This window comes from Eubalaena glacialis, chromosome 3 (assembly GCF_028564815.1).
Source record: "Eubalaena glacialis isolate mEubGla1 chromosome 3, mEubGla1.1.hap2.+ XY, whole genome shotgun sequence".
NCBI classification, from domain to species: domain Eukaryota; kingdom Metazoa; phylum Chordata; class Mammalia; order Artiodactyla; family Balaenidae; genus Eubalaena; species Eubalaena glacialis.
The window spans coordinates 14740148-14884326 of NC_083718.1; the positions used below are offsets into that span (position 1 = coordinate 14740148).

At 37.9% G+C, this 144179-nt stretch overlaps 2 protein-coding genes across 3 annotated transcripts in view; one reads left to right on the top strand and one right to left on the bottom strand.

The window, feature by feature from the left end:
• The first annotated feature begins 52032 nt into the window (after nucleotides 1-52032).
• On the top strand, nucleotides 52033-114919 carry KCTD3 (potassium channel tetramerization domain containing 3). Of its 2 annotated transcripts, XM_061185301.1 has the most exons (18): nucleotides 52033-52178; nucleotides 55958-56011; nucleotides 56261-56306; nucleotides 57952-58025; nucleotides 63503-63561; nucleotides 63833-63913; nucleotides 64891-65031; nucleotides 65490-65580; nucleotides 77666-77856; nucleotides 87524-87639; nucleotides 96312-96399; nucleotides 96530-96646; nucleotides 98557-98727; nucleotides 102669-102824; nucleotides 108135-108231; nucleotides 112069-112253; nucleotides 112337-112475; nucleotides 113226-114919. In XM_061185301.1, exons 1-18 carry the CDS (start codon nucleotides 52096-52098, stop codon nucleotides 113785-113787), a joined length of 2451 nt encoding a protein of 816 aa, XP_061041284.1. In that variant the 5' UTR covers nucleotides 52033-52095; the 3' UTR covers nucleotides 113788-114919. The 2 variants fall into 2 exon arrangements, with proteins under 2 accessions (XP_061041284.1, XP_061041285.1); XM_061185302.1 differs by lacking the exon at nucleotides 113226-114919 and having other exon boundaries at nucleotides 112069-112241; nucleotides 112318-112454.
• Nucleotides 114920-122214: 7295 nt separating this feature from the next.
• The window catches only part of USH2A (usherin), a 795289-nt gene continuing 773324 nt past the window's right edge, over nucleotides 122215-144179 (bottom strand). The window contains exons 70-71 of the mRNA XM_061185303.1: nucleotides 123964-124185; nucleotides 122215-122326 (exon numbers count right to left, since the gene is read on the bottom strand). Coding sequence (XP_061041286.1) covers nucleotides 122237-122326; nucleotides 123964-124185 — 312 coding nt within the window. The 3' untranslated portion in view covers nucleotides 122215-122236. The remainder of the gene's footprint in view (nucleotides 122327-123963; nucleotides 124186-144179) is intronic.

A 144179-nucleotide genomic window follows, 5' to 3' on the forward strand; every position in this document is an offset into this window, starting at 1 on the left:
TCTGGAACCAGACCTGCAATATCTCTGAGGTCTGCCTGCATGACAAAAAGTAAATAGCATTATATCAAGTTGGTCACTTTATAAATAATATTTTTTCTACTTTATAATCATTTGAATATTCCTGGTCCCACAGAAAATAGGTAGTGGAACTGTGGTTTGAAGATAGGTCTGTGTGCTTCCAAAGATCAAGCTCTTAACCTCTCTGTTATAATTTTCTAGATTAAGTGTTATGTAATATATCATTTAGAAGAAAATATGAACACTTTGTTCCTGGAATCAGAATGATAAATGATTTGTATAGTCCTTAAGGGACCACAAGTTTGTCCCCACAAACTTGAGATGCTCAGAGGAGGACAGGAGTGGACAACCATATCAAATCCTTATCAAGACAAGGGAGGTTGAAGACCTACCCAGATTAGAAGAGCTGGCTGACTGGTACCCAGGAGATAGAGATTTCCTGAGGCTTTTCTTCCTCCCTTCATCCTAAAGAGTGACAAACAGCTTCAACTTTTTCTCAGGGTAATTAACTGTTTTTTCCATTACAAAGGGGGACAAAATCCAGGATGGCCTTTTTAAAACATTCCTTCTCAAACTGTAGATATGTGTCAGAAGAAAGAAATATGCACTATATGAGGTGGACCTGTGGGTGTGGTTTTACTGTTTGTACAACCCTAAATTCTATCATCTGTTTTGCATTTCTAGAAACTAAGCTTAACTTGTTAACTTTTGTGGTGTAATAAAGAATATATCGTCCCAGGTTCCTAGCACAGAGCTTCATAAACCCTTGGAATTTCCTGAGTGACAGGAGTGCCTTTGCTATGTTAATGAAGTGATTCTTGGTGGGTGCCCAGATAGCTCAGAGTAGGGGCTGGTCAGCAGAAAGACCAACCACCGGTGATCAGAGGATTGGAGCTTTGGGCCAGCCAGATCTCCAGGGATAGATTGGAGGAGGGCTCAGGGAGGGCAGAGATCGAATTTGATCACACGGCCAATGAATTAATCAATCACAGCTACGTAGTGAAAACACCAGTAAAATACCTGGACACCAAGACTCAGAAAGGCTTCCTAGTTGGTCAACACATTAATGTGCTTGGACGGTTATTCATCTGAATTCCACTAGGAGAGAGCATAAAAGTTCTGTGCTTCCCTTCTACTCCCCAGACCTTATCCTAAGCATCTCTTCCATTTGGCTGTTCTTGAGTTCTATCCATTATAGTAGAACTATAATCGAAAGTGCAGGGCTTTTAGTGAGTTATGTTAGTCATTTAGCAAATTATTAAACCTAAGAGGGAAACTGAGGGGGTCATGGGACTTCAGAATTTATAGCCCGTCAGTCAGAAGTGTGGGTGGGATTTGAGACTTGCCACTGGTGTCTGAAGTGGGGGCAGTCTTGTGCAAGAAGTTGCTTTTAACTTATGTGGTCTATGCTAACTTTAGGAATTACAGAAGCCCAGTTGGTATCAGAGAATTAATGTCAAAACAATAAATTCAAAACTCAGACACATCCAAAGAGCACTAGTAAACAGATCCTGAATGATAAGTTAAGTATATTAACTTATTACTCAAGTTCATGGTTCCTCCAACCTCCAGTATAGTTACATCTCAATTTTTGGTTAAATCAGTTTTTAGTGTTTTCATTTTTATGACTATGTAATTGATTGATCACAGCTGAGTCAAGTACAATGACTACATTTCTTCTCTTATAGAATTTTTTTTCACTTTTTCTAGAATCAATATGCCTCATTTTTAGAATTTGTTCTGTCTTTGTACTTCTGGCTAAGTCCTTGCATATCCTGCCATAGTTCTGTAGCACACCCTTCAATATGCTTTTTCCACACAATCAAATCTGTGGAACTCTGTTCTAGTCTAAACTTCCTGCTTCCTTCTAGACTCTGAAGAGCTGTCATTTTGGACAAAACCTTCACCTTTACCCATGGTCATTCCTTTTTTTTTTTTTTCTTTTTAACCCCAAGTCTTTGCTGTTTTCTTCATTTGATGGCTCACATTCTCCAGCAACTTCCTTAAAAAAGGGTATACTACATGGAAGATAAGTTTAAGCTTTGCATAATAAAAATAATCTTATGCCACCCCCATACTTGGGGTCTACTTTGCCTGGTATGCAATTATAGATTGTATATTACTTTCTCCTGGCATTCTGACAGTATTTCCCACTGTCTTGAGCCTTCGATAGTGAATCTCTTGGATTGGTCCTTTAACGTTTTTTTAATTGACTTTCTTTTTTGTACTTTTTTCTAATTTGAGAAGATTTACTCAGTTTTTTCTTGCTCAGTTTTATTCATGGGTTTAAAAATAACTAGCAGTTTAATTTTGAAGAGTTCTTTCTTATTCTGATTGTTCATTTGGATGGCATCCAGGTCCTACTTAATGGATGCAATGTCTTCTCTTACCAAATAGATATCAAGACAAATTACAGGACTTTTTCTTTATTTAAGTTTCCTCTGTTGCCTGAATTGTCTATTTAATCTTTTCTATTGTTTTATTTAGGCTCTGTCTTTCAAGTTAAAGACTTTTCTCAAACACGTGTGGATCTCTGCCCTAACATTTATCTCAATGGCTGCTGCTAGTCACTGAGCACTCCACCATCCTTTATTAGTTTCTTAAACCCTCCCTATATCTCTAAATATTCCTTTCTTGTAATTCTTTTCCATGATCTCAGTGGCTGTGTTATCTGTCCTGCCACACTAGCCAACAAAAGCTGTAAACCTCTCTTCCATATTTTCCAGATCCAGTACACTAAAAATATATATTGACTAAAATCAGTTAAATCACAAGGCAAATTTCCTTTGGCAAAAGTTATTTCACCTGTAAACCTAAAATGCACAGTGCATATGTGCATTTTTTTGGAAAGAGGCGCCGCAGCTCCCATCAGGGTCTCAAAAGGATTTATAATCTAAATATACTTAGAAATGATTCTCTTTAACATTGAATTTATCTTCCTGAGATGTTACATCTGACATTGTGGTAGCTGATAGAAGTGTTACGCTAAAAAATAAATTTTAAGTAACATTGCTTGCATAATAATAATATTATCACTAAGTAAAATTTAATTGGACCAAAATTTCAGTAAATTTTATTTTATTAGATCCATTTTAATATTTCCAAAATGGCATTATTCATGTTGCCAAGTATTTTATTCTTTGTTTATAAACTGCATCTCCTTTTCCAGAGGTTTGTATGCCTGTAGTTTTAGGTATATGCAGAAATTTTAATTGGGACACAGAGCTTTTACGTTTAAATCACAGATTTTCCAGATATTGCTTCACCCTTTTCAATTATTCGTAAACATACAAAAAAAAAAGATTTCAGTAATTATATTTGAATATTTATAAATCATTGGCAGCATGTAACAAGTCAAAATAAAAATACTGAAGAGCTAAGTTTTTGCCCAGGATAATTAGAGTAGCGTCTCACTATACAAAACAGCATGAAACAAAATTCGAAACTAATGGACTAAGTCTCACTAGCATATTGTTTTTAATAATTGAACAGGAAAACAGATATTCAAGATTTTTCAAAGTGACATTAGTAAAAAGCTACTGAAAGGCAATATTACCTTTTGCAGAACTGACTTAATTTTCTCCCTGTCTTGCTGTGCCTAATATCTTCCATAATTGTTGAAGGCATGCAATTTATACTGAGTGATGGGGCAACTTACGTATTAGAATAAAGGCCGATTCCTTCTCAAACTTACAAAGCTAAGAACAAAATAGAGAATTAGATGTTTCCGGATATGTGGAAACTAATCATTATATAATATACTGTACCATTTATTATTTCTTTTTTAATTACATGTTAAAATATTTTACGATTTTAGCTGATAGATCCTTTATTTTCAGCCTGCATTCAAGTACCAGCCATGTTGCAGTGTGTTTCTTATGCCTTCCAAGATTTTATCAAGACCCAATTCTAGCAGTTCATTCCCTGATGTCTTTCCACAGCTCTCCAGTCTAGCTGTTCTACCCGACCTATCCTTGAAACCACAACTTTTGCTGTTTATGTCATTCATCTGTTAACTCTGTCAAATATCTATCCTGCGGTAAAATCATCACTTGTGATGACAGTACAGGCATGACCTGATAAAGAGGATGTTAAAGGAGAAAGTCCATCCGACTGGACATTTCATTAGAGAATCAACCCTCTCATTTAATAACTATGTAACTTGGGCAAGTCACTGGATTTCTTTGAATTTCAATTTGCTAGTTTGTCAGGGAGGAGGGTCCCACCTGAACTTTTTTTTTTTTTAACGTTTTTATTGGAGTATAATTGCTTTACAATGGTGTGTTAGTTTCTGCTTTATAACAAAGTGAATCAGTTATACATATACATATATCCCCATATCTCTTCCCTCTTGCGTCTCCCTCCCTCCCACCCTCCCTATCCCACCCTTCTAGCTGGTCACAAAGCACCGGGCTGATCTCCCTGTGCTATGCGGCTGCTTCCCACTAGCTACCTATTTTACATTTGGTAGTGTATATATGTCAATGCTACTCTCTCACTTCATCCCAGCTTACCCTTTCCCCTCCCCGTGTCCTCAAGTCCATTCTCTATGTCTGCATCTTTATTCCTGTCCTGCCCCTAGGTTCTTCAGAACCATTTTTTTTTTTTTAGATTCCATATATATGTGTTAAAATATGGTATTTGTTTTTCTCTTTCTGACTTACTTCACTTTGTATGACAGACTCTAGGTCCATCCACCTCACTACAAATAACTCAATTTTGTTTCTTTTTATGGCTAAGTAATATTCCATTGTTTCTATGTGCCACATCTTCTTTATCCATTCATCTGTCGATGGACGCTTAGGTTGCTTCCATGTCCTCGCTATTGTAAATAGTGCTACAGTCAACATTGTGGTACATGACTCTTTTTGAATTATGGTCTTCTCAGGGTATATGCCCAGTAGTGGGATTGCTGGGTCAATGCCTTCTTATCTTTTGACAAGGAGCCATCAGGGTAATTTCCTCACCAAAGCTGTCAACTAGGATCCCGTACTTTGCCACTGTAGCATCCTCAGGATAACACGTTTCTTTCCTTCATGCTCAGGCCTAAAGCCAGTCACGGAACATTCTACAGATTCTCTTTTCTTCCTACTTCTACCTCCCTAGGAATTAAATTAAGACTGTCATGTTAAGACAAATCGGAAAAGGAATGCTATGTTTAACTGTCATTCTCATTGATGGCATAAATTCTTCTTAAGAGGACCTATGAAAAACAAACTTCAAGAACTTACTCATATGAGTATAAAATCAAACTTATAAATATGAGACAAATATAAGAAGTCATGTTCAAAATGGACTTATCCTTTCCTGGCTGCGTGTCACCTCTTTACCTGTCTTACACAATTCTTTTTTAGTTTCTTAAGATTTTCAGTATTTGAGATTTCCATAAGCACTAAACATCTTCAAGGTAAATTTCTGAGCAGAGTAACTTAGAATGGGACGTCTAACAGATTGGTAATTTTGTTGAACATAAGTTGAACAATTAACCTCATAGCGGTATATTAACAGTTAATATTTGACTGAGTGACCACTAATTATCAGGTAAATACATTATCTCATTTAAACCTTAAAATTATGCCATGAAGTAGACATCACTGTATGTCTACTATACACTGAGAAGAATGAGGCTTAGGGATGTCAAATAATGTCCATTATTAGAGGCAGGACTTGAGCCCAGCCCTGAGTCCATCCACAGGCGCTTTAACCACTATACTTCCCAAAGAGGGGTCACATTATACAAGTGAGAAACGCTACCAAGTCGATTTTCCTAACCAGCATTCTAGCTGAGTAATTCCTTTCCTGTGTGAATGCCATTCCAAACCCAGGGCTTACCCATATTTGTGATGGATCTAGTAGCCCTCCTTCACGGTACAAGAAAAAATTAACAAATTGTTAGAGCTCACTCAAAACACGTAAAGTTGCAAATTATATTTAGAATAATTAGTAACATAAAACCAAAGGCGATACAACCTTAACCTGTTTCTCATTCTCAAGGTTTCACTTTACATGTAATTATCTCTTTTCAGGGAAAAATGATTTCTGAAGAATGTTTAGACTGTATGCATGCTGAAAGTCAGCCTCAGTCATCCTCTGCTGTAACTGTCTGTAAAGGGCAATATTATCACTCTCCCTTCCATCAGGAGTCAGATCTGGTTTCTGTTCTCCCCCTGCTCTACTGAGCTGCTTGTCTCTGTGAACTCAGGGAGCCCCTCTCTAAGCCGAGCGGTTCAAATCTGCAACACGGAATGAGCCTTACATAGTCTATCATCTAAGAAGAGATTTAAAGATCAAATAAAAATACAAAGTTAGATGGAAAAATAAGTAGCTAGTAATTTACAAATATAAAAAAATTCCACCTTAACGTCAGCAGCTCAGAGCTGTAAGGGCATTCTTACGGATAATCTGCCACACCCAAGCACACTGTCTCTGTCAAGAAATTAATCAAGCTGCTTTTAACATGAAGTCTTGCTTATTCCTAGTGCAACTGAATTTAAGTCTTTCTCACATACTACTGTCAAGCTGCTTTTCTAATTTTCTGTAATTTTCTTTGCTTTTACTACAAGTGTAAGAACTTGCTTACAATTGAAAACATAAGCTGTTATGAATGTAGGGACTTTTTGTTGCTTTCTATTTACTGATGCATCTGTAGCGATTAGAGAAGTGTCTGCCCCATGGTAGCTCAAAAGTATTGCTGAATTTACTTAGCAAAACGTAACGCAATTCAGTGCTAATTTCCAAAGAAATTCAAGTACACGTGTATCGTACTGCATGCTAGATACAGCGCTAGATGAGTTATGTACACTGCTTCATACAAGTATTACGAAATCCTAAAAAGAAGGCCACTTTTAGGGGAAAAAATTACTCCATGTTTCCATGTTACGTAACTTCCAGAGTCACTTTTTAAGAGCTGAAATAATGAGTAATTATAATAGGTGCCATTTATCGAATATTCCAAAGTAGATGCTTTTACAAACATCTATAGTAAACACACCAAGAAGGCATTATTCTTATTTTAAAGATAAGGAAATCAAGACGCAGTGAATAAGAGCTTAGAGGCAATGACCAATAAATCGCCATCGTTCATTCCCTGGCATCAATCTAGCACTTTCTGAATCTCTCAGGGTCCTTGGTCACCTCTTCCACCTGCTATAATGATCTTTTCACGTCTCTCTTCAAGTCCACATGAGGCCTGGGAACGGATAGAAACTCACTGAATTTTTTTGACTGAAGAAACAGTTTTATCCAATAATGCGAGAACCCCAAAACAACTAAGGTTATGACCCCTGTCATTCTAGCGGGATAAAAAGATCATTAAAGAGTGTTCAGGACTTCCTCAAATACCGGGAGGCTTACAAAGTAAAAGGGCTCTGTGATGAAACACATTTCAAAGATGATGAGAAAACAAATTTCTGAGCAGGACCTCTCAGCGCCATTGTTTAACATGCACTATAATTCCTGTAAAAACTTAACCAGCTTTTCTCCAAATTTATTTCACTGGAGAGACTCCTTTTAGAGCAGTCATCATTTAGGTTAGTATATGATGGATTCCAGTGTCTAGCTACATATTTGTAGTAATTTTTGTTAAAATTTTTCTTGGCCACACCATGTGGCATGTGGGATCTTAGTTCCCCAACCAGGGATCAAACTCACACCCCCTGCAGTGGGGAGTCTTAACCACTGGACCACCAGGGAAGTCCCTGTAATTTTTTTTTTAATACAAAAATGTTTTTCCCCAATAAAAGGTATCAACCAAACACTGTGTGATGAAATTGGAGGGCGTCTTGTCACCTCTCTGGCATTTTGATAGCAGGGGTCTAAACATCATTGCCTATTTTTTAAATGTCTCATGTGAATATAAAGTTTTTTTAAAAATAAAACTTAATGAAAAATAAGCTCTTGAGTTTAACACCACAGGAAATAATTGATTAGCACCCAAATATAGTATCTGTAAAAACTATCTCCCTGCAAACACTTGCATTGCTAATAAATTTCCTACTTAAAACTTGTATTAAGTATATAAAGGTAATATGTTCCTGCTGAGAAATAATTTCCTAATGAGTGACTAAGTCACAGAACCTATTTAGCAGAGTTATTATAGTTATTACTAATAAAATTGGCCTCTCATTTAGATGTGGAGAAGCTGCAATGATTCCAGTACCAATTATACATTATCCCTAAGTTACATATTGAAACTTGGTGGAATTATGCCACGATGTAATCAGAAGGAATCATGAGGTGAGCAATTTTCAAAAGCTCAATTTAATTCAACATCTTTTTAACTGTATCTTCCAAGATAATAATTACATTGAGCAACTGGTTTGAGTGAAGGGGGAAAAAAAACATACTGCTTCACTGACCACCATTTTACATACTTGTGTGAATGGTACTGCACAGGATACAATTTATAATAAGTCCAATTATGAGGACAGCAGCACCATGGGTATTTCTTTAATTCTACTAGAAGTAATATAAAAAGCCAAAGGGACTTCTTTCTAGAACTCGGTGTCACAGAAGACATATGTATGTCTGTGTTTTTCACGGCAGTTGGTGTACTGGTTGATCAGAAAGATTATGGGCTGTTGAGCGGAACAAAGGATTGAATATCCAAATTTGTCCCTTACAATCTCTGTGACATTAGGCAAGGTGCTTAGCTGATAGTGCCTCTTTACATCTAAAACAAGAATTATGAGCTGTCTTTACAGAATTATTGAGACTTAAATGGTATACTTATATATCACACACACACACACACACACCATACATACCACATACAGACGTGTAATACAGTGTTAGGAGACAATTCTCCATGGGTCTGTCCATTTTCACACACCTTGTGACAGCTTTGATTCCAGACTATCTTTTGAAGAAATGTCTGTAGAGCAAACAGCCTTGAAAAATAGAGTATTTCCCTCTGGGATGGAGGACACATGTGTCTCCTGATGAACAGAGTAAAAATATAGCCTCCTTTCAGGGCAAAGGATTGGTGGGTTGGTCAGTGGTCCCTTAGAACGCTGGGAATTTCCTAAGCTTGGTTCTCTTCAGGGTGGCGCAGACGGACGGCACAGCATCCCCCCGAGTCTGCTCGGTATCACCATCACCACCGCATGGAATCGGAGGTCAGGGGGAACCCAAGGACAGGTGATGTTCAGGCAGCTCGCTGTGCCCTGAGGAACAGCATCCTTCGTCTCTCCCCCAGCAGTCTTGCGTATTCACCCCACGCCTAGGAAACAGTGGTAGGCTACTTGTTTACTGTAGGAAGGGCGACATTTCAACCCCTTCGCAATTCTTGACACCCAGCATGAATGTAGGCACTTAACACAGAAGGTCTTATTTCACATCATTTTAAATTATGCGGTTCTTTTTAATAGTGGCATGTGATTAGTGAAGATATCAATGGTCTCACTTTACGTGCAAACTTTATATTGTCAGGGAAGCATTTGTTAAATAAATGCTACTGCCATGTATTTGTCTAATAAGCACTGCCTGACCTCTCTTATCTCCTCGTTAGGTCTTTCCTTCACTCAATCAACAATGCGGGTAGAAAAAACTTGGAGAGAAAGTTCAGGCACTTGACTTACCCAGGAATCTGGGTCACTTCACATTGTTGTAAAGCAAGAAAACTGGGGGATGAAAACCCCACCAGCACGCACTCCACTGACCAATCGAGCAAAATATGCAGCTCTGCCTGCAACGGGCCATTTTGATGAAGGAAATACAGTGTTTGGGGTACCTTTTTCTTTAAAGACAGTCAGGACGCTATTATTTGGAAACAATATATAAATATAGGTGAATATTTTAAGTGGGCCCTTCTTTTAGGAATTTATGCAATTATGAATGGAAGCCTTCTATTTCCTGATATTATAATAACCAGTATCATCACTACCATTTTAAAATAAATTTAAAGGGAAAACAGTCCACTTATAATTCTCTTTCAAGTAATTTTTTTCTTCCTGGTTTGTTTTTTTTTTTTCCTGTTTAAAAACAGCAAACAGTAGAATCCCCCTCTTCATTCCTCCATCTGTTTCACAGCCCGGAGCAGAGACTCACATCAGAGTGCAGTAATTCTTTCATTCAAGTGTAAGCGATGCCACACTGCCAGTCAGAATGGCCATCATTAAAAAGTCTACAAATAACAAATGCTGGAGAAGGTGTGCAGAAAAGGGAACACCCCTGCACTGTTGGTGGGAATGTAAGTTGATGCAGCCACTGTGGAAAACAGTAAGGAGGTTCCTCAGAAAACTAAAAACAGAACTACCATATGATCCTGCAATCCCACTCCTGGGCATACATCCACACAAAACTCTAATTCAAAAAGATACATGTATCCCTATGTTCGTAGCAGCCACAACAGCCAAGACATAGGAACAACCTAAATGTCCATCAACAGATGAATGGATAAAGAAGATGTGGTACATATATACAATGGAATACCACTCAGCCATAAAAAAGAATGAAATAATGCCATTTGCAGCAACATGGATGGACCTAGAGATCATACTAAGTGAAGTAAGTCAGAAAAAGAAAGGGAAATACCATATGATGTCACTTACATGTGGAATCTAAAATACGACACAAATGAACCTACCTATGAAACAGAAACAGACTCACAGACATAGAGAATAGACTGGTGGTTGCCAAGGGGGAGGGGGATGGGAGAGGGATGGAGTGGGAGTTTGGGATTAGCAGATGCAAACTGGTATATGTAGAATGGATAAACAACAAGGTCCTACTGTATAGCACAGGGATCTATAGTCAATATCCTGTGATAAACCATAATGGAAAAGAATATGAAAAAGAATATATATATGTATAAATGAGTCATTTTGCTGTACAGCAGTAATTAACACCACTGTAAATCAACTAAACTTCAATTTTAAAAAGAAAGTATAAGTGATGCTGCTCTTTCTTCGGTTAAGGGCTGTCTTTGCCAGGAAACAGAACAGGACTGGGCTGTACCACACCCCAGTAGAAAAGGAACAGTAAGCACACCCTGCTGCCCGCCACTGTCTACCCGAAAAATAAAGCTGCCTCTTTAATACCTAAATTCTCACTTACTACCCTTTCCCCTACGCATTACAAAAAATGATTAGAAGATCCAAAGATAATTTTGAAGATAATGTGTTGAGCTTCAATGGAAAGATAAGATCCAAAATTCACTCTAGCAACTTTCTGAATTTTTCTCTAAATTAAAGTTGAGGGAGCTCACTGATGAAACTTAAGAAATTAAGAGTAAATCACAAGTTCAGCAGCAACGCGAACCATCCTTCATTAGGATGTCTGGACTGTGCACCATGACATTTGTGTGCTGCTCATCACAGAATCTTTACAACAATCATTCAAAGCTGACCTTGCCTTTCTAAAGGACCTTTTGCTTGTCTTAACTGGAACAAAGGAAGACAACTTGGTGAGAACTAGCAAACTCTTTATTGACAGGGAGCTGCTTTGAAAAGCATCAAAATAATAAGTTTGACTCATGATCAATCTCTCTCTCCACATGATTATTCTCAATAGTCACAGTAAATTCACTTGATGTTTTGTTTGTTTGTTTTGCAAGTAATTGATTTGGAAATGGATATTTCAGCCAGTCAAAATGAGAGGGAATCTGGAGGAGGGGGGTTTCCAGGAATGAATTTCTCATTCTTAAATGAATAAGTTAACAGACATTGAGAAAAGGTCTTTTTCTTCTGGCTGTAGTCACTGTCTGCCTGTGATGCTGAGTACAGCTGAAGCGTCTTGACATCATGGGTCAGAGTAAAATCCACAGGCCAAGGAAGTCAAAGTGGAGATGGGGAAAAGTCTGGGTCCTTAGCTATTAAATTAACCAAACTGCCTGACCAATGAACCTTTCATAATGCGATATTTCCTTTTGTTTAAACCAGTTTGAGTCTTCCAGCTGAAAATGTCATTGACAATATGCTATCCAGGGACCCCCTGATGTCTGCACACAAATTTCCAATAATGTTACAGAGAAAACTGAGATGGAAGTTGATTAGAAAATATTAAAGGCTTACTTCAATTCTAAGATTCTCTGCTTAATGTATAATTCTATGTGTATCACTATTTTTAATGAGTGGAGTTAACTATATAAAAGAAAAGAGAAAACTACCTTGTTGAGTATATACCATATAGGAACTTAATATCTATTCTTACTTAATTCTCACAACAATTTCATAAGGTAGGTTTTGTTGATCCCATTTTACAGATTAGGAAAAAAGTTAAAAGAATTCAAGCAACTTGCCCAAGATCACATAGTTAAACAGGTGAAAGAGGCAGGATTTAACCACGGTTGGCCTTTCTCCAACATTTTTGCTTTATTCCAGTATAACATCCAAAGATATTCTACCTTTGTAGTATCCAGACAGCTAGATGCATAAATGAGAATGAGGTTAACAAAGACTATATAAATAAAACGTGTGAACCAAGTTTGTGCTTTGCATATTGATTTTGCCTCAGTAGGGTTGGACCTCAACTGAGCTCTTATGAAAATGGAATAATCGGTTATTTTATAGTGTTATGTGGCAATTTATACACACATTTGAAGATAAAATGCTGTGGGTTTGGAGCAACAGTAACACTGCATGGTGATTCTAAACACAAGTTAAAATAATTCAAATGTAGGGAGTTTCATTAATTCTTCTTTATGACTTGGCAGGGGGCATCTGATTTAATGCTTTTGATCCTGCGCTGGAACATCAGAGTGGGCCAACAGACAACACTGGGGGTTCTGCCATTTGCTTTCCATCCTGGAGCTGTGGAACTACAGAATACGTACTAATCTTCTACATTAAATCCTGAGGGAAGAACCAGAATCCTGCCTCTGACAGTCGTTTCTACGTAATGTTACTGCCACGTCTGGAGAGTGGGAGAGAGCACTGCCGGAGGAGATGGGTGAGCACAGCCCATCTCTGCCTCCTGCCAGGCCTCCCCAGCCCTCGGCCTACACCCAGCCACAAAACGGGTGAGAAAAGCTCAAAGCACCAAATAAAACTAGGGAGGAGAGTTACAGAATGCGAAAAAAATAATTAGACCAAATAAAATATGGCCTTCAGTGCTGACTTTTATTATTATTATAACCAGTCTGCAGGGTAAAATTAAGTCTAAGTATTAGTTAAGTTTGATGAGGATTTCTCTGAAATGTATTTTCCATGTATTATATGATATGGTAACTTCTCCAAGGAGCTATAAAAAATGAAAAATGCTAATTATTCTGTACTTCAAAATCATAAGTAGAAAAGACTTAGGCATTAAAATTACATTTAGAACTTGTGTTCATTTAGAGTTTTAAAAAATGACAACACAAGTGTTTTATTTAAAGAAAATTAGACCTAGATATTGTGTAGAGCAAAGTGGTCTACCTGGATATTTGCTTTGCATTGTGATGCTTGTCGCTGTGAGTTTTAGGACATTATACATTTTAACACTTAGTTATACTTTGTCCTCTTTCATTAGCCAGATGTCCAGTTCGTGTATGTCTTGTTTTGCCAAAAATTGTAAGTTATTTGATGGTAGTCAATGAGCCGTGTAATTTTAAAAAAAAAAGCAAAAGCACAACTCAGACTTAGCACAGCAAAAAACTCAACAACTGCCCAATGCATAAAGGACTCTACTAAATGTTCTCCTACAGTTGTGTCTAAAGTTAACGCTAACCTATATTTTCTAGAATTCCAGGCAATGAGACAACATAGTTGGCTAAAAACAAAAGAGTCGATTACTCTGTTTTTAGTTTTTTTAAGGAACCTCCATACTGTTCTCCACAGCAGCTGTACCAATGTACTTCCCACCAACAGTGTAGGAGGGTTCCCCTCTCTCCACACCCTCTCCAGCATTTATTGTTTGTGGATTTTTTGATGATAGCCAATCTGAGGAAACATAGAGCTACCATATGATCCTGCAATCCCACTCCTGGGCATATATCTGGAGAAAAACATGGTCCAAAAGGATACACGGACCCCAATGTTCATTGCAGCACTGTTTACAATAGCCAGGACATAGAAGCAACCTAAATGTCCATCGACAGATGAATGGATAAAGAAGATGTGGTACACATATACAATGGAATATTACTCAGCCATTAAAAAGAATGAAATAATGTCATTTGCAGCAACATGGAAGGACCTACAGATTGTCATACTGAGTGAAGTGAGTCAGACAGAGAAAGACAAATATTGTCTGATATTGCTTACATATGGAATCTTAAAAAAAATGATACAAATGAATCTATATACAAAACAGAAATAGACTCACAGACATAGAAAACAAACGTGTAGTTACCAAAGGGGAAAGGGGGGCAGGGAGGGATAAATTAGGAGTTTGGGATTAGCAGATACAAACTACTATATACAAAATAGATAAACAACAAGGGTAAATTAGGAGTTTGGGATTAAAATATACACACTACTATATATTAGGTAGATAACCAACCAGGACCTACTGTAGAGCACAGAGAACTCTGCTCAGTATTCTGTAACAACCTAATTAGGAAAAGAATTTGAAAAACAGATACATGTATATGTATAACTGAATCACTTTGCTGTATACCTGAAACTAACACAACATTGTTAATCAACTATACTCCAATATAAAATTAAAAGTTTAAAAAGAAGAGTCAATTACCACTGTTTGCTTACATTTTCCCTTGCAGTGACTTTTTTTTTAAAAAAAACACAAATGCCTCAGGCTAGTGGACAGAAAAAAGCACTATCAACCAACCAGCAGAGGAGTATTAGTTGAGTATCTTCTATACTTTCCACATTGAATGGATACTCAATATCCCCCTAATTGATTGATTATGAGGTTTTCTGTCAACTGGCATCAGTAATTGATTTTTTCATTTCCTTTATTTTTTCTGATAAGGAAATCATGACATTTCAACTTAAAACATTGCTTAAATTTAGTACCAGTATAAAGTAAGATAAAGTGCTGATGTTTACATTTAAGCTTCAGATTTGAGAACTGTCCAAACCGATATGAATAAATTGCCACAGGGGAGTTCACCTTTTAGCTGTGTGGCACAGCTAATTGATGTAGAAAATACTCTGGTAGGCTTCATGTTACTTGTGTTGGGTGTCACATGTGCTATGATAGGCTCAAAGTTCAACTGTATTTGAATATTTGTACCTCAAAAATTAAGTTCACAAATTCAGTTCAATAGATAAAATAAGAGCCATTAAATGTGTAGTCACTGACATTTAAATTAGGGCATAGTGGCAGAATTTTTTTCTTTTTCATGATTAGGGCAAACTACTGAACTGATCACTTTAGAGTTTAAAATTCACAAATTGGCATATTTACATGTTAAAAGCTAGTGAGCCAGAGCTTATAGCATCTACCAAAGACAGAAGAGTCTGTGATGTCTTAGAAACACCTAGAGTACTGTGCTAACAACCTGATACACAGTCCAAAAGAAAACCGATTAAAGCAGCAGCAGCAGGAGAGGAGGAGAAGGAAGACAAAGCTACTTGTTAATAAGCTGTGCGTAGGTGAATGTGGAAGTGGGCACGCCTTGGTGTCGGCTACAGCGCCCCCTGGTGGCCACCTTCTTACCTACAGTGGCGGATGGGGGGCAGGCAGGGGGCGTCTGCTGACAATGGCACCAAGCACACGTTTATAGAAATAGTATTTAAAGGTACACTAAGTAGCTTTCAAGTACCTTTTTTTCCTGAATTACATCACTAAACAAGCTAATAACTTTGATCTGGCCTCAAATTGTAACCCTGAAAATTCTTAGTGGGAGGAAATTTGTCCTTCATGTGAAAACTTTAAGCATGCAGGAAAGAAATTCATGCAGTTAAATGTAAATAGGCTCAGTGTATAATCTTTTGCTAGTCTTTCCTAAAAAATTATAATGTTTTCTAGTATAAAGTTACTAGATGTAAGACCATATATAGGCTTATCATTATAGTTTCATTTTTTAAAAAAAATCAAGAAGTTTTACAAGCTTGCCCGTGGGCTCAAGTGCTATCTGAGTATGTTATAATTAGTTTATGTGTAAAATGCATTTCAAAGTAAGTTCTTACTTAAAGGGATATATATCTCAAACGTGTGGAGCTGCTAAGGCTCTGTTTCTATTTTGAAAGGATATTAAATACAGTACAAATGCACCCCCCCTTTAAGAAGCCCCAAAATTATCTATTTAACAACCCAAAATAAATGATTCATTTGGTCTTTATAAATCTGGGTAAACTATGATATGAAATCTAATGCCGTGTACTTTTTATGAAAAACTGCCACCCAGTGGACATTTTACGCAAAGGCAGCTTCTTGCTTAATGCCTTGATGGACAAGATGCTTAAAACAGCTGTTTTTAACCTACCTTTAACAGTTATTTGCTAAATGGCAAACTAGTAACCCAATAGCTAGTTAATTACAAAGCGGTAGGGGAAAAAAAGCTTAAAACCTTAAAATTTGAACATAAAATAATTCTGTGATTTTTTTTTTGTATTTTACAATTTGGCAACCAGTTCAGTATTAATTCTATTATATTATAAGCAAAATGTCTAATTAAGTAAAACTTATGTCCCTATATGTCACTTTCCTTATTTGTAAAAGGAGATATTATCAATAGTATCTACCTCACAGGGCTGTTACAGTATAAGGAAAAAATAAGTCAATATATAAAGCTCTTAGAACTGCAATTAGCACAGAATTGCTCAATTGTCTCTAGTCCCATTGGGTCAATGATTTTCAACTGGGTGAGACAAGGCCCTCATCAGGCCTAATCCGGATTTCCTGAGAAACTCTCAAATTGAAGCCATTTCCTCCCTTCAAGATCCCCTACAATCTCTAGTGTGTCAAGCTGCCATCTCCCTTCCTTCCTTCTCCCAGACTCACATACTGAATCAACCCACCCCAAAGGTCTTTACCAACTAAAAAAAAAAAAAAAAATGATAAAAAAGGGTTGATACAGGTGTATCACTGCAAACAACTTGATCAGAAACTTGATCTAAATAATAAAAAGCTAACTGCCCTAACTCACAGGAGCATTAAAATAAAAGGTGGGACACTTTGTAAACACTGCAAAGACAGTACATAAGGTTCCTATTGTCACTGTAACAAACTGAGTGGCTACAAACAACATAAACTTGATCTGGAGATCAGAAGTCTGGAATGGGTCTCACAGGGCTAAAACCAAGGTGTCCGCACGCAGGGCTGTGTTTCTTCTTGAAGCCCTAGGAGAGAACTGGTTTCCTTGCTGTTTGCAGCTTCTAAAGGTGGTTTCCATTCCTTGACTCATGGTTCTTCAAAGCTATCAGCTGCAGCACTCTGACCTCTGCATCTGTCCTCATATCTGATTCTCCTGCCTCCCTCTTTCAATTTTCACATCTGTAAAATCTCTTTTGCCTTGTAAGGTAACATGGTTACGGGTTCCAGGGATGAGATGTGGACACCTGTGAGGGACCACTGTTACCCCTCCCGCTGAGGTAAACTATGTCAATATGCAACAGGAAGAGTAACAGGCAATCTGGACTCCTGGGAAACAATGTGAATTCATGACGTACTTTAAGGAAATCATCAATAGTTAAAACCACACACAGAAGTAGCTAGAGGGAAATTAATAGACAATGTGAAACTCAAAATACCATAATAAAGAGCTTATTTCAAAACATTTTGTAAACCAGGGTGTAATACCCACTCTCTAGCTGTGTGACTTGGGAAGTTTAGTTAAAGGCTCTTTGAACTTTGGTTTTCTCAGCTATAAAAGGGGTTAATTATAGTTATAGGTAGAATGCGTACCTGATTGCCTGACACAGTCACCATAATAAACTGGTAATAACTGAATTCAAATGAAACTTCTGACTCATTGGCAGGTTACACAAAACTGAATTGTTAATCAAAGGAAAAAAAAATCAGTGAAACGGGATGTAATACAATTTCAGGAAGCGTCTGAAATCACCGTCTAAACTGAGCAGCTGAGAGTGTGTGTTACGTAGATCCACTTGCCTGCATAACCCACTTTCAGGGTAATGTATTTTTTTTTAATTGTTTAAAATTTTTACAGGCAGAAGCCCCAAAGGCAGGAAGATCACCTAAGTGTCAGCCTTCAAACCAAGACTACGTGTGTAGAGCAGGTTTTGTCATCTTCCTCTTACTCTGCCCTACACTTTCTGTCAGAGGCTGCTTCTGTTTAGTAGAACAAGCTTCTTTTGGCTTCCAGATTAGTCATCCTCCCTAAATGCTGCTTCTAGTGAATTGAGTAAAACAGGGACCAGAATTGGATATTCTGTTGTTTGACAAGAAAAGGAGAGTTAAGGGAAAACCCTCCAGCATAAATGCCATCACTAGGGATGAACCCAATGAGTGTCTCATGTATCTTGCAACGTGCACTGGACATTCAGACCCTCACTGCATATCCATGAACCAATCAATAAAAGAAAAAAATGAAAATATGTACTTTCCCTTTAGGGAGTGCTTCAGCCAAAGTGAACTAGTAAAGTATAGATATACGTAGTTTTCTGAAGACCAGTAATTGTGATCATTTTTACCACGGGAATTATAAATAACCTAACAAAGGACACAGAAAATGGCCCTAGGATTACAAACTTTCTTTTTCATTAATCTGATAAAAAGGGTTTGAAGCATGGTGACAAGAACTATTTATTATTTAGTAGAAATTAAAATGAACCCTCAAATTCTAAACAAAAAAATTTATCAAAAAGAACTTTGGGAACCTCCAAGAGTTAAAAACACCATGAAAAGCAAGTAGAGAACATCTCCTTCTTCCTCAATATTATCTGCTTTATGTCAATTACAAAAGAAAGTTAGCAGGGGGACTTCCCCGGCGATCCAGTGGTTAAGACTCTGTGCTTCCACTGCAGGGGCTATGGGTTTGATCCCTGGTCAGGGAACTAAGATCCCGCATGCCGCAGAGCATGGCCAAAGAAAAAGTAAGTTAGCAGCAAGAGCTGTCCAAATGTGCAAGCAAAATAATTAATAGACTAGGATGTGACCTGAGTGTCATTGAATGGCCAACATGAATAAAATTAAGTCCTAAAAGTACAGTAGCTGTGACATCTGAAACTATGACCACAAGGTTGGTTCTTTGAAAGCCTTCTGGAAACATACGCATATTTACTGGATTCAAACTAACATTTTTACCACCTACTGCCACTTGGCAATGAGATTCTCTAAGGAATGAGAAAACAGAACAGGTATGATTTGACATGGAAAAGAGTACAGATGCTCTAAGGAAATAGACAGTGTGACTTGGGGGACTCAGCATTGAGTCCAAGAGTTCTCAACTGAAATATTTTGTTCATTTGCTCATTTAGCACAGCATTTAAAACATAGGTAAGACTCAGTAAATGTTTATGGAAGGAACTAGTAATCGTGATGTTGATGAGAATGATAAACACTTGACTACTTACTATGTGTCAGGCGTTATCTGAAATGCTTTACACTTTTTAAATTCTTTTAATATTTTCAACTACCCTGTGAGGTAAATACTGAGGTACAGAAAGTTCAGAAACTTGCCCGAGGGCACCCAATAAGAAGGTGTAAGAGCCAGAATTCAAAGGGAGGCAGTTGGGCTCCAGAGCACTAGTTAGGAAGAGAGGGAGGTCAAAGGGAAGGAAGAAGGGAGAGAAGGATTGAAAGAAGAATCATAAAAGGAAAAAAGGGACTGGGAAAAGAGAGAGAGTGGAAGCTTTGCCAATTCTGCTTGCCTCTGATTTCCCCCCCAAAGTTCAGCATCTGAGGCGACGGTTCCCCACTAGAAAACACAGTCACCTGGATAGGCACATGGCGTTCGGAAGATAAAGGAAGCAAAATACATAGAAAATACACAGGCAGAGACCCCACAAACCAGGGTTTAAAAACGCAATGACTGAGGGGTTCTTAACTGTCTGAGGGCCGGTCTAACTCAACATCGCCCCTCCTGCCCTCCAGGTGGGATAGGAGCTGAGGAGATCCGAGGCACCTACACAATTGCTCAGGGAAAGGAAATTTGACTGACCAACAATCAATTTAACCAGAAACACTTATCTAGGAGGCGAGGTGTTTAGCCCTCTTGTTTCGTGAGCAAAACGTTTTATGTCTCATCACAATAGAAGGACACTGAACTATTAGAATTTTTATTTCATTTTCTTCCAATTCTTTTCAAAGACCTTTCGATATGCATTGCAGTCTAAAATCATCCTGGGGAACGATGTCAAAGTAATGGTGCCATCCTTTGCCTGTCCATACTTTTGCATATTTAATATAATTAGTTTAAATACCCTTTCCTACAGTGTCAAATACTGGGAAACAATTTACGTAGGTAGGGTAGAAGATGGACTTCCAAGCTCTGAAACCACACTGCAGAAACAATCTGACCCTCCAAATCTCTCTCCCATCCCCTGGCTTCAATTTGAAATCCCTTTAGCAGAAAAAAAGCCTTTTGTTCTCACATAAGATACAGTATAAATTTTAAGTCCCCCTGAAAGGTGCAAACCATTTACTTAAAATGATACTAAATTACAATCAACTAATACTAGCTTCTTTGTGGGTTCACACATTTTAAGGGTGATAGAACAGAGCAAAAGAGCCCTGGGAGTTACAGGAGGGAAACGGGCAGTGGGCAACTGAATAGAGATGAAAAGAGAAAATGGCAGTATGTAAATGTCACTTATGGCCCAATTTTTCCTAAACTAGATCTAAACACTGTTGAATATTGGTTTATATTATTTCAAATCCACTTGTTTTGGGGGTTGATTTTTTTTTTAAATCTAAGAATGAAGTCGTTTTGTTCTGAGTGAAGTTGTTTACACTGAGGAAGCTGTGTCAGGATGTCACCGCCCACACCTGTGGTCAAGCACTGAGCAGATCGGCACGGATGGGCACGTATGGACAAGAACATGTAGGGGTGCAACTATGGCTGGGGGACATTAAGCTCCAAATGCCAAGAGGTTTGACCAGCAACCCAAAAGTGTTCCATCCGGGTTTGCGGATCCAAAGACCTCGGGGCATTAGCTCCTGCCTGGGCAAGACGACCCTTTGCCAGGTAGTGGTGAAAGCCATGCACCAGCCCAAGGAGAGCATCTTGCCTGCCAACACTGGCATCTTCGTTCCCTAGCAACGTGCCCTAGCAACAGAGGACTTTCACTTTTGTGCTAGCAGCTGGACATCAGCTCGCCAAAGATACATCTCAATTAAATCTGGATTTTAATTCTTTTCCTCTTCCCCTGGCCTGGAACAATAGTGTGATTAATCTAGTACTGGGTTGGAGTACTTTTTTTTTTTTTAAGACAACTTTCCATATTTACTTTCAGTCTTTTTCTTAAAGCATGGCATTGTTTTTATAATGCACAGACACATATATTCATGTATGTGTGTATGTATATTTTTATGTCAGATAATGAAAATAGGGCAAAAATCAAGTATAAAAACAAATCAGCTGAAATCCTAATACCCAGAAATAACCATCATGAACATTGGGTTAATGTCATTCCAAATATACTTCTAAGCATACATGCAGATATTAAATACAGATAGAAGGATTAAAAATAGTTTTATAAAAATAGGATCATTCCAAAGATACTACTTTAACATGAAGCCTTAAAATTTCAATCTTGTATTGAAGGCCCCTCTATGAAGCATGAAAACATTCACCCCTAGTGTGTCTCACCCTTTCCACCTGCCCCCGTGTCTCCATATTTGTTACTTGTATTACGTTTACATTGTTACTTTAAAACATTCACATTGTCCTAGAAGCATAATTTCCATGTTTGATTAGTATAAGAGTATGTTATTTCTTTATTGGCTTAGTAAGAGATATTATCCTGCATGCTACTGGCTTGTGAAATTAGTAGAATTCCCACACCGAGCCTATGCTATGTCAACCTATGGCATAGACAACCTATGGCAAAGACAATCTCAGTCTCTGAATATAATTTGCCACCCAGACAAAATAACATTTCCCATTCAGATTTAAAACACACCTAAAGTATCATATGTAGTTAAGAACTTAAATGAAGATCCAGAACACCTGGATTTGAAACCCTGCTCTGCTATCAACCAGGTGTGTGAACTAGGGCAGGTGCCTCTCCACATTTCAATTCGTCACCTGAAAAGTAGGTTAACAATAGCAGCATTTCATAGGGTTGCTGAGATTAAACTAAACATGTAAAGCTTCTAGAAAAGTGCCTGACATATAGTAAGTGCTTGATAAGTTTTAGCTACTACCATTGTTGTTGTTATTACTTAACACAATAATTATTTAGAGACTATTATCGTTATTTTGTAAGCATCATTGGTCAATAAAAGGAAGAGCTTCTCATGCACCCCAATGTTCACTGCGGCACTATTTACAATAGCCAAGACATGGAAGCAACCTAAATGTCCATCGGCAGATGAGTGCATAAAGACATGGTACATATATACGATGGAATATTACTCAGCCATAAGAAAGCATGAAATAATGCCATTTGCAGCAACATGGATGGACCTAGAGATTATCATACTGAGGTAAGTCAGACAGAGAAAGACAAACATCACAGGATATCACATGTACAATCTAAAATATGATACAAATGGACTTATTTACAAAAGAAATAGATTCACAGACAAAGAAAACAAATTTATGGTTACCAAAAGGGAAAGGGGGGCAGGGATAAATTGGGAATTGGGGATTAACAGATGCACACTACTACATATAAAATAAACAAGGACCTAGTGTATAACACAGGGAACTATATTCAATACCTTGTAATAACCTATAATGGAAAAGAATCTGAAAAAGCATATATATATATATATATATATATATATACACACACACATATATATGTAACTGAATCACTTTGCTGTAAATGTGAAACACTGTAAATCAATGAAATATTAAAAAATAAAAAAGGAAGCACTTCTTATAGGTAACATTTCTCTGGGGAGTTCTTTTAGCCTCATTAAATCATGTAGTACTAATAGGTATAGGCACAAAATATAATACTTACGACTGTTTTTCTTTACATATTTGTTCTACTGGCTGCCAAGGTTATATCAACTATACTTAGAGGCTGTTTACTGATCAAAAAGATGTTAATCTAATCACAGTTGCTTGGAAGCTAGAAAGTAATGACTGTCACTAGGCATTTTTAAAGTTATTTAATAGAATTTACAAATATTGACATAGAGTCATTAAAGAATAGAACTTTTATCTTTTTTAGGTAAGGTTATTTATAATGTCCTTCTATAAATTGGCGAATTTAAATGATTCTACAATTCAATTTTGTCCTGCTTGCATCATTCATTCCGACATTATTGAATGTTAAAGGAAAATATGAAAATGAATTACTTACTGAATGACTTTAGAATCATTGAATTTAGAGCTGAAAGAGACCTTGGGAATCATACACACTTCCATCTAGAGAAGCCATGTGTCTTGGGTAAGGTGCTACATCTCCAAGAAGAGGAAATAGTCCTTCCTACATCTGACTCTGTCTTTTTTTTAATACATTTATTTATATTTTATTTATTTTTGACTGTGTTGGGTCTTCATTGCTGCATGCGGGCTTTCGCTAGTTGCGGCGAGTGGTGGGCTACTCTTCCTTGTGGTGCGCGGGCTTCTCATTGCAGTGGCTTCTCTTGTTGCCGAGCACGGGCTCTAGGCATGCAGGCTTCAGGAGTTGTGGCACGCGGGCTTCAGTCGTTGTGGCTCATGGGCTCTAGAGTGCAGACTCAGTAGTTGTGGTGCACAGGCTTAGTTGCTCCGCGGCATGTGGGATCTTCCCGGACCAGGGCTCGAACCCGTGTCCCCTGCGCTGGCAGGAGGATTCTTAACCACTGCGCCACCAGGAAAGTCCCTGACTCTTTTTATACACCCAACCCTACGTGTCTGGGAGATTTCTTACCATGTATATTCCCGGGACCCCAGAGGACAAATGTCTCCCTCCTGGCTTTTCACCCAGAGTAAACAAAAAGTCACACCGCAGTATGTGAAGCTGTGCTCTGTTGCCACCCAGATGTTACCTCTTTACAAAGTTCTCTCCTGACCTCACAATCTAAAATTAGCCACCGATACCACCACCGAAATACCACATGATCTTTCATCCCTTTTACCTGCTTTAATTTCCTTCAAAGCACATTTATGATATAAAATTATTATTGTTGTTGGAAATTGGTTGGCTGGTTGTTTAGTTTATGTCCCATCACCCCCACCAGAACGTAAACCTCAGGAGAGTAGGGGCTGCATTTCTCTTGTTCACATCACATCGCCAGTACCTGGGACAATACCTGGCATATTTCAGATGCTCAGGAACACTAACCCCACCTCGGCCCACATCCTAAGTGGGCATATACAACTTGGACTTCAGTGTTCAGCCCTGAAAGTTGATATGTGGAATCTAGGAGAAAGATAATCTTTCCTTGTCTAGGTCCGCGAGTTATAGGAATGATGTGGGCAGGGCTAGTCTGAGGCTAGCTCTTTGCCAACTAAAAGGAAAACATGAGAAAGATTCCAAGGAAAGATAAGAACCAAGAGACCAAGGGGGAGAAAGGTATGCAGGGGAGACAATTTTACCCTGCTTCAGTTTTCAGCTGGAACTTGTTAACAAAAAGACATTAACAAGAGAAGAGCAAGCAGCGTATCAACATGCCTGTGCCTATCACATGGAAGAAAACTAAAGGAAAAGTAACTCAGAGTGCTGCTTAGATTCCAGCTTACATAACATCCTTAACACAGAACAATACTTTATAGAGAAATGACAGGACAAAGCACAGCAGTTTCAGGCTTCCAAGGGTGGCATACTGAAGGGAGATAAATACATGGGAGCAACTACTAAAGGAAGGTTTGTTTGCAGATTCCTCCGGAAGGTCTCTGGGCTGATAAATGTGTCCCCAGTAAAAGGAGAATTTATTTCCTGCAGAAAAGGGGGAGCTTTTCCTGGGTTTGCTGCTTTTTAATTGCCTTCAGTTCAAAATAGTTTTATGTCAAAGAGGAATACTTTGGGGTGACATATTCTGGTTTCCTTCACATCTCTGATCCAACCAAACCTAAAACTGTATTAATTCCCAGTTGCTAAAAAAAGAATTACCATATGATCCAGCAATCCCACTCCTGGGCATATATCCAGAGAAAACTAATTCAAAAAGATACATGCACCCCTATGTTCATAGCAGTGCTGTTCACAACAGCCAAGACATGGAAACAACCTAAATGTCCATCAACAGATGAATGGATAAAGAAGATGTGGTACATATATACAATGGAATACTACTCAGCCATAAAAAAGAATGAAATAATGCCATTTGCAGCAACACAGATGGAACTAGAGATTATCATATTAAATGAAGTTAAGTCAGAAAGAGAAAAACAAATACCATATGATATCACTTATATGTGGAATCTAAAATATGACACAAATGAAACTACGAAACAGACTCACAGACACAGAGAACAGACTTGTGGGTGGTTGCCAAGGGGGAGGGGAGGTGGGGAGGGATGGAGTGGGAGTTTGGGGTTAGCAGATGCCAACTATTATATATAGAATGGATAAACAACAAGGTCCTATTGTATAGCACAGGGAACTATATTCAATATCCTGTAATAAACCATAATGGAAAAGAATATAAAAAGAATATATATATATATAAAACTGAATCACTTTGTTGTGTAGCAGGAATTAACACTGTAAACCAACTATATTTCAATTAAACAAAATCTCCTTTAAAAATCCCAGTTGCACAGCCCTAAGATTTATTTGCTTACTTTATATAAATTCTGTTCCTGTCATTTGCAAATGAAAGAGTCTCAACAGTGGAAGTTAAGGTAAGAACAAGTTCGGACCTCAGCCCTGGTTGGTGTGCTTACTGTGATTTTTTTTTTTTTTTTTTTTTTTTTATGAATAATAGTTAGCATCTGTTAATCCCATACTCTTAATTTATCCCTCCCCCCATTCCCTTTCCTCTTTGGTAACCATAAGTTTGTTTTCTATGTCTGTGAATCTGTTTGTTTTGTATATAGATTCATTTGTATTATTTTTTAGATTACACATGTGATATCATATAATATTTGTCTTTGTCTAACTTCACTTGGTACGATAATCTCTAGGCCCATCCAGGTTGCTGCAAATGGTGTAAAACTTTAAAAAAAAAAAAAAGAGAATTAGAAGTTAAAGGCTTAAAATGAAACAGGAGGGAAACGGCTAGTGGTGATGGCTCCACAATATTGTGAGTGCATTTAATACCACTGAACTGTACACCTAAAACTAGTTAATGTGATTCAAAAAGAAAACAAGCCAACAAGGGAGGGAATGAGTATTTTTCTGCATCTCTTTATGCTGCTATGATCAGTTCCATGATCACTCCAAGCACGAGTTTTCTTTTTCTTCCAGGCCGGGCCATCTCCTTTGTGACTCAGAACTTCTTTTCCAAATCTAATGGAAACAGAGGCAGTGCTCCCAACGTGGCCGTGGTGATGGTGGACGGCTGGCCCACGGACAAGGTGGAGGAGGCATCAAGGTTTGCAAGAGAGTCAGGAATCAACATTTTCTTCATCACCATGGAAGGTGCCTTTTTCTGTGGTGATGGAGCAGATGCTGGGTCACAGCTCTCCAGGTCCTTGTGCAAGGAGGGTTCCCGCACCGGGAATGAGGTTGGAGCCCATGGCTTATAAAGTCACCCTCAAGCCTAAAGTAATTCAATGCCACCGTTTTTTTGCCTAGGTTTGCAGCAGTTTATTCGTAAGACAGACAGGAGAACCAGCCTCAAATCCACCCCCCTACTGTGATATTTTGATGGATGTAGTTTTGAGATGTCTCTTGACTGTCTTCAGGTTTCTTAATTACAAGGGAACAAAATCAAAAGAAGGTGCACTTATTAATCACCAGACCTACTTACTTATTACTGAGGCAACATCTGGAAAAATCAGTTTATTGCAAATGTTTCCCGCAGGTTTGCAGATTTTAGGCAATTAACAAAAGCTGCTATAATTCACACAAAGATAACATTCACTGTGTTGCCAATAACTCATTTTTAAGAATTAGGCTCTGATTGTGTTGAATTTTGTGAGAAATTTAAAACTGCAGAGTAGCACATGTGCTATTTCCAGTAATGACCTATTGACACGGAAGCTGACAACATACAGCACCTAAAGGCTGTCAGGGCAATTTGGGGTATATGTGTGAGATATGTTTGGAAGCTGGGTTCCTGCTACTTAAACATGACGAAATGGATACTGGAAAACACAAACAGCATATCTCGCAGGAAGTGAACAAGTTAAAAAAAAACTCACCACACCTGAATGGGCCCTGGCCCTGTATAGGTATCAGGGTCAGATCCTCTTACCCTTACATGGGGAGCTTCAGTAGCCCACAGGAGCAGTTAGACCTCCAACATCAAGGCTCAGGCAACCAGACTGTCTAGCAACCAGGACTCCCACATTTCTCTTACGGGAAATAACCAACCCAATCTGCCCCACGAAACCTGGCAAGGCAGTACAGCATCCCTAAGCTCTGCCTTTGAGGTCAACATACCCATTTGCATAGGTTGGGGCTCAGAATCAGAGAGACACCTTGTTCCCCCAGATCCTGCTCCTGTGACCTGGCCACTCCTGACCTTTGCCCTGTTCCAGGTCCCTGGCTGCCCTGAACTGTCTGGCACAGGCAGACGCAGCACACGCTGGGCAACCAGGCCCCAACCTCTTGCACAGCCTCAAGAGAGATGGGAGCCAACTCCCTCCAATGGTTGCAAAGCGGCATCCGCAAACGGGCTACAGTCAGTCCTCGCCTTGTTCTAGGTGCCTGACTTCCCTGACCGCCAGCCATGCGAACTGACGGCCTTGGGCAGCCGGGGGCCTCCATGCCTGTGGAGCTAAGTCCAGGCTCCAAACACCTGCAGAGCATCCAAGATGGAGGGCACCCACACTACAAAAATCACTTTGAGGCGGCAGCTGCAAACTGGCGACCTGTTCCAGGTCGCTGGCCACCCTGAACTGCGCTGCACGCGCATACGCAGTACGCACCCCCTTCAGCAGCTTTTAGGCAGCCGGGGCCCTCCAGGCCTGTAGAAAGAGGGCCCGGCCCCCAAATTCACACACCCTCTAGGGTAAGAGAGCCCACACCGCGAAAATCACTCTGAAGCACAAGTAACAAATTGCCCACCATCATCCCTACTTGGACTTGCTGCCTGAGCAGGTCCCAGGCTTCTCCAGCAACCAGGAGCATCTAACGGAATATCATGGCCAGCCCGCCAGCCCGCCACTGCAAAGGCAGTAGAGCAATTTTCCCTTTTTCCTTCAGGGGGAATAGTCCCCACGGGTAAATTAGGTCTTGTGGTTAGGCATATGCCTTGTCCCCCAAGGGGTTGCTTCGGTGACCCGGCATCTCCCTGCCTTTGCAGGTCCCGGGTTTCCCGCAACTGCACCGCATGCTCATACACAGTACACGCCACTTCAGCAGTCCTTGGATGATGTGGCCTTGATCTAGGCCTGCGGAGCCAGGTCCCGGCCCACACCTGCACAGCCTGCAGGGTGGAGGGAGCCCTCTCTGAGGCGGCAGATGCAAATTAGCAGCCGTAAGTCCCCATTTGGACTTGCTGCCTGAATGGCTCCCAGGTGCATGCCAGCACGCGCGCCCCAGCCCTTCCAGGGCAGTGGAGTAACCTTGCGTTATTGCTTCCGGGGGAACATTCCCCGTTGGGTAGGTTAGGCTTTGCGATTAGGCTGACACCTCTTTTCCAGCAAATGCCCACTACGGACCCAGCTCCTGACGCTTGTTCCATTCCAAGTCCCTGGGTACCCCGGAAATGAGCTGCAAACGCATGCGCAGTACGCACCCCTCCTGGAGGCCTTTGGCGCCCGGGCCCTTCGACTCTGCCCTGGCAAAGAAGTCAAGTTCCCTTGCGTCTTGCCTTTAATAGGAATAGGCCCCACTGGGTAGGTTAGAGCTTGTGGTTACACGTGCACCTTGTTCCCGAGAGCCCGCTCCTGGGACCCAGCGTCTCCCTACGTTTGCCCTGTTCCAGGTTCTGGCGCCCTGACCTGCTCTGCACGCACAGGGGCAGTAGCACCCCTTCTGCAGGCCTTGGGCACCCCGGGCCCTCCAGCTTCTGAAGTTAGGTCGCGGCCCAAACTCCAGCACAGACTCCAGAGTGGAGGGAGTCCACCCAAAGAAAATAACTCTGAAGCGGCAGAGAAAAATTGGCGACCATCTCTCCTCTTGTCCCCCAAGAGCCTGTTCCTGGTACCCCTTTTCTCGCGACCTTTGCTTTGCTTTCTAAAAGTCCCCAGCTACCCTGGCCTGCCCTACATGCGCATCCGCAGGACTTACCTGGTGAGCGGTCCTCGGGTAGCGGGGCCCTCCAGGCCTGGGGAGCTAGGTTCAGGCTCCAAACACCGGCAGAGCCTCCACGGTGGAGGCCACCAACACCCCGAAAATCATTCTGAGGCTGCAGCTGCAAACTGACAACCGACAGTCCTCATTTAGACCTGCTGCCGGACCAGGGCTGAAGCTTCTCCGGAAATCACGGCTCCAAGGAGTCTCTTATGAGGCAGACCCTGGCGAGCCTGCGCGGCCCCTCCCTGAAACGGAAGTCGAGTACCCTTGCGTTTTGCCAGGAGGTGGAATACTCTCCATTGGGTAAGTGAAAATCACTGTGAAGCGTCAGATGCAAATTGGCGACCTTCAGTTCCCATTTGAACTCCCCGCCTGATTGGGCTCTGGGCTTCTCCAGCAACTAGTGCTCCCTCCCAGCAGGCGCTTGAATACCTGGCCAGGTGTTTTCCGTCAAGGCAGTACAGTGCCCACCTGCTCTGCCTTAAGGATGATCATGCGCACTTGTGTAGATGAGGGTTTGGAATTAGGCAGAAGCCTTGTTTCCCTCAATGCTCTGCTCCTGGGAGCCGGCCTCTCCAGTCCCCGGCCCTGTTCCAGGTCCCCGGCTACCCTGGGATGGGCAGCGTACACCTTTTGAGCAGGCCTTGGCAGCTGTGGCCCTCTGGGACTGTGGACCCAGAGCCCGGCCCCGACCTCCTGCATAGCTACCAAGTGGAGGGCACCCACCAAGCAAAATCACTCTGACGCGGCAGTGGCAAACTGGCCATGGTCAGTCCCCATTTGGACTTGCTGCCTGATGTGGTCCTGGGCTTCCCAGCAAATAGGGCTCCCATGAGTCTCTGATTGGAGAATACCGCAGTCTCCCGACAGGCCCGCCCCGGCAAGGAAGTCGAGTAAACTTGTATTTTGCCTTCAGGGGGAATGGGTTGAGAGGTCTGGGTTTGCGATTGCACGTGCTCCTTGTGCTTCAAGAGCCGGGCCCTGTGACCTGACGTCTCCAGTTCCCTGGCGAGGCTGAACCGCGCTGGACGCGCTTGCGCAGTACACACCACTTCAGCCTGCCTTTTTGGCGACCCGCGCTCCAAGCCTTTGGAGCGAAGTCCAAGCTCCAGACGTCTGCATAACCTCCAGGATGAGCGAACCCACCCCCTCGAATATCATTCTGAGATGGCAGTGGCAGATTACCCCCAGACCCCATCTGGACTCGCTTCGGATCGGATCCCGAGCTTCTCGAGTAAATAAGGCTCCCAGGTGTTTCTTATTGGAGAATATTCCAGTCAGCCAAGACCGTCAAGTAACCTTGCGTTTTACCTTTAGGGGGAATATTCCCCATTGGTTAGTTTAGGCCTACGATTAGGCTTACCTCTCAAACCCCTGACGCCGGCTACCGTGACCCGGCTTTTGCCGACTTCTGCCCAATTGCAGGGCCCTGGCTACCCACGACTGTGCTGCAGGCGCATGCGCATTACGCATCCTTTCAGCACTCCTTGGGCCGTCGGGACCGCCCCCCACATCCCCCGGCCGTTGTAGCTCCCCAGGCCCCAAACACCGGTAGCGCATCCACTCTGGAGCGCACCCACCCTGCAGAATCACTCTTGAGGGGGCAGGTGCAAATTGGCAACCGTCAGTCCCCGTTTGGATTTGCTGCCTGATAGGGTCCCAGGCTTTCCAACAAAGAGGGCTCCTGAGTGTCTCTTATTGGAGAAAATATTGACCAGCCCGCTGAGCCCCACCCTGGCAGGGCAGTTTAGTGCCCTTTTGTTTCGCCTTCAGGAGGAATATTCTTTATGTGGTAGCTTAGACCTTGCGGTTAAGTTTGAGATACCCCAGCCAGCCTGAGCCCGACCCACTCTGGCAAGGTAGTCTAGTTCCTGCCAGCATTGGAGCAGCTTAGGACTTTGCATTAGGCAGATGCCTTGTTCCCCAATACCCTGCTCAGTTGCCCTGGCCTCTCCTGACTGGTGACCCGTCGCAGAACCCTGACTTCACTAGCATGCAGAGCATGACCCTCTCTCCAGACCTTGGGCAGCTGGGCCTCCCACACACACAGTCCTGTGGGACCACGGCCAGGCCCCAATGTATGGATATCCTCCTGGCTGGAGGGGGCCACCCTGGCAATATTATATGAAGCTTTGGCTGCAGAGGTGGTGACAGTCAATCCCATTGGATTTTGCTGCTTGATGAGTCCCAGGCCTCTCCAAGAATCAGGTTTCAAGATGTCTCTCATCCAGGATGCTTTGGTTCCACCATGCAAGGTTTCAGAGTTCCCAAGTTATGTGTCTTCAGGGTGATGGCTCCCCTCCTCCTGCCCCAGGGTTCATAAAACCGCAGGAGCCTTTTGCTGGGGGCTCCCTCAGCAGTGAGACTACCCCTACACAGCCGTGCTAATCCAGTCACCTTGTGCAGGCTCAATTTTCAGTGGGGGGAATGGAAACTGGGAGTCAGTTTTTTCTCTGGTTTAGCCTTTTGCTTATACTATCAGAGTCAGTGATTAACAGCTTGACTGCTGCTTTCATTTTGGCTCATTTTTGGAATTGGAGGACGCCTGACAGCTCAGCTCTCTCCAACTCAGCTGAACTCTTCACACCTGGTTTTCATATGTTAAAGGTTAACACCCCAGCATGGCCCACAGGGCCTACATGGTCTGAGGTCTGCCTGTCTCCTCAGCCTCATTTCATAAGAACAGCTTCCCTCACTCAATACTCCAGCCACGTTGGCTTTCTCTCAGTTCCCTGATTATACAATGCTCTTTCCAAACACTTAATGTAAGTTCTAAAGGTAGAATTATAGATTGAAGTTGGAAAAGCTTTGGAGTAAAAGCAGAACATGGTTGGGGCAGGCTGGGGGGTGAGGGTGAGTAAGAAAAACGCCTTCTGACCCAATAGTGTAGCCTCTACTCATGAGAACTGTAAGACAAGTGGTATAACGTGGGTGGGGTGAGTGGAGAGGGCAGAGCCAGGCTTCAGTTAGAGCAAGTGGATAGAGAGAGCGCTGTATGAAAAAGTTACAGGATTAACCTGTTTGTTTTAAATGGAATGCAGGCACAGGAAGCAATGTGACAAGGATTTTGATGGAAAACAACAGTGGAAAAATTGATCAGTGGAATGAAAATTCAAAGTGATATTGATAATAGAGCATCTTATACTTCTCTTTTTTAGCACTTTTACAACTGGAATTCAATAGTTTTCGTGCCATTATTTGGTGGTTAGTTCTTTCACCCACCCCTTCAGTAAACCACTTCAACCATCCTGCAGAATACCAAGGAGGCCCAATATTTGGTGGCAGGAGGGGAATATAAAGAAGACAACTGTGATGGACTTGATACAATAGTAGACCAAATATATTTAATAAAATGGATGGATCTCCTTGGCTAATGATTTAAAATAGGCAATGATACTTGACCATCACTCCTTTTGCAGAAATGGTTGCTGTGATATCTTCCATATCTTCTATGTATATTCAGAATGTTCATGGGCAGTATAACCCTAAAGAGAGCCATGGTTTCATAAAGAAGAGAAAGAGAGAATCAAAGAAAGAAAGAAAGAAAGTCCTATGTGATAGTCTTTATTACGCATGACTCTCATGTAGTGAAAGTTAACATTTAACATTTTCTCTTTTTTTTTTAAGTAGGACTTTTTTTTAATATCTATTTATTTATTTATTTGGCTATGCCAGGTCTTAGTTGCGGCGTGCGGGATTTTCGTTGCCGTGTGTGGGATCTTTTAATGTGCACCAGATGTGCTTGACTCGCAGCCTTGATATAACCTCTTCTCCGTGCCTGGTATATCCTGTATCGCACCCACAGTCTTTTGGCTGAATCCTCGTCTTCCCTCAGGTCTGTTCAAATCACACCTTTTCCAGGAAACAGTACCTGAGGCTCTCACATTGAGTTAGATGCCCATTTGATGTATAACTAGATTTCAACAGTGTTCTCAAACTCCTCTTCAAGCCGCCTCCCCTAAACCCAATTCTATAAATTATTAGTGAATAATGCTAGATTAACTGGGGATTTCATAGGAGAGACAGAAGAGATGGCATTTGCTGCATAAACCATTCCAAAACAACTTACACTGTTCGATCCTATCAATTCTAAAATGCATATAATATGACCTACCTTCTCACATTTTTGGGGACCTAAGACACCTTCATAGAGTATTCAGCACCATACCTGGCACATAAACAGCTCAGTGAAAGAAATCCCTTTACACACTTTGCTGCTTCTCTTCCTTAATGTCTCCTCCTACCTTCTACCACCAACAGGTCTGGTCTCTGCCTCCTGTCTCACCTCCCATCTCCACCAATACCTCTCCTGTATTAGACAGAGCAATTCCACTCTGCTCCAAACTGCCTGCTGTATTAGCCCCAGAGCTCAACAAGAGACCCTGCAGTTTACAGAACCCACCTAATTAGAAGTCTGTCTGGCAACCATTGACTGTTGCTGGGAAGTGTCTTTTAAGCTTCCCCTTCCACATCAAGTGGTTTACCAGAGTATTGCTTCCAAGTGCATGTTGTAAGCTACCCAGAGGGATTGTTATACAGCTTCTAAAAGGATAAACAGCATCTTTGCGTTAATTCTCATGAGTTCTCATGGTGTCCTAGGCTAATAAGACTGCCTGTTTACTTGCCTATGCTCCCAACTGGCCCATAACTCTCTTGACAGCAGGGACTGTCCTTGTTTTTCATTAGCTTCTTAGTGCTCTACACAGAGTAGATGATCTATAAATAGTTCTGAATGAATAAATTTTGTCCTCCAATCACATGTAGGGTGACATACTTTCATCATCTTTTTATTTATTAAAAACCTGAGACTCAGAAAGTTAAAGAAATGTGCACGAAGTTACAGAGCTAATAAAACAGCAGCATCAAAATCAGAACTCACAGTAAGTCCCAGGAAACTTGTTTGGTGAACTTTAGTCCTTTTTCTTTGGTGGGACAATGTGAATTATTTTCCTGTAGTGATGATTCTAATTTTAATGAAGTAGTACTGGCAAAGCAATATATTTCTTTAAAGAAAGGTATCGTTTGAACATATGTGAGAACATAAGAAATTATCCTTACTCTTTTATTCAGTCACTATACATTGCTGACAGAGCTGATATGAACAAATTCATGGTATGTAGTTTCAAGACAGACACTGATAGGGGCTTCCCTGGTGGCGCAGTGGTTAAGAAACCACCTGCCAATGCAGGGGACACGGGTTTGAGCCCTGGTCCAGGAAGATCCCACATGCCGCAGAGCAACTAAGCCCGTGGGCCACAACTACTGAGCCTGCGCTCTGGAGCCCGTGAGCCACAACTACTGAGCTTTAGTGCCACAACTACTGAAGCACATGCGCCTGGAGCCCGTGCTCCGCAACATGAGAAGCCACCGCAATGAGAAGCCCATGCACTGCAACGAAGAATAACCCCCTCTCACTGCAACTAGAGAAAGCCCACGCACAGCAGTGAAGACCCAACGCAGCCAAAGATCAATAATAAATAAATAAATAAATAAATTTATTTTAAAAAAAGACAGACACTGATACAAGGGCACAGTTTCTGAAGTCTGTACATATATCTTGGAGAATAACAAGTTTATAAAGTCCAATATTCTATTTTTTATTATTGAAGCTTCTCAAAATGTTCAATTCATTAATTTTTCAAGGTGTTGATTCAATATGGTGACACAATCCTAGTATCAGAGGAGGTTTCTTACAAATATATTTTAGCTGAAGGTGGTAATGATACAATATTGCATTATAGAACTAAGAGATGGTTTCTGTGTGTAGATATGTGTGTGTGGATGCATGTGTATGTATGTGTAAATGCGTGTGTGACTTTGTGTGTGATGTATGCATGAAGATACGTTGCTTATTGTGATTAGCTGCTTGTTGCGTTTAAGTCAAAAAATTTCCAGTTTTATAATAAACTGTGCTGTTGTGGTACTTATGTACATTCCAAGGAAAATTTAAGACATATGTTTCTGATTTGCTTAATCTTAATTCATCAAAACGTTATTTAGTAAAAGCTGTTCCAATTTCAAACTGCTTTTAAGATCCATTTTGGGTTTTTGTTCTCTCAACTAAGAAAGGTTTCTAAGAGCAAAGAAAATTCAAAAAGTTTAGTCTGAAATGTGGTAGCCACAAAGCTCTTAGCAGTTCTAATTTGGAACAAATTCCTTTTCTTCCCTATAAAATATAATACTAAGTCAAAACTCTCCAGCATGGCATACAAGGCCCTTTATAATGTGCATCCTATTTCTCTATTTTTCCTTTTTACCAGACCCATCTATTCCCTTAGTTCTTACCCCCAGCGCCACCCAACCCAAGACAATCACCATGTGTGTAATAATAGAAAATATATACATATTAGTCTCTGCTCCCAGTTCCTGGCATAGAACTCCTGAAACCCTCGTAATTTCCTGAGTAATAGGAGTGTCTTTTGTTCTAATGAGGTGACTCTCATGGGCCCTTGAATGGCTCCTGAATGAGGGGTGGTCACCAGGAAGACCAAGCTATGATTAGAAGCTTGAAATTTTCAGCCCTGCCCCCATTTTCTCAAAAAGGGAGAAGGGTCGGAAATGGAATTGGTTGATCATGTGTCGGTGATGAAGCCTCCATAAAAATCTCAATAGTATGGGGTTCAGACAGCTTGCAGGTAGGTGAACATGTTCATGTACCTGGAAGGTATGCACCCCAACTTCACAGGGACAGACGCTCCTGCTCTAAGGAACCTCCCGGACCTCACCCTATGTATCTCTTCATCTGGCTGTTTATCTGTGTCCTTTACCACATCCTGTAATAAACTGGTAAATACAAGTAAGTGTTTCCCTGAGTTCTGTGAGCCAATCTAGCAAATTAATCAAACCCGAGGATGGGGTTATGGAAACCTTAGATTTGTAGCCGAGTTGGACAGAAGTTGTGGGTAACCTGGTGCATGGTCAGGCCACCACTCAAGATGGCTGCTCTCTTACTGTCTGTGCATCCTCTGCTCGAACAGGCCCTGCTTCACTCACATGACTATCCAATCCTCTTAATTATAGGGCTGAATTAGCCCGTGGTAACTGATGAGCCCACCTGACATCAATCCCCCCGGTAAATGGTCACCTCCTTCTCCCTCAAGTAGTGAAGACCGCTGCTCAATTTACAGATTATCAATTATAGCTATTACTCTATTCACAATGTGAAGACCACATTACCACCTGGTTATTTTTCAGATGGCATGAGAGAATTACTACCAATTTATCGAATAAGGGAGATGATGCTGAACAGCAGAGGTTTGCACTCTATGTGGCCATAAATCAAGATGATATGTTGCTACAACAGCTATCTGGGTATGACGGAAAGCAGATTGTGACCGTAGAAAGTGGCCAACTTCTGCCCAGAGGTTGCATGTGTCTGGATATCAGCTTGGGAAGACAGAAAATCTCTAATTGAATAGTTAACTGAATAATGACTCTAATGGAGCACCATCCCCTTCAATAATGCTGACAATGAGTTTATTACCCCCTCACCCAGGAAAGACTATTGGACATTCTAGTCACTAGTGGATCTTCTGTCTTTAAAGGTCAGTTACCAGGTTTGGTAGAAATCAAGGTAAATAAATGAGTTTGTGTGTAAACTATGATGAACACTAAATGTAGCAGGACATATGACTGGATGGTGAGGCCTTCAGTAATATTCTCTAATGAACCAACTATAATAGATAACAAGAGGATTATCGTCCCTGAGGTGCAAGGTATTGGAATTGGACAGATAAAGAAACAATATGACACCCCTATGGAAGTAGATAGATAGTATTATATAATTAAACCTGGAACGTGATGTGTGTAAAACCTTTACTCCAATATCGGGAATATGGTCTGTCCACAAACCGGATGTGATACAGAGTTCACTGAACCATGGCTGTCTCTAGTTACCACCCAGCCAATGAAGATGTGTGGTATATGAAAAAGATCTTTTCTGTTGAGAAGGAATGGAGACTCATAGTGTAATTTAAACTATGATATGCTTGATGTGTCATTTATTATTTTAATCTCTGCCACAGCTGTATGGTGGACAAAGAATTTTTATTTCATTGGTAGAATTAAATGAATATCAGACTTATGTAAACAGTGACCACCATGAAAAGAAAATATTATTCAGATTAAAATCTACCACTTACTAACACTTATAGAAAAATTTGAGAAAAGTTTCTTTACATGTTCTCTGCAAAATGGCTCTTTAATGGCTTTTAGAAACCACAAAAAAGAAGCTTTAGCTCTCATGTTATAATAACTTATTATAAAATGATATTAAGCCTGAGCTATTGGTCAACCAGAAAAGAATAATTAGGATGTGCTGAATGGAGAAAGGTTTGGAGTAATACTCTTCTCTCTACCTAATGGTTCTCAAAATAATGGTTATAAAATAGGATGAAATTTTTCCTAGACCAACCTTTCAGATTCTATGGGAGTTTTTAATATTCAAATTATATTTAGCATTGATATATTTATTCATTTAAGTAGTCTAATACTTTGGCTGATATGTTAACAAAATCTTCTTTTACTAACTTTTTCTCTTCATCATGTGAACTCAATCTGAGACTTGAAGAAAGACTATTTCTGATTTAGATAAAGGAGATCACAGTTTGAAACTACAGTGATATTATTTCTTCTTTAAAACAGAGAGTTCAGAAGTGCTTTCTCAAAATTTCATGTATAATGGTACAGATTTCTTTGTCCACATATTTTCTACTAAATTAAGTATAAGATGGTGGTACTTTTTTTTAAGTAATCCTCATCACAGAAACCAATTTTAGTTAAAAATCTTACTGAAATGAAGTCCCCCAAGTTATTCTATATTTTTTTATTAAGATGTCCACTACACTTAGATTCTTGGACTTTTAGCAAAGCTATAAAGAAAATGTGGTACCTCTGAAATAATGAAATTCATGAATATTTCTTCCAAGAATGTGAGGCAGAACTAATGCTCTCTTAAATGACGTAAAGAAAACAGTATCAATTATAGGGGAAATGCTTCTATATTTTGTGCTTTTATAGGGACAAACCAGATCATGGGGCATAATGTTACAATTTGAACCCTTGAAGAAGTGTTCTGATTCCTTCCCTTTTTTCCCAAACCTTGTGATAATGGAATGGGATTTGGATTTATAGTTTTCAAATACTTTTATATAATGATTTATTAACCTTTAGTGAAAATTCAATATATATTGACTAATGGTTATAAGAGATTTTACTCATTAATAAGATTTTTTAAAAGTATTCGACTGAATATATTAATCAATAGCATCATCAGAGAAATTGTTCCAAAATGGACATATTATTATCACCAATGTAGTCTAAGTTTTAGTTCTTGCTACATTTAAAGGAACTATTAGTATTCAGTTTTGTATAAAAAGGAACCACGTATTTATATCTGGTTGTATTTAAGATTTCAAACTTTATGGGATATCCCAATCTACTGTGTCCTATTTCAATAACTAACCCACATTTCTGTAAATCAGAAATTTAAATTAAATATGTTGCACAACATCAGGGGTAAATGGGAAGAACGACCCCAACCATGGGAATTTCCTCTGGACACTGTGAAATCATTATATTGCTTCCTTTCTACCCATGGTGACAATGTGGGAAGAAAAGTCCTGCCTAAGAATTTGATTGAAGCTAAAGAAAATTTTATTTCAAAGCTTCGTCCAATTGTTTGTCTAAGGGTGTTGATATAACTATCCCTTGGAAAGTTACAAAAATAGGACTGATCTCTTCAGCATTGGTAGGCACTGGCCATGGCCTAGATGACAAACTTTTCCTGTAAGAGGCTAGATAGCAAGTAATTTAAGCTTCTCAAGCCATATGGTCTCTGTCGTGACTACTCATCCCTGCCATTGTAGTGCAAAAGCAGCCAGAAACAAATAGGTGTGGCTGTGTCCCAATAAAACTTTATGTGCCAGTAAACTTTATTTACAAAGACAGGTGGCGGGTCAGATTTGGCCTGTGGGCCATAGCTTACCAATGACTGGTCTAGAAATAAGACGATAAAGAAAGGAGAATTGAAACAGTTCCTCCATGTAAAGTTTATCTCCACCGTGGATCCAGGAACTTTTAGGAGATTATAGTGTCATTATTATGAGTATTATCGCTGAGAATTTTTTGTTTTACCTTAGGAGGTGTGTGTGTGTGTGTGTGTGTGTGTGTGTGTGTGAGAGAGAGAGAGAGAGAGAGAGAGAGAGAGAAAGGTGGAGGTGGGATAAAGATATCAAGTAAGGGAGTTGAATAAAGGCACGGTTGAGAGAAGTGTGGGCAGATTTGAGGGATCATAAGGAGATGTTAATGTACACATAGACTAGGAACAACAGAAAGCCATTTTCCCTTTACTAGGGGAAGACATGGTCTGCAGGAGCCTAATCAGACCTAGAACTCTGAAAGAGGGGTACCTTACATGGTGTGTGACCATTGAACAACACAGGCACTTCCAGAATTAGGGAGAAACAGGGAACAAGAAATGCCCTGACTGCTGTCTCTCTGTGACCTGGATCTCTTGCTGGTTCCTCCCATTGGCTGACACCAATTGGAAGCGAAGGACCAGGGAACCCAGGTGATGCAGTCCCTAAGATCAGTTTCCCGTGCCACACAGGAAGAAAGAAAAGGCAGAAAGTAAGTTGAGGAGTATGAGAGTAGCTCAGTATTATTTCCAGGAATCACCACAGATGACTAGAGCATTGCAAGATAAAGAGGAAGCATTATTTTTAACAGTTTATTGAGGTATAATTAAAATGCAATAAGCTGTGCTTAAAGTGTATGCTTTGGTAAGTTTTGGCACACATGTACATTCAGAAAACCAACACCACCATCAAGATACCGAACATATTCATTATCCTTGTGTGCTTTTGTAATCCCCTTCTCTTTCCATCTCTCTCCCCCAGAAAACCACTGATCTCTCTGCTTTCTAAGACTAAAGACTGGTTTACATTTTCTAGAATTTTATATAAATGGAATCACATAGTACATACTCTTATTCATTTGGCTTTTTATACTGAGTGTAATTATTTTGACACTCATGCAGTTTCTTGTGTATAGAAATAGTTCATTCATTTTTATTGCTGAGAAGTTTTCCTTTATAAGGAGTGGAATTGTTTATCCATTCACCTGATGATGAATAGTTGGATTGTTTCTGGGTTTTGGCTATTACAAATAAAGCTGCTATGAATATTTGTGTGAAAGTTGTTGTAGGGACATATGAAGAGTGAGTTGAATGGTGGTCACCAAAAGATATGTGCAAGTCCTAATCCCTGAAACCTGTGAATGTGATCTTGTTTGGATATAGATTTTTTTGGAGATGGAGTTAAGGATTTTGAGATGAGATCATCTTGTATTTAGGATTTATGGGACATAAATCCAATGACTGGTGTTCTTGTAAGAGAAAGGAGGAGATTTGACACACAAAGACACAGAAGGAAAGGCCATGTGAAGGCAGAGTCCGAGATTGGAGTAATACATCTACAAGCCAAGGAATGCCAACAATTATTGCAGCCATCAGTTGCTAGGAGAGAGGCATGGAACAGATTCTTTCTTACAACCCTCAGAAGCAATTTTGTTGACACCTTGATCTTGGACTTCTAGTCTCCAAACTGTGAAAATAAATTTCTGTTAAGTACCAGTCTTGTGGTAGTTTGTTAGAGCAGCCTTCTATATATAGAAGGTTAATATAATATGCTTTCATTACTTTGGGGTAAATACCTAGGAATGAAATGAATGGATCATATGGTAGGTGTATGCTTAACTATCCAAGAAATTGCCCAACTGTTTTTTACAAAGTGGTACCATTTTACACTTTCATCAGCATTGTGTGAGAGTTCTAGCTGTTCCACATTTTTGCCAACATGTAGTATGGTCAGTTTTTAAAATTTCAGCCAGTCTATTATGGGTATAGAGAAAACTAATTGAGGTTTTAATTTCCATTTTTTAATGATTAATGTTGCGAAGCATCTTTTCCTTTGCTTATTTTGCCTACTGTATATTTTCTTCATTAAAGTATGTTATTAAATTTTTTGCACATATTTTATTGATTATTTGTTTTCTTATTATTGATTTTTGGGGTTCCTTATATATTCTGATTAAAAGTCCTTTATCAGCTCTATGACTTGCAGTGGGTTCTCCCAATCTATAGTTTGTCTTTTCATTGTCTTAAAAGTATATTTCAAATTTCAGAAGTTTTTAATTTTGATGAAGTTTATCAACTTGTACCTTATGGATAGTGCTTTTGGTGTTGTATTTAGGAATCTTTGCCTAAATGGAGGTCACAAATTTTTCTCCTATGTTTTCTTCTAAAAGTTTTATATTTTTAGTTATATTTAGGTGTAGTCAATTTTCAGTTATTTTTTTGTATGAACTGTGAATTCTGGATCAAATATCTTTTTTAAAGTATCAAATTGCTTAGTAAAATTTGTTGAAAAAATGATTTTTTTAACTGAATTACCCTTGCACCATTATTGAAATCTGTGGTTCTATTTTTGGACTCCATTCTGTTCCATTGAAGCAATTGTCTATCTTTACACCAATACCACATGATCTTGACTTCTATAGTTTTTAAATCAGTCCTAAAGTCAGGAAGTAGAATTTTGTTCTACTTTTTAAAAGTAATTTTCACTATTCTAGGACTTTGTATATCAATATGAATTTTAGAATCAGCTTGTCAATTTTTACTTAAAAAGTGTGCTGGAATTTTTTTTTGGAATTTTGATACATTGAATCTATTGATGAATTTCTGGATAATTGATATATTGAGACAGATTAGTACATCTGTCCATTATTTTGGTCCTCTTCAATTTCTTTCAACAGTGTTTTTTTTTTAAAGCAGGTTTTTTTTGTTATTGTTCGTTTTTTAATTTTTATTATTAATTAATTAATTAATTTATGGCTGTGCTGGGTCCTCATTTCCGTGTGAGGGCTTTCTCCAGTTGCGGCAAGTGGGGGCCACTTTTCATCACGGTGCGCGGGCCTCTCATTATCGCGGCCTCTCTTGTTGCGGAGCACAGGCTCCAGACGCGCAGGCTCAGCAATTGTGGCTCATGGGCCCAGTTGCTCCGTGGCATGTGGGATCCCCCCAGACCAGGGCTCGAACCCGTGTCCCCTGCATTGGCAGGCACACCCTCAACCACTGCGCCACCAGGGAAGCCCTCAACAGTGTTTTATAATGGCCAGTGTACAAGTCTTTGACATCTTTTTCCAAATGTATTTCTAAGTATTGTTTCATGCTATTGAAAATAGTAGTGCCTTAACATTTTTTTCTGTTATTAGTATATAAAAAATACATTGAATTTTGTATACCGATCTTATATCCTGCTAACCTGTTACACTCACTTGCACTTTCTAGTAGCTTTAAAAAAAAATAGATTCCTTCGGATTTTCTCTATAGATGATTGTGTCGTTTTTAAGTAAGGATAATTTGTTTCTTTCTCTCCAATCTGGAGTCTTTTGTGTGTTTTTCTTGCATTATTTCACTTACTAAAATCTCTAGTTCAATGTTGAGTACAGTTGGTGCGGAAAGGTAATACTCATCTTGTCCCTGGTCTTAGGAGAAAAGCATTCAGTCACTCTTTAACCACTAGTATGATAATAGCTGGGTTTTCACAGACGTCCTTCAGGGGTGTATCCTTCTATTAATAGTTTGCTGAGAGTTTTTGTTTTTAATCAGGAATCAATATTGGATTTTTTCCAAATGTTTTTTCTGTGTCATAAACAGTGTTGGGTTTTTAAAAAATTAATTAATTTATTTATTTTTTGGCTGTGTTGGGTCTTCATTGCTTTGCTTTCTCTAGTTGCGGTGAGCAGGGGCTACTCCTTGTTGCGGTGTGCAGGCTTCTCATTGCGGTGGCTTCTCTTGTTGCTGAGCACGGGCTCTAGGCGCGTGGGCTTCAGTAGTTGTGGCTCGCGGGCTCTAGAGCGCAGGCTCAGTAGCTGTAGTGCACGGGCTTAGTTGCTCCGCGGCATGTGGGATCTTCCCGGACCAGGGATTGAACCCGTGTCCCTTGCATTGGCAGGCGGATTCCTAACCACTGCACCACCAGGGAAGTCCCATAAACAGTGGTTTTAATTTTTAATTTCTTAACATGGTGAATTACATTGACTGATTTTCAAATGTTAAGCTAACCTTGCACTCCCAGGATAAATCCCCCTTCATCATAGAAAATATTATTCTTTTTGCATTTTGTTGGATTCGGTGTGCTAATTTTTTTTAAACATTTATGCATCTATGTACGTGAAGAATATTGGTCTGTAGTTTACTTGTAATGTCTTTTTTTGATTCTGGCATCAGGGTAATTCTGGCCTCAGCGAATGAGTTGGAAATTCTCTATCCTTATGATTTGTAGATGAGTTATATAGAATTAATATTATTTATTTCTTAAATATTAGAAGAATTCACCAGTGAAGCCAAGTGTGCCTGGTGTTTTCTTTGTGGGAAGATTTGAAACTACAAATTCAAACTCTTTTATGGAAATAGAGCTATTCAGCAGTGATCATTTTGTAATGTATAGGTACAGAGCTATTCAGTGGTGATCATTTTGTAATGTATAGAAATATCAAATCACTATGTTGTGCATGTGGAACTAACGTAGTGTTGTAGGTCAACTATATTTCAAAAACAAACAAATCATGTAGATTATTGACTATATATGAAATCATGTATATTATGTATGAAAATTGTTGAGAGTAAATCCTAAAAGTTCTCATCACAAGGAAAAAAATTTTTCTTTTTCTTTTATTTTTATATCTATATGAGATGATGGATGTTCACTATATTTATTGTGGTCATCATTTCATGATGTATGTAAGTCAAATTATTATGCTCTATACTTTAAACTTATACAGTGTTGTATTTCAATTATATCTCAATAAAACTGGAAGAAAAAAAAGAAATAGAGCAATTCATGTTACCTATTTCTTCTTGAAACTTGGTAATCTGTGCCTTTCAAGGAATTTGTCTGTTTCATCTAAGTTGTCAAATTCATTGGCATAAAGTTGTTCATAACATCTCCTTATTTTCCTTTAATATCTGTATAATCAGTAGTGATGCCCCTCTCTCATTCCTGAGATTGGTCATTTATGTCTTCTCTCTTTTATCCTGATTTGTCTGGCTAGAGGGTTACCAGTTTAATTGATCTTCTCAAAGAACTGGGTTTTGGTTATGTTGTTTTTCTGTTTTCTATTTCGACTTTGATTTTTTTTTAATAGAAGTTATCTTTTTTTTAAAAAAAATTTATTTATTTATTTATTTGGTGGCACCGGATCTTTGTATCTTTGTTGCGGCAGGCAGGCTCCTTAGTTGCAGCTCTCGGGCTCCTTGGTTGCAGCTTGCCAGCTCCTTAGTTGTGGCATGCATGGGGGATCTGGTTACCTGACCAGGGATAGAACCGAGGCCCCCTGCATTGCGAGCGCAGAATCTTATCCACTGCGCCACCAGGGAAGTCCCTCCACTTTGATTTTTATTATTTCTTTTCTTCTGCTTACTTTGAATTTACTTTGCTCTTCTTCTCCTAGTTTCTTAAGGTTGACCTTGAGGTCACTGATTTTAGACCTTTCTTCTTTTCTAATATACAAGTTGAGTGTTAAATAGTTCTTCCAGATACTGCTTTAGTAGCATCCCATAAATTTTTATATTCTGTTTCAAAACACTTTCACTTTAAATAATTTCCCCACGATCTCTACATTATTTAGAACTGTGTTATGCAGTTTCCAAATATTTGGGGATAGTCCAAAAATCTTTCTGTTATTTATTTCTTATTTGATTGCATTGTGCCCAGAGATCATAATTTGTGTAACTTGAATCTTTTAAAATTTATTGAGACTTGTGTTGTGGCCCAGAATAAGTTCTATCTTGGTAAATGTTCTGTGAGCACCTGAAAAGAATATGCGTTTTGCTGTTGTAGAGTGGAATGTTCCATAAATATCAACAGGTTATGTTGGTTGATGGTGCTGTTCAAATCTTCTCTATCTTTACTGACTTTTCATCTACTTGTTCAATTAATTATTGGAAGAAGGATATTGAAATATTTATCTGTTATTGTGGATTTGTCTATTTCTCTTTGCAGTTCTATCAGTTTTTTCTTCCTGTATTTTTAAGTTTAGATATTAGTTGTATAAATGTTTTCAATTGTTATATTCTCTTAATGACCATTATGAAATGAACCTCTTTATCCTTAGTAATATTTTATGCTCTGAAATCTACTTTGTCTGACATTAATATACCTATCCCAGCTTTCTTTTGATGAGTGTTAGAATTGTGTTTTAGTTAGTTTGGGCTGCTGTAACAAACTACCATAGATGGGGTGGTTTATAAACAGAAAGAAATTTATTTCTCACAGTTCTGGAGGCTGGAAGACCCAGATCAGAATGCCAGGATAGTGAGGTTCTGGTGAGACCACTCTTCTGGGTTGCAGACTCCCATCTTCTCCTTGTATGTGTACATGATAGAAAGATGGTGAGAGAGTTCTCTGTGGTCCCTTTACAAGGGCACTAATTCCATACATGAGGGCTCCACTGTCATGACCTAAGTTCCTCCTAAAGATCTCACCTCCTAATGCCATCACACTGGGGGGGTTAAGATTTCAAAATATGAATTTTGAGGGGGACATAAACATTCAATCCAGTGCATATGGTTCATCTTTTCTCATCCTTTTACTTTTAACTTATTTGTGTCTTTATATTTAAAAAGGATTGCTTTTAAACAATATATAGTTAGGTCTTGCTTTTTTAATCCAGCCTGACAAACCCTGCCTTTTAATTGGAATGCTTAGACCATTTACATTTTTTTAAAAAAATATTTATTTATTTAGGCTACGCTGGGTCTTAGTTGCGGCATGTGGACTTAGTTGCTGCATGCATGCAGGATCTAGTTCCCCGACCAGGGATCGAATCCAGGCCCCCTGCATTGAGAGCCCCAGAATCTTACCCACTGGACCACCAGGGAAGTCCCTAGACCATTTACATTTAATAAGATGATTGACATGGCTGGATTTTAACTTATCATCTTGCTAATTGTTTTCTATTTGTCTCATCTATTCTTTGTCCTTGCCTTCTTTTTATGCCTTCTTTTTAATTAATTGAGTATTTTTTTGTTTCCCTTGCTGACTTATAAGAGTGAGAGCCTCTCTGGTAAGTGATGACTGAGCAGAGTTCTGAAGGAAGTGAAGGAGTGAACCCATTGGCTGTTTCAAGGAAAAACTTTACAAGCAGAGAGAAAAGCAGGTGCAGGGTCCTGAAGCAAGAGCTTATTTGACATGTTGGAATAATAGCAAGGTGGGTTGGGTACCTGGATTGGAGTAGAGAGGTAGGAAGGAACATGGCGGGAAGACTGCAGAGGGAGATTGAGAGTTGACGGGTGAGGTATGAGATCATCTCAGGCCTTGCAGACCTTTAATAAATTTTTTGGAGGAAGAGTTTTCTCGGAGTGTTCATTGAACTCTGACTGCTCCAGGCAAAAGCCTTTACTGTCATTCCCATCTCCAAATTAAACAAAACCTTCTTTGGATCATTATTGTAATCTGCATAAGGTAACTTCAGGAATAATCTGTTCATACCTATTTCCCCATTTTATATTGTTCTGCAAAAATCTAGCACAGATCATTGCTCATTTTCTATTTTCTTCCTCCAAAATATAACTTTTCCAATGTGTCCTTTGGAATTCATGGTCACTCATCAGGAAAATCCCCTTTTAGCCTCACCCTCTTTTCTGAATGTTCCTGGAACAGACTGAAAGGGGGCTGCCTTGGGGACACTGATTCCCTTGCTGTTCTCTCAAATGTAGGCTAGTTTCTTCCCTGTAATCCTCATACCATGGGGCTGGAGGGTAGATGTTATCCTGGCCCTTCACTACTGCCTCCAAATTATTGTCCTTCATTTCCCTTGAACTAACATCTTTGATGAGTATACCATCAGGCTAGGAATGTGTATTTTTCTAGCTTTGATCGATGAGACCCAGTGAAACTTTAAGTCCTTTACCCCTTTCTTAAGGCATGTTTTTGTATATTGACAGATCTGTTTGAGGAAGTTTTCCCTATTGTTGTTTGTAATCTAAAAGCTGTTGTTTTAAAATCTGATATATAGAGTATATCATTAGGGTCATACCCCAAATAAGGGGTGTGTCTACACTTAGAGTGGGTTAGGAGATAATAATAATAATGGCAACTGCAAACACTGGGCAAATTACCCATTCTCCTTCTGGCTCAGTTTCTTATCTTGTTAACTAGAAGTTGTCTCCTTTCATCTACTCAAAGACATAAGTCCAATAATTATCTTCTGCCTCTCTTGAATTACCTGTTTTTTGCTCTCTATTGAATGGTTTCCATTGGCTTGTGGTTATTACTATTATTTTTTTATCATCTTACGAAGCCTTCTCTTGACATTACTTTCGTCTGTTTGCTACCATCCATTTCCTTACTGTTCTTTACAGCAAAATCCCAGCAATCATGCTGTTTCTCCCATCACTGCACTAGAACTACCCTTACTTACAAGGTCACCAATTTCCTTCATGTTGCTAAAACCAATGGTCAATTCTCAGTCTTTATTTTACTAGATTTCTTATTTCACAGGACCCCATACTCCTTTGGTTTTCCTCCTCTTGCTGGTACTCCTTTCTGTCTCCTTGGCTGTATCTCCTTCTCCTCCCAACATCCTAATATTGTATAGTCAAGGGCTCCTTCCTAATTCCTATTCTTGTCTCATTATATTACACTTACCCCCTTACGATCTCAGGTAGCCTCATGGCTCTAAAAACCATCTATATATTGCTAATTTCCAAAATTTTATTTTAGTAAAGATAAGAGTAGTTTCAGTTTGGGTCTCCCTCCCAAACTTCTGACTCCTATATATAACTGCCTACTCAACATCTCGCTTCAATATTGAACACAGTGCCGCCTTAAGTGTGGTCCATCCACAAATCATTTGTCATCAGTCTGCAACAAACTAAGTATAAAAATGAGAGAAAGAGTTTAACAACATTTATAGCAATTTGATGCCAGCAGTGGCAGTGGTCTTATCTCATTGCACAGGGTGTAGACCAGTTCAGATGTTGTCAAATTTGCTTGATAAGTTGCATGTGGTATGAGGTGAGTTCCAATCATGTGCAGTAGGAACAAACATTGATCTCCAATGAATTGGAAATGAAGTAAACTTGTCCTTCACCTAAGACAGTTTGAGAAGTACTGGTCTAGTAGATATCTCAAATTCAACACATCTACTAAAAAAAGTAATGGTATTTAAAGAACATTTAATTTATATTTTTACATGCATAAGTCTTTAAATAATATAAATAAATTTAAAAAACTGTCATGCAGACACCCTTGAATCTACTCTATTTACACATACATACATACACATATACATACATACAAGTAATACATGAATGAAAACTCATTGTAAACACTTTAAACAATGTGAAAGTCCACAGAGTTGAAAGGTTCTACCTCTATTTATCACTGCTGACGTCCCCTTTCTGATTCTAATGACTGTTCTAGACTTAACGTTTCTTCCCAGTTTAATACGTGCACTTCTGTATAGAAATTAGTAGACACAGACAATTTTAGTTTTGCTTTTTTTTTTTTTTAAATAAATGAGGTTGCACTCATAATGCATTATTCTGTGACCTGATTTTTTTTTTCCCACTAATATACTTGGAGACCTTTTCTAGTCAGTTCATATAGATTTGCCCCATAATAATCATAATATGCAACACTTCTAAAAATCATCCCCCTATTGTTGAACAGTCTAGTTGGTTCCAAACACTGCTACAATGAATGTGCACTTCTTGATCTGCACCTTGTGCGTCTCTACGATATGTCTGTAGGATCTATTCCTAGAAGACAAGAGCTGAATCAAGGGTATATACATTTCAAAAGTTGATACTCTCAGGCTGTCTTCAAAAACTCCATACCCTTTAAATTCCAATCAACAATGCATGAGTGTGACCATTTCAACACTGGATTTTTACCAAACCTCTTAATTTTTGCCAACCTCGTGAGTGAAAATTACATCCTTTTCTGTTGTTAGAGCAAGCATTTCAGTGTTTTTGTTAGTTATCATCCCATCACTTGCCTGTTGATATACTTTCCATATTTTTCCCTTTTTGTCTCCTCAGTTGATCTGTAAAGTGATACACATACAACCAAGTGCTGTGGATTTTTAATCATTTGTCTGATAGATATTGTAAATATTTTTTCCCTTTCTGCTGTCTTTGTTAATAATGTTTCAATTTATTCTTAAGAAGTAAATAATATCCTAACTTTAAGTTTTATGAGTAAGAAATCCCTTCAGACTCACATTGATCTGGATACATCAAGAAGCTCTGACCATTTTGGTTTATAAAGTAGTGAGTCCTCTCCCCTCTCTTGAAGAGATGTCTTGCTGATAGTTAATAATTACTATGCATTGAGATGAATGTGGTTTCATTTATTTATTTTAGGAAAGATAAGAAGCCTTGTCACAAATAACTCTATGTTGCCTTTTGAATTCATTAAAGGCAAAAATCTGTTAATAAGTGCTCTTTTACATTCTTCCGATGGAAAACTAAACGCCCAGGGATAATTAAATGGCCTTTTTTACCATCTAATTCTATCCAGCAAATTTGAAAGCAAAATTTCAAATCCTTATAGAAATAGATATTAAGGGTTAGAACAAAGACAGCTAATACTGTTTAAGGTGTGAAAAATTATTAGTTCGCTTCTCCCTTAATCTGATCTTCTTAGTATCAAGTGAATATATGAGATATAGTGAGTTATACTGCACTGATTTCAAACTGCCTGTCTTCAAATTCTTGCTATGCTATGTGCCACCTACATAATTTTGAGCAAGTTTTCTGATCATTTTAAGTCCCACGTTTCTATTTTTAAAATAGTGAAACAATAGTTATGAAGAAAAAAATGACAGAAAATATCTAAACCACCTAGCATATGATAAATCCTTAATAAATACAGATTAGCTATTATTATTATCATCATCATTAACTGGGGTAAATAATATTTATCTTATATCTGTAAGTACTGCTATCCTCTTTTAAGTCAAATCTGGATATCATATCACTGGCATATTTGCCAGCAGAGGATTAAAAAATTATTATGACAATGAAAGTTAAAAATATACTATCATGTAGGTCTTCATTTTGAATTTTTATGGTAAAATTATAGCAAAATAGGATTCATGCTAAGGATTTAGTACCACAAACGACTTCTGAAACATAATATACTGTCTTTGTTAGCTCGTGGAGCATCAGGTTGTCACCAAAAAAAATTAGTCAATAAAAGAAAGAAATGGATACATCAACTATACTACAGTAAAAAAAAATTAAATAAAAAAGAATTTAGAAAATCTCCAAAGATAAAAAAAGAAAGAAAGAAAGAAAGAAATGGAAAATTTTATTCGAGCCAAATTGAAAATTATAACCCAGGAACAGCCTTTCGGAAAGCTTCGAGGACTGTTCTGCCTATGAGGTCAAAGCACAGCTATACAAGTTTTTGAGACAGAGGGTTGTACATTAAATGATGTATTACTGACAGTTACACAATCCAGATCTACAAGTACAAAGTGAGCGGCCCCAAGATTAAGAAGGAAGATTATCTCCTAAAGAATTGTGACCCTTGATGAGATTAAGAAGGAACGTTACCTCCTAAGGAGGTCCGGGGAATGCAGATGCTCATTCCGCCCCAAAGGGACGAAGGAAGCCAAGAAAAGTTTTATGTTTAAATTTTTCTCCTCTTGCCATAAAATATGAATTTTACTTCACCAGGTATTATAGTATTACCATTTAAAATATATATTTTAGTAGCCATTAAGGTTTCCAGTTCCAATATATACTGTTTAAAGCAAAAATAAATAAACTTTTAAAAATTGTATTTGTGTGTGTGTAACATTAGTTGAGTACTTACTATAGTCCAGAAACGTGTGGCCCTACATTGCCTAGGGGTATTTTTTTTTTTCCTTGTTTTTATCTTTTGTTTTCTCCCCTGCTTAACAAAATCAAATTGCTTGGGAGAGTAGGGATGAGATGGAAGAGGGTAAGGTAATGAGTTTGCTGAGATAAGCGCTATAAAGTTTTAAAATCCCCAAATTTTCACCGCGTTTCCACCATAAATAGCAATGTAAACATTTAGGCATAACTTCCTCTAAGAAATTTTCCTTTCATCTCCCAAATCCACGTGGAGAAGGGAGACAATAAGGATGCTTTGGACAGCTTGCCCAGACTTGCCCTCAACCTGGGAAATCTGAGTCCCGGGGCTGGAAAATCTGAAATGTAAAAGAGAAACGTGCTGGGATTGCGGGGGTAGGAGGGAAGAAACAGGATCCCATGGGACCCGGCTTTGGTCCAGGAGCGCATTCCCCCACCCTCCCCTCCGCGCCGGCCGCTGGGCTGGGAAGCTCCTCCTCCCCGTTTCCTTCCTCCGCCTCAAGCTCGGTGGCCGTGGCGGGCGAAGGGCAGAACGCTGCGGTATTTTGTCCCACGCGGCGACCCCTCCTCCCGCTGGCGCTGCGGCCGCAGCGGCTGCGAGGGGGGCAGCGGAGAGCTGACGGCAGGCCGCGGCTGGGCGGCCTGGAGGCCACGAGAGGTGGAGGCCCGGCCGCTTTCCCGCGCCGCGGGAGCGGAGGGGAAGAGGCGGACGCCCGCCAGCCCCGCCCGGTCGCCGAGAACGTGGGGGAGGCTCCGCGCGCCGCCCGCCTCGCGGCGCCCGCAGCCCTGCTGGCCCTGCAGCCGCCGCCGCCGCCGCCGCCGCCGCCGCCGCCGCTGCCGCTGCCTCCGCCTCGGGCTCCCGCCGCTGGCTCGACGGCCCCGGCCGGGGAGGGAGGGCGGCGGGTGCCGCCGGAGCCGCCGGACATGTCGGGAGGGCACTGCGGCAGCTTCGCCGCGGCGGCGGCCGGCAGCGGCGAGATCGTGCAGCTGAACGTGGGGGGGACCAGGTGAGTCGGGGAGAAGGGGCTCGGGGTGGGGGGGATAGCGGGCGGGCGACCTCCGGGGGAGGCCGGGCCCCGGGGGGGCGGGATAGCGGGCGAGCATGGGCGTCGAGTCGGCGGGGAGCGCAGGTCCGCGGATCTCGAGGGGCAGGCGGCCTTGGGAATCACCGAGACCAGAGTTCATCTGGCCGCGCTGCCGCCTTCCTAGGATATCAGCTACGTCCCTCCCCCTTTCTAGGGGATCAGGCCGAGAGGAACATTCTATAGCCTTCCTTACCTAACCCTGGCGCGTACTTGAGGAATTTATTTTGTGGAAGCCGGGCCTTGTGGTTTGACTGTTGCAGGTGCACCTGCCTCCCTTTCTCTTTGGTCAACAAGGTAAATCGATTTGCTCGGGCGATAATGCCTCATTAAGGGCTGTTTGAAATCTCCGAGAATTTCGGTGGAGGGAGTGCCGTAGATGCGCGGTACGTTGTTATTTATTTTCAGAGCTCTGAAGGATCTGTTCAACTTGTAGGGCAGCGAGTCCAGAAACTCCAGTTTGAAGTTGGTTCTGGGAAGCTTTGGGTAGTGGTACCCTGTGGCGCTCTCCTAGTAAACAGACCGAAAGCTCTTCTCTGATCTCTCTCTGGCCTTCCACTCCCTTACTATGTCTTTTAATAAGCTTGTTGGGTGGGAAAAAATCATACTTCTGTGGATTTGCTATGGTTTATGAGTCACTCCTCTCGGAAATGGGAGTTTGCCAGCTGTTTCAAGGAAGGGGTGGTTGAGTTTTAGGCTAGGTGGGAGATAAACGATGAAGCGCCCTGGGAGGTAGTGTATTTTGCTATGCTCAACATCTAGGACTTTTTAACTAGTATTTTTAAAAATGCAGAACGGCAGCACTGTGAACCATAGTGATAAAAATGTATAGTGTTTGAATAGTTTTCTAAGTGTGCTGGAGAGTTCAGTACAGGAAACAGTATGCTTTCTCTGCTCACTCTTTTTTTCTCTCTCATCCCCCAAGCAAAACTGTTTATTAGTTTAAGAATTTACAACGTTATTGCTGCTATATACATTCTGGTTTTATGGAGGGGAAGATTGGTGTCTCCTAATGCAAGACATGGATATTTTCCTAAAATCACGTGAAAATTTTGCCGCTTTGGTAACTTACGGATGCCAAAATGGAATACCCTGCCAAGAGCTGGCCTTCAGAAGAGTAGCACTATAGTCATTTAAAAGCCCTGCCCTAGTTTCTAATTTCCTTGAAGTTGAGTAATTGCCACTGGGAGAACCACCTGTGGCATAGAATTGAACTCAGCTGTGAAGTGATCGAGTGAAACTCAAAGGAGAGTTTCTTACGAGCAGAGAAGCACATGGCATAGGTAGGGTCTAATCAAAAAAATGACCAATTTTTATCATTTATTTAACACTTCATGGATGATTCAGAAAGTAGAGAAGATGAGGTTTCATTTAGAATTGTTAATATTATTATTTACCAGAAAAACCCTAATGAAGTGAAAGAAAACCAGTGTGGCTCCATTTGTGATTAATTCTGTTATGAAAGTATGATTTGAGGCCTCAGGAGAGAAGTCTGGGACCAGCCAGTGGGAGACTAGCTCAGCAACCTTAGGCAAATTATTTTTTAGTGCTTAGTTTCCTAAAATGTGTAATGACAATAATAGTACCAACCTTCCAGGATTGATAAAAAAATTTGAAGCAATAAATGGGAAATACAAGGGTTAGTGGCATTATCTTTCAGTAGTAACTTTGCAGAATAAATAATTTTAACTAGATTGTTTCCAAGTAAATTTAGTAGGAGGCAAGTAGCATGGAGTATAAATGTGGAAATGTTTTGCTGAGGCCAGATTGCACGTGATCTTTTTCTTGGCATACTGTAGATATGAGATAAAAACATAGAAAAGGCTTTTCATATATATATATTTCAGAGAATTATGCTTGTCATATGTAATTTTAAATGTTGTAGTTTTCATGAAGTCATATTTGGAACCAGTTTTAGAGCTCTGGGATTTTCCCCCCCTATCTTCCACTTGTTTGGAGAAAAAAAAAAATTGGTGGGGATGAGAGTCTAATCCCTTTGCCCAGAAATTCCTGATTACTAAATCCACCCCGAACTGCTGATTTTAATTGAAATTGCTAACATGACTTTAGGCAGACCTGGGTAATTTTCTAAGTAACACAAAATTTGAGTTATTTGGCAAACAATTTGCTGAATAAGCAGTGAACATGAAATGTCACAAGTTAGAAGTGATCCTTATTTGGAATTAATTTGATTGCCTCCAAAACACAGTGACTCATTTTTGCAGTGGATCCTTAGATATTTCAGTTTACCATTTACTGGGTTTGCTTCTATTGATTTGACCAAGTCAGTTTCCTCTAACTGGTTGTAATCTACTTCTCATTTTTTTTTCTTAAGATTCTGGTAAGAAATATGCTTGGGAAAATTTGCCATATTTTCTTGAGTAAACTGGCTCCTTTCTCAGTCTGATTAATGGGCACAGGAGCTACTTTAAAACAGTCATGTAATGCTAGAAAATGAATGTGGAGGGAAAGTAAAGGTCTGTTGGGCTCTCTTCTGTGTGAGGACACGTGGTGATGGGGCAGCGAGTCAGAAATACATAGTGCAGTGTGATGAATCTTAAAATGAAAATATTCAGACATCAAGTGCTGGACTGGATGAGCCCTATATCAAATTCTTTGTCATGCCAGTTTACATCAGTTACTGATTGTTTTGCCTCGGTCTGTTACACGAGGCTTTGATAAAGTTCCCCTCAAATTGGTGGTAATAAGCAGACTTGATCAAATGGCAGTTAACCTCAAAACAGTGTTTACTGAGTGATTTTTGAATGAGTGAATGCAACAGTTGTGAGTAGCCCAAGATTATAAAGGAAATGTTAAATGCATTATGTGCAGTGGGATTAATATGAGCTCAGAAAGATAATATAGGATAATATATTTGGAAAAGCCATTAAAGGGAAGGTAGAACCTGGATGGTATCAAGAAAGATGGATGGGGCTTCCCTGGTGGCACAGTGGTTAAGAATCCGCCTGACAGTGCAGGGGACACGAGTTTGAGCCCTAGTTCCGGAAGATCCCACATGCTGCGAAGCAGCTAAGCCCGTGAGCCACAACTACTGAGCGTGCGCTCTGGAGCCTGCGAGCCACAACTACTGAGCACGCGCGCCTAGAGCCCGTGCTCCGCAACAAGAGAAGCCACCGAAATGAGAAGCGCAGCAACGAAGATCCAACGCAGCCAAAAATAAAATAAAAAATAAATAAATAAATTTATTTTAAAAAAAAGATGGGTGGAACTTGGATAATTGAACACGAGCTTGATGCAGCTGGGATGGCGATTCTGAAGTGGTGTAAGCATGGATTGTTTGAGGATATTAAGAAGTACTGTCTTATTAGAGGGGAAAACAGTTTGTGTTGGAGAGATGAAACGTGACCTGAAGATAGTATGTCATGTTGAGAATTTTAGACTTGGTGTGGTGGGCTAATTATTGATTCTTCAGTAGATTGGCATGCTAGAAAGTAGTGTTTTAGGAAGCTATATTATAAGTAAGCAAATTAATTATTTGATTTTGTTGAGAGCTCTTGGAATAATCTTAACTCTGAATTGAAAGTAGCAAAATTTAAAGATATTAAAAGTAATGAATATAACTGATACAGCTATAGCTATGCAGCAACTTGTAAATCATTAGCCAGCATATTAAAGCAAGTTAACTAACATGGAAATTTCAAATCATGTCCTCTCTTATAATACCAGATACTTTTTAATTGCAGGTTTAGTACCTCAAGACAGACACTTATGTGGATTCCAGATTCTTTTTTTTCCAGGTATTTCCTATAATTCTTTAGTACCGTTTTTTAAATACAGTTGATTATTTATTAAAACAATAAAAAATAAATATTTTTATGTATCGAATAAAAAAACTTAACTCTTAAAATAGAATTTTTAAATTGTTATTTTACCTTGGAGATAGGATGATTCATTTGTATTGGTCTTTGATGTTTGAAAGAATTAGAGCATTTTATTCATACTCAGATTTTAAAAACTAACTCTGTCTTAATGTTAATGACTTCTAGTTTGCTGAGTGGAAGAATTTCAACACTTCGAGATGAAACTGGTGCTGTGAGTATAACAATGTTGATGTATGTTTCTAAATTAGATCAAAAAATGCTTATAATGTTTGATCCTTATACTCTAAGAAGACAGGGAAACTACTCTTTTAATAACTACTAAATGAAAGTATATGTACTTAAAGATTTTTATTTCTTGTCATGAATAGTGTTTCTGTAATTATAGAAGAGAACTTGAAACTGGGAATACTGCATATAGCAATTTAAATAATCATGATTAGAGAGATTGTAGGATCTGAGCTTACATTGTCAAGAGAGGAAATATTTCTTTTAATCAGTAATTGAAACTTGAACAGTAAGTAGATGAATGTAAATACTAAAATGTTTCAATATTATAATGGTAAGATGTTGCAAATTAGTAAAGTTCTACAATTTTTTATTTTGGAGAATAACCTTATGAACTTGTGCAGCAATGGTGGAGTGAGGGAAGTAAAGAACTATTAAATTTCAGTTAAAAAAAATTGGTTTATAAATTTAAAAAGCAGTTGTAATATGACCAATAGCATGTAAAGTAAATGTCTAGTGCTCACAAAAGCAAATAAGACTTTCATTTGGGAGGCAACAAAGTGACCAGAGGTGTTTATTTGCTGTGATGAGATTTGCAGATGGAATAAAGCAGCACAAGCAGGTATGTCCATGTGAGATTATAAAAAGGACATCAGTAATTAGACCTCTACAAATCTGTGGTGTTTTCTTCAACTTCTGATTGATTCTAATAAAAACAAGAGCAAGAATTTATGAAGCCAGAAGAACCTCATTCATTGTATATAGTAACTGATTATAATATAAGAAGGTTTATTATTTGCTACCATTCTGCTGTGTAATTGACTTACATAAGCTTTAAAAGGTGTTCAATTTTACGGTTAGAGCTTTTGTAATTGGTTCAGAATAGTGTTGGCATACATTCCTGTAAAAAGTTATCAATGATGTATTTCATATTTTTTAAGCATTTTATTTTCCCCATATGTGTTCTGTGGTGCTGTGTTTGTTATTTAAAAAAATTTTGTTGTTGCTCTCACCCTCCCCTTTACCCCACACCCAGCCCTTGAGGAAATTGAGATAGTGGCATGTAAAAGTGTTACTGTTTTCCAGTTTGGACAGCAGTGTGCAGTTTACTTTTCTTGATTGCCTGGTGTGTATTATAAAAGTACATTTTTGTTTTAATTACTTATGAATCACAAATTATATAAATCACAATCACTGTCACCAGTAATTAGTGATCAGATGATGTAAGAAAGTATTATTCATGCATAATGTTTTCAAAGTATTTATTGAATTCTAGAATATTTCAGATAAAAATTTTCCCTTTGGTGTCCCTTTCACCAAAGATATCAGTTAAATAGAAATGAGAAAGTGGACTTATTTGATACCATTTTTCCTGCACCTTAAAATATAATCAATCTAACAACAGTTTTTCAGGTGGAGAAAAGACACCACTACTACCACATAAATGCACACGGTTATAACTACATTTAAATTTTAGAAACTGAGTGGAATTAAAATTTAGTAAGAGTGGAATCAAGGAAATATAGTATTTAAATAATTCAGTATTTGTTCCCTAAGTTAGTGTTACAGATATTAAAGTTAGAAGTTTAATTTATAATTTGAAAGTAAAATTTGTAATTCTTTATTTACAGATATTTATTGATAGAGATCCAGCAGCGTTTGCACCCATTTTAAATTTTCTTCGGACAAAAGAACTAGACTTAAGGTAAGAAATGTATCTTTTTAAAGTAAATTTTTATTCAAAGGTATGGTTTTGGGTATATTTTATGAAGAAAAGTTTTTTTCCCCACCCCAAGATTATTTTTGTTTAAAAGTTTCCTCAGAATTAAACTGTCATAGATACAGGCCACCATCATCCCTTCCTCTGGATTACTCTAATAGCTTCCTTACCAATTTCCCTGTCTTCATTCTTACATCCCTTCAATTCATTTTTCACACTGTAGCCAAAATTAACTTCTGAAAATATAAATCTAATCTGGTTATTCCTCTGCTTAAAACTCTTACGTGTTACTGGATTAATGGCTAAGGATTTTGGACTTCCTGTTGTTTCTTAAGGCTCTCTCTAATCTAGCTCCTGCTTGATTTCTGTTGCTCCAACACTTTCAACCCTTTCTGCTCTCAGCTTGATTCTGATCACTTCAGTGATCTCTGCTGTGTCCGCCTGATACAGGTGTTCAGAGTTTCCTGCACTGCCACTACCCCAGTAGTCTATCTTCCGTTAGACTTTAAATTCTAAAAGGACAAGTTGTTTACTGTATACCTGTAGGATCGAGCATTGTGCTTGACGCATAGCGATACATTTTTTTTTGGTGGGTAAAATGAATGACCATTTAAACTATTTCCTTAACTTTGCCATAGTCTACAGTCTACAATGGAAGCTACAATCTAATTTGTATTTTATTGTTCTTGTATTTCATATATTCCTAATGAACTTTCACTTAAGGACCTATTAATACTTTTTTAGATACAGCTTTTAGAATTCTAATTGTTTCTTTAAGCTGCTTCTTTATAATATTATATAATTTTTGGCTTATATTCACTAGAATATGCGCTCCTTGAAAGCAAAGATTTTTTTGTTTGGTTTGTTCCCTGCTGTATTCCCAGTGTTGTTAAAACGGCATGTATAGTAGCTGCTCAGTAGATATTTATTGAATGAATAAAAGAGTTCGTTGGGGCTTTTTGTTTGTCTGTTTCCTGGGCTGGGGTGGAAGTGGGAAGTATATTACTAACTACTTACTTCTGGGGTAAAATTATTTCTAGCATTTGATTAAAGCCTAAATTTATTTCTAGTCAGTGTCCTTGTGACTAATCCACGGCTAAATCACCCATGAAAGGCAGAAATATAATAGTTTAAGTATTCGTATTCACTGCTTTTCTTTCAACTTGCTTCTTTATTTCATTTAGGGAAGCCTAGCAAACTTAAGTTCTCTGAGTAGTACCTTCTAAAAGAAGGGGGAAGGAATTGAAAAAAGAATACTATGTTCTACTTCTGTTTTTTGCATAAAATTCTTGTATTGCCCTTATCACCCTGTATTATCATTATCATATTTGTCTGTCTTCCCCAGACAAATAATTAGCCAGTGCTACTGTACTGTTAACACAAGTAGTTTTGAAATAGAATAAGAAAGTTTTAACTGTTCTTAATAAACTAGTTACAATCAATTTCACAAATAAAAACAATTTAATATCGCAATTACATGTGTTCATTAGGCCTATGGAATTTTTTTTGTCTGTTGTTTTTTAAGACTTCTTTTTTTAATAGCAGTTTTAGGATTACAACAAAATTGAGAGGGAGGTACAGAGATTTCCCATGTGCCCCCTGCCTTCATTATCAACCTCCTCCACTGTTAACATCATTTACCAGAATGATACTTTTTTTTTTTTTTTATACAATTGATGTGAACCTACATTGACATCATAATCACCCAAAGTCCATAGTTTACCTTTGGTTCACTTGGTGTTATACATTTTATGAGTTAGCACAAATGTATAATGACATGTGTGCGTCTTTATAATACTGTACAAAGTATTATTTCCATAATTTAGCCTTTTCCAGAATGTCATAGTTGGAATCACACAGTATGTAGCCTTTTCTTTTTTTTTTTTTTTTTTAATTTATTTATTTTATTTATTTTTGGCTGCATTGGGTCTTCGTTGCTGCGCACAGGCTTTCTCTAATTGCGGCGAGCGGGGGCCACTCTTCGCTGCGGTGAGCGGGCTTCTCACTGTGGTGGCTTCTCTTGTTGCGGAGCACAGGCTCCAGGCATGCAGGCTTCAGTAGTTGTGGCTCACGGGCTCTAGAGCGCAGGCTCAGTACCTGTGGTGCACAGGCTCAGTTGCTCCGTGGCATGTGGGACCCTCCCAGACCAGGCCTCGAATCCGTGTCCCCTGCATTGGCAGGCAGACTCCTAACCCCTGCGCCACCAGGGAAGACCTGTAGCCTTTTCTGATTGGCTTCTTTCACTTAATATTATGCAGTTAAGTTTCCTCTATGTCTATTCATGTTATTTCTTTTTAATGCTGATAATATTTCATTATCTGAATATACCAGTTTATTTTTCCACTCACCTACTAAAGAGGACATTTTGGTTGCTTCCAAGTTTTGGCTGTTAGGAGTAAAGCTGCTATAAACCATCCATGTGCAGGTTTTCGTGTGGTCGTAAGTTTTCAACTCCTTTGGGTAAATACCAAGGAGTGCAGTTGCTGGATCGTATGGTAAGAGTTTTATAGGAACCTCAGACTGTCTTTCAGAGTGGCTGTAGCATTTTGCTTTCCCACCAGCAATGTATGACAGTTCTTATTGCTTCACATCCTTGCCAGCATTTGGTGTTAGGATTCTGGATTTTGGCCATGTTAATTAATGTGTAGTAGTAACTCATTGTTTTAATTTGCATTTGCTTAATGACATATGATGTGGAACATCTTTTTGTAGGCTTATTTGCTACCTCTGTATCTTCCTTGGTTAAGGTCTTTGGCCCATTTTTTAATTGAATTTGTTTCCTTATTGTTGAGTTTTAAGAGTTCTTTGTATATTTTGGATAACAGTCCCTTATCAAATTTGTCTTTGGCAAATATTTTCTCTCATTCTGTGGCTTGTCTTATTTCCTTGACATTGTCTTTCGTAGAGCAGAAGTTTTTAATTTTAATGAAATCTAGCTTATCCTCATTCCTCTCATGGATTATGTCTTTTGGTTGTATCTAAAAAGGTATCACCATACCCACTGTCATTGAGGTTTTCTCCTAAATGTTATCTTCTTTGAATTTTTTAGTTTTGCATTTTACCTTTAGGTCTGTGATCCATTTTGAGTTAATTTTTGTGAAGAGTGTAAGGTCTGTGTCTAGACTAATTTCTCTCTCTTTTTTTTCTGCATGCAGAAGTCCAGTTGTTTCAGCACTATTTGTTACTCCATTGTTTTGCCTTTGCTTCTTTGTCATAGATCAGTTGACTATGTGAATGGGATCTATTTCTGGGCTTTCTGTTCTATTCCATTGATCTGTTGTTGATTCTTTTCACCAGTACTACGCTATCTTGATTTTTCTAGCTTTATAATAAAGCTTGAAGTTGGGTAGTGGTAGTGCTCCAACTTTGTTCTTCTCCTTCAATATTGTGTTGGCTATTATGGATCTTTTGCCTTTCCATGTAAACTTTATAATCAGTTTGTTGATATCCATAAAATAACTTGCTAGACTTTTGATTAGGATTACATTGAATCTGATCAAATTGGGAAGAACTAATGTCTTAACAATACTACGTCTTCCAATCCATGAACTAGGAATATCTCTCCATTTTTTCCAGTTCTTTGATTTCAGTCATCAGAGTTTTGTAGTTTTCTTCATATAGATTTTGTATATATTTTGTTAGATTTATACCTAAGTATTTCTTTTTGGGGGGTATTAATGTAAATGGTATTGTGTTTTTAATTTCAAGTTTCTCTTGTTCACTGTTGGTATATTGAAAAGCAGTCGACTTTTGTACATTAACCTTGTATTCTGCAACCTTGCTATAATTGCTTATTAGTTCCAGGAGTTTTTTGTCCATTCCTTTGGATTTTCTATATAGACAATCATGTCATCTGTGATCATCAGTTTTATATGTTTCTTCCCAATCTGTATGCCTTTTCTTTTCTTTTCTTGACTTGTGTAAATAAGGATTTCCAGTATGAAGTTGAAAAGGAGTGGTGAGAGGGACTATCCTTGTCTTGTAACCAGATGTTAGTGGGAAGTTTCAAATTTCTTACCATTAAATATGATGTTAGCTATAGGATTTTTTTTAAATAGTCTTATCAAGTTGAGAAAGTTCCCCTCTATTCCTAGTTTACTGAGAGTTTTTATTATGAATGGGTGTTGGATTTTGTCACATGCTTTTTTTGCACCTATTGATATGATCATGTGAGTCTGTTGATGTGATAGATTACATTAATTGATTTTAGAATATTGAACCAGCCTTGCATACCTGAGATAAAACCCGCTTGGTTGTAGTGTATATTTCTTTTTAGACATTGTTGGATTCGGTTTGCCAATATTTTGTTGAGAATTTTTGCATCTGTGTTCATGAGAGATACTGGTCTGTAGTTTTCTTGTAATGTCTTTGTCTGGTTTTGGTATTAAGGTAGTGAGGGCCGTATAAAATGAGTTAGGAAGTGTTCTCTCTGCTTCTTTCTCTGAAAGAGAGTGTAGAGAATTGGTATAATTTCTTCCTTCAGTGTTTGGTGGCATTCACCAGTGAATCCTGGGCATGGTACTTTCTGTTTTGGAAGGTTATTATTGATTCAGTTTCTTTAATACATGTAGACCGATTGAGATAGTGTTTCTTGTGTGAGTTCTGGCAGATTGTGTCTTTCAAGGAATTGTCCATTTCACCTAGGTTATCAAGTTTGTAGGCATAGAGTTGTTCATAGTATTCCTTTATTCTTTTAATTGTCATGGAATTTGTAGTGGTGTCCCCTCTCTTTTCTGCCCAGGCAATATTTTTAAAGTAAGGACAGATTATAACTGAAACTTAAAATGAATCATTTTAAACTCTTAAGCTTCTATTTTTTTTTTTACTTCTTATTTTCATATTACTTTATTGTAACATCTTTATCTGGGTAACATAGCCCCTTCTTAAGGCTGATCTTTGTTTTCCTCTGCCTTCTGTTTTGCTTTTGTTTTTGGTTTCTGTTGAGAAGAGTCATTTATCTGAATTTATTTGTTCAATAAATATGGATTGCATAACTTACTTACAAGCACTGTGGTAGGCACTGCATGAGGCATACAAACATGGATCAGAGGAGAACATGCTTGCAGGGAGCTTTTAGGATAATTGGGGAGGTTAAAATATGTATAGAAATTATGGTTAAAAGCAATTAATACCATAGGAATGATTTCCACTCTTGTTTGCCTTATTAGATACTTACTGATAATTACTTGTATTAACCCTATAAAGCCCTAATCTCTCATTTAGTCATCCATTTCATCCATATATAAATGGTTTTTTAGTAAGAAAACGTTCTTGGTGGTGTGCAGTTTTTTTCTCTATACTTCTTCAAATAATTAAGGATCTTAGGAAAAAAGTAAGTTTTAAAGCCCTATGACTTTGTTGATTAAGAACATTAAGAACCTAGTACTTTTTCTTTCTGCTTCAGATGATAATCCGAGTTGCCAGTGTTAGAGGATTTACATCATTCATTGGTTTCTTTGTAGGGGAGTGAGTATTAATGTTCTCAGGCATGAAGCAGAATTTTATGGAATCACTCCATTAGGTATGTATTCTAGTATTTTATATTTATGATTTGACCCTTTGAGCACTAAACTTGCCCAAATGAAATGTGTTTTATATCAGGTCCTAATTTTTGATGGACTAGTCAGTGCTTGCTTTTTGTGGATTTTCATAGTAAAAAGGAGTTGTCAGCTGATTTAACGTAAACATTTTCCTTTTCTTTCCTTATCCTCTTTAACTAGAGAAAATAAAAATGGAGTACTATTTTTGTGTTTGCATGTACTCTTGACAAGTTTGCTTTGAAATGTTTTTAGTAAGAAGGCTTCTCTTGTGTGAAGAACTGGAGCGTTCATCTTGTGGCAGTGTCCTTTTTCATGGTTACTTGCCTCCACCAGGTACTTCTGCTTTATTTATTTAGTTTTTTTTTTTAAGTCTTTTTATCATTAAGTACAGATGTGTGAGTAGGAAAATCTGTTTCTTGATTATTGAGTTTCCTTTGTAAATCTACTAGAAAAAGTGAGAACTTTAATATTAACAGAAGTTAAGTCATACTGTATATTAGGGTAGGGATTTGCCAAACTTTTTCTGTAAAGGGCCAGATGGGTTTGTGAGCTAAAAGATCTCTGTGGCAACTCTTCAGCTCTGCCATAAACGCTACAGAAATGGATGGGTGAGACTGTGTCTAATAACAGCTTCATTTACGTAAACAGCCATCAGGCTGGACTTGGCCATGGCCAGATTTGCTGACTCCTGTGTTTGAGAACTGGTTGTTGATCTCCTTTGTGGAACCCCAGGAGCTTTTCAGAGATTTAGCAGTGTACAGGGCAGAGGAGTATGAGGTGCATGTCATCTCTGCCCCTCTTCAGTGAGTTAGAAGAGTTCGGTCTTTACCTGTGTTGTAGCAGGCTTTTGAACAAGATTTCATTTTGAAAAAGGCTCTTCTGCCAAATAAGAGATGTTTGAAAGTATTGGGCAATTCAGCTCTAGAGCGGTTTAAATTAGTAAATAGTACCTAACACATAGTAACTGTTCCATAAATGTGAAGAGTAGTGACAGAATGAATGAGTTAGTGATTGATTGATTTGGTAACCTAGAGCTAGGTAAACACAGAGTATAATATGATAAATCTTAGTCTTACTTTTTATATATATAACATGATAAGTATCAGAAATCTGTTGAATGAATTTTATTTTTTAAAAATTTCATCTTCTTTTCTATGGTAGCTAATTATTTGCAGTAAATTGGTGTATTGGAAGATAAATTTTGGCTATAATGAAATTCACATTTGTTTGTTTCTTAGCCATAATGTGAAATTTTAAATTTTTGGTAGGTGAACTTAGAAGTAAACTTATCTTTTTCTTTCATTTTATAGGTATTCCTAGTCGTAAAATAAACAACACTACTAGATCCTCTGCTGATTCTAGAAATGGACTAAATTTTACAGAAGGTGAAGCTCGAGGAAATGGTACACAGCCTGTTCTCTCTGGAACTGGAGAAGAGACTGTTAGGCTAGGTAAGCAAAGAGTACATAAATTAAAAAAGTACGTATGTTTTTAGTTCTAGATGATATTGAGTAATTATTTTTAAAGATGTGATTTTTGCTTTATCTCTTTTTAATCTAGCTCTACCATTTATATCTTGAAGAATCTCACTTAACATAATTTTTATTTAAAAAGTTCATGATCTTCTGTTAGCTGTAAATCTTTAGAACAGAGATTGGCAGACTTTTTCTGGAAAGGGCCAGACAGTGAACATGTTGGGCTTCATGAGCCGAAGGGTCTCTGTTGGAACTGCTCAACTTTCATTGTGGCACGAAAGCAGCGATGACGATGTATGAACAGATGTGAATGGCTGTGTTCCAACAAAGATTTCTTTAACAAAAGAGGTAGAGGACTGGAATTGGCCTGTTAGTCATAGTTTTGCCAACCCCTTCTTTAGAACGTAAAAGACTTCTTTTGCTAATATCAACAGGATTTCCTGTGGATCCACGAAAGGTACTAATAGTAGCTGGCCATCACAACTGGATTGTAGCTGCGTATGCCCATTTTGCTGTGTGTTACAGGTATTGTATAATTAATAATGGTTTGCTTTTTATTTTGGGGGGTATTTTTTAATATTGTGATTTTATTTTTATAGATTTAAGAGCTATTTATTTTAGTCATCAAATTTTTTTCCTTCACATTTTGCCCACTTCTGTATCTCCTGATTAGATTTAGTTTGCTTTTATTCTCACAACTAATTTGGTAAATATTACTGATAGCCTCAGTATGTCTTAAATATTGCATATACAGTATGAACTGTGATATAACTGAGATATCTTGAAGTTACATCTTCTTGCTTAGTATATCCAGCTTCTGAATCATTTAACTATTGTATTAAATGATGAGGCAGGATTGTTAATGTGAGCCCTGTGTTTTTTGTCTATAATGATTGAGTCTTTTGTACTCTATAGTAGGGGAGAATAGGACCTTACATTGGTCATGACTGCCATACGGTTGGGAGTGAGGTAGTGAGGCAGGACAGTTGTAGGCAGAAGTGATGTAGTTTAACATCTATAATGTGTGAGCTTTACACAGAGGTAGTTCGGTTTTACTAATTCTTGCATTCTCAGAAACTAACAGGGAACAAGGAAAAGTGTACACCAGTGATTTCTCTTTTTTAATTGGAGAAAAGGTAGGATTATTAGTTCAAAATCACTGTATGCAATGAGAAATGTTGATGACAGGGAATGGTGTAGAAGAACAAAAATGGTTGGGATATACTAGCTTAGACTATGATCCTATTGAATTTAATTGCCAAAATATCAAAAAACAGATAAATATTTTGTCACTATTGAATTTAGTTAAGAAAAAGTAGCCACAATAGATTAAAAATATTTAAAATGTCTTCTAAAGTTTACAGATATATTTAAAGGATCCCAGATGTATTAAATAAAAGAAAAAAACCCCTCAGTTTATGAGAGATATGCCATATGTGTTAAAAGAAAAAAAAAAGACCTCTTATATCAGTAATCTGCACTTTATATTTTCATTGCAGTAGAGATTCGGTGCACACTTTTCATTTTGAGAGCATTCTGTTGATATGTATTTTTAATATTATTTATTGAGTAGTATGAAAAATGTTTTTTGGATGATTTCTTTCAGGGATGATTTCATATGAAGCAAGACTGATTTGAAAAAGGGAATTTTTTTTTCTTAATAGTGTTGTTTTGAACTTACCAGCTTATGAATCTAAATTGAGAAATGGTTTTAGATTTTGCTTTGTTTGTTTAAATATTATATACATTTTTTTGATAGGGGATTCCAAAGGAGTTGTATAACGATTATACCAAGTTATCCAGGTGTAACAGCATAATTTATGTTACTGCACAGCAGTGCTAAAGATTGTGACTTGCCAGACAAGGACACATGGTATTGCACAAAATTTCACTCATTGAGTGACTAATACAAGAAAGATGATGCTGTTACATTTTGCATTCTTTGTTTTTGCTTTTGACCATGACTTTGCTTTCACTGAGTGTCGATGATTTCAGAGCAATATGCCCATGCAAAGTGACAAAGGGAAAGAATTAAGGACATATTAGTTTTTCTCATGTACAGTTAAATCATTCAACACAATGCCAATAAAAAGATTTCAGAAGAAAGGAAAATATTCAAATTATTTTAAGAGAGTAATCATTTTAATAAATTGTTTTTCCACAGCTTTTTATATCAATAAATTTAAAACCTTAAAAAAGGAAAGAGTAGCACAGTGAAATATTTTTCACCTATATTCATTAATTTTCTACCTTGTTAGGTTTTACTTCTATATTTCTTTTTTCTTGCTCAGTTTACAACCTGTTACTTGTATTAATGGAGAGTATTTGTGTAGATTGTTTCCCTTTTAGAGCTTATATTACACTTTAGATCTTTAATTCACATGGAATTTACTTTTTGTATTTGGTGTTAGATTTAGGAATCTGTTTTATTTTCTTCCAAGTGGGTGGCTAATTATGTTCTGATTATTACATAAATCATCCTTTCTCATTGAATATGAAAGGCCCCTTTATCTTGCTTTATATTTATTTTTATATACTTGGATCTAATTTTAGACTCTTTTTTTTTTTCCCGTTGATGGACATTTAGGTTGTTTCCCTGTCTTGGTTATTGTAAACAATGCTGCTATGAACAGGGGGGTGCAGATATCTTTTCAAACTAGTGTTTTCATTTCCTTTGAATATATTCCCAGAACTGGAATTGCTGGATCATAGGGTAGATCTATACTTAATATTTTTGAGGAAACTCTATACTGTTTTCCATAGTGGCTGTACCAGTTTACAATCCCACCAACAGTGCACAAGGGTTCCCTTTTCTCCACATCCACACCAGCATTTGTTATCTCGTGTCTTTTTGATGATGGCCATTCTGACAGGTGTGAAGTGATATCTTACTGTGGTTTTAATTTGCATCTCCCTGATGACAAGTGATGCTGAGCATCTTTTCATGTACCTGTTGGCCGTTTGTATATCTTTGGAAAAATGTCTATTCAAGTCCTTTGCCCCATTTTTTAATTGGATTATTTGGTTTTTTGCTATTGAGTTGTATGAGTTCTTTATATATTTTGGATATTGACCCCCTTATCAGATATATGGTTTGCAAATATTTTTTCCTATTCCATAGGTTATTTTTTCACTTTGTTGATAGTTTCTTTTTCTGTGCAGATGCTTTTTTAGTTTGATGTAGTCCCACTTGTTTATTTTTGATTTTGTTGCCTGTGCTTTAGGTGTCGTTTTCAAAAAAAAATTATTACCAAGACACATGTCAAGGAGCATTTTTCCTATGTTTTCTTCTAGGAGTTTCATGGTTTTAGGTCTTACATTTAAGTCTTAATCCATTTTGAGTTTATTTTTGTGAGTCGTGTAAGGTACAGGTCAAATTTCATTCTTTTACATGTGAATATCCAATTTTCCTCGCACCATTAATTGAAGAGAAAATGCCTTTTCTCCATACACTATTCTTGGCTCCCTTGTCAAATACTAGATGACTATATATTCTTGGGTTTATTTCTGGGCTCTTGATTCTGTTTCATAGGCCTGTTAATCTGCTGATCATCTTAATTATTCCCTTCATTATTTGCTGAGAATTCAGAATAGGAGATTGAATATTTTTGTGTGTTGGGTTAGATGGAAGAGAAACAAGATAAAGCATTTTTATGTGTTAAAGAGAAAGACATGCATATATGTTTAACTTCACAGTTTAACCTTTGAGAGGTAGAATCAACTGCTTTTCTAATCAACTTGGCAGTGAGGTGTTGGAAAGAAAACAGTGAAAGTTATATTGAGAAAGGTCTAGTAGAAAATAAAACAATGAGGGATTTTATGCTGATATACAGTGTGTTTTTTACAAAAAAAAAAGAACAACAACAACATAGGCAAACAAAATTGCTCTAACAAATGTAGCTCATCCATCTTGACCACAAAGAAAGAATCATTGTGTCCTTATATTTCTGCCTTCTTATGGTACCCTCTCCAAACCACAGTTGTGTTTTTAGTTGGAGAGTCTCCTAACTAACCTCCAAATCCCTCTGTCTGGCTGGGGTCCGTCTCTTGAAGGAGAATAGGCAAAGGGAAATCCTAACTGACAGAATTTGATGTGACAAATCATTTCAGCACTGAGCAGAAATTATGGATTTGGCAGTGGGGAAAGGAGTGGGGAGATGTGGGAAGGAGGGAGAGCTCTTCAAAATAAGATAACTCAGCTCTAGAGTTATGAGGTATCCCCTCACACTGGTCAGAATGCCCATCATCGAAAAATCTACAAACAGTAAATGCTGGAGAGGGTGTGGAGAAAAGGGAACCCTCTTGCACTGTTGGTGGGAATGTAAATTGATACAGCCACTATGGAGAACAGTATGGAGGTTCCCTAAAAAACTAAAAATAGAACTACGGTATGACCCAGCAATCCCAATACTGGGCATATACCCTGAGAAAACCATAATTCAGAAGGACACATGTACCCCAATGTTCATTGCAGCACTATTTACAATAGCCAGGACATGGAAACAACCTAAATGTCCAACGATAGATGAATGGATAAAGAAGATGCGGTACATATGTACAATGGAATATTACTGAACGATAAAAAAGAACGAAATTGGGTTATTTGTAGAGATGTGGATGGACCTAGAGTCTGTCACACAGAGTGCAGTAAGCCACAAAGAGAACAACAAATATTGTATATTCATGCATATATGTGGAATCTAGAAAAATGGTACAGATGAACCTATTTGTAGGGCAGGAATAGAGACGTAGACGTAGAGAATGGACATGTGTACGCAGGGGGAAGGGGAGAGTGGGACGAATTGGGAGATTAGGTTTTACATAAATACACTACCATGTGTAAAATAGATAGCTAGTGGGAACCTGCTGTATATAGCACAGGGAGCTCAGCTCGGTGCTCTGTGATGACCTCAATGGGTGGCATCGGGGGGCATGGGAGGGAGGTCCAAAAGGGAGGGTATATAGGTATACATATAGCTGATTCACTTCATTGTACAGCAGAAACTAACACAACATTGTAAAGCAATTTTACTCCAATTAAAAAACAATAACCCAGCTCTAGAGGCTCCTGATGAGAAAAGGTTGGGAAACTATCTAGTTCCATAAAAATTGCTTCTGAATATTGAGAAACGAATTGGACTTTTAAGTTATGATTTATTGGGGTATTATTTTATGCCAGGCATTACACTAAAGGCTCTTGTATACATGTTCTCATTTAATTATTGCAACAACCTGTGGCATGGATCTCATCGTCCGCATTTTACTAGTGAGGAAATCAGTTTGGAGAAAAAAGTACCCCAGGTCATCCTGGGGAAAGAAGTGACAGGATTCTCAACTAAATCCTGAGTCTAAAGCCACTGCTCTTCACCATTGTGCCCACCATGCCTTTCTTTTAAATTACAGCCTCCCAAAACATTGCTATTCCATTTGCATTTTAATTGCTCAAAAACATCTTACAATCAATATTACCTTGTTGCTCCATGTGATTGTATGGAGATCTGGGTGTCAGGAGCTGTTAATACCTCTCTCCATCCCAATGCTTCCCATGTCCCTGGCACACAGTAGATACCTAAGAATGCATCAGAATAAATGCTGTGTTCCTGGTCTCTGGTGTTAGTAATATCAAACAATTTTGACAACATTATCAGTAACTGTTTGACTCAGTGGGACAGGCAGTGGGCTCAGTCTGAGGGCTACCCCTCCTCACCTTGTGGTTTCTATTCCTACGGGAGTGGAATGGGGTGGAAACATCTAACAAACAAATCAACTGAACAACAAGGTTTCAGCTACAGAGACTTATGAGAAGAAAATAACATAGGTGACTTGGTGTATTAGTTTCTTACTGCTGTTCTAACAAATTACCACACATTTAGTTTCTTAAAACAACACAGTTATCATCACTCAGTTCTGGAGTTCAGAAGAGTTCAAACTAGATCTTGCTGGGCTAAAATCAAGGTATTGGCAGGGCTGGGTTCCTTTTGGAGGCTCCAGCAGAGAATCTGTTTCTTTGCCCTTTCCAGCTTCTAGAGGCCGTCTGTGTTCCTTGGATCACAGTTCCTTTTTCTGTCTTTAAAACCAGCAGCATAGCATTTTCAGATCTCTTCCCTAACTCCCACTCTCCTACCTCTGCTTATAAGGACCTTTATGATTACATTGGTTGCACCTGGATAATCCCTCCATTGCCTTAATTTAATCACAACTGTGAAGCCCCTTGGCCATATAAGGTAACATATTCACCAGTTTCAGCAATTTGGATGAGGACATGTTTGGGAGCCATTATTCTGCTTACCACATTTGGTGAGGAGTGCCATAGTTCAGATGGATAGGACAGACGTCAACTTGGAGGTGAATATTACTCTTCTAGTTTGGATTTTAATTAGCTTGTACAAGACACCTACTGAGACAGGTCTTTTATTTTGGAGTATAGTTGATTTACAATGTTCTGTTAGTTTCCGGTATGTAGCAGAGTTGATTCAGTCATACACATACATATATCCATTTTCTTTCAGATTCTTTTCCCATTTAGGTCATCACAGAATACTGAGTAGAGTTCCCTATGCTTTACAGTAGGTCCTTGTTGATTATCTGTTTTATATATAGTATTGTGTATATGTTAATCCTAACCTAATTTATCCCTCCCCTGCTGCGTTTCCACTTTGGTAACCATGTTTGTTTTCAAAGTCTGTGAGTCTGTTTCTGTTTTGTAAATAAGTTCATTTGTATTATTACTATTTTTTTTTTAGATTCCACACATAAGTGATATCGTATGATACTTTCTCTGTCTGACTTCACTTAGTATGATAATTTGTAGGTATATCCATTTGCTACAAATGGCATTATTTCATTCTTTTTTACAGCTGAGTAATATTCCCTTGTATATAAGTACCACATCTTTATCCATTCCTCTGTCAGTGGACACTTAGGTTGCTTCCATGTCTTGGCTATTGTAAATAGTGCTGCAGTGAACGCTGTGGTGCATGTATCTTCTCGAATTATGGTTTTCTCCAGATATATGCCCAAGAGTGGGATTGCTGAATCATATGGTAGTTCTATTTTTAGTTTTTTAAGGAACCTCCATACTGTTCTCCATAGTGGCTGTATCAATTTACATTCCCACCAGCAGTGCAAGAGGGTTCCCTTTTCTCCACACCCTCTCCAGCATTTATTGTTTGTAGATTTTTTGATGATGGCCATTCTAACTGGTGTGAGGGGATAACTCACTGTAGTTTTGATTTGCATTTCTCTGATAATTACTGATGTTGAACATCTTTTCATGTGCTTTTTGGCCATCTGTATGTCTTTGGAGAAATGTCTATTTAGATCTTCTGCCGATTTTTTGATTGGGTTGTTTGTTTTTTTTATATAGAGCTGCATGCTCTGTTTGTAAATTGTGGAGATTAATCCCTTGTCGGTCACTTTGTTTGCAAATATTTTCTCCCATTCTGTGGGTTGTCTTTTCATTTTGATTATCGTTTCCTTTGCTGTTCAAAAGCTTTTAAGTTTAATTAGGTCCCATTTGTTTATTTTTGTTTTTGTTTCCATTACTCTAGGAGATGGATCCAAAAAGATACTGCTACGATTTATATCAGAGTGTTGTGCCTATGTTTTCTTCTAAGACTTTTATAGTATCTGGGCTTACATTTAGGTCTTTAATCCATTTTGAGTTTATTTTTGTGTATGGTGTTAGAGAATGTTCTAATTTCATTCTTTTACATGTAACTATCCAGTTTTCCCGGTACCACTTATTGAAGAGACTGTCTTTTCTCCATTGTGTATTCTTGCCTCCTTTGTCATAGATTAGGTGACCATAGGTGTATGGGTTTATCTCTGGACTTTCTATCCTGTTCCATTGATCCGTATTTCTGTTTTTGTGCCAATACCATAAGGTTTTGATTACTGCAGCTTTGTAGTATAGTCTGAAGTCAGGGAGTCTGATTCCTCCAGCTCCGTTTTTCTTTCTCAGGGTTGCTTTGGCTTTTTGGGGTCTTTCGTGTTTCCATACAAATTGTAAAATTTTTGTTCTAATTCTATGAAAAATGCCAGTGGTAATTTGATAGGGATTGCATTGAATCTGTAGATTGCTTTGGGTAGTAATAGTCATTTTCACAATATTGATTCTTCCAATCCAAGAACATGGTATATCTCTCCATCTGTTTGTGTTGTCTTTGATTTCTTTCATCAGTGTTGTATAGTTTTCTGAGTACTGGTCTTTTGCCTCCTTAGGTAGGTTTATTCCTTTTGTTGCAATGACAAATGGGATTGTTTCTTTTTGTTGCAATGGTAAATGGGATTGTTTCCTTAATTTCTCTTTCTGATATTTCGTTGTTAGTATGTAGGAATGCAAGAGATTTCTGTGCATTAATTTTGTATCCTGCTAATTTACTGAATTCATTGATGAGCTCTAGTAGTTTTCTGGTAGCATCTTTAGGATTTTCTATGTATAGTATCGTGTCATCTGCAAACAGTGATAGTTTTACTTCTTTTCCAATTTGGATTCCTTTTATTTCTTTTTCTTCTCTGATTGCCGTGGCTAGGACTTCCAAAACTATGTTGAATAAAAGTGGTGAGAGTGGGCAACCTTGTCTTGTTCCTGATCTTAGAGGGAATGCTTTCAGCTTCTCACTGTTGAGAATGTTGTTAGCTGTGGGTTTGTCATATAGGGCCTTTATCATGTCGAGGTATGTTCTCTCTATGCCCACTTTCTGGAGAGTTTTTATCATAAATGGGTGTTGAATTTTGTCAGAAGCTTTTTCTGCATCTGTTGAGGTGATCATTTGGTTTTTATTCTTCAGTTTGTTAATGTGGTGTATTACACTGATTGATTTGCAGATATTGAAGAATCCTTGCATCCCTGTGATAAATCCCACTTACTTATGGTGTATGATCCTTTTAATGTATTGTTGGATTTGGTTTGCTAGTATTGTGTTGAGGATTTTTGTGTCTATGTTCATCAGTGATACTGGCCTGTAATGTTCTTTATTTGTTGTATCTTTGTCTGGTTTTGGTATCAAGGTGATGGTGACCTCGTAGAACGAGTTTGGGAGTGTTCCTTCCTCTGCAATTTTCTGGAATAGTTTCAGAAGGCTAGGTGTTAACTCTTCTCTAAATGTTTGATAGAATTCGCCTGTGAAACCATCTGGTTCTGGATTTTCGTTGGAAGTTGTTTAATCACAGTTCCAATTTCAGTATTTGTGATTGGTCTGGTCTTATTTTTTGTTTCTTCCTGGCTCAGTCTTGGAAGGTTGTACCTTTCTAAGAATTTGTCCATTTCTTCTAGGTTGTCCATTTTATTGGCATATAGTTTCTTGTAGTAGTCTCTTGTGATCCTTTGTATTTCTGTGGTGTAAGTTGTAACTTCTTTTTCATTTCTAATTTTATTGATTTGAGCCCTCTTTTTTTTCTTGATGAGTCTGGCTAAAGGTTTATCAGTTTTGTTTATCTTTTCAAAGAACTAGCTTTTAGTTTCATTGATCTTTGCTGTTGTTGTCTTTGTCTCTATTTCATTTATTTCTGCTCTGATCTTTATGATTTCTTTCCTTCTACTAACTTTGGGTTTTGTTTGTTTTTCTTTCTCGTATTACTTTAGGTGTAAGGTTAAGTTGTTTATTTGAGATTTTTCTTGTTTCCTGAGGTAAGATGTATTGCTATAAGCTTCCCTCTTAGAACTGCTTTTGCTGTGTCCCATAGGTTTTGGATTGTCGTGTTTTCATTGTCATTTGTCTCTAGGTATTTTTTTAATTTCCTCCTTGATTTCTTCAGTGACCCATTGGTTGTTTAGTAGCATATTGTTTAGCCTCCACATGTTTGTGGGGTTTTTTTATAGTTTTGTCCTTATAATTGATTTCTAACCTTATAGCGTGGTCAGAAAAAGATGCTTGATATGATTTCAGTTTTCTTAAATTTACTGAGGCTTGCTTTGTCACCCAGCATGTGATCTGTCCTGGAGAATGTTCCATGCGTACTTGAGAAGAATGTGTATTCTGGCGCTTTCGGATGGCGTGTTCCATAAATATCAATTAAGTCCATGTGTTCTAATGTGTCATTTAAGGCCTGTGTTTCCTTATTGATTTTCTGTCTGGATGATCTGTCCGTTGATGTAAGTGGGGTGTTAAAGTCCCCACTATTATTGTGTTACTGTCGATTTCTCCTTTCATGGGTGTTAACATCTGCCTTATATATTGAGGTACTCCTGTGTTGGGTGCATATGTATTTACAATTGTTATATCTTCTTGGATTGATCCCTTGATCATTTTGTAGTGTCCTTCTTTGACTCTTGTAACAGTCTTCATTTTAAAGTCTATTTTGTGTGATATGAGTATTGCTACTCCAGCTTTCTTTTGATTTCCATTTGCATGGAATACCTTTTTCTATCCCCTCAGTTTCAGTCTGAATGTGTTCCTAGATCTGAAGTGGGTCTCTTGTTGACAGGATATATATGGGTCTTGTTTTGTATCCATTCAGCCAGTCTGTGTCTTGTTTGGAGCATTTAATCCATTTACATCTAAGGTAATTATTGGTATGTATGTTCTTATTGCCATTTTAGACACTTAGGTTCTTTGACATATATATCTATTGTCATACAATTTGTGGTTCAGTATGCTTATAGTAAGTTTCAAAATCTTGTAAGGTATGTCCCCTCCGCTCTGTTTCTTTGAGATCTTAATGTGGAAGATAACCATATTCTTTGCATAGCTTTTCCGATTTCAGAGCATTGGTTCACTAGGCAGCAGTAAGGAGATGGAGTGCTATAATATCAGAGCTTGTTCTGTCTTGTTTTACTTAATGTGAAATTTTGTATTACATGTATGGAAAATTATAGAGCAAATATTGCTTTTTCTTTGTACTTAATTTTAACTTAAAAATAGAAGTAAATTCACATATCTTGTTGAGTTAAATTATGTGATTGTAATAATCACTCTCAAATATGCTGTCCTGATTGTTTTACTCTTTTTTGGCATCTCTTTATTTTATAATCCCCTAATTTTTCTAGAGAAAAATTATTTAGCAGTACACTCTTTGTAAAAGATTAGATCGTACTTTTAAAAAGATTAGATCGTATTTAGTTTTATTATTTATATTCCTCAATTAATGATCACAGGATTACATCATTCACCTCATTAAATAGATACAGCATCTCTTTCTTGAACAGTGTATGAGCCTAGTATATGTCTGCATCCACATAGCAGCATGTTATCATTATTCTTGAAGTGCTGGCAATTCCTGCTTTGTGTCCAGTCTGACAGTTCCTAAGAGCCATCTCTATTTCATTTCTCAATGTTTGTCAGTATTTAGAGTTTATTAGATAATTATTTCCATTTGTGTATTTCAACACATGAATCCCATCTGGTGGCTGAAGTGGGTAATTACAGACCATCCATTGCCTAGGAAAAAATAATACATATTTCTGTGTATTGCTTTTAAGTTTAAGGAAATCATTAGTTCTTGAAATTAATAAGAAGGTTGAATTGCATATTTTTGTGAATTATAGTTGTATTACTTTATTGTACATTTTTAAACAAAAATGAAGCTAAAGTGATTTTATTTAGGTTGTTAGGTGATCATCATTTATGAATACTAAAGTTTGATTTTTGTGGTGAATATGTCATGTAGTATATAAAGGAGCACTTATTTTCTTCACATTTATTTGTTCTCTTTAGGTAAGGCAAAGAGAATCTTTACAATTTTGTTTGTATCACTTGTTTGGTATAACTTTAAAAAATAGATACTCCATAGTTAAAGTTCAGGTCATTTATTGTCATGATTGCTTAACTGTAGGTTTTAAGTGTATGAAGGCTTACTGTATAATCACAGAGAATACATGTCTGAAAGACTTAAATTCAGTTAGAACAGAAAAAATTATTAAAAATTTACAGGTGTGTTTATCAGAAGTTAAATATTAAAGCATTTTTATTCAGTCAACTGCAAATCTGAATCATGATAATAAGTCTTTACATATGGGGAATGAATAGGCTCATGAGACTTTTTTCATTTAGAGTAAAACCTTTAAAATCCAGTCCTCAGAGAGTGGTTTCCAAAGCCCCACATTTTATTCACTTGATAGTGCCAAGATGTTGGAGTATATATTGTATACCAGATCACTCCATTATCTTAGTTTCCATGAATAGACTATCATCTGAAGTTTCAAAAAAAAGATTGGTTGAGTATCAGTTAATAAGAGTAACTGAATAACTGATCAGTAACTGAAAGGAATAATAATTAGCCTGAAACTCTGATTTTTGTTGACTATTTCTATCCATAGATAATCACAGTACCAAATTTTTGTGTAGAAAAGTGAAATGTACTACCTTTTTTTTTTTTTTTTTTTAAGTTACTAAAGCTTTTACAATTTGAAGGACTTTGCTAAATTATTCTTTGGAGAAGTATAGAACTCTAGGCTCCTTTTAAGTGGTTTATATGTTCTCTGTATGTAAATATAAGGTACCTCAGGAGTAATCTGGCTTTGTAGAGGATATAGATCAACAAAATTTTATATTTAATAAATATAAAGGTAGATAAATAGCTGTGATTCAATTTATTTTGGAACATTCATTTGTGTTTTTTTGCTTAAGTGCTGCTGAGTCTCACTTATGTGTCTGTTCTTACTTAACAGAATCAAAGAATCTTCAGGATGGCAACAAGTGTTTACAAGCCCATATTTGGATTGGACTATTGAACGAGTAGCTTTAAATGCAAAAGTGGTTGGAGGTCCACATGGAGACAAAGACAAAATGGTCGCCGTTGCCTCGGAGAGTAGCATCATCTTATGGAGTGTCCAAGATGGAGGAAGTGGAAGTGAAATTGGTAGGAAAAATCTTGTTTACGCTGTTATATATAATACTCTGAAGTTTAAGAGGGATTGCCCATAAATATCAAAACTAGTTATTGGACTAGTTATTAGTTAGCTAGAGCTGCTGCATCTTATTTTCAGGGTCCAGTAATATACAGGGATGCTCAATGTGAGAGGAATGATCTGGTAAGGAGGGGAAAAAACTGAAACCTGACTGCTCTGTAAGAATGTGCTTTTCCTGAATCCTATTAAGTGGTGGCTGCTTTCTCTCCACCTCTTTCATACGACTGGGCCTGAAGATTGGGTGAATAACTTTCTTGTTCCTCCCCATTTGTTGCTTCTAGGCCAGAAAGTCTCAAGCTTTTAAATCTCTTCTGAATTTCACTTGACATTCTAGTTCAGGACCATTAAGAGTTTTTGTTTGTATAGGTTTTATCTGTTGATATTTACCATAATAGGAATTAAAACTGAAATTTTAATAACTGCTTATTAATTTAAAAAATAACATAAATAAGCCCGTTGCATGGTAACATGAATAACATTTTTAATGAAGAATAACTATATTTCCAAAAATTTTTGTGGGAAGAGTGGCAGTGGTTTACAATTTTGTAAACCTCTTTAATGTTTTATTGAATTCTGATACCTATTTCTGCTTTCAGTCTGCTACGTTTTGTTACTCTGGTTGAACTACATGAAGAGAATTTGGCTTCACACAGATACATAGTTGAAAAAAACATATTTTTATATAGTCTTTTCAGATAATTGTGGATAGTGTTTGCTTCTGTCCCAAAATTTTGAAATGATATCTATGAACTCTGTTCATACAGATCATACTCTGTTAAATTAAAATCCATCAATCTGTTTTGTACTTTGAATGGATCTTTTGTCCTTACATAATTTTATAACATGATGCATTGGTCATTTGGAAAGTGTTGGTTTATTCTGAGTCATGTAGATCTTCCAAGTGTTGATACCTTTCATTGTACAATAGAGTTAAAAAAAAAAATCACATTTATTACTATAACCACTGATCACATCTCTGAACTCTATTGTGTTAGGAAGTTGTCACGCTCACTGTGGCAGATAAACGTTTTCCAGAATTCTGATATTCACTTGAAACACTGAGTTTGTATCATTAAAGTAACAGGTCCACTTTTCTCGCTTTTTAGGAAAGTCTACCAAATAACCAAATCTGAATTACCATAGTTTGTTAGTCATGCTTTCACATGAAAATGGTACGCTATGAGAAGAGCAGCTAGTTTCCTCTCAGCTCCAGCAATTGGGAAGATGCTTCTCCTCGACACAGTCATGGTACTTAGTCACACAGAATATTCAGAAGACATACACTCAAAATTGAGACTTAGTCAATACATATTCTTACACAGATTGCTTCATCCAGTAAATTCTTAAGTTAAACTGGCCTTTTTTTCTTTCATTGAAAATGTGCGGCAGAGAAGAATTTAGTCACTACCAGTACAGTTTACTGCCACTGCTTTGATTCATGCTAAGGTGCTTGCTCTTTTTACCCAACATTGCTTTGCACCATTAGTGCACAGATCAACAGTAATGTTCTAGGATAAAGTGTGATATTCATAAGTTTTCAACACTTTGAATATTTCAACACCATGTGTGTTTATGGCCAGATACTCAGGTAAAAGATCTCTGATGACTGGCTGGTACTGATACTGAATGAACAGAAACAAAACACCAGGTCCAGCCACATCTGTGTATTCATTTTTGTAAGACAAAAATGCAGTTTTGCAGACAACTTACTGTCTGCACCAGTCTTTAATTCGAGGACTTACTGTGTCATTGAAAAGTGCCAGTGTTGTGGTTTCTTTTACTGACATTTCATCTAGCAGGCATTCACCATCACCATCCGTCCAAGCTTTCCTAGTCTCCCAGTGATTGTGTGCCCTCCTCTAGCCAGTGCAATGCCATAACTTACCCTGTAGGATGATTCAGTGGCTTTTTCATTTCTAGTTTGAAAATCTGTAACAATTTGTGGCTTTTAAAATGCTTTTTCCATCTTCATTTAAAATATTTCTTTGAACTCTGAGTATTTGGTCTCAAGGAACCCACAGCTGGCTTTATAATACTGTTCAAAATTGTTCTGTTGCATAGGCACAATAAGGCAAGCTATTAATATCTATAAAGTTGAGGGAAAGATGACTTTTGTTATTTAAAATTTTTATATACAGTTTTGCTCAGTTTGTTTAGAGTCCTCCCTTGCTTGAATCAAAGAACTCTACTATGTCATATGTATCTTTGTCAGCACTGTTAGATTTAGATGGTGCAGCTGTGGATTTAAAGGCAAGTTAAGTATAAGAAAAATATATTAAAAATCATTTATTTTAGAATAAAATATTTTAAACAGTTTTAGGTAAAATTTAAAAATTAAGAAAGGTTTTCAGAACATTTTAAAAACTAATATTGCAAAACAACAAAGTACTTCTTGTGTTTCTTTGTAGGCACAAGGAAAACTTGTATTTTAAAATAATTATAGCAGATGTAACTGAAGACAACTAATAAAAGCATAGTGGAAGTATTTAGGCCAAACTAAGTTAGTCTTGGGAAACTTAGTTATACCCCAGCCTACCACCATAAACCATTCTAGAAAATATAAGAACACATATGCAGATGCCACTGTCTAAATGGTGACATCATCACATGTCATGTAGCCTCTGGAAAACTCCTCTGTACATTCTTGAGATAATGAGAGTTTGTTAAAAAAAAGGCAAGTAGTGCTTTAATATCACCATGAAAATAGTCTTGACTTCAGACTTCCGGAGGGTTCTCAGAGACCAAGGATTCCTAGACCATAGTTAAAGAGAATCATTGTTCTAGACCATTTTCCTTCCCTTCTCTCCCAGCTACTCCCCCAGTCCCCGCGCCTGCCCACATTTCGAATCTCATACCATCCGAATTTACGCTTGATGTAGTCCTCAGCTGCCCTCTAGATTACTGTCCTTCATGCCTTTGAAATTACTAACTCTGATTTTCCAACTCAAAAATTCTTTAACTCCACTGGGATCTTCACTCATTACTTCCCTTTTTATAGGCTTGGATTCCATCATTTTAATCACTCTAGCATAGAGCCTCAATTTTCTTGTATCTTTCCCTTTGCCTTACCTACCTGGAGAAACGACATCCCTGGCCAAATCGACCTTTCCCCCTGAATATTAAAGGTGGTGAGGAAAAAGAAATGCATATGCACACAAAACAATAGTCTCAATCCGTGACCTCTACTCTCAAGTGGGCCTTTAAAGGCTACCCAGAAATCCTACTACATTACCCTTGTTAGTCCTGCCACTCTCCTAGATGACTGTTTCATACCTTTTTCTTTTTCCTTAAACTTCCAACACCTTCTGTCATTCTCATTGAGGGAATAGAGAAAACCAGAAGAGACTTTTCCTAAATTCCTTCAATCATATCTGCCCATCTACGTGTATCTGTGCTCATATAATCTATTATCACATATATTACTGTGATTAAATTGTCTCTGATCTTATCTAAGGCCAACTCCTTATATCCAGCTGTGTACTATGTCCTATTTCCTTCTGCCTACTGGAGACATTGCTCTAGTAGTTATTCCACTCTGTTGGATCATTTCCATTGTCATACAGCTGTGCTTTAATTCTGCCTTAAAATCAACAGCAAAAACTACCCTATGTTCTCTTCCAGTTTTTGCTTCATTTTTCTGTTCCTCTTAAAGCAAGAGAGAGTAGTTATCTGATCTTGTTTCTATATCCTCCTCTTCTCTTTAGAAGTTGCTCTAATTCTGCCCCCAACCACTCTATAAAACTACTCCTGTTAGTGTGACCCATGATCTGTACTCTTCTATATACTAGGATCAATTTATAGTCTTCATCTGATTAGAACTGTCATTTGATAATATTTGATATAGTTGATTACTCTTTTCCTTTTGAAGACTTTCTTTCTTTGGCTTCTAGGACACCTTATTGTCTTGATTTTTATTATAGCTCTTTGTTTCTTCTCAGTTCCTTTGGATAGTTCTTCCTTATTTGCCTAATTTCAAAATCTTGGCATGCCCCAGGGCTCAGTCCTTGGACTTCATTCCTCTATATCTGTGTCTGGTTCTCAAGATCATTCCCAGATTCAATGATTTGCTGGGAGGACTTAGAGGACTCAGCACATAGAGGTACTTAGAGCTATGGTGTATTACAGTGAAAGCATGCAAAGCAAAATTGACAAGAGAAAAGACATATGGGGTGAAGTTCAGTGGAAACCAGGTACAAGCTTTCAAGAGTTCCCTTCCAGTGGTATCTCATAGGACATGCTTAATCCTCCAACAGTGAATTGTGACAAACTTGTGAGATGTCTACCAGGGAAGAAGCTCACTAGAGACTTGGTACCCAAGGTTATTACTAGAGGCTAGTTAGTCACTTAAGTACCCTCCGACTAGCCTGTACCAAGATTCCAGATTCCCAAAAGGAAAGCAGATGTTCAGCATAAACGCCATTGTTTACACAGCAGTTTAGGCTTTTTGTCAGCATAGATTAGATTTCTTTTGTCTAGAATTTCATGAGTGGAGTTATGTAGTTAGTATGTGTTCTTTTGTCTGTGGCTTCTTTCATTCTACATAATGCTTTTGAGATTCATCCATGTTGTTGAGTCTATCCCTTTTTATTGTTGAGTGGTATTCCATTGAATTAATATTCCAGAATTTGTCATCCATTCATCTGTTGCTAGACATTTGGTTTATTTCCAGTTTGGAGATATTAGGAATAAAGCTGCTATGAAGGTAGCAATCTTTCTTTGGACATTTTTTTTTTAAAACATCTTTATTGGAGTATTATTGCTTTACAATGGTGTGTTAGTTTCTGCTGTATAACAAAGTGAATCAGCTATACATATACATGTATCTCTATATCTCCTCCCTCTTGCATCTCCCTCCCACCCTCCCTATCCCACCCCTCTAGGTGGTCACAAAGCACCGAGCTGATCTCCCTGTGCTATGCGGCTGCTTCCCACTAGCTATCTGTTTTACATTTGGTAGTATATATAAGTCCATGCCACTCTCTCACTTCGTCCCAGCTTACCCTTCCCCCTCCCCGTGTCCTCAAGTCCATTCTCTACATCTGCGTCTTTGGACATTTTTTAAATTAAATATCTAGGAGTGGAATTTCTGGGACATATGAAAAGTGTATGGTTTATGTTATGAGAAAATGCACCACTGTCTTCCAAGCGGTTATTACCATTTTACATTTCTGCCAGCAATATGTGAGAGTTCTGGTTGCTCCGCACCCTTACCAACGCTTTTTTATTGTCAGTCTTAATTTGAGCCATTCTAGTGGATGTGCAGTGATTTTAATGTTGGTTTTAATTGCATTTCCCTAACTACTAATGATATTGAGCATCTTTTCATGTTCTTATTGACCATTTGTACTGTGTTTTTGAGACGTGTCTTAAAATCATTGCCCTCTTTTTATGAGATTGTCATCCTATTATTGATTAGTAATAGGTCTGTACATAGATCAGTGGTTTGCAACGAGGGATAATGTCGTCCTCCAGGGGACCTGTGGAAATGTCTGGAGACATTTTTGGTTGACACCATTGAGGGAGGACTCTTCTCTTTTTCTCTCCAACTCCCCCCACCTCACTCCCTTTCCCTCTCCCTAACATCCCTCCCTCATTCCCTCTTCTCTCTTCCTCTTTTTGAAATTCAGTTACATTTTAGGGCACTTCATATTGGCCTAGACGCCACTGAGGCGCTATGTTTTTTTTCCAATTTCTTTTCTCCCCCCTCTTCAGATTAGATCAATATCTTTACTGTCTTTTGCCCTTTTGCTGTGGTATTCATTTAATCTGCAGTTAAGCCCATCTAGTAAGTTTTTTATTTGAGATGCTGGACTTTTCAGCTGTAAGATTGCCTTTTTTGATTCTACTTTAGTTTGTTTCTCTGCTGAGATTTCTTGTCTATTCACTCATTATGTCCTATTTTTTGCTAAATGCAACATATTCATTATAGCTGTTTTATTAGTTTTTGTCTGCTAATTCCACTATCTGCACCATCTCATTTATTTTGAGTTACATTTTCCTGCTTCTTCACATGTCTAGGAAGTTGTGATTATATGTTGGGCTTGTGCATGATACATTATGTAGGGAGTATGAATTATTATTATTATTATGTAGGGAGTAACAATGCTGTCTTCTTTTAAAAGATGTGAGTTTTGTTCTGGCAGGCAATTAAATTACCAGAGGATCTTTATCCTGCTTGGCTTGTTTTTTTGCTTTGTTAAGGACAGGTAGCCTTTTTCACCTTTATTTTTTATTTTAGGGCATGGCTCCTACTCAGGGTGTGGTGTTATCTTTTTGGAGTCTTAACTGAATGCCTGAAGAGTGAGTCTTACTGAGCTGGAACTATTGAATCCACCCACAAATGACCTCTGCTATTTCCACTTAGCTCCCAGGCCTACAGCAGCCTCTCTCTTTTATTCCTCGGGGATTCTCACCCAGCCCAGGTGCAGCCTGGTCTCAGCCAAGGCAGAGGAAAACCCCTGTACAGATTCTGCGCCATCTCCACTCCCACGCTGGTGCATTTCCCTTCTTTCTTTCTTACACCTTGTTCATAAATTCTAGCTGCCTCAACAGCTCTAAACTCTGATCTCAGCTTTCTCAGTTGAGAGAAACCATCACTTGATTTTCCCTTGGGTTTCACCTCCCTGTGGTCAGGAGAGCTTATACAGAAAGCCAGTGTGATCGTGGGGCTTATCTTGTGTATTTACTGTGTTTCAAGTCTTCTGCTCCCTGTTGTCTAGTGCCTAAAAACAGTTGCCTCATGTGTTTTGGCCAGGTTTTCTTTATGGTGAGGAATAGTCTGATGCCATTTATTCCATCATGACTGGCAGTGAAAGTCCCCCCTAAAACTTTAGGGGAAAAAAAAAACTTTAAAAATTTTGAGATTATAATATACTGGTAAGTATACAGAAAAGAAATCAGTTGTGGTTTTTTGTTTGTTTGTTTTTTCAAATTGCCACTTGTAACATACCAATTAGTGAAGGAGATTTTATGCCTTGCTTTTTTTTTTTCCCCCCAAAAAAGGGTGTGGTCAGTAGCTACCTTATGAGATGGTAGATAGTAATTTGTTCATGTAAAAGAGATTATTTGTTGTTACAAATATTCTTTAGAACCTGACAGCACCATCCGAAGAAAATTGTTAGGGCTGGTGTATCCATGATAGAGCTTCCCCAGAGGCGGAGCGCCTTCATTATAACTTACATAAGACATTGCTGCTGGATTGCTGCCATAAGCAGGGCCCCTTAAGACAGGAGCTTGTCATTACTTTTACTGGTGTCCTCCTTGTGGATAGGGGTCAGCATTGTTGAGTCTAAGCAGGGGTGACACTTGAAATTTCTTCAGATCATTCAGAACGTCTTCCTTGATTTCCCAGAATCTCATTCTTCTCTCGAGTAATCAGTGTTTGTTGGTTTTCCTGTTTTTATTTCTACCTTTCACATAGCCCATAGTACTGAATATAGTTATCTTAACATGTTCTGAAGAATTGTCTAGCATCAAGATTAAAGTACTAATACATGAGAGTCCCTGAAGTTGCATGTGAAATGATTACTCTCTGCTTTGAAGTGGCCAGTTAATTTCTCAGCCAGTTCTGATCAGATAGCTTGTTAGCTTTTGTATGTCTGTTGTGTTTTATTTTGCTCTGGTTTTTTTGGTTGACAGTTTGGGCTGAGATGATCTATTCATGTGTATAAATATGTATTTATGAGTACGTAAAAGTTAAAATGTACATATGGAAGACATTCTTAGCAATACTTTCCAGATTTGTTTGTTTTTCATTTTTGTCCAGTGTATATCATTTTTCTTTCTGCTAGATGCCTGGCTTTTTCAAGATTGGTTAAGAATTTTCAAGGTGTTGTTTATTGCCACTGGTCTTGTCTTGTATATAGTACACTTCTGAACGTAAAGAAATATCCCTCATTCGTGTAAGATTCAAAAGAAATCAGTTATCTTTTCTGGCTTATGCTTTTTAACATATTACAGTCGCATTTAATTGGTTTGTTTCTTCCCGTGAGTTCTTCAAAGCCTTGTGAATCCTTGTTTTTCTCAGCTAGATGCTGAGAAAATTGTTCGTGTTGTCACACATCAGGTACTTTTTTAAAAATAAAAAAACTGATACTTGAAACAGCTAAAGATCCACATAAAACAATATTTTATAGTGAGGCTTATTTTCTAGCATAATTAGGTAAAAAGGTATTTCTCATAAGGTGCTTTTCAAGTAATACTATGTAAATGTCAAAATTGGATTATAACATTTTTAAGGTGAAAGTGAGCTTTGAGACATTTAGCTTGGACCCTATTTTATAGATCAGGTAAGTAAGAACCTGAAGGTGGCGAAGTAGGAACCTGAAGGTGGCAAAGAAAGGTACTGTCAGAGGCAGGATTCCGACCCAGAATCTCCTCCCTGCTGGTGTAGTACTCAGCTAAAGAGAGACAACTATGTAGGGCCATACATGCTATACCAAGGTGAGCCGAGACATTCTTGGCTCTTTTGCTATTAATGTGGGCTATCCTTACAGGGTCCCTCACCTGCAACCCCTCTTCCCTTTTTTCTCAGGTTCCCTGGGCTTACCCATTCCCGATCCCCCAATTTGATGAATTCCTTTTCACCTTTTTAAAAAACCCAACTCAAATGGCTTCTTTTCTAAGAAATATTCTCAAACTCCTTTTCCTGCCCTCTTTTACTCCTCTGGTTATTACTGTACTCTGTGCATCCTTCTGTTATTATTGCATTAAAATTGGTTGTTTGTATTTTTTTCTTTTAAATCTTAAGTTCCTAGTAATATCCAGTCTTCTTACGTTTATTTGTTTTTTTTATTGAAGTATAGTTGATTTACAATATTGTGTTACTTTCAGGCGTACAGCAGAGTGATTCGGATATATATATATATATATATATATATTTTCTTGTTTTTGATTCTTTTCCATTATAGGTTGTTACAAGATATTGGATATAATTCCTCGTGCTATACAGTAAATCCCTGTTGTTTATCTATCTTCTCATATATTTTAATCCCATGGCCTAGTATAGTTAGTGTCTTTGGAGTGAATTAAATTGAGATCTGCAGTGTTGGGAAACAAGAGGTTTAATAAGCTCTGATAAAGGCCCGAATGTTTGTTTTGAATACAGTGTGACTTCTTGCTGTTTTGTTTTGTTCTTTTCTCTTTTTTGCCTATTTCCAGATTTCTAGATACATTCTGGATAGTTGAGGTTGCCAAGTCTGTGTCTTCAGATTAGTGATTCTCAAATATCGGGTCCATGAGCAGGCTGCAGCTAAATCTCCTATGGATTTTATAGAAATGCAATGGGTTTTCTGATTTAGTGAGTCTGGCATGAATCCAGGAATCCCAGGATTCTTTCTATTTTATTTTGTTCACTTTAAATCTACACGGTTGTTTTGATGATCAGCTAGGTTTGGGAGCCACAGCTTCAGATAACAAGCTGTTCAATCAGAGTGAGATTGCTTAGGGTAGACTTTTATCTGCCGCTTAAGAGCTTACAAGTTTCTTATTTCTGGTTCCCAAAGTGTCTGGAACATAATTTGTAGAAATGAGATGCCTTTAAAAGATGTTTTTAATCTGGGTTTTGATTAATTCGAAAGATGATGACTGATTAACCTCTATTTTTTATTATCATTTAAGGAGTGTTCAGCCTTGGTGTTCCTGTAGATGCTCTCTTCTTCATTGGTAACCAGTTGGTGGCCACGAGTCATACAGGGAAAGTGGGAGTGTGGAATGCTGTCACCCAGCACTGGCAGGTCGGTTTTAACTAATGCATATTGCAGAAATGAAATTATTTCTGAAACTCATGCTGATTATGCATCTGCTTTATTGTGGAATTCATATTGTTTCTGTTTTGATTATACAGTAAGTCCCCTACATACGAACAAGTTCAGTTCCAAGAGCGTGTTTGTAAGTCCAATTTGTTTGTAAGTCCAACAAAGTTAGCCTAGGTACCCAACTAATACAATCTGCTATATAATACTGTACTGTAATAGGTTTATAATACTTTTCACACAAATAATACATAAAAAACAAACAAAAAAGAAAACATTTTTAATCTTACAGTACAGTACCTTGAAAAGTACAGTAGTCCAGTACAACAGCTGGCATACAGGGGCTGGCATCGAGTGAACAGGCAAGAAGAGTTACTGACTGGAGGAGGGAGAGGAGGTGGGAGATGGTAGAGCTGAAGGATCCTCAGCAATGGGAGACGGAGGGCAAGCTGCAGTTTCACTCACGCCTGACATTGATGGTACAGGTTCTGGTTCCTTGCCGGATTCAATTCTGTCGACCCTCTTGAAAAAGCGATCCAGTGATGTCTGGGCAGTAGCTCTTTTTTTCTCCTCATAGATAACACGGTAGCACTGGATGCATTCTGAATGGCTGCTGCAGCTTTGGGGTACTGTTCTACTTTCGAGTCCTGTGCCTCAGAAACTAATAGTGCCTCCTCAAATAAAGAAAATCCCCTTGCCATTTCCTGTGTCGTGAAATCTCTTCTTAGCAGTACCAGCTACATCACCGCTGCCTTTATGCTTGCTTCCAGATATCCTGGGCTTGAAATAAAGATACTGTACTACTGTACTCTGTACAGTACTGTACAGTAAAGTACACAAAAGCACAACCACTTGTAGAGGATGCATGCACGTGACAGTGCACGCCAGACATGTGAACTAACTTATGTGATTGGACGTGCGAACACACGTTTGCATCTTTGAAAGTTTGCAAGTTGAAGGTTCGTATGTAGGGGACTTACTGTATAGAATATTGAATATATTTACTGGTAAATTTGCTTCTGGATACAAGTTTGACTACATTTTCAAGAATTTTAAGTCACTTTGGAAAATGAGTGAGTTTTTAAACTGGTTTGACATTTCTTTATTTCCTTGAAATGTTTTAAGTTTCATGCCTTGGGAATAGTAGTCCAGGCAAACTTCATCTCCGGAGTGGGAGCACAGTTCTGTGTGAAAATACATAGCCTGTTCAAGGAAAAGATAGCAAGCTAAATGCTTTCACATACTTGAGAGGAACAGGAAGGAGATAAGACTAAAAAAAAAGGTTATTGCCTGATTCTGAAGGAGAGGGGGAAAATTAAAGGACTTTAAGCAGAGAGTGACTTGACCAGATCCATGTTTTAGAAAGATAACAGTGCTGGCTAACATGAAAAGTGGACTGGAGATCAGGGAAGTAATCCAGCAAAAGAGGCAGAGATTCACCTAAAATGCATAGACGGCAAAGATGAGGCTATCTGGAAAACATTTCATAAGCCTTCCTAAAACGATAAGGATTGGTATCTGATTAGATGGAGAAAAATTAAAGGAGAGAGAGATGGATTTCTAGTTCTGACAGTTGAGTAGCTGGTAGTATTTTACATTGATAGGGGACGGAGGAGGAGAATCATATATGCTGGTAGATAGTGTGAGTAATAATTAGAATGACTAATATGTTTACTTTGAGATTCCTGTGGGTATCCGTGTACAGGAGCTCACTATATAGTTGGAAGCACCCCTTTGGAATTTAGGGAAGAAGAAAAGGGCTAGAAAAAAGTATTTGGAAATCACAATACTTGGTAATTGAAAAATGGGAATTGGTAAGATTTTCCATTGAGGGGATATCTGCAGTGAAAGAAAAGCCAAAGTTAAAGTCCTGAGGAACATTAGCTTTTAAGGGAACAAGATGGGAAACCAAGAGCCAAAGTGACACATATGATGCGATTGAGAAATGACATTGGTTTTGTCAGTAGGATATCATTTGCAGATGTATTAATAAGTTAATTAGGTTTTGATTGGGGGAGCGGGCAGATTGCAGGAACTAAGGAATGAAAAGATCAGAGATTAGAGTTAGCAAATTCAGAGTGTTTTTCAAGAAGTTTGGTGGTGAAGGAGAGCAGAGAACGAAGTGATAGTTTAAGGATCAAGGCTAGATGGAGGAAAAGATATTCAGTGCTTTATTTTACTTTTTCTCTAGGATGGGAGAAGTTTGAGCATGCTTGTTAGTCAGAGAGGGGAGTTGACAGAGAAAGCATTTGAAGGTTGAAAGAATGGAGATGGTTGCTAGTGCCATGGAAGCAAATGGGGTCTAGAACACAGCTGGAGGGGTTGCCCCAACAGAGTAGAGAGACTTCTTTCTCTGCGATGGAAGAGTGAGGAAGGCGTACTGTGGAGGAGAAGGACATTGGAAGTGTGTTTCAAGGATTGCAGAGATTATAAATCTTTATAATGGACCTGGCTGGTACAGTTATGTGAGTGTCTTCCTTAATCCTCAGTACTGGGAACAGAAGCAAGAGAAAAGAAAACAGTGTCAGCCTGATTCAGGATTGGAGATGTAATAAAATGGGTATGACACACAAAGGGATGAGAAAACATAAAGTGGCAAAGTAATTGAAACTGTAAGATCAAGAAGTGAAGGCGCGCCACGTAAGCAGAGGAGGATGCAGGGATTCAAGGGGCTAGAGGGAAGTGAAAGCAGGTTGATGACTTATAAGGAGTGGGAATTGTTGTGGTCAAAGACTGGAGTTAAGGTTTTGGAGTTGGAGCAGTTCTCAGTGATGTAGCCATTTAAATCATGTGTTGAACTGACTTAAAGATGAAAGTAGTTGAAATAGTGGTCAGAGAACTGTAAGGGTCATCAGGGTGAACATTTAGGTGTCAGAACAGTAATGGAGAATGGGACAAAAAGCTAACTGATCCAGGTGCCCAGCTCCTCAGCAAAAGTGGTGTGTTGATCTGGAAGCTGCAGTCTGGGCAGAGATAGGGTAATTGAATGTCATGTTTGGGCTGAGCTTGTGGAGGGACATTCTTAAGATCTTATGGCCGCGCCTGAGATGCTGGGGAAATGGTGAGAGAATGAATGACTTCCGATGAAAGAGATTACAATCAGAGAAAGTTAATTTTCATTCTAGATGGAGACATGGAAGTCATGTTTGTAGAAAAAAGATATTAGCCAAGAGTGGACCTTCCATATAGGCACAGAAAAGGCATTATAAAGGTTGTTACCATAAAAGTGATGGGCCAAGGAATGTGGGGAAGGACTGATGTAGGTTGATCTAAAGTTGAGGTGGAGGGAAGTCGATCAGAGGGATTCTTCAGCTGGTGATATTTCTGTAAAGAGGAATGTGGATTTTAATGATTTATGGAAGATCTGCTGTCAGGTAAGTTACTTGGCTAATTATGTCAAGTGAGCTTTTAGTGGCTCTGAGAAGCTGTGCTATCTGTGCCATAAAACTCCGAAGGTGCATTTAGGTTTCTAAAGGAACATGTTTCTTTATTACCTTCTTTGTTTTTTACTAATGTCACAACTGCATATAAAAGTTCTCATGTTTTGAGATTCCAAAAACTATACTAGCATCCTCAAAGTGGATACTTCTCCTTAAGCTTTTAGTCCTATATGTATAACCTGTTGCTTCTTGTTTGGTATATGCATGAATTGAAAACCATAGCTGACAAAGTAGGTTTGTTATTACATTTCAGGAAGACCTGGGGTGAGTCGAGCATTCATGCAGCAAACAAGCCTTATATAACTTTTAGCCCAGATAGATGATTTATTTTTTTGGTAGTGCAGTGCAGAGCTAGGATGTAATGAAATCTCAGTGTCTGATCTGCAGACCTCAGCAGACAGTTCTGACCTGAGGCTGGCTGCTGTGGCACTGGATGAGCGGGTTCTGATCTGGCCTTTGGCAACAGTTCTGCTCATGAGTGACACGGAAGCTACACAGGACAACTAGTGTAGTTTGTGACGACTCTCGCTGTATAGTCGAGATTGATTTGAGGTATTTGAGTCAGACAAATGAGCCTGAGAACAAGAGAGCAAGCGTTTTTGAGCCTAAAAGCCGTTGTGATATTTTGGTGTAGCAGTTTCTTATTAGGACAGCTTCAATAAAATGTTAATGAAAATTTTATAACAGTATTGTATCTGATTTGGGTAAGAAAAAAGAAAATTATTTTTTAGAAGGAAAGTTTCAGTGTTTTCTTCTTTTTTTTTGTTTAATTCCTCTTCATTAGACTTCAGAAGATTAGTAATAAGGAATTAGTGTTTCAAATACATGGCCTAGGCTGAGTTACGTAGCAGAATAGTAACTTTAGGCATTATTTCCCAAGTTGTTCAAGTTTAAATTTAGATGTATATTGGAAACATAGATTATACATGTTTCATTTTCATATCAAAACGGATTGACAGTGTTGGAAGTTAGTCCTGGAAAGCCATTGTGTATTCTGATTCCTAAAGGATCCGAGAGCTCTGTCTGTGTACATTCTGAAAGACGAGAGATCTTCAGCCAGAGTCACCATGTGAGCCACAGCCTGGCCTCTAAATGAACAGTGGAGGACGAGCTTGAGGAGGAAATACTGGCTGTGGGAACAAGGAGTCAAAGTGACTTTCTGTGGTCTTATGGGCTGTGCTGGACAAGAACTAGGGAGGCTTGTTTGATGTAGCTTCTCTTCTTTTGTGCTCTGATGCACTTGTAGCACTGATGTCACAAGTAGGGTTTGGTGGGATTTACTTTTTTGTTTTTTGTTTTTGTAATAGGTTTATGAACCCCTGCAAGTTAGGAACAAGAATAAGGTGGGCATTGGAATCTTAGGCCCAGAATTCATTGGAGAGGACTGACATTTGGGTGTCTTATTATGTCCTGAACACTATCCCAAGTACGTTGTATTTCTTACTTGGGATTTACAGTAACGTAGCTGAATTAGATCAATTATTGGTAAGAAGACTTGACATTTTGGTGTCTATTATGTACTGACCACTACCCTGAGTATGTTATATTTGCTTACTTAGGATTTACAGTAACATAGCTAAATCAGCTGACATATAGAAATATTGGGTAAAAATATTAAAACAGCATATATTGTATCTATATCAAGTATTGAATTACATTTATTTGTTTGTTTGTTTATACATATTTGCATGTCACGTATCAGAGTAAAGGCTCTGGGGTCTGGGGTTCTACCAGGAATAGGAGGCATGGCTTCATGGGACAGTGTAAACCAGCCTCCTGCAAAAAGCTGAAGCTTTAAAGATCTGCCTCAGTCCCTGAGAAGAAGAATGGGAAAATGTTGCTCAACAATTTTGGAACAAGAAAGCTTGACCTGTGTTTAGTGTCTTGGATTGGGGAGAGGTGGTGCAGGGGAAAACCATCAATGAGAAATTGAGACCAAAATAATCAAATTAGGACTACAAATGTGTGAATTGAAAACACAAAGGTAAGTATGGGAACTCCAATTTGAGAAATTAATGTAAAAAGCTGGTCTAGGACCATTTGCATTTCCAGATGTGGACATGAAACTGAACTTTCACAAGATATGGTGCACAGGACTCTGCAGAAGAAATATTTTCTACTGAAAGTGAGCCCATAACCTCCCCAAATTTGTAAACTACACATGAAACATGAAAGCAAATGAGGGAAAGTCATCAAATGTTAGCAGTTAGAGTACAAATGTACCCCAAAGCTGAAAATAATTGAACAATTAGACAACTAATGTAGAATAAATTTCTGAAGTTATTTAATGAGATAGAAGAAGGACTAGACTATAATGAAGGAACAGGACCAGTCAGAAAAGAAGCCAAATGAAAGAGTAGAAATTTAAAGGTCATTGAAAATTAAAAACAAAACAAAACTCTTACTTAATGTGTTAAATAGAAGGACAGCTAAAAAGACAATGAATTGACAGACGCATTTGAAAAAAATCATTCACACTGAAGCAGAAAGAGTGAGAGAGAAAATATGAAAAGAAAAAAATGAGAAAATCACTTTCAGAAAGGAACAGTGGAGATGGGGCAATTTAGAAAAGATAATTGCTAACAATTTTGGAGAACTGAAGAAAGACATGACTCTACTGATTAAAGAAATACATTAAGGCTAAATAAAATCAGATTCACACTTACACACATGGTGATGTGTTGGGTTGGCAAAAAAGTTCGTTAGGGTTTTTCCATAGGCTCTTTCAGAAAAACCTGAACGAACCTTTTGGCCAACCAATAATAGAAGATAAAAGTATCATAAAGGTGTCCGCAGAGTAATGACAGGTACACTGTAGTTAGACTTAAAACAGAGTCTTCATCGCCAGCAGTAGAATCCAGAAGACGATAGGCTCTTCTCAAGTTAGTTGGGGAAATAACTTTCAACTTAGGATTTCACATCCAGCAAAACTATCATTCAAACATGAATGAGAGATGTTTTCAGATAATACAAAGTTTGTCACTTACAACCTTCAGTGGAAGGACCTCTATAGAAATGCCCTTTGATAAGGTTATTTATACTTAGAAGAGGAAGTAGTGAAATACAATAAACATGACTAGCCAAAGAATTTGTAGATGTGTTGGTGAATCTAAATAAGTCTTTAAAAAGTAATGGGTGAGGGTTAAAACATACTGATGTTAAAAAAAAATGATCATCATCCAGGTAGAGATTGTGGTTAAAGGATTCTAGGGGCCTTGTATTACTTAGGAAGATAGAGTGATTTTCAAAATGTAAAGCATTTAAATTTTTACATAGGAGTTGATGATGATCACTGCATGCAACATTAGGAGAGAAAACCCACTTCCACCTTAGGTTTGTGACCACCATGACTGAACCAAATATACTAATCAGTATGGTGTCTCAGGTTCCTGACATGAAGCTGTTGGGGTAAAGAAGAGGAGGCCATGAAATGGCTGGCTGCTTGCTTATGCTGGGAGAGAAGAACTTAGTACCAACTCCTCTGTAACCTAACTTTACTTATCCTCTGCTTTCCCAGTTCTCCTTGTACTGAGGGGTAGGTAGACATGAGGAGAAAAGCAGGACATGCTCAGGGTTTGCAGGAAAAGAGGTAGGAAGGCTCTAATCCTGGAGCCCCTCCTCCCAGAGAACCGAAGGTCAGGTATCTGTCTTGGACATGCCTGGGAAAGCTCCAGGCTGCTGCTGCTCTTTCATTGAAAAATGGGTCCAGAGGGAGAGGAATCTCATGGCCTTACCTATCCCCAGCCTTTGACTATGAAGATTCTGGGTAGAATTGAAGCTCTTCCTGCAGTGCTGGAGCTAAAACGATGCACTTGGTTTAAGAAAATTGGTCAGTGAAGCAGCCTTCCCTCCATTTTTCAGACATCTTTACTCATGTCACTGAGAAGTCGTTGGTGTTTACCTGCTACAAAACTTGTTGGCTCTGATGAGACAGAAACATGACCTGGGGTTGGGGGTGGTCATTGAGTCTTTGCAGAGATATTTCTAGTGTAACTTATAACCATGCATGATACCAGAAGGTACACACAGAAATTAGGGTCATGGACATGAACAGCTTCTAGGAATCATTATTTCCAAGTTTTAGCTGTTTTTAAATTTGTTTTTAGTTAGACTCTTTTGCTATATTTGCTGTTCTGTCAGAAGTGTGCTTTTGCCCTTTCTCTACCTAACTCCTAGTTAGTTTTTTAGTTTTCAAGCTTTACTTTCTTTTTGAACTTTTCCTTGATCTTTGTGCTTCTCCTTGGACTGGGGTTGAGGTGGGAATCCTTTCTCCCTCTTCTATGATTGTATTGCACACCCTATTTTAGTGCCTATCACATTGTAATTGTCTTTATTTTTCTTTCTTGCCCACAAGTTTCTAAGCTTCTACAGAGCAAAAGTGATATTTCACATCCCTTATCCATTCCAGTACTTGTTCACCTGGGTAATATCTGGTACATAAAAAGTGTTTCATTTAAATGTTGTGTGTAAACTTTCACATGCATGTCTGGCCTGTCTGTACATAGGGATGATTCAGTTTGATCTCATCGCCAGTACAGTAACACTTCTTGTTTGTTTTTCGTTTTGTTTTATAGTAAAAATCACGCCCTTTGCTTTTCTCTTAGCACACACATAGGCATTCATTAATTTGTAACTAGACTGATTTGCTTGGAAGACTGATTTTTTTATTCTAGTACTTGAAAAAATAAAAGCATTTGAGAACTTGTTTGTCTGGCCATTTCCTAGGAAATAGAGGTGAAGTATTTAGTGGGGAATATGAAAGCAGAGAAGACTACCTTTTCGAAGAAATGGTAATGAATTACCAAGGGAGCGAGTGCTATCTGGAAGTCGGTTGATCTGTTTTCTAGTTCTGATTCTGGGCAGGTCATTTCATCTCTTCTATGAGAGAGAGAAGGGAGAAAGGGGCCTGGTCAGACTTGGTTTTCCAGTCCTAAAGTGTGCTGTGACCTCACAGTCATGTGCAGAAAAAGGAGATGAGTACATTCTGAAAGGAAAGTGCTGCTGTTGGAAATAAAAATTTTTTAAAAAAGCTTTAAAAGGTCAGAGTTCCCCTTGGAAGGGTGTGTGTGTGTGTAAAGAAAGTATTTTCTAAGCCCTACTTAAATCAGATATTAGTATCCTTTTTATTAAAAGACTCAAAAATTTGAGGAAATTGAGCAGAAAATATAGATTGTAATTAATAACTGACATCTAACAATATTCTCACTACATCAGGTTCAAGACGTTGTTCCTATAACTAGTTATGACACTGCTGGGTCATTCCTTCTACTGGGATGTAACAATGGATCAATATATTATATAGGTAAGTGGTCAGACACTTAGTATGGTCCTATTTAGTATGATTTTTAAAATGAGAACAAGAAAATACCTTTTTTAGTTTTAAATAGATTCACTATTTATTTTAATGCTATTTAATTTTTTTTATTTTTTAGATATGCAGAAGTTCCCTTTGCGAATGAAGGATAACGATCTTCTTGTAACTGAACTTTATCATGATCCTTCAAATGATGCTATTACTGCTCTGAGCGTTTACCTCACACCCAAAACAAGTTAGTGCATAGCAAAATTATTATAAATGGTTGAAGTTCTTTTGAGAATGTATGTTTATTCGTTGGTTTATTCTAACACTGTTCTGGCCCTTTGTTTTGGTGAACCGCAGTGCTGAGGATTTCATCTCTTTTAGTCTAAAGTTTAAGTTTGGTTTTATACTGAAGTCAGACGTGACCAATAAACATAATCTGAGGTGGGAAGTTAGAACTTTTCCTCTTCTGAATTGTATTGTTAGGCCCTACTATTATAATAATAACTAAAATTATTTTTAACACTTATCTGCACATTTACCTTCCTATGACAGCTGATTTCATTTTGAAATTAAGAGCTTTATTTTTTTTTCACAACAATAACAACAACAAAAGCTTTTAGACTTTTAATCTCTATTGGAAAATGAGCTTATTTCTCTGGGAAATTTTAAATTTAAGTTTTGGAAAACCTCAGTATCCATAACTTACTGCTTTTTCAAAGGCCATTGCAATGAAATTAACAAACTAGCTCTGTAAATTATTAAGAATTTTTATATTCTAGAGTGAAAGATAAACATAAATTGGAAATTCAAAATTTATCTGTAATGAAAGGAATTCTAGGAAATATTTACATGTGGCTAGTAATATTAATAGTTTGAATATGTTACTTGTATAATCATTTCATTGAATGCATTGTAATAAATCATTATCTTCAGTATGAAAGAAAGAAAGATTCTGGTGTGCACAGATGATTTTGATTGAAATTGCAGGATTTAAACTATGTTGCTCCAGAACAGAGGTCAGCAAACCATGCTCTTTTTATTAATAGTTTTATGTATTGTCTTTGGCTGCTTTTGTGCAACTGTGGCAGAGTTGAGTGGTTGTCACAGAGACAGTGTGGCATGCAAAGTTTAAACTATTTGCTTTTTATAGAAAGTTTGGTGACCCCTGCTCTAGAATGAGATATGCTCCCCTCCTCCCCACCAACCCCCCTGCCCAGTCTAATTAAAAAGGGAGAATAAAACTTTTGTGGTGGCAGTGTCTTCTTTTAAGACACAAGAATGGAGTTGTCTTTTAAGTTTTGAGAAGTGTTTTCCATAGCATGCCCTTTCTCCTTCGATTCCAGTATTTTCAGGTGAATCAGAAAGAACAGCTATCAAAGCTAGGAGGTTCTCTGTGAAGCTTTTAAGGAATGTAGGTCACTGAACCCCATTCTGTCTTAAATATATGATGGAATCTGGGCACTTGTTTGAAAAAAAAGCCACAGATGAACCTGACATCATGAGCTAGTTTTATATAATTAGAAGAGAACAACATAGGTAAGTGTGACGTAAGCAATGTAATGAGTATATTTTTCCATAGTTAACAGTTTTGAAACTGTTGAATAGTACATGGATTACTTGATTATTCAAAGAGAAGATTCAGTATTGTGGCAGAAGTAAAACAGATGGTCATTCGAGGCTAGAAGTAATATGGAGTATTGCTTTAGGAATACTATGTTGTGTCAGTGGTGTTCTTAGCACGTCAGATTTATTCTTTAAACATTTAATGCGTACCTACTATGTCTCAGGCACTCTGTAAGGTGATATAGATTAAAAAATGATTATGATTCAGTCTCTTATCAATAAAGAGTAGAGGTAGATAGACATGGAAATAGAGAATTGGGGTGTTACAGTTGCTCTGATAGAACCTAATACATAGTACAAGGGAGAGAGTGAACAATTCTATATAGGAGTGAGTGTTAGGAAAAGATTTGTAAAGGAAATAATGAATTTGAGATGGTCAGAGAAGTCTTAAAATTTCTTTGCTGAGCTGGATTTGGGGCTGATACAAGTGCTGAATCCAGCTCTGCCTCTTCTATCACAGGGAACACTTTGCAAGGGCAGCTTTCTTTTTATTGTCTTCTATTATATCACCTTTCAATTTTTGATTTTGGTTAGGTGTCAGTGGTAACTGGATTGAGATTGCCTATGGTACGAGCTCTGGAGCAGTACGAGTAATTGTGCAGCACCCAGAGACGGTTGGGTCGGGCCCTCAGCTTTTTCAGACCTTCACAGTTCACCGAAGTCCCGTCACAAAAATCATGCTATCAGAGAAGCATCTTGTGTCAGGTAAAGTGATTTTATTAGTACTGGTAAGGAGGTCTACCTCATGTAATGTAAAACCTTGCCTTGGGTGTTATTTTTTAGACTCCTACAAATTAAAAGACTATAAAATTAGTGTTTTATGTAAGAAAAACATACCAGAAAAAGTGGTAGAAAAGTTTAATAACTGAAGAAATACTATGATTGTCTTCTAAGGTTTCTTTGATATTGTCTGGTTGTAGTATAAATAAATTTAGAAGGCATCATATCTTTTATTTACTCTCTATTTTAATATTTTGTTCTTATGGCATATTTTACTTCAGAATATTTATCATAATCCTGTTGAAGAATTTTTTATTAGAGAAATTTTTCAAGTATGAATTTAATATAAATTTGGTTGTATTTGTCTTAAGGTTTAATGCTAAAGTTAGTAGAATGTTAGTAGTCTAACATCAACTACTAATGTTAAAAATTAGTAAAATGTGTAAAGAGATGTGAAGAAAATAACATTTGTGTGTTTGTTGTTCTTCATAGTCATAGATTTTTCTAACATTTAGATACTAATTTGATACTTAAAAAATTAGTTACAGATTTTCAAGCAAAATTAGCCTGACACAAAATAAAATGATCACAAAGTAAAATTCCATCGTGAGATTCATTGTGTATGATAGATGATTTCTGAAAGTTTATGAAAAAGAATTGTCAGGTGTATCAGTAGTTTGCTTTTTTAAAACAATCTTGCATTAAATCTTTTGTAGATCAGTTCCTGCCTAACTTAAATTTTTATAAACATCATTTTCATATATCAACTTTGTTTGTATGAAGACTACCTAATATAAAAAGGTGATGCATCTTTCACTAATTAAACACCAAATGGAGCTGAAATACCTTGTCCATATATGAATGGATGGATGGATGGATGAATATGCTTTTATTGAATGTCTCATTGTTTTGGATGTAACTATGCCTTTCTGAAACAGTCTCTTTTTTAATCTTTCATAGAGCAGTACTCATCTAATATCTGCCTCACTGAGGAGTCTTTCTCACTCTGTATGGCTGGTTCCTCCTCTTTTGCCCAGTTACTAAGTATTGGATTGCCTCGGATCTCTTTCTAGATTTTCCATTCTTTGTCTGTACTTTCCCTGGTGATTTGAATATTATAATCTACATGCCAGTGACTCCCAGACTTTCCCTTCACCTGTGACCGTCCACAGAGTTCCAAACTTGTATATCCAGTGCTTGTCCTTAGTATTTGGTTGTATGTTTAATAGGCATCTCTAAATTAACCTAGATAAAATAGTACTTTTGATTTCTGTCTCAAAAACCATCTTAGTACACAATATCACTACTCATTTACCCAAGCTGAAAATCTAGGAATCACACTTGATTCTTCCCTTTTTCTCACTGCACCCGCCCTCCGCCTATGTGTAATACATCAGTAAGTCCCATTTCTTTGCTTCAACATACATCACAAGTCTGATTACTTCACTTTGTGTCCATTGCTGCCAGCCCCTTAGCTCAAATCAGCATTTCTCCCCTAGGTTACTCCATTCTTTCCCTGTTTCTGTCTTGGCTCTCTATGGTACATGTTCCACACAGCAGCCAGAAATATCTTTAGAAATGCAAACCAGGACTTCCCTGGTGGGGCAGTGGCTAAGAATCCACCTGCCAATGCAGGGGGACACGGGTTTGAGCCCTAGTCCAGAAAAGTCCCACATGCTGGGGAGCAACTAAGCCCATGTGTGCCACGGCTACTGAGCCTGCGCTCTAGAGCCCGTGAGCCACAATTACTGAAGCCTGTGTGCCTAGAGCCCATGCTCTGCAACAAGAGAAGCCACCGCAATGAGAAGCCCGCACACCACAACGAAGAGTAGCCCCTGCTCACCGCAACTAGAGAAAGCCTGCGTGCAGCAACCAAGACCTAACACAGCCAAAAATAAATAAATAAAATAAATAAATTTATTAAAAAAAGAAAAAGAAATGCAAAGCAGATCTGATTTCCAGTGGTTTCTTACTGTATATAGAATAAACAAATTAATATGGCTCTTCCTGTTCTGGATCCTGCTCACCTTTCAAATCACTTCTCCATGCCTCCCATGTCACTTCTCATTGCTCATGATACCCTAACTCATTGGCTTTTCTATTTCTTAAAATTGCCTTAGAACCTTTGCACTTGTTCTTTTCATTTGAGATGTTCTTTCTTAGATGTTTGTTTTGCTGTCTCTCCTTGACATTCAGGTCCCATTTCAAATACCTCCTCAGTGAGGCCTCCTTGGCCACCCTGTCTAAACTAGCCAGCCCTCTCTCTAACAGACGCTTTCTGCTATCAGTATCTTGATTTGTTTTCTTCACAGACGTATCACTTTGTTTCTTATTTATCATCTCTTTCCCTCTTCTAGAACATAGTAAGTTTCTACAGCAGCAGAAACTTCTGTTCTCCACCCTATTCTCAGCACTTAGCATAGTCCTTATGAATAAATGTTGTATAAAATGAGGTAATTTGGTCCTGTGAGAAAATAGACTATTTCTTTGCAAGATTGTTTTGATGTTTAAATGACAATGCCATACTCAGTAGCAGTTATTATTTTGACGGTAATGATGTTATTGTTGGATGTGATGTCAAAGAACTACATAGTTAAATTTGCATTTTAATACAAGTATTTCGTGTAGGTTTGAAATGTTAGATAATGATTAATACTAACAAAATTGTATAATTGCGTTTTTTTTGAATTTTATTTTTTATACAGCAGGTTCTTATTATCTACTTTATACATATTAGTGTATATATGTCAATCCCAATCCATAATTGCATTTTTGAGTCAGCTAGAAGTATTTGTTATTTTTCTGAATCCTAGTAAGCTTAATAATGAAATTAGGAAATTATTTCCCATGAAGCTGATTCAGTAGCCTAGAAGTAAATGTCTTCTTTTTCACCAGAAAACTGGCATCCTGAGAATTGAGAATTTTGTTGTATAAGTAACATATGTACACTTTTTATTCTTATTGCTGTTTGCCAAAATTAAATTTCTAAAGTTTTGTTTAAAATATGCAACTGTGACATTTTATCCAGTAGGAAATGTTGTGTGCATATAAGAAATTTTGGATACTTTCCTAGTAGATACTGATGAGTTCATAATAAATGGCAAATTAATACATTTTTTATTAAGGCATGCCACAAACGTACAGTTCTTGCATTAATGATATCATTTTTTTGGTTTATATTTTTTAGCAGAGTATCTATTCAGACAGAAAAAACAACAGAAATAGATTACTTGTTAGGAGATAATCTCAATATATACCCACTTAATATTACTGTGAAAAAATACAGCTAATTGGAATATGTTTCTTAAATGCAGACTCATATAAAAATAATTCTCAGCTTTAGTATTGAAATCTTAATTTTTCTTGATGTAACTGTGAATGAGCAATAAATAACTGGTTCCTATAAGATTTTGACAAATGTTATTTGTGCCAGTAAATTCTCAGTAGCTCCTGATCTTGGTTGTTTAGTATTGGAGTAGCGTAAGCAGAAACAATTTATATGGTTGGAAAAAATAAACTAGGCAACTTGTTTACAATGGAGTTTAGCCACAGAACAGAAAAATATTCAGCATCTTCTCTCTTACATACACTTTTTTTTTTTTAGCCTTCTCTAAATTCATACCCTACAGGCTACTTTCATGAGGATCCATAGATTTTACTTATATACCTTATATTTGCAGCAAGGTAAACCATATTCAGTTATCTCATTTTTGTTGGCTAGGTACAAATTAAGTGTAATTTTAAGGTAAGTAATCTGTTTGCCACTCAAAATGTGCTACGATCTGTTTACTGTAAATTATAGTGAAAAAAGTTAAAATATGTTTATAAAAGTGATTTTGTTGGTGCTCTCATAATCTATTTTTTTTTTTTTTTTTTTTTTTATAATCTATATTTAACAACTGTTGTATGCTCTCTTTCTCTCCTAGTCTGTGCAGATAATAATCATGTCCGGACATGGACGGTAACACGATTCAGAGGAATGATCTCTACTCAGCCGGGTTCTACTCCTCTAGCATCGTTCAAGATACTGTCCCTGGAGGAGACAGAAAGCCATGGAAGCTATTCCTCTGGAAATGACATAGGTGGGCTAGATCTTTCGGGGGGACATTTTCAAGTACTGTGTAGGCAATGCCGAAGAAGTATATTATCTGTAATAGAAACCTAAAAAGGAGTTTTCAATATAAATTTTTCATTTCACTTTGAAACTCATTTAAAACAGAAGTTTAATGTTTTTCTGATTAAGTTCTATAAAGTCACAAAATATACAATTTTTTTGACTTTATGAAGGTACAAAAGTGATACACATTTAATAGAAACAGTTCTTTGAATTTTGAATTTTGAACTTTTCCTGGGCTAGGGATATGTGGTACCATATTCTCTTGTGATGTCGGGCAGCAGCAGCAGGCCAAAGTTCCCAGTCAGCCGCGTGACCACAAGGGTAAACAAGTGATGTGCTTAGAATCAGTCTGTACCCACATAGCCATTCTCTTTTTCACTTTCAGTATTCAATAAATTACATGAGATATTCAATACTTTATTATAAAATGGACTCCATATTAGATGATTTTGCCCAACTGTAAGCTAATGTGAGTGTTCTGAGCACACTTAAGGTAGGCTAGGCTAAGCTATGATGTTTGGTAGCTTAGGTGTACTAAATGCATTTTTGACTTAGGATATTTTCAATTTAGGAATAATTTATCGGGACATAACCCCATCATAAGTTGAGGAAAATCTGTATTATAGCATCATTTTTCATTGTTTAAAAAGTTGAGGACTTCGTGGTGGCGCAATGGTTAAGAATCTGCCTGCCAATGCAGGGGACATGGGTTCGAGCCCTGTTCTGGGAAGATCCCACATGCCGCAGAGCAACTAAGCCTGTGCACCATAACTACTGAGCCTGTGCTCCAGAACCTGCGAGCCACAACTACTGAGCCCACGTGCCACAACTACTGAAGCCCACAGGCCTAGAGGCTGTGCTCTGCCACAACAGAAGCCACCGCAATGAGAAGAAGCCTGCACACCGCAACGAAGAGTAGCCCCCGCTCGCCTCAACTAGAGGAAGCCTGCGCACAGCAATGAAGACCCAATGCAGCCAAAAATAAATAAATAAATAAAAGTTGAGATCACATTTTTTATCTTACTAGCATTTCCTAATTTAAGTGATACTATCTCCAAATGCTAACCACTTTTGTTTATAATTAAAAGCCATGATGGCTGTACACATTTGAAACTTGAAATACTCTTTTCCTTCATTGCTAATAATTAACCTGAAAATAGCTTTGAAGCTGGAAAAGGGCTGGTGTTCTTACATACTGAGAGTGGTTTTGATGGCATCCATTAGGAAACAGTGTAGGATGTCTCTACTGATTTCAGCAAAGGGTATATATAAAGTTAGTTAAAGTTAGTTATAACAAATCAATTTCTCCCTACACCATACATACACACAAACAGTCTTCATGGAGATAGATCATTTTCCTCAAGAATCCATTTGGAAGAACTAATGCACCTTGTAGATCATCTTGTATAAGCAGAAATTATAGCACTGATGGAAAACAAGGAGTGCATCAGAATTGTAATGTATGAAACTATTAAATGTATGTCCATCGGGATATTTGCTCCCACAGTAAAGATTTCAAAATAGTTATCTTTAAAAAATGTAAGCTTCTGAAGAGAATTGTAGTACCACAGTCTTAGTATTTTTAGAAAGAGAACTGCTCAGTGTTGTCACTTTTATCAATTGCTGTGTGATCCCAGTTCCCAGTGTGATGATAGGCACTGAAAGTTTTATTTCGACAACAATTTTTTTCCAGCTTTATTGAGATATAATTGACATATAACATTGTGTAAGTTAAAGGTGTAGCATCAACCGATATTGAGTACTTTTGCTCCAGGCATTAGAAATCTAAAAAATTGCAGTGAACATCAGCTTACACTATAGTGAGCGGTGGGAATAAAAAGCAAACGATTGTATTTTGCACACTGCTCAAGTGCATGGGATGGAAAGCCCCCAGGAGAGAGTGCTAGTCTGTGTGCTAGGTGTTGTAACATACACTCACATGTAATCTTTTTGACAATTTTATGAGGTAGATATTATCCCCACTTAACTTTGACAGAAACCAATGTTCAGGCAGAGCACTTCACAGAGGTCTTAATGTTTGAACTGAGAGAGGCGGCGGGGGGTGATGGTAGGAGTTTGAACTGAGATGTGAAGGTGTGGAAGGTTCTAGGACAGGGACATTCCCGGAAGGGAAAACAGCATGTTAAAAGGATAGAGGCCAATAGAACCTGGCAGGTTTTGCAAATGTCAAGAACATCATTAATTGTTGGTATGTAGCTGAGAATAGTAGGACATGAGACTAGGTAGATAGGCAGGTGTCAGATCAGGGAGCACATGTGTAATGTGAATAAAATATTTAGAAGCAGCCCTGTAAATTACTTAAGACAGTCATGTAAAATGTTTAAAAGGGCCAGGGAGATGTTTTTTCTTTTCTGTTCATAGTTTTGTTTAAAAAAAATATCCTAAGAGGTAGACATGTAGACTAGTGGAACAGAATAGAAAGTCCAGTGTCAGTGGGGGTGGTAGGGGCGGAGTCTAGATGGTAAAGGGTAATGGAGTAACAGATACTGGAAACAACTGTGAAAGAAAGAAGAAATGGAGCTAGTTAGAAGGTGAGGACATTCAAAGGTCATATTTTTGAGTCCTCTTCCTTTCTCCCCCATTGAAGATAACAGAGATGTAAGGATTTTTTTTGTGTTCTCTGAAGGAAAGGTGCTAATTTGGGCAAAAGTGTTGGGGAAACTATAAGAGGGGAGGTATGGATAATTACTTAAGGTATGAAGTTATGTGAGAATCTCACATCAGTAATAAAGTTTGAGGGGGAGGGAAGATATAGTCCCGTAATCCTCTTTCCTAGTTGTTTCACCCGTCATCAATATTTTGACTTTGTTTATGGGTTATTGAGTGAGGACTGTCTTTTCATTTCAATAGAATTAGACTTCAGAGAGTTGTGCAGGAATTGGGCAACTGCATAGCTTAGTGAAAGCCAGACAGCTTGGGTTTGGATTCCAGTTGCATCAAGTAGAACCTAAGAGATCTTTGGTTAACTAACCTGTTGGTACCTTACTTTTCTCGTTTGTACAGTGGAGATGATAGTAGTGCATCCTTTATGTGGTTGTTATGATGATTAAAATGAGTGATTTGTAAAGCATGTACTGTGGTACATAGTAAGCATAAGTATTTGCTAACTAATAAGGGCGTTATTCTGTTTATTAATTAGGTATGATTCAATAAGATAACTTGGGATATACTATCTTTAAAAAATGTGTTGTACATCACATACTTTCTGCGAATGATGAGTTGATATTTAGCTATTGAGTATCATGGGAAAAGAATTATTAAAATTTTATGTGTAAGTTTTGCATAAAAACACTTTATATTGTTCACATTCTTTCTAAAACATGTGAGCCATTTTCCTACCTTGCCAAGTGCAATAAAGTAAAAATAATTGAATTTACCTTTTAGATTGAAATCCTTGAAGGGTACAACAGGCTCTGATAAATTAAATTCTATTTAATGAAGTTGTACTTTATTTTTTAAGATTTTGCATGTTAAGCTTTCAAAAAAAGTAACATCAATACATAAAGTAACTTCATTTATACATCGCTTTCTTGAAGTGATAAGAAACTGAGCATACTCTGAAAGATAGTAAGTGTAGAGCTTATATTTTAACAGGTCTCCTTCTAGTACTCTTAATGTATAGTCTCAAGCAAATTATTGCCTTCAGTTTTTACAGCCTTAGTGCATAAAATATAATTTTGAAATGTTATATATATATTTTTTTGAATTTTGTTTTATTTTTTTTATACAGCAGGTTCTTTTTTTTTTTAAGATCTTTATTGGAGTATAATTGCTTTACAGTGGTTTGTTAGTTTCTGCTTTATAACAAAGTGAATCAGCTATACATATACATATAACCCCGTATCTCTTCCCTCTTGGGTCTCCCTCCCTCCCACCCTCCCTATCCCACCCCACTAGGTGGTCAAAAAGCACCGAGCTGATCTCCCTGTGCTATGCGGCTGCTTCCCACTAGCTATCGATTTTACGTTTGGTAGTGTATAAATGTCCATGCCACTCTCTCACTTTGTCCCAGCTTACCCTTCCCCCTCCCCATGTCCTCAAGTCCATTCTGTAGTAGGTCTGCGTCTTTATTCCTGTCCTGCCCCTAGGTTCTTCATAACCATTTTTTTTTTGTTTTTTAGATTCCATATATATGTGTTAGCATACGGTATTTGTTTTTCTCTTTCTGACTTACTTCACTCTGTATGACAGACTCTAGGTCCATCCACCTCACTACAAATAACTCAATTTCGTTTCTTTTTATGGCTGAGTAATATTCCATTGTGTATATGTGCCACATCTTCTTTATCCATTCATCTGTCGATGGACACTTAGGTTGTTTCCATGTCCTCGCTATTGTAAATAGTGCTGCAGTGAACATTGTGGTACATGTCTCTTTTTGAATTATGGTTTTCTCAGGGTATATGCCCAGTAGTGGGATTGCTGGGTCATATGGTAATTCTATTTTTAGTTTTTTAAGGAACCTCCATACTGTTCTCCATAGTGGCTTATCAGTTTACGTTCCCACCAACAGTGCAAGAGGGTTCCCTTTTCTCCACACCCTCTCCAGCATTTGTTGTTTGTAGATTTTCTGATGATCCCCATTCTAACTGGTGTGAGGTGATACCTCATTGTAGTTTTGATTTGCATTTCTCTAATAATTAGTGATGTTGAGCAGCTTTTCATGGGCTTCTTGGCCATCTGTATGTCTCCTTTGGAGAAATGTCTATTTAGGTGTTCTGCCCATTTTTGGATTGGGTTGTGTTTTTTTTTTTAATATTGAGCTGCATGAGCTGTTTATATATTTTGGAGATTAATCCTTTGTCCGTTGATTCGTTTGCAAATGTTTTCTCCCATTCTGAGGGTTGTCTTTTCGTCTTGTTTGTAGTTTCCTTTGCTGTGCAGCAGCTTTTGTTTCATTAGATCCCACTTGTTTATTTTTTTTTAATTTTCATTACTCTAGGGGGTGGATCAAAAAAGATCTTGCTGTGATTTATGTCAAAGAGTGTTCTTCCTATGTTTTCCTCTAAGAGTTTTATAGTGTCCGGTCTTACATTTAGGCCTCTAATCCATTTTGAGCTTATTTTTTAAAAAAATTTCTGATGCAAGATGAACTACTTGTAGTGTTGCATTTTGTGTCTGATTTTGACATGGAATGCAATGCCACATTGACAGGCATGAAGAATTCTTTTTTTTTTCAAAATTAATGTTCCTTTTTTTAAATGAAACCAGTTAAATTTTAATTAACTTTTGACATTTTGTTTTCTGACCCAAGGGCCTTTTGGAGAGCGAGATGATCAACAGGTGTTTATCCAGAAAGTTGTTCCCATCACTAACAAATTGTTTGTAAGACTCTCATCTACTGGGAAGAGGTAACACTTTACTGTAAAGATATTATATTCAGAAGTCACATTTGTCTTGCAAAACATGTTAAGTCATTTGACACTGATAAAAGAGTGGTATCAGAAACAGATCTTTGAGAGAGAAGTCTATTGTTTAGCTTGTGGTTGTTTTAACTTAAAATTAAGACAGTATACTTAGTGCTTATTCTCTAGAATCTACTTATGATTTTCACTAATGCTGTGGACATTTAGGAGGGACTAGTGATATTGATAGTAGAACAGATACACAGTGAATTGGATGGTAGACAAGTTAAATTCTAATTCTGGCACTTCCTCTTACTAGCTATGTAAATTCAACTTAACTTCCTTTGTTTCTGTGAGCCTCAGTTTCTTTTAAAGTTTAACTACCTTGCCAAGATTTCACTGAGTGAAAACATGCAAAATACCTTGCATAGTCCCTGACTATAATTGATGCTCAATAGGACTTAGTTTCCTCTTTTCCATTTGACTAAAATTTTACTTCTCTTAAAATTATTATTTACAGCCTCAAACATATTGCACTATAACATTTCTCCTCTTTAAAAGCAAAATTTTTTGCATGTCAAGAAAGTGAAAAAAAATTCCTATTAGTAGTTATTAAGTAGGTTACAAATTTTTATATTAATGTTACTAATGCTAGTGATATTTTAAATAATTTCTCTATTATCCTTTCTTCAGCATGTGATCGCTAATTTCTTAATATTTTAATGATAAAGTCTTTGAGATGATAAATTTTCTTTCCATCAAAGTTCATTGCATGTAGTCCTCAGCGATTGTTAAATGAATTGATTCCAGAACATGATTTTTGTGTTCTAAACTTTTTTTTTTTTTTTTTTTTTTAAGAAAATGTATTAGGAACCTACAGTGTAGTTAGAGGCCAAATTTTTATCTGGAGAAATGCGTCACTGCGCTTTAGTGTTGGTGTATGTGTTAGGTGAAGAAGCTGCCAAATGGTTTAAAGCTGCTGTTATAACAGCGTTCTCTAACAATGTAGTCTTTCATATTCTTCTTCAGTGCTCATGTCCTCTCCAGTGTTGTTCCCTAAGTATTGTTCTGTCACTTCAAACAATAGCAGAGTGTTGTAATCAACTACAATTTCTGCATGATAAAACAAGTTTTATAGTTTTTAAGTTTATGATTCCAGAGGAAAAGCTATAGTTGTAAAGATAATAAGCCAAGGAACCAGGTTGGAAATGTTTTTTTCTCTCATTTAAAATCCAGGCCCTTAGGCTTTATTCCCCTCCCCTCCAAAAAAAAAACTAATTGTACAAATTACTTTGTAATATTAAATAGGAAATCAGCCCCTTATGAAGTTAATGTGAAGCAAAGCTTTTTGCTTAAAGACAGTTCAGGTTCTTATGAAAGGGCTTTTATAAGTAGGCAGGGAAAAAAACTTGTAAAAACTTTTAAAGAAGAAGTAATTCTAAGGAATCTATCCCATAGGAAAAATTAAAAGAGCCAAATCATATTCATATGTTTGTTTTCATGTACTTAGGCTTGTTTTAATTGTTTTTTTAATTTTATTGAAGTATGGTTGATTTCCAATGTATTTATTTCTGCTGTACAGCAATGTGATTTGGTTTTATATATATATATATATATATACACACACACACACACACACACACACACACACACACACACACACACATATTCTTTTCCACTATGGTTTGTCACAGGATACTGAATATATTTCCCTGTGCTATACAGTGGGACCTTGTTTATCCATCCTATATATAATCGTTTGCATCTGCTAATCCCAAACTCCCAATCCATCCCTCCTCTCCCTTGGCAACCACAAGTCTGTTCTCTATGTCTGTGAGTCTATTTCTAGTTCATAAATAATTTCATTTGTGTCATATTTTAGATTCCACATAAAAGTGATATATGATATTTGTCTTTGACTGACTTCACTTAGTATGATAATCTCTAAGTCCATCCATGTTGGTACAAATGGCATTATTTCATTCTTTTTTATGGCTGAGTAGTATTCCATTGAAAACAGGTATCTTCTTTATCCATTCAACTGTTGATGGACAATTTCGGTTGTTTCCATGTCTTGGCTATTGTGAATAGTGATGCTGTGAAATAGAGGTGCGTGTATCTTTTCGAATTAGAGTTTTGTCTGGATATATGCCCAGGAGTAGGATTGCTGGATCATATGGCAACTCTGTTTTTAGTTTAAGGAACCTCCATGCTGTTCTCCATAGTGGCTGTACCAATTTACATTCCCGCCAGCAGTGTAGGAGGGTTCCCTTTTTGGTCTTCTGCCCATTTTTTGATTGGGTTGTCTTTTTGTATTAAGTTGTATGAGCTGTTTGTATATTTTGGAAATTAAGCCCTTTTTGGTTGCATCATTTGCAAATGTTTTCTCCCAGTCTGTAGGTTGTGTTTTCATTTTGCTTATGGTTTCCTTTGTTGTACTAAGGCTTGTAAGTTTGATTAGATCCCATTAATTTATTTTTGCTTTTATTTCTATTGCCTTGGGAGACTGACCTCAGAAAACACTGGTACGAATTATGCTAGAGAATGCTTAGCCTATGTTCTCTTCTAGGAATGTGATGGTATCATGTCTTATTTTTAGGTCTTTAAGCCATTTTGAGTTTATTTTTGTGTATGATGTGAGGGTGTGTTTTACCATCATTGATTTGCATGGGGCTGTCCAACTGTTTTCTTAATTATTATTTACAGTGAGACATCTTTATCCAGGACTTACCCCCTGCAGGTGGATACCACAATCCCCCAATACTCGTCCAACTGTTTTCTTAATTATTATTTACAGTGAGACATCTTTATCCAGGACTTCCCCCCCTGCAGGTGGCTATCACAATCCCCTGATACTTAAGTCCCTCATATAAACTGGTGTAGTACAGTCAGCCCTCTGTGTCTGTGGGTTCCACATCATGGAGGGCTGACTGTAGTTTTAAACAGAAACAGGAATCTAGATTTTTAAAAATATTTTGTCAATTCACAGATATTATTGAAAAATAATTAACTACATTAACAAAAATAGAAAAGTGATCTTGATAAACACAGAAAAAACATTTGACAGTTCAGCAACCATTTATGATTTTTAAAAAAGAATCCTAGCACTTAATAAAGGGCAAATTCATTAATCTGATAAATAATATCTGCAAAAGTAATTGTAGCAAACCTCATACTCAGTGGTGAAATACTAAAAGCTTTCGCCTTGAGATTGGGAATGAGACCAGGATGGGCTCTGTCACTTGCTATATGTGGGCATTGCAGGAATTAACTCCCCCCTTACCCTGCACCATCCTTTTCCCTGCCTGCTAGGAAGCTCAGCTAAGCTTCATATTCTGTACCTATGTTTCTCACATTAATATGAGCTGTATTTCCTCTTCCTCCTTTATTTTCGGACCTTGCATTTGCCTGGCACTAATTGTTAATAACTTTTTTTTTTTTTTTAATAAGCCTCCTCAACTTTGTTTTGAAGTAGGCTGGGATAAATGTTTCAATCAAGTACAATTCTGTTAACCCTTCTATGGCTTTGGGACATCATTTACTGACATTATTTCTTGGTCTCCTCATTTGTCAAATGTGGATAATTGTTCTTTGTCAGGTTCTTTTATTAAAAAAGTCAATGAAGATAGCTATAAAAATGCTTTGAAAAAGTTGAGTATTAATATATTGGAGAATACAAGGCTTGAATTTTATTCCTGTTGACTTTCTTTGACTCCTTTAAATCTGTTTTATATATGTGGAAGAGTCAACTGTAACTTTGCAAACAGACAATTAATTAAAAAATCTGAATTATAAAATGTAATTTGTTCCTCATGGTTTACAACTGTACAATATCTTTTGCAGAATCTGTGAGATCCAAGCTGTTGACTGTACTACAATATCCTCATTTACAGTGAGAGAATGTGAGGGCTCCAGTAGGATGGGCTCAAGGCCAAGGCGCTACTTGTTCACAGGCCACACAAACGGCAGCATTCAGATGTGGGATCTGACCACTGCCATGGATATGGTTAACAAAAGTGAGGATAAGGGTAGGTTCCATATGGAAAGGTGTTTGGCACAGGGTAGGCTTTTGACATAAGTGATTGATTATAGTGATATATGTTTTCCTAAGATGTAGGTGGTCCGACTGAAGAGGAGCTACTCAAATTACTGGATCAGTGTGATCTGAGCACATCTCGCTGCGCTACTCCTAACATCAGTCCAGCAACTTCTGTGGTTCAGCATAGCCGTCTTCGTGAATCAAATTCTAGGTAGGTTAAAGAGCTGAATTGATTGCTTTGGGAAAATTGGCTGAGCTATTGTAATCACATAGTTCTTTAAAGCCAAATTTTTCAAAGTACATTTTAAATTCATACTTTATGTTGCTATTCAATTTTTTAATTTTTTTTTTACTAAATTTCTCATCTATATGCATAAGTTTCTTTTCATAAAAAACATTTTTTGCCCTTTATTTTGTGACTTGCTGCCAATTTGGATGCCTATTATGTGATCAAGAATTCATTCAAAGGAAATTAGAAAAATCACATGTCCCCTTAGATGGTATGTGGAACTGGTGTTCCTATTGCCTAGGGACATATTAATAAAAATGATTACATTATCTTGTCTAATCTTACTTTGTCATTGTATTAAAAGTACATAATGCCTTAGTATATTGTTTTAGTTAACCATATTTTTAAAAAATTCCAAAATCTGAATTAAGGGCCAAATACTGGAACTGTGTTGGTTCCACATTGGTTTTAAAGGTGTTTTCCCCAGCTTTTTTCAGCTATTCAAAAATCTAGCTTCATTGCGAATATATATGTGTGGTGTATTGTTTGCATTGTTAATTTTGTACACACACATACAGTATATAGTGTGCTTAAAATACATTTTTATATATATAAATAAGGATATAGTATTCATTATAAAATTTATGTTTTAACTGGTAGTTTAATTAATGAGATGTGCCCCTGAAAAATCCCAGAAAGAAATGTGAGCTGTAATTATTAACTGTATTTCAGTCTTCAGCTCCAGCACCATGAAACCATCCACGAAGCAGCTACTTATGGTTCCATGAGGCCTTACAGAGAAAGTCCCTTGTTAGCAAGAGCAAGGAGGACTGAGAGCTTTCACAGTTACAGGGACTTCCAGACTGTGAACTTGAACAGAAATGTAGAAAGAGCTGTCCCTGAAAATGGTAACTTGGGTCCAATACAAGCTGAAGTGAAGCGGGCAACAGGGGAATGTAATGTGTATGAGAGAAAGTCTCCTGGAACAGAAGTTAAAAGTTTGAGAGAATCAGATAGTGGAGTGGAGGTGCATAAAATAGCTGAAGGTTTTCTAGAACCCAAGAAAAAGTCATCAGAAGATGAAAATGAAAATAAAGTGGAGTTACGGAAGAAAGGAGGATTTGAAGGAGGAGGATTCCTTGGAAGAAAGAAAGTCCCCCACCTGGCATCATCACCAAGTACCTCTGATGGAGGAACTGACTCACCTGGTACTGCATCCCCATCTCCTACGAAGACTACTCCGTCTCCTCGGCACAAAAAAAGTGATTCTTCAGGTCAAGAGTACAGCTTGTGAAAACTCAGAAAATGAGTAGTTTCATTAATTTAGATAAGAGTTAAACTTTACTGGATTTCAATACATTAGCTTTTACACCAAAACTTTACAAATTAAGATTGGACGTCATTCAGTATCTTTTTGACAGAATTACCTGGGGTAAGGAGATAAAATAACCATATCATCATCTCTTCAGATCTTTTGGAAATTTTTTTTGGTTTTACAGGCACATTTACTAGATTGTTTGTAAAGCAGGAGTCTATTTCAATGTTTACTCTGTGGATTTTGGAAGCATAGTACCATGTCTTAATAGGATGGTGCCCATATAGATGAGCATCCCCTTAGAGTGTGGGAACCAACAGACTGCATTCCTAATGTTGATTATGCCTGAGGTTTGTCTTGCAATGTTATATTAAGCAAATTACAAATTCTCTTTGGAGCTTAGTCTCCCAACCCTTATTGTGATTGCAAAGTGGTTTACCAGGTATTTAATGAGGTGCTATGTTTGTGAAAAAATATGTAATTCAAAAACACTATTGAATACCAGATTACTCTGTGTAGTAGGAAGTCCTTTAGGATAATTTTATTTTAATTGTGGTCATTTTCTGATTCTCATTGTTGGAGTGAGTTCTTAAATCTTAGCAAGCATCACCAATATTAAATATTAAATTGGTCAAAAGTCAATTTAAACTTTCTTTAAAGTTGGAGCAATTGTCTGTGTTTGAACAGATGAAATAAAAATAAATAATAAAGACAGCTTTGAGTGCCCACAAAGGAAAACTGTACCCGTTGCTAGTCTGCCTTGTTTTAGGAGCCACCATATTTTTTTTTCCTGTGTTAATAATCAAGATAATTAATTAGAATGTGGCCATTTTGTTACGCTTGAGACTGCAGTTCTGAATTTTTTGGTTAAAGGTTTTGGCTGCTGTAGAAATATTTTAAATATATTTTGAATTTGAATTTTATAAGAACAAAAAAATTTTTGTATTTTTTTTTCCATTTAATTGGAATGATTTCCAAGTTTCTGCAAATAAGGTAATTGTAAATTTAAAGCATTAAGCATTTATTGGTGAATAATGTATATATTCCCATTCTGAGAAATATAAGTGGATCAAGTCAAAATAAATTCTTTAAAGAAGAAGAAGTTTACTATATTGCCAGTGGTTTCACAGCCATTCTCTTGTATTTATTTGTCAAGTCAAATAAAAGTGATTGATTAAGACTGTGTTTGTTTTCAGTTAGTTATTTAAGGAACAGTTATCCTGTTTAAAGTGCACCTACCATGAGTTTGTTCATGTGTCTTTCTTTGCTTTTTCCCATAATAAAAAAGGGGAAGGGGAGCAGAACCAATTTATATGTATGAAAACTAACGTGTATTTATTAATTACCAATGAATGAGGGGAAATATTGTTTGTTAGGCAAAGCATAATTTCATTATTACTAAGGATTGTAATTATCTCTTTCTTACACCCTTCTTATTATCATACTCATGTAAAAGTTGGGTGGGCAAGTAAGAAAACTTCTTTACAAATTGAGTGTTGTTTACCCAATCTTTTCCTAGAGTAAAAGGCCACTGGAAGTTTTTTTTAAAGAATTATTATATAGTAAAATCTCATAAAAAGGCAATTCACTATACCATTATTCTGTACTATAGTTGCATTATACTACAAATCTTTTCTCTTTCACTTACTTAACAAGAGCTTGAACCTTGATGTTATAGCAGGAATTTGAGTCTACTCTGGCACTTAACTTGTAACCTTGAGCAGATTATAATGAAAAAACTTAGGCATAGCAGGGATAATTACCTTATTAGAGTTTTTGAGACTGAAAGGGGAAAAAAACCCTCTGCAGCCACCTGCACGCTGCAACCTCCTCTCTTCCTCACCTGTGCTGTGTGAACTTCTTCTTTCACTTCTTCTTAGGAGAACAGGAACATCTTTAACACTGTCCATCATTGTAAGGAAGAATAGGAAGATTTTAGAAAAAAGGCCATGTGAGGACTCACTCAGAAGATGGCCACCTACAAGAGCGCTCTCACCAGAAACCAACCCTGGCAGCACCTTGATTTCAGACTTACAGCCTCCAGAACTGTGAACAGAGATTTTTCAGACAGGATGGTGGAGTTTTGGAGGACCTTGAGCTCACCCTCCTCTCATGGGCACACCAAAATCACAACTAACTGCTGAAAAACCATCAGTAAAAAAGACTAGAATCTCCCCCCAACCCCCCCCAAAATTCTACATCCAAAGACATAAAGAAGAAATCATGAGACAGTAGGAGGGGTGCACTCACTCACAATATAATCAAATCCCATACCACCCAGGTGGACAACCCACAAACTGGAGAATAATTATATCACAGAACTTCTCCTGCAGGAGTGAGAGCTCTGAGCCCCACGCCAGGCTCCCCAGCCTAGGGGTCAGTCATTGGTAGGAGGAGCCTCTAGAGCATTTGCCTTTGAAGGCCTGTGGGGCTTGATTGCAGGAGCTCCACAGGACTGGGGGAAATAGGCACTCCACTCTTAGAGGGTGCATACAAGGTCCCACACTCACCAGGTCCCAGGACAAAAGCCGTGAGTCCATAGGAACCTGGGCCAGACCTACCTGCTAGTCTTGGAGCATCTCCTGGGGAGGCAGGGGCAGCTGTGGCTCTTGGGGTCATAAAAGCTGGTGGCAGATGTGGGGACCTATGTGAACTCTGGATGGAGTCAGACATTTTGAGTCCTTGGCACCAAGACCCTGCCCCACCCAACAGCCTGTAAGCTCCAGTGCTGGGATGCCTCAGGCCAAACAACCAACAGGGTGGGAAAGAGCCCCACCTATCAGCAGACAGGTTGCCCAAAGACTTCTGGACTCACAGCCACCTCTAGACACACTGCTTGACAGGGCTCGTCCCACCAGAGGGCCAAGACTCAGCTCCACCCACCAGTGGGGAGGCACCAGCCCTTCCCACCAGGAAGCCCGCACAAACCTCTCTACCATTCTTACCCACTAGGGAGCAGACACCAGAAGCAAGGAAACTACAGTCTTGCAGCCTGTAGAACTGAGTCCACAGCACAGATCAGAACCTACCCTGGGACCAACTGGCCCCTGGCCCTTGGGTGACAAGAGGGGAGTGTACTGCTGGAACACATAGGACATCCCCTACAGGGGGCCACTTCTCCAACATAGAGAAACATAACTAAGCTACTACATACATAAAAATACAAATAGAAATTTAAACAAAATGAGACAGCAAAGGAATATGTACCAGACGAAGGAACAAGATAAAACCCCTGAAGAACAACTGAGTGAAGTGGAGATAGCCAACCTACCTGAGAAAGAGTTCAGAGTAATGATTGTAAAGATGATCCAAGAACTCAGGAAAAGAATGGAGGCACAGACCGAGAAGACACAAGAAATGTTTAACAAAGAGCTAGAAAAATCTAAAGAATAAACAGATGAACTAGAAGGAATCAATAGAATAAATGAGACAGAAGAACGGATAAGTGAGCTAGAAGGCAGAATGGTGGAAATCACTGCTGTGGAACAGAATAAAGAACAAAATGAAAAGAGGACAGTCTAAGAGACCTCTGGGACAACATTAAATACACCAATATTTGCATTATAGGGGTCCCAGAAGGAGAAGAGGGAAAGGGCCTGAGAAAATATTTGAAGAGATAATAGCTGGAAACTTCCCTAACACGGGAAAGGAAACAGTCACCCAGCACAGAGGGTGCCATAAAGGATAAACCCAAGGAGGAACATGCCGAGACACATAGTAATCAAATTGATAAAATTGAAAGACAAAAAAAAATATTAAAAGCAACAAAGGAAAAGCAACAAATAACATACAAGGGAATCCCCATAAGACTATCAACTGATTTTTCAGTGGAAACTCTGCAGGCCAGAAGGTACAATATATTTAAAGTGATGAAAGGGGAAAACCTACAACCAAGAATACTCTACCCAGCAATGCTTTTCTTCATATTTGACAGAGAGATAAAAAGATTTACAGACAAGCAAAAGCTAAAAGAATTCAGCACCACCAAACCAGCTTTACAACAAATGCTAAAGGAACTTCTGTAAGTGGAAAAGAAAAGGCCACAACTAGAAACGAAAATTATGAAATGGGAAAGCTCACCGGTAAAGGCAAACATATAGTAAAGGTAGGAAATCACTCACACACAGATATAACATCAAAACCAGTAATCATGAGAGAAGGAGAGTACAAGTGCAGGATATTGGAAATGCATTTGAAATTAAGAGATCAGCAACTTGAAACAATCATGTACATATATATAGACTGCTATATCAAAACCTCATGGTAACCACCAAAGAAAAATCTATAATATACACATGAAAAAGAAATCCAAACACAACACTAAAGATAGTCATTAAATCACAAGAAGACAAAAGAGGAAAGGAAGAAAAAAGATCTACAAAAACAAGTCCAAAACAATTAACAAAATGGTAATAAGAATATACATATAGAAAATTACCTTAAATATAAATGGAGTAAATGCTCCAACCAAAAGACATAGACTGGCTGCATGGATACAAACACAAGACCTGTATATATGCTGTCTACAAGAGACCCACTTCAGATCTAGAGACACATAGACTGAAAGTGAGGGGTTGGAAAAAGGTATTCCATGCAAATGGAAATCAAAAGAAAGCAGGAGTAGCAATACTCATATCAGAAAAATAGACTTTAAAATAAAGACTGTTACAAGAGACAACGAAGGACACTACATAATGATCAAGGGATGATTCCAAGAAAATACAACAATTGTAAATATATGTGCACCCTACACAGGAGCCCTTCAATACATGGGGCAAATGTTAACAAACATAAAAGGAGAAATCAACAGTAACACAATAATACAGGGGTAATTGAACACCCCACTTACCTAAATGGACAAATCATCCAGATAGAAAAGCAATAAGAAACACAGGCCTTAAATGATGCATTAGACCAGATGGACTTAATTGATATTTATAGAGCATTCCATCCAAAAAGAGCAGAGTACACATTCTTCTCAAGTGCACATGGAACATTCTCCAGGATAGATCACATGCTGGGCCACAAAGCAAGCCTCGGTAAATTTAAGAAAATTGAAATCGTAAGTATCTTTTCTGACCACAACACTATGAGATTAGAAATCAACTACAAGAAAAAACTTCAAAAAACAAATACATTGAGAAAAAAAAAAGAAATATGTATATACTTCGTGTGATTGATGAAAAACAACAGAATTATAATTCTCGATGAAAAGTTTTTCCAGGAATTCTGAAATTACTTCAAAACAACACTCAAGTATTTTCATATCACTAGGATAAGTATTGTTATCCTCATTCAAAATGAGATCACCAAGACCCACTGAGGATAAATAATTTCACCATAAGGCTCCTTAGCTACTGAGCCACCTCGTGAACCCACATCTGTTTCAGCAGCCTATGGTCTTTTCCCGGCTTTCTCATCCAGGCTTCTATATCAGAGTCACCTGAGGTTACCTGCTAAATTTGAATCTCTGGTGGTTGGGACTCATGTTTTGAAAAAATGTGTTACAGTTGATTCTAACATTCATCTAATTCATCGATGGTTGAGAGGTTATTCAGAACATCCTTTTTTCTTAAATGGGCTCACCTTTATCATTTATGTGTAAACTGTAAATACAACTCAGAGCTGTTAGTATTTTTTCATAAATATATTAAATCAAACTTGGCTCACATTTAAATATTTATTAAGCAAACCATCTTTAGATTAATTTACATGATATTTGTGCATTGGAAATAAACTATTCATGTGTGACATAATTAATTCCTTCTCACTGAATTATTCCACCTGGCCTATGTTTTATTTACAGGTTGTTCAGATTGAATTATATTGATGCCAACATGGTTTTTAGATCAGCATGAGGTACCATAACAGATTCATATTTAGGTTTTCCATTTAGTAGAAATGGCAATAGATCATCTATAAATACAATTCTTGGTAGAGCTTATAAAAGCATAGGTGTGTACGCTTATCAAACAGTTAATATCAGGCATAACAAAGCAGTTCTTAAAATTTAAGCTGAGTATGTGGCCTCTTCAAGTGAGGGGACACAAGTCAGATTTAGAGAGAGCCACCTGTTGTAGTCTCTGTAAAGGAGAAGTGTGCGAGTACTGGAGTCCCTGTGCACAGCATGTATTCTTCCAGGTTCTTTACAAAACTGGTACTCAACATTAGGAATATCTGGAAGCTTTTAAAGGTACTGATGCCTCAGCACCACCCCCAACCAATTGAATCAGAATCTCCAGGGGTGAGACCAACTGTTGAACAGGGGCTTGGCACACATTACCACTTAAAGTAGCAAGACAACATCCTGGGCTTCTCTGAAGTAAATACAAGTAGAGTTCAGAGTGTTGCAAGGGTGGTGGTGTGGGTGGAAGCTGTGCGGGCTTCTGTCCACTCTGAGCCATGGGATCAAAATGTAAATGATTCAGCTAAACGAATTCATGTAATAACCGGATGTCTAAATAGATGATTAAGTAGAGAAAAACTTAAGATAAAACCCCCTGCAATTTTCTTTTTATGTTCCTTTGAAGCTTTAGAATGTGATAATGGTGTCTAGTTAATTTTTCAATAGTGAGGATGTGCTTATTCTCCTGAATCCACTCATGACTAGCCAATCATATTTGCAGAGGAGTAGACCAAGGATAAGGATGCAAGCACAGGACTGGGAAGGAACAGTTTTCTGTCTCATCTGTGCCAGCTTTAAATAGCTAAGACTGAATCAACAAGTGGGAATTAAAACCTGTAAACTAAATTAGCCAATCCTGTTTCCATTTCAGAAAGTATAAAACTTTTGGCGAGGAAAAAATATAATTTGAACATCCACTGCCAAATGTGCACAGTTATTTCAGATTCGTTTGCTTGTAGCATTTCTAACAAGGGACAGAACTTCTGCTTAATACTGGTCTGTGCTTTTGACACTTAAGATTGGCAAGGCTTGTCCAGGAGTTGGTCATTCTGGGGAGCTGCTCTTCTGCAGATTTGGGTAAAGTCTCAGTACCCCCAAAGTTCATGATCTTTGACTGTTGGACATTTAGGGTAATTCATCATTTTCAGGCAGAGTAAGTAAGGTTATTCCTTGTTTTACAAGTTTTTGCCATCTCAGCTTTGGGGAAATCCACCTATTTCTGAATGTAATTCACAATATATGTCCGACAGTTGTGTTTTAGACATACATATTCAAAATAACTTCCTGGAGTCATTAAGACCTTTAGGAATGAAGAAGGGGTTTTCTTACATTGTTTTCCATAAAGAACAAACTTAAATACATTTCATTTTATGTTGACTTGGGGAAAAAAATGCTTCTTGATGTAGAACTTACCAATAGCTTTATAATCCAGATAAAGTAAATAGCAAAACCTTTTGACCCATGGAAATTGGTACTGTTAAATATCATCTGCTCTAAGTGATTCTAGTAGTTCTCTGAAATGAAGGGATATAGTACAGATATATCATATATATTCATATATGTAATCCTGTATTTACATATAAATGTTAATTTTATAATTTCAAGGCTGGAAGGAACACAAAATTTTTCCTTTTTTATTTCACGTAGGCTAGTTTAAAAATGCAAATAAAACAGTTTCCATGTGAAATGTGCCAAGTTGAAGATGTCAGTATTCCTGGGTGTTCAGTGAATTGAGAGAATTTTATGTAAAGTACTGATTGGAGTTTCAAAACTATGTAAAATACCTATCAAAACCCTTCATTTTTCTCCTTGAAATCTATAAATTAGCTGTTTATTCCTTAGTTTTTTAGAAGATTCATAAATGTAAGAACGGACACTGATTTACAAGTTCATGTGGTTTGGTAAATATTTATCCCTAAACATTGCAATCAAATAGAACCTACAGCCAAATGTGTAGCCTCAGTGCAGAGTTTGTTTTTCTCTTAAGTGTTTCAGCTTGGTCTGAAATTGGGACTTGATTTTGCAGCTATTATTAGAACTGTTCCTCACAGGATCATGTCAACTTTCACGGAAATAGGGGAATGAAAGCAGAAGCAGTGCTGTGCTGCTCAGAGAAGCAGCAATGACATCCCCTCAGAAGAATCCTTAGCTTTTAAATTAGTAACTTCACTTACCGGTAGCAACTGTGAGCCAACTTGAAATTGCCACTGATTATTCGTTTAAACAATGGCGTCACTGCCAAATGAGCCAAGTAAAAGTTATATGCTTATTTAGCTTCCACAAAATAAGGAGAGCAAAATAAGTATTTTCATACAGACATAAACCCCACATTTCAGACAGCCAGAAAAATAATAGTTCTTAGACCTCTAATTAGGGAGGAACAATTTCAAAAACACTCCTCATTTCTTTAAAGGATTATAGGATAACAAGCAATGGCTTTTCAGCATTTATGATGTGTGATAAGCCAGTGGGGATGGGGTGTGGAGCCCTCATCCAGCTTTATATCTTACAGGTTTCCATCCTTTACAGGTGGGTGTCGGTGAATGTGGTGTGTTCCTTAGTCACAGAGCTGAAACCCTTGATGGCATTCATCAGGTCCTCTTCATCCACATACTGAAAAAGACACCAATCATCACTGGTTAGGATGTTTGCTGGCAATAGTCTTATGCAAAATGTATTAATGTATCATTTGAGTGTTACATTGTACCATATCTTAACCTTTCAAGCCTCAGTTTCCTCATCTGTAAAGTGGGGACGTTTTATATGATTTAGTTCAAAATTAAACAGAAGAGCCAGAATGCAAGCTGTTATGCTCCATTGTGTCTCACTCTCTTACTGTATTTCATATTTATTGAATAGGACTAGTAATATTGATTATAATGTTATAATGAACAGGTAATTTGCCGAGTATGGGCATCTTGAAAAGCTTTCACTGAATTGCTTTGCATACTGCCTATTACCAGTATGGTCAAAAGTAAGCAAAAATGGCAATATAGTATAATAGTGAAGAATGGGGGCAGTGTAATCAGACAATGTTTCTAAGATCCCAATTCCACAAAAAAATTACTAGCTGTGTGTTCTTGGGTAAGGGCACACATTCATCTAAGCCCTCAATGTATTATGTTGAACTATATGAAACTGCCATTTTGCATGTCAAATATGATCAATTAACAATTATTTATGTTTCAACCTAATATAATTATTCCTGATATTTAGAAACTTTAGATCCAAAATGGAATCATGGAATTCAATAGTTGTAACAACTTCAAACAGGCCCATGATTTTTAAATGCTTATTATTTATCATCATTCTAAGCAAACCAGAAGGACTGTAAGTTTTATTTTTTGTTGTGATTGGAAACTGGAGCCAGGAAACTTGCTTTATTCCTTGCCATTAGTTAAGAAAGGTTTCATGAAAGTCATCAACTTCTCAGTGAAGGAAAAGTGAGAAGTGGGGAGAGAGAGAGAGATGAGTGAGAGTCCAAATGCAGAAGCATATAGTTGAAAGAAATGGAGGTGATGACTTCTGGCTCAGAGGAGTAAGCAGAGGCGCTAAGTTCTTATTCGGCCATCTGTTTATTATCCAGCTATTCCAAAGGAATGGTACTCTCTCAGACATGTAGGTAGTTGGCACAATGAAGTGTGATGGTTGCTAAAAACTCCAGGACTTTATTCATTTCAGCCACTAGGGGCTCAAAATAAATATTACATAATGATGAGGTTAACTCTTTTGTACCCCCTGGACTGAAATTATGAAAAACAAAGTTCATAAATAGTAATGGCCTTATTTATCATAATTTTCTGAGTTTCTTGGAAAGAAACTATTGATCCTATTGAGAGACTCTTTTTCTCCTCTAACCATAAACCAGAAGGAAAACACACTTCCTTTTCTTTTTTTTTTTTCCCTTTAGTAAAACAGGTGCTTGTACTTTATGCCTCTTTTAGGCCAGTTCCAATGTTTTCAGTCATGTTCTGCCCAAGATAATGAAGTAGAGCCTGTTTGTCTCTTTACTTATGCATGAATTTATTTTTTGAGCATCTATTATGTGCCAGAAGAACAAGACAAAGTTTCTACCCTGCTCATCAAGCAGGTAAACAAGTTGTTGCAAAATAATTGGGTAAGCGGTCAGAGGGATGCACTGAGTGCTGTGCGGCCATCATTCAATGAGGTACAGGAAGCTCCATGCCACCTCTTTATCAACATACTTCTGGAATGTTTAGCAAAGGCTCTGGATGAGGAAATTGACTCACCAGTCCGCTATCATGGCCCATGATGGTTTCCCACAGCGAGTCGTCAATCAAGACCTTCTTGTCTTGAATGTCCATGAGTTGACTGACACTGCGGTGGAGAGAGCCTTGGGAACAGGTCTGGCTGACTTGGTTCTGACTTGGGATGCGCAGTACAGAGAGGCTTCGGTTGCTCCTAATACTCACAGGTGTCCCAGACCGGGGGATTTTGGTATCAGCTAAGCCCTGAAAAAAAAAGTTACTGTTGGTGACTAAGGTCTAAAGAAAACAGTCTTGAAGTAGGATAGAAAATCATGTGTCACATGTCATCAATGAAGGGAACGCTGTCCCCATCATCTCCTATGGAACTTAGCTCATCTGGAGTCCTGTGGCCCCTGGATTCTTGGTAAAGGTGAGATAATAAGCTGATGGTCACGTTAGATGGCCAGCATTCTTAGTGCCCCAAGAGCTCACATACTGGTGCTTTGGCTATTGTTCCCTGTGGACTAAGGCTGCTGCATCGCAAAGCAGTAGGGTGAGGGGTCGGGTTAGCAAGGTAGTCTCTTCATGGGTGTCAGCATAGAGCCTCCTTCTTGAGAACAGCCCTTCCCCAGAGCAAAGTTAGCAATGTTCTCTCATGGTCAGTCACTAAGTGAGCACAACTGTATTTCACTTTAAAGTTCCTGGATTTATGTAGGGAACCTGACTCCTCCCTCCCTCTTTTCTCATTCCACATTGTTCCCCTTGTTATAGGATTCCAGCCTCCAAAATAAAGAGGACTCACAAAGACATCAGAAAGACAAAGGCACTCTATGATTAGGATCTAGAATGTGCCATTAGGAAGTGTAGCTGCTCTAAACATCTGAGGGTTCTGATTTAGCTGATTTAACCAATCAGTGAAGTGTTCTGCTTTTCACCGTGCCATCAACACACCATGCAAAGATCGTGCATTCATGCAGCACACAGAGGTACCTCAAAGTGCATGGTGTAACTTTTTAGGGTAACATTGCTTGACACATCAGATACATCAGCCACGGAGTCAAACTGAAAACAAAAGTGCGGTATCAGTGTTTGGAACGTTTTAAAACAAGTTCTTTGGAGGGAGGAAACAAGATAGCAGAATAGAAGGACGTGGAGCTCACCTCCTCCCACAAATACATCAAAAATACATCTACATGTAGAATAATTCTCATGTAATACCTTACTGAACTAGGGCAACAGATATCAGACACCCAGAAGTGCAAGAAAGAACTCCACATAACTGCGTAGGGCAAAAGAAAAAAAAAGAAATCGGGATGGACCTGCACCCCTGGCCGGGAGCTGTGCAAGAGGAAACGTTCCTACATCCTGGGAAGCACCTTCACTGGCGGGGAGATCAGCTGGGACAGAAAGGGAGCTTCAGAGGCTCGGAAGAGAGTGCAACAACTGGTTGGCGGCAGGCAGAACAGAGAGAGATGGGCACAGAGGATCGGTGCCACCTTGTTGCAATCCCCAGCCCAAGATGCATGCCTACTGGTATGTGCAGAGGCTGGGTGCTGAAACTCAGGCTTCAGAGGACAGCCCGGGGGAGAGGACTAGGGTTGGCGGCATGGAGACAGACTGAAGGGGCTGGAGTGTGGTATGGGCCACAGCTGGGGTGTACACAGAAGAAGCCTGGGCCTGCTATAGAGGCAAAGTGCCATTACTAAAGGGCGTGTGAAGGGAGGGGTGAAGCCTGCCATACAGCCTCTTTCTCCCTGCTGCCTCTATGAGCTCTGGGAGCAGGACAGTGGGTGCTCCCATGGCTCAGACAAGTCCGGCCTCAGCAGCTGTGGGCTTTGCGGTCACATGCACGTGGAGGCGGGGCTGGGGTCTGGGATGCTTCCATAGCTCCCATGGCAGGTCCAGATGTGTGACTACTGCAGTCCTGGTACCCAACTTCAGTGGATCCGCACCTAAGGATCTGTGCTGGTGGGTTTGTGAAAACGGTGGCTTTGTGAAAACAGTGCCTGAGGGACACCAGGGCCAACTGCCTGAATTCCCACAGTGGAGGCGGTGCCGAGGGCAGTGCCAACCACAGTGTACTTTGTGAGCCTGCACAGGTGACACCACAGAATGCACTCCCTGGTAGACAGCTCCGGCAAAGGAAGACTCAGTGGCCCCTCTCCCAGCAGGAACACTCCACTCCCGTCTACCTCACACTGCAGCTCAGAAACCGTTCTGAGGCCTTCTACTCCAACAACTCAGGAGCAGACTCTGCCCCTGACAGGGCAGTGACAACCACAGAGCAAAGAGGAGGCCTGCTAAATATCTAAAGGCAGCAAGAGAAAAACAAAGAGTTAATTACAAGCAAACCTCCATAAGGCTATCAGCTGCTTTCTCTACAGAAATGTTGCAGACCAGGAAGGAGTGGCAAGATATATTCAAAGTCCTGAAAGGGAAAAATATATAACCTAGGATACTCTAGCCTGCAAGCTTATCATTTGGAATAGAAGTAGAGATAAAGAATTTCTCAAACAAGCAAAAACTAAAAAAATACAGCAGTACTAAGCCTATCCTAAAGGAAATATCAAAACGTCTTCTCTAAATAGAAAAGAAGCAAGAATCTATAGGAAACAGAAAATCTCAGTTTGAAACTAAATCACTTAAATAAGCCAGTACACATATTAAAAGAAAAAATTTCTGTGAAAGCGATGATAACCAAAAGGATGAAAAAAGGATGAACATGAAGATGTAAAAGAAGGCATCAAAATCATAAAATGTGGGAGAGGAGAGTAAGAAAATGTAGATTTTTTTCCCAGAATGTGTTTGAGACTACATGACTACCAGTCTAAAACCAGTAGATATAGGAAGGGGCTAATATACTTGAAAAACAAGGTAACCAGAAATCAAAAACATACAATAAATTCACAAAAACCAAAAAGAAGAGAACACAAGAAAAATACGAAAGAAAATCATCAAACCACAAAAGGAAAAACAAAAGAAAAAGAAAGAGACAAAGAAGAAATACAATATCAATGGGAAAACAAGGTTTAAAATGACAATAAAATATCAATAATTATCTTAAATGTCAATGGACAGAATGCTCCAATCAAAAGCCATAGAGTGGCAGATTGGATAAACAACAAGAGCCTACAATATGCTGCCTACAAGAGACCCACTTTCGGGCAAAGGACACACATAGGTGGAAAGTGAGGGGATGTAAAAAGATATTCCACGCAAACAGAAATGACAAGAAACTGGGGGTCACAATACTCATATCAGACAAAATAGACATTAAAACAAAGTCTAAAAAGAAAGATAAAGAAGGACAGTATATAATGGTAAACGGATCAATACAAGAAGAGGATATTACACTTGTCAACATATATGCACCCAGTATAGGAGGACCCAAATACATAAAACAAATACTAACAGACATAAAGAGAGAAACTGATGGGAATACAATAATAGTAGGAGACTTTAACACCCCACTCACATCAATGGAAAGATTTTTTAGACAGAAAATCAACAAGGCAACAGAGCTCTGAAATGATACAATAGAACAGTTAGACTTAATTGATACTTTCAGGACATTACATCTAAAAAAAGCAGAATACACATTCTTTTCAAGTGCACATGGAACATTGCCTAGGATTGACCACATACAAGGGCACAAAACAGTCAACAAATTTAAGAGTACAGAAATTATTTCAAGCATTTTTTCTGACCACAATGGCATGAAACTAGAAATCAACCACAGAAAAAGAAATGAGGAAAAAAGAAAAACAATTACATGAAGACTAAACAACATGCTATTAAAAAGCCAATGGGCCAACGATAAAAACAAAGAAAAAATTAAAAAATACCTTGAGGCAAATGACAATGAAAACACAACCATGCAAAATCTATGGGATGCATCAAAAGTTCTTAGAGAGAAGTTCATAGTGATACAGGCCTTCTTCATGAAACAAGAAAAGTTGAAAAAAACCTAACCCACCACCTAAAAGAATTAGAAAAAAAAAAAGAATAAACAAAACCTAAAGTCAGCAGAAAGAAGGAAATAATAAAGATCAGTGAAGAAATAAATAAAATAGAGATTTAAAAAAAAAACAATAGAAAAAATCAATAAAACCAAGAGCTGGTTCTTTGAAAGGGTAAACATAATTGACAAACCTCTGGCTAGGCTCACCAAGAAGAAAAGAGAGAAGACTCAAATAAAATAAGAAAGGAAAGAGGAGAAAGCACAACTGATACTGCAGAGATACAAAAAACCATAAGAGAATACTATGAACAATTATATGCCAACAAATTCAGCAACCTAGTAGAAATGGACAAGTTTCTAGAAACATACAGTCCACCAAAAATGAATGAAGAAGAAATAGATAATTTGAAAAGACCAGTCACTAGAAATGAAATAGAATTTGTAATAAAAATACTCCTTACAAACAAAAGTCCAGGACCAGATGGCTTCACAGGCAAATTCTACCAAACATACAAAAAACTTACCCCAATCCTTCTCAAACTCTTCCAAAAGACTGAAGAGGAGGGAACACTCCCAAAGACATTCCATGAAGTAACCATCACCCTGATACCAAAACGAGATAAAGACACCACCAAAAAAGAAAATTACAGGCCAATATCTTTGATGAATATAGATGCAAAAATTCTCAATAAAATATTAGCAAACCAAATCAAACAATACATAAAAAAGATCATACACCACAACCAACTTGGATTCATCCCAGGGTCACAATGATGGTTTGACATACGTAAATCAATCAATGTAATGCACCACATCAAAAAAAAAAGACAAACACCACATGATCACCTCAGTAGATGCAGAAAAAGCATTTGATAAAATTCAACATTGATTCATGATAAAAACCCTTGAAAAGTGGATAGAGAGGGAACATATCTCAACATAATAAAAGCTATTTATGACAAACCCATAGCCAATATAATACTCAATGGTGAAAAGCTGAAAGCGTTCCTGCTAAAATCTGGAACAAGACAAGGATGCCCATGGTCAACACTTCTATTCAACATAGTATTGGAAGTCCTAGCCACAACAATTAGACAAGAAAAAGAAATAAAATATGTTCAAATTGGTAGGGAAGAGGTAAAATTGTCATTATATGCAGATGACATGATACTACATAGAGAAAACCCTAAAGACTCCACACAAAAACTACTAGAACTGATAAATTCAGCAAAGTAGCAGGATACAAGATTAACATACAGAAATCGGTTGCATTTCTTTATACTAACAATGAAATATCAGAAAGGGAATGTAGACAAACAATACCCTTTAAAGTTGCATCAAAAAATAAAATAAAATAAAATACTTAGGAATAAAATTCACCAAGAAGGTGAAATACTTATATGCTGAGAACTACAAAACATCAATAAAGGAAACTGAAGATGATAAAAAAAAATGGAAAGATATCCCATGCTCTTGGATTGGAAGAATTAATATTGTTAAAATGGCCATACTATCCAAAGCAATCTATAGATTTAACACGACCCCTATCAAATTATCCATGACATTTTTCACAGAACTAGAACAAATAACACTAAAATTTATATGGAACCTAAAAAGACCCAGAATTGCCAAAGCAATTCTCAGGAAAAAGAACAAAGCAGGAGGCATAACCCTCCAAGACTTCAGACAATATTACAAATCTACAGTTATCAAAACAGTGTGGTATTGGCAGAAAAAACACACATGGATCAATGGAATAGAAGAGCTCCAAAATAAACTCACACACCTATGGACAATTAATCATCAACAAAGGAGGAAAGAACATACAATGGGGAAAAGAAAATCTCTTCAGTAAGTGGTGTTGGGAAAGTTGGACAGCCACATGCAAATCAATGAAGTTAGAACATACCTTCACACCATGCACAAAAATAAACTCAAAATGGCTTAAAGACAAATATAAGACATGACATCATAAAACTCTTAGAAAAGAACATAGGCAAAACAGTCTCTGACATAAATCATACCATTTTCGTAGGTCAGTCTCCCAAGGCAATAAAAATAAAAACAAAATAAACAAATGGGACGTAATCAAACTTATCAGCTTTTGACAGCAAAGGAAACCATAAACCAAATGAAAAGACAACCTACAGACTGCGAGAAAATACTTGCAAATGATGTGACCAATAAAGGGCTTAATTTTCAAAATATACAAACAGCTCATACAACCCAATAACAACAAAAACAAACAAACAACACAATTAAAAAATGGGCAAAATACCTAAATATACATTTCTCCAAAGAAGACATACAGATGGTCAATAGGCACATGAAAAGATGCTCATCATCGCTAATTTTTAGAGAAATGCAAATCAAAACTACAATGAGGTACCACCTCACACCAATCAGAATGGGCATCGTTAAAAAATCTGCAAATAACAAATGCTGGAGGGGGTTGTGGAGAAAAGGGAACCCTCCTACACTGTTGGTGGGAATGTCAATTGGTGCCGCCACTATGGAAAACAGTATGGAGGTTCCTCAAAAAACTAAAAATAGAGTCGCTATATGATCCAGCAATCTCACTCCTGGACATATATCCAGACAAAATTATAATTCAAAAAGATACATGCACCCCTATGTTCATAGCAGCACTATATTCACAATAACCAAGACGTGGAAACAACCTAAACATCCACTGACAGACTGACAGATGCACGGATAAGGGAGATGTGGTGTATTTATACAATGAATATTACTGAGCCATAGAAAAGAATGAAATAGATGCCTGGGTGGAGGACAAGATGGCAGAGTAGAAGGACCTGAGTTCACTTCTTCTCAAGAAAACACCAAAATCACAACTAACTGCTGAACAACCATCGACAGAAAAGACCGGAACCTAACAAAAAAGATATTCTATGTACAAAGACAAAGAAGAAGACACAATGAGATGGTAGGAGGGGTGCATTCATGATACAATCAAATCCCACACCTGCCAGGTGGGTGACACACAAACTGGAAAATAATTATATCACAGAGGGTCTCCCACAGGAGTGAGAGTTCTGAGCCTATGTCATGCTGCCCAGTCTGGGGGTTTGGCATCAGGAGGAGCAGCCCCCAGAGCACTTGGTTTTGAAGGCCTGTGGGACTTGATTGCAGGAACTCCATAGGACTGGAGGAACCATAAACTCCACTCTTGGAGGACACACACAAGGTCTTGTGCACCCTGGGACCCAGGGAAAAAGCAGTGACTTCACAGAAGCCTGGGTCAGACCTACCTGCTGGTCTGGGTGGGTCTCCTGGAGAGGTAGGAGGGCAACTGTGTCTCACTGCAGGGACAAGGACACTGGTGTCAAGGTACTGGGGAGCACTTATTGGTATGAGCTGTCTGCAGGCCTCCATTTTGATGCCAAGAACTGGCCACACCCAACAGCCTGCATGCTCCAGTGCTGGGTCACCTCAGGCCAAACAACCAACAGGGCAGGAACATAGCCTCACCCATCAGCAGACAGGCTGTTTAAAGTCTTCCTCAGTCCACAGCCACCTCTAAACACACCTGTTGATATGGCCCTGCCAAACAGAGGGAAAAGACCCAGCTCCAACCACCAGTAGGCAGGCACCAGTCTCTCCCACCAGGAAGCCTGCACAAGCCTCTTAGACCAGCCTCACTCACCAGGGGACAGACACCAGAAGCAAGAGAAACTACAATCCTGCAGCTTGTGGGACCGCAAACACAGAAAGTTAGACAAAATAGGATGGCAGAGGAATATGTTCCAGACGAAGGAACAAAATAAAACCCCAGAAGAACAACTAAGTGAAGTGGAGCTAGTCAATCTATCCGAAAAAAGACTTCAGAGTAATGAGAGTAAAGATGATCCAAGATCTCAGAAAAAAATGGAGGAACAGACTGAGAAGTTACAAGAAATGTTTAACAAAGAACTAGAAGATCTAAGGAACAAAGTTGAACATACAATAACTGAAATGAAAAATACACTAGAAAGAATCAATAGCAGAATGAATGAGGCAGAAGATTGGATACGTGAGCTCAAAGTCAGAATAGTGGAAATCACTGCTGTAGAACAGAATAAAGAAAAAAGAATGAAAAGAAATGAGGACAGTTTAAGGGACTTCCCTGGTGGCACAGTGGTTAAGCATCTGCCTGCCAATGCAGGGGACATGGGTTCGAGCTCTGGTCTGGGAAGATCCCACATGCCGCGGAGCAACTAAGTCCGTGTGTCACAACTACCGAGCCTGCACTCTACAGCCCACAAGCCACAACTACTGAGCCCATGTGCCACAACTCCTCAAGCCCACACGCCTAGAGACCATGCTCTACAACAAAAGAAGCCACCGAAGTGAGAAGCCAACGCACTGCAACGAAGAGTAGTCCCTGCTCACCGCAACTAGAGAAAGCCCACTCGCAGCAACGAAGACCCAAAACAGCGGGGAGGAGTTCAAGGTGGCGGAAGAGTAAGACGGGGAAATCAACTTCCTCCCCACAAATACATCAGAAATACATCTACATGTGGAACAACTCCTACATAACACATACTAAACGCTGGCAGAAGACCTCAGACCTCCCAAAAGGCAAGAAACTCCCCATGTACCTGGCTAGGGTAAAAGAAAAAAGAAAAAACAGAGACAAAGAATAGGGATGGGACCTGCACCAGTGGGAGGGAGTTGTGAAGGAGGAAAGGTTTCCACACACTAGAAGCTCCTTCGCGGGCGGAGACTGTGGGTGGCGGAGGAGGGGAGCTTCAGAGCCATGGAGGAGAGCGCAGCAACAGGGGTGTGGAGGGCAAAGCGGAGAGATTCCCGAACAGAGGATCAGTGCCGACCAGCACTCACCAGCCCAAGAGGCTTGTCTGCTCACCCGCCGGGACGGGTGGAGGCTGGGAGCTGAGGCTCGGGCTTCGGTCGGATCCCAGGGAGAGGACTGGGGTTGGCTGCGTGAACACGGCCTGAAGGGGGCTAGTGCGCCACAGCTACCCGGGAGGTAGTCCGGGAAAAAGTCTGGAGCTGCCGAAGAGGCAAGAGACTTTTTCTTGCCTCTTTGTTTCCTGGTGCGCGAGGAGAGGGGATTAAGAGCGCTGCTTAAAGGAGTGCCAGAGACGGGCACAAGACGTGGCCATCAGCGCAGACGTCAGAGACGGGCATGAGACGCTAAGGCTTCTGCTACCACCACCAAGAAGCCTGTGTGCAAGCACAGGTCACTATCCACACCTCCCCTCCCGGGAGCCTGTGCAGCCCACCACTGCCAGGGTCCCGGGATCCAGGGACAACTTCCTGGGAGAACGCACGGTGCGCCTCAGGCTGGTGCAACGTCACGCCGGCCGCTGCTACCACAGGCTCGCCCCGCATCCGTACCCCTCCCTCCCCCCGGCCTGAGTGACCAGAGCCCCCAAATCAGCTGCTCCTTTAACCCCGTCCTTTCTGAGCAAAGAGCGGATGCCCTCAGGCGACCTACATGCAGAGGCGGGTCCAAATCCAAAGCTGAACCCCGGGAGCTGTGCGAACAAAGAAGAGAAAGGGAAATTTCTCCCAGCAGCCTCAGGAGCAGAGGATTAAATCTCCACAATCAACTTGATGTACCCTGCATCTGTGGGACACCTGAATAGACAATGAATCAACCCAAATTGAGGAGGTGGACTTTGGGAGCAACAATATATATATATTTTTTCCCTTTTTCTCTTTTTGTGAGTGTGTATGTGTATGCTTCTGTGTGTGATTTTGTCTGTATAGCTTTGCTTTTACCATTTGTCCTAGGGTTCTGTCTGTCCATTTATTTTTTTTTAATTACTTAAAAAATTTTTTTCTTAATAATTATTTATTTTGTATTTTAATAACTTTATTTTATTTTATCTTCTTCGTTCTTTCTTTCTTTTCTTGCTCCCTTTTATTCTGAGCCGTGTGGATGACAGGCTCTTGGTGCTCCAGCCAGGCATCAGGGCTGTGCCTCTGAGGTGGGAGAGCCAGGTTCAGGACACTGGTCCAAAAGAGACCTCCTAGTTCCATGTAATATCAAACGGTGAAAAGCTCCCAGAGATCTCCATCTCAAAGCCAAGACCCAGCTCCACTCCACGACCAGCAAGCTACAGTGCTGGACACCCTATGCCAAACAACTAGCAAGACAGGAACACAACCCCATCCATTAGCAGAGAGGCTGCCTAAAATCATAATAAGGCCACAGACACCCCAAAACACACCACCAGACGTGGACCTGCCCACAAGAAAGACAAGATCCAGCCTCATCCACCACAACACAGGCACTAGTCCCCTCCACCAGGAAGCCTATACAACCCACTGAACCAACCTTACCCACTGGGGACAGACACCGAAAAAAATGGAAACTATGAACCCGCAGCCTGTGAAAAAGAGACCCCAAACACAGTAAGTTAAGCAAGATGAGAAGACAGAGAAACACACAGCAGATGAAGGAGCAAGGCAAAAACCCACCAGACCTAACAAATGAAGAGGAAATAGGCAGTCTACCTGAAAAAGAATTCAGAATAATGATAGTAAAGATGATCGAAAATCGTGGAAATAGAATGGAGAAAATACAAGAAACGTTTAACAAGGACATAGAAAAAGTAAAGAGCAAACAAACAGAGATGAACAACACAATAAATGAAATTAAAAATTCTCTAGAAGGGATCAACAGCAGAATAACTGAGGCAGAAGAACGGATAGGTGACCTGGAAGATAAAATAGTGGAAATAACTACTGCAGAGCAGAATAAAGAAAAAAGAATGAAAAGAATTGAGGACAGTCTCAGAGACCTCTGGGACAACATTAAACGCACCAACATTCGAATTATAGGGGTCCCAGAAGAAGAGAAAAAGAAAGGGACTGAGAAAATATTTGAAGAGATTATAGTTGAAAACTTCCCTAATATGGGAAAGGAAATAGTTAATCAAGTCCAGGAAGAACAGAGTCCCATACAGGATAAATCCAAGGAGAAACACACCAAGACACATATTAATCAAACTATCAAAAATTAAATACAAAGAACAAATATTAAAAGCAGCAAGGGAAAAACAACAAGTAACACATAAGGGAATCCCCATAAGGTTAACAGCTGATCATTCAGCAGAAACTCTGCAAGCCAGAAAGGAGTGGCAGGACATATTTAAAGGGATGAAAGAGAAAAACTTACAACCAAGATTACTCTACCCAGCAAGGATCTCATTCAGATTTGATGGAGAAATTAAAAGCTTTACAGACAAGCAAAAGCTAAAAGAATTCAGCACCACCAAAGCAGCTTTACAACAAATGCTAAAGGAACTTCTCTAGGCAGGAAATACAAAAGAAGGAAAAGACCTACTATAACAAACCCAAAACAATTAAGAAAATGGTAATAGGAACATACATATCGATAATTACCTTAAATGTAAATGGATTAAATGCTCCAACCAAAAGACATAGACTGGCTGAATGGATACAAAAACAAGACCCGTATATATGCTGTCTACAAGAGACCCACTTCAGACCTAGGGACACATACAGACTGAAAGTGAGGGGATGGAAAAAGATATTCCATGCAAATGGAAATCAAAAGAAAGCTGGAGTAGCAATTCTCATATCAGACAAAATAGACTTTAAAACAAAGACTATTACAAGAGACAAAGAAGGACACTACAGAATTATCAAGGGATCAATCCAAGAAGAAGATATAACAATTATAAATATATATGCACCCAACATAGGAGCACCTCAATACATAAGGCAACCGCTAACAGCTATAAAAGAGGAAATCGACAGTAACACAATAATCATGAGAGATTACTACAAGCAACTATATGCCAATAAAATGGACAACCTGGAAGAAATGGACAAATTCTTAGAAAGGCACAACTTTCCGAGACTGAACCAGGAAGAAATAGAAAATATGAAGAGACCAGTCACAAGCACTGAGATTGAAACTGTGATTAAAAATCTTCCAACAAACAAAAGCCCAGGACCAGATGGCTTCACAGGCGAATTCTATCAAACATTCAGAGAGGAGCTAACACCTATACTTCTCAAGCTCTTCCAAAATGTAGCAGAGGGAGGAACACTCCCAAACTCATTCTATGAGGCCACCATCACTCTGATACCAAAACCAGACAAAGATGTCACACAGAAAGAAAACTACAGGTCAATATCACTGATGAACATAGAGGCAAAAATCCTCAACAAAATACCAGCAAACAGAATCCAACAGCACATTAAAAGAATCATACACTATGATCAAGTGGGGTTTATCCCAGGAATGCAAGGATTCTTCAGTATATGCAAATCAATCAACGTGATACACCATATTAACAAATTGAAGGAGAAAAACCATATGATCATCTCAATAGATGCAGAGAAATCTTTCAACAAAATTCAACACCCATTTATGATAAAAGCCCTGCAGAAAGTAGGCATAGAGGGAAATTTCCTCAACATAATAAAGGCCATATATGACAAACCCACAGCCAACATCGTCCTCAATGGTGAAAAACAGAAACCATTTCCACTATGATCAGGAACAAGACAAGGTTGCTCACTCTTACCAATATTATTCAACATAATTTTGGAAGCTTTGGCCACAGCAATCAGAGAAGAAAAAGAAATAAAAGGAATCCAAATCACAAAAGAAGAAGTAAAGCTGTCACTGTTTGCAGTTGACATGATACTATACATAGAGAATCCTAAAGATGCCACCAGAAAACTATTAGAGCTAATCAATGAATTTGGTAAAGTAGCAGGATACAAAATTAATGCACAGAAATCTCTTGCATTCCTATACAGTAATAATGAAAAATCTGAAAGTGAAATTAACAAAACACTCCCATTTACCATTGCAAGAAAAAGAATAAAATATCCAGGAATAAACCTACCTAAGGAGACAAAAGACCTGTATGCAGAAAACTATAAGACACTGATGAAAGAAATTAAAGATGATACAAACAGATGGAGAGATATACCGTGTTCTTGGATTGGAAGAATCAACACTGTGAAAATGACTCTACTATCCAAAGCAATCTACAGATTCAATGCAATCCTTATCAAACTACCACTGGCATTTTTCACAGAACTAGAACAAAAAATTTCACAATTTGTATGGAAACACAAAAGACCCCGAATAGGCAAAGAAATCTTGAGAAAGAAAAATGGAGCTGGAGGTATCAGGCTCCCTGACTTCAGACTATACTACAAAGCTACAGTAATCAAGACAGTATGGTACTGGCACAAAAATAGACTATAGGTCAATGGAACAGGATAGAAAACCCAGAGATAAACCCATGCACGTATGGTCACCTTATCTTTGATAAAGGAGGCAGGAATATACAGTGGAGAAAAGACAGCCTCTTCAATAAGTGGTGCTGGGAAAACTGGACAGCTACATGTAAAAGAATGAAATTAGAACACTTCCTAACACCATACACAAAAATAAAGTCAAAATGGATTCAAGACCTAAATGTAAGGCCAGACACTATCAAACTCTTACAGGAAAACATAGGCAGAACACTCTATGACATAAATCACAGCAAGATCCTTTTGGACCCACCTCCTAGAGAAATGGAAATAAAAACAAAAATAAACAAATGGGACCTAATGAAACCTAAAAGCTTTTGCACAGCAAAGAAAACCATAAACAAGACGAAAAGACAATCCTCAGAATGGGAGAAAATACTTGCAAATGAAGCAACTGACAAAGGATTAATCTCCAAAACATACAAGCAACTCATGCAGCTCAATATCAAAAACCCAAACAACCCAATCCAAAAATGGGCAGAAGACCTAAATAGACAGTTCTCCAAAGAAGATATACAGATTGCCAACAAACACATGAAAGGACGCTCAACATCACTAATCATTAGAGAAATGCAAATCAAAAGTACAATGAGATATCATCTCACACCAGTCAGAATGGCCATCATCAAAAAATCTACAAACAATAAATGCTGGAGAGGGTGTGGAGAAAAGGGAACCCTCTTGCACTGTTGGTGGAATGTAAATTGATACAGTCACTATGGAGAACAGTATGCAGGCTGCTTAAAAACTAAAAATAGAACTACCATACGACCCAGCAATGCCACTACTGGGCATATACCCTGAGAAAACCATAATTCAAAAAGAGTTATGTACCAAAATGTTCACTGCAGCTTTATTTACAATAGCCAGGACATGGAAGCAACCTAAGTGTCCATCAACAGATGAATGGATAAAGAAGATGTGGCACATATATACAATGGAATATTACTCAGCCATGAAAAGGAATGAAACAGTTATTTGTAGTGAGGTGGATGGACCTAGAGACTGTCATACAGCGTGAAGTAAGTCAGAAAGAGAAAAACAAATACCGTATGCTAACACATATATATGGAATCGAAATAAAAAAAAAAACGGAAAATAAATGCTCAGAAGAACCTAGGGGCAAGACAGGAATAAAGATGCAGACCTACTAGAGAATGGACTTGAGGATACGGGGATGGGGATGGGTAAGCTGGGACAAAGTGAGACAGTGGCATGGACATATATACACTACCAAACGTAAAATAGATAGCTAGTGGGAAGCAGCCACATAGCACAGGGAGATCAGCTCGGTGCTTTGTGACCACCTAGAGGGGTGGGATAGGGAGGGTGGGAGGGAGGGAGATGCAAGAGGGAAGAGATATGGGGACATATGTATATGTATAGCTGATTCACTTTGTTATAAAGCAGAAACTGACACACCATTGTAAAGCAATTATACTCCAATAAAGATGTTAAAAATTTAAAAAAAAGTTTATAAAAATAAAAGGGGGAAAAGTGCAGTCTTAAAAAAAAAAAAAGACCCAACACAGCCAAAAATAAATTAAAAATAAATAAATTAATTAATTAAAAAAAAAAAAAGAAATGAGGACAGTTTAAGATATCTCTTAAACATTAAATGCACCAACATCTGCTTTAAAACAAATGCTAAAGGAACCTTTCTAGATGGAAAAGAAAAGGCCACAACTGGAAACAAGAAAATTATGAAATGGGAAAGCTCACTGGTAAATGCAAACATATAGTAAAGGTAGGAAATCACTCACACATAAATATGATGTCAAAACCAGCAATCATGAGAAGAGGAGAGTACAAATGCAGGATATTGGAAACGCATTTGAAATTAAGAGTCCAGCAACTTAAAACAATCTTGTATATACATAGACTGCTATATCAAAACCTCATGGTAATCGCAAATCAAAAATCTACAATAGATATACCCTCAAAAAAGAAAAAGGAATCCAAACACAACACTAAAGAGAGTCATCGAATCACTAAAGAAGAGAACAAAAGAGGAAGGGGAGAAAAAAGACCTACAAAAACAATTCCAAAATAATCAACAAAATGGCAATAAATACATATTGGTAATTACCATAAATATAAGTGGTTTAAATGCTCCAACCAAAAGACATAGACTGTCTGAATGGATACAAAAACAAAACCCATATATATGCTGTCTACAAGAGAACCACTTCAGATCTAGGGAAACACAGACTGAAAGTGAGGGGATGGAAAAGTTATTCCATGTAAATGGAAATCAAAGGAAAGTTGGGGTAGCAATACTCATATCAGACAAAATAGACTTTAAAATAAAGACTGTTACAAGAGACAAAAATATAACACTGCAGAATCATCACAGGATCAATTCAAGAAGAAGATATAACAATTTTAAATATATATTCACCCAATATATGAGCATCTCAATATATAAGGCAAATGCTAATAGCCATAAAAGTAGAAATTGACAGTAACACAATAATACTGGGGGACTTTAACACTCCACTTACATCAATGGACAGATCATCCAGATAGAAAATCACTAAGAAAACACAGGCCTCAAATGTTACGTTAGACCAGATAGACTTAATTGAAATTTATAGAGCATTCCACCAGAAAGCAGCAGAATATACATTCTTTTCAAGTGCACGTGGAACATTCTCCAGGATAGATCACAAGCTGGGCCACAAAGCAAGCCTTGGTAAATTTAAGAAAACTGAAATCATATCAAGTATCTTTTCTGACCACAACACTATTACGTTAGAAATCAACTACAAGAAAAAACCTGTAAAACACAGAAACACGTGGAGGCTAAACAATATCTTACTAAACAACCAATGGATCATTGAAGAAATCAAGAAGGAAATTAAAAAATACCTAGAGATAAATGAAAACGAGAATGTGATGATCCAGAACCTCTGGGATTCAGCAAAAGCAGTTTTATTAGGGAATATTATAGCAATACATTCTTACCTCAAGAAACAAGAAAAATCCCCAATAAAAAACCTAACCATATACCTAAAGCAACTAGAGAAAGAAGAATAAACAAAACCCAAAATTAGTATAAGGAAAGAAATCATAAAGATCAGAGCAGAAATAAAGGAAATAGAGAAGAAGAAAACAATAGAAAAGATCAATGAAACTAAAAGCTGGTTCTTTGAAAGGATAAACAAAATTGATAAAACTTATGCAGACTCAATCAAGAAAAAAAGAGAGGGGGCTCAAATCAAGAAAGTTAGAAATGAAAAAGGAGAAGTTACAACTGACACCACAGAAATACAAATGATCATAAGAGACTACTACAAACAACTCTATGCCAATAAAATGGACAACCTAGAAGAAATGGACAAATTCTTAGAAAGGTGCAATCTCCCAAAACTGAACTAGGAAGAAATATAAAATATGTACAGACCAATCACAAGCACTGAAATTGAAACAATGATTAAAATATTCCCAAGAAACAAAAGTCCAGGACCAGATGGCTTCACAGGCGAATTCTATCAAACACTTAGACAAGAGTTAACACCTATCCTTCTGAAACTCTTCCAAAATATTGCAGAGGTAGGAATACTCCCAAACTCATTTTATGAGGCCACCGTCACCCTGATACCAAAATCAGACAAAGATATCACAAAAAAAGAGAATTACAGGACTATGTCACTGATGAACACAGACACAAAAATCCTCAACAAAATACTAGCAAACCCAACCCAACAATACATTAGATGGATCATACACCAGGATCAAGTGGGATTTATTCCAGGGATGCAAGGATTTTTCAATACCACAAATCAACCAGGGTGATACACCACATTAACAAATTGAAGAGTAAAACCATATGATCATCTCAATAGGTGCAGAGAAAGCTTTTGACAAAATTCAACACCCATTTATGATAAAAACTCTCCAGAAACTGGGCATAGAGGGAACATACCTCAATATAATAAAGGCCATATATGACAAACCCACAGCTAACATAATTCTCAGGTGAGAAGCTGAAAGCATTCCCTCTAAGGTCAGGAACAAGACAAGGATGTCTACTCTCACTACTTTTATTCAACATAGTTTTGGAAGTCCTAGCCATGGCAATCAGAGAAGAAAAGGAAATAAAATGAATCCAAATTGGAAAAGAAGAAATAAAATGGTCAATGTTTGCAGATGACATGATACTATACGTAGAAAATCCTAAAGATGTTACCAGATGATAACTACAGCTCATCAATGAATTTGGTAATGTTGCAGGACACAAAATTAATACACAGAAATCTGTTGAATTTCTATATGCTAACAACGAAAGATCAGGAAGAGAAATTAAGGAAACAATCCCATTTACCATCGCATCAAAAAGAATAAAATACCTAGGACTACACCTACCTAAGGAGGCAAAAGACCTGTACTCTGAAAACTATAAGACACTGATGAAAGAAATCGACCATGACACAAACAGAAAGGAAGATATACCATGTTCTTGGATTGGAAGAATCAATATGGTCAAAATGAATATACTACCCAAGGGAGTCTACAGATTCAAGCCATCCCTATCATATTACCACTGGTATTTTTGCAGACCTAGAACAAAAAAATCTTAAAATGTGTATGGAAACACAAAAGACCCTGAATAGCCAAAACAACGTTGAGAAAGAAAAATGGAGCTGAAGGAATGAGGCTCCCTGACTTCAGACTATACTATAAAGCTACAGTAATCAAAACAGTATGGTACTGGCACAAAAACAGAAATAGAGATCAAGGGAATGTGATAGAAGGCCCATAAATAAACCCAGGCAACTATGATCAATTAATCTATGACAAAGGAGGCAACAATTTACAATGAAGAGAAGACAGTCTCTTCAAGAAGTTCTCCTGGGAAAACTGGACAGCTAAATATAAAAGAATTAAATTAGAACATTCTCTAACACTGTACACAAAACTAAACTCAAAATGGATTAAATACATAAATGTAAGACTGGATACGGTAAAACTTTTAGAGGAAAATATAGGCAGAACACTCTTTGACTTAAATTGCAGCATCTTATTGGATCCACCCTTAGAGTAATGAAAATAAAACCAAAAATAAACAAATGGGACCTAATTAAACTTAAAAGCTTTGCACAGCAAAGGAAACCATAAACAAAATGAAAAGACAACCCACAGAATGGGAGAAAATATCTGCAAATGAAGTGATCCACAGGGATAGATCTCCAAAATTTACAAATAGCTCATGCAACTCTATATCAAAAAAACAAAGATCCCAATCAAAAAACGGGCAGAAGATGTAAATAGATATTTCTCCAAAGAAGACATACAGATGGCCAAAAAGCACATGAAAAGATGCTCAACATCACTAATATTAGAGAAATGCAAATCAAAAGTACAACAAGGTACCACTGCACACCTGTCAGAACGACCATCATTAAAAATTCTACAGATAACAAAAGCTGGAGAGGGTGTGGAGAAAAGGAAACCCTCCTCCACTGTTGGTGGGATTGTAAGTTGGTGCAGCCACTGTGGAAAACAGTATGGAGGTTCCTCAGAAAACTAAAAATAGAACTACCATATGATCCAGTAATTCCACTCCTGGACATATAGCCAGAAAAGAGGAAAACTCTAATTCAGAAAGATACACACACCCCAATGTTCACAGCAGTACTATTTATAATAGCCAAGACATGGAAGCAATGTGAATGTCCATCAACAGATGAGTAGATAAAGAAGATGTGGTACATATATATAATGGAATATTACTCAGTCATAAACAAGAATAAATAATGCCATTTGCAGCAATATGGAAGGACCTAGAGATTATCATACGAAGTGAAGTAAGTCAGACAGAAAAAGACAAATATCATATGATATCACTTATATGTGGAATCTAAAAATGATACAAATGAACTTATTTACAAAACAGAAACAAACTCACAGCCTTAGAAAACAAGCTTATGGTTACAAAAAGGGGAAAGGTGGGGGGAGGAATAAATTAGGAGGTTGGGATTAACATATACACACTACTATATATAAAACAGATAATCAACAGGGACCTAATGTATAGCACAGGGAACTCTACTCAATACCATGTAACAACCTATATTGGAAAAAAATCTGAAAAAGAATAGATATATGTATATGTATTATTAAATCACTTTGCTGTACAGCTGATACTAACACATCATTGTAAATCAACTATACTGCAATATAAAATAAAAATTTAAAAAAAGAATGAAATAATGCCAGTTGCAGCAACATGTATGGACCTAGAGATTATCATACTAAGTGAATTAAGTCAGATAAAGACAAATATCATATGATATCACTTATATGTGGAATCTAATTAAAACATGATACAAATGAACTGAGTTACAAAACAGAAACAGACTCACAGATCTCGAAATCAAACTTAAGGTTACCAAAGGGGAAGTGTTGGGATAAGTGATAAATTAGGAGATTTGGATTAACATATACTAACTACTATGTATAAAATTAATAACTAATAAGGACCTACTGTATAGCATAGGCAACTGTACTCAATATTCTGTAATAACCTATATGGGAAAAGAATCTGAAAAAGAATGGAGATTTTATATATATATATTATATAATATACATATATATTATATATATATACACACACATATATATATAATTAGTCTGATTTACTTTGCTGTGCATGTGAAACTAACACAACATTGTAAATCAACTCTACTCCTATAAAAATTAAAAAAAAAAAGCTTTTGCACTGCAAAGGAAACCACTGACAAAACGAAAAGATAACCCACAGAATGGGAAAAAATATTTGCAAATGATGTGACCAAAAAGGGATTAATCTTCAAAATATAAAAACAGCTCATGCAGCTCAATATTAAGAAAAACAATCAACACAATAAAAAAAAAATGGGCAGAAGACATAAATCAACACTTCTCCACAGAAGACATACAGATGGGCAAAAAGCACATGAAAAGATGCTCAATATTGCTAATTATTAAAGAACTGCAAATCAAAACTATAATGAGGTACCACCTCACACTGGTCAGA

What these genes read in the sequence shown, in the direction of transcription:
- KCTD3 (XM_061185301.1), top strand. Translation starts at nt 52,096, where the DNA reads ATGTCGGGAGGGCACTGCGGCAGCTTCGCCGCGGCGGCGGCCGGCAGC. An exon ending in AGGAAGTGGAAGTGAAATTG is followed by an intron (nt 77,857 to 87,523) that starts GTAGGAAAAATC and finishes TTATCATTTAAG; the next exon opens with GAGTGTTCAGCCTTGGTGTT. An exon ending in TGGATCAATATATTATATAG is followed by an intron (nt 96,400 to 96,529) that starts GTAAGTGGTCAG and finishes TTTATTTTTTAG; the next exon opens with ATATGCAGAAGTTCCCTTTG.